The sequence below is a fragment of the Sander lucioperca genome, chromosome 18 (genome assembly GCF_008315115.2).
Source record: "Sander lucioperca isolate FBNREF2018 chromosome 18, SLUC_FBN_1.2, whole genome shotgun sequence".
In the NCBI taxonomy this organism is placed as follows: Eukaryota; Metazoa; Chordata; class Actinopteri; order Perciformes; family Percidae; genus Sander; species Sander lucioperca.
In genome coordinates, this window is record NC_050190.1 from 30104715 (window position 1) to 30248893 (window position 144179).

Consider the following 144179-nt stretch of genomic DNA (forward strand, 5'->3'; position numbering starts at 1 on the left):
CTAGTGAAATAAGTTATTGTTATAGTTATTACATTATTATTAAATCATTTAATTTTGACCATATGGCCTTATCAATAAACAAGCCGTTCTTTAAGTTCTTTAATGTTGCAGACTGTGTTTAGTACCCTTCTTTTTTTAAATTTTTTTTACTTTATTAAAAAGTATCGGTTCAGGCACCGTTAAGGCATATTGTTGATTGTTATGTCCATTATTTGAACAGTGAAAATAATAATAAAAAGAGTTTTTTTTAACTTTAATGTCACTAATGCTGATTATTCATTGATTCATTTGAACTGAAATATTTAAAATACTTTCACAGCAAAAATTATGCATGCGATTAATTTGAGTATGTATGTAATTAATTAGATTAAAATTTTGTATCGATTGACAGCCCTATATATATATATATATATATATATATATATATATATATACACTCACCTTGAAGATTATTAGGAACACCCTACTAATAGCGTGTTTGACCCCCTTTCCCCTTCAGAACTGCCTTAATTTTTCGTGGCATTGATTCAACAAGGTGCTGGAAACATTCTCTAGAAATGTTGGCCCATATTGATAGGATAGCATCTTGTAGTTGATGGAGACTTGTGGGATGCACATCCAGGGCACGAAGCTCCCGTTCCACCACATCCCAAAGATGTTCTATTGGGTTGATATCTGGTGACTGTGGGGGCTATTTTAGTACAGTGAACTCATTGTCATGTTCAAGAAACCAATTTGAAATGATTTGAGCTTTGTGACATGGTGCATTATCCTGCTGGAAGTAGCCATCAGAGGATGGGTACATGGTGGTCATAAAGGGATGGACATGGTCAGAAACAATGCTCAGGTAGGCTGTGGCATTTAAACGATGCCCAATTGGTACTAAGGGGCCTAAAGTGTGCCAAGAAAACATCCCCCACACCATTACACCACCACCACCATCCACGGATCTCTTCTCTCTTCTCTTCCACCTCTGTTCTCATTCTGTTCACGCCAAATTCTGACTCTACCATCTGAATGTCTCAACAGAAATCGAGACTCATCAGACCAGGCAACATTTTTCCAGTCTTGAAAGGTCCAATTTTGGTGAGCTTGTGCAAATTGTAGCCTCATTTTCTTATTTTTAGTGGAGATGAGTGGTACCCGGTGGGGTCTTCTGCTGGTGTAGCCCATCCGCCTCAAGGTTGTGTGTGTTGTGGCTTCACAAATGCTTGGCTGCATACCTCGGTTGTAACGAGGTTATTTGAGTCAAAGTTGATCTTCTGTCAGCTGGAATTAGTCGGCCCATTCTCCTCTGACCTCTAGCATCAACAAGGCATTTTCGCCCACAGGACTGCCGCATACCGGATGTTTTTCCTTTTTCAGACCATTCTTTGTAAACCCTAGAAATGGTTGTGGGTGAAAATCCCAGTAACTGAGCAGATTGGAAAATACTCAAACCAGCCCGTCTGGCACCAACAACCATGCCACGCTCAAAGTTGCTTAGATCACCATTCTTTCCCATTCTGACATTCAGTTTGGAGTTCAGGAGATTGTCTAGACCTGGACAACACCCCTAAATGCATTGAAGCAGCTTCCAAGTGATTGGTTGATTAGATAATTGCATTAACGAAAAATTGAACAGGTGTATATATATATATATATATATATATATATATAGTATCAGTCAAAAGTTTGGACACACTTTCTCATTCACTTGAATGTATATTTGATCTGCACAACACTTAATAAATGCCCTGCACTGGATCATAGGAATATGCCCTTCAAAACATGATTACACTGTATAAGATGTGAATGGCAGTATTGTTTTCCTGGTACAGACAGTGAAGTAGCTGTATCTTCTTGCCATGTCATTTCAACCAGAGTTTCCTGTTCTTCTGATGATGATGAGATGACCTTTTTCCAGAATGCACTGACTGTATTCTGCTGAGCACATGACTGTGTCATTGTTTCAAAGAAAATATATACAATGTACAATAAAATGGACATCCAGTGGGTTCAGGTGTCTTTGACCATGGACATGACAGAGCTACTTCCATAGAAAGACAACGTAGTATGGTATGACATGTTACACCTTACCAGAGATGCTCACAAGTCTCTGAGGTAGAGTCCAAGTCAAGTCTCAAGTCTCTGAGTTAGAGTCCAAGTCAAGTCTCAAGTCTCAAGAAACAGGATCTCTTATACATATGTTTTGGACATCTAAGTGCCTGGAGAACTATCGTTAAAACGGTAGTGGGGATGGACATCCCGACCAACCCAAGGCTGATACTGCTGGGGGACAACTAAGTTTTGCCAATCGACTTGAGGGGCTATACACGCTTTGCCAGACTAGCCCTTATTGCGGCTAATAAATGTATAGCCATTCGCTGGAAAAGTGAGAAGCCCCCTGGGTTATCCATGTGGATCAAAGAGCTGTCATCATACATACCTTCAGAAAAGATCATGTTTAACCTCAAAAGAGGCCATTTCTTTTTGACAGATCCTGGGGAGATACTTGAAGCGTACTCACGTTTGAGACCCTACTCAGCCAGGTGCACTGAAGCCTTATTCAGGTTAATACTTTAGCCTTTGAACATAACGTATGTACATAGCATGTCCATCTCCATAACTGACAACTCATATCATTTTTTATAATTTATTAATTTATATACTTATTATTTTGTTAACTTATTTTATTTCATTTTTATTTATTTTTTCAAATTAATGTATTACTTAAAGGACAATTCCCGCGCAAAATGAACCTAGGGGGTATTAACAGATGTGTACCCACTCTGTTGCTCTCTGGGACATGTTTTCATGCTAATCAAATGTGTTTGTAGCTTGAAAGACACTAGCAGCACTAGTATTCGGGGGCACAGGGAAAGTAAAAACAAATCGCTATTTTGTACCACTAAAAAAGCTCAAAATATCACCAAACTTCAATGGTAGCATAATGAGGATCCCTAAATGTTAACCAAAGCATTGAGAACTTTGTAAGTGTACAGACAGTTTATTGAAAAGATACATTATAAAGACACTCACGTTCATGTTTACATGCCGCCGCCGTCTTGAAAACCAATCATGACTTACAGCTGGCGATGCAAACTAAAATCAAAAGCAATTTGCTCAATATATCTGAAATAATCGCACTCTGCATAACTTGTGTGGTGTACTTACTCAGTGGATAACTGTCCATCTGGTCCCTCCGGTCTGGGTCGCCGTCTCCAATTTATTTTCAGGACATGGAAAAAAGTTTCAAGTACAGCCCTGTTTATCAGAGAGGGGAAATCTTTAGACTGTACAAACCACTGCGTCTCTTGGGTGTTGTGACGCAACAGGTCCCACTCCTTGCAACACAGACACTCCTGTTGGGTGGCCATAGCTTCACAATGTCCGCAGGTACACCACCAGTTTCCCGAAGTACGAGGCTGTGTTGCGGCATTGACTACCGGTAGCTCTCTCTCTCTCGTAGCCCTTGCACGGAGTTCCCGCAGCTCTTCGTTCAATAAACTGTCTGTACACTTACAAAGTTCTCAATGCTTTGGTTAACATTTAGGGACCCTCATTATGCTACCGTTGAAGTTTGGTGATATTTTGAGCCTTTTTAGTGGTATAAATAGCGATTTGTTTTTACTTTCCCTAACTAGCGTTGTAAGCTAATCAGCAGTCCGCGCTAGCGTCTTTCAAGCTACAAACACATTCGATTAGCATGAAAACATGTCCCAGAGAGCAATCGAGTGGGTGCACCTCTGTTAATAACCCCTAGGTTCGTTTTGCGCCGGAATTGTCCTTTAATATCACCACTACTATTACTATTATGTAGTTTGCTACATGGGGGGGGGGGCGGAGGGATGATGGAGGGTCATTGTTATTGCTGTTTGCATTGTACTTTTTGCCGTAGTGATCTCTTTTGTACTGCCCTCTATCTCTGCAAGAAAAAGAATTACTACCCACATGGTTCACTTACTTAAGCACTTCATGTTTGCCCTACAAATGATTTTAACAGCAAGTGATTAACAGCTGCCTCTGCTGGAATTAGTGCCTATGTATAACTCCAACACTCTAACATACATGCACCATACCTCAGTCTGTCTGTCGTCCCTTGTCTTATCTCCTGTCTGTATCTGTATGTGTATATAAGGAAACAGAGGAAGTCAGACAAAAGCCATATTGTCCAACCCTGGCGACTGAAAGTGATCCCAAAATGTGCCAAAAGAATGAAAGGTGTTTTCCAAAAGCATGTCTTTGACAAATGGGCATTGTTTAAACATTGGCAGCTGGAAGCTGTGAAGGATTCCTCAATGCAGGCAAAACATTCCTTCTTACTGTCACCAACACCCAACACCTGATTTCCTGCTGCAGCCTTTATTAAACCAATAAATTGTTGATGACATGACACCTTCACTGCGATAGAAAAACAGAAAAACATGTCCCTGCTGTGTAAATGATCATCAATGCCTGCACTGGAACTGAAGCTGCTGTTTCTGCTGAGACAAATACCACGAACTTCAATTTCTGCCCGAATGTCAATACTATGAGTGTTCACTACTTTCAATTTGCGAGAACCTGTTCTATAGCATGTCTCGTGTATTTCTTTGTGAGTGTTCCATGTCGGATTCACCAAACTGTAAATCGCTCGACTGAACCTAATGAATGCCAATGAGATTTGAGCATTAGCATAATTAACCCTCCTAAACTGTCCATATAAAGATACCTGTCTGTTTGTGATTTGTGATGTTAAATTTGCAAAAATGTTACCAAAGAGTAAAAATTTGAATTACACTTACTGTGTTTGGTATTCAATTGTCAAGCAAATTTTTAACAAACTTCTGAAATGTTGCAAAAAAAAGAATTGCGATTTAGGTGCGTTTCCATCAAGCGAATAAACTACGTAAATAGGTTTCTACTGATGAAAAGTGGTTTAATAATCATCCTTTTGATTAGCAGAGAGTTTGAAGAAGTTTAAAATACAGTTTGACGTGTTTGGTGTTTTGGTTTACAAGGCAAATAAAGCAGAACAGGAGGAAGCTGCCAAAAATCAAGAACTGTGCTTCCAAATCCACCAACTAGTTTGTTTATGAGCCTGATGCAGGCTGGCTATGGAAAACTGAAAGAGCTTTAGTCTGATAGTGTTCATGTTGGACATTCCTACATTATGATGCTTCATTTAGCAGGGGTTCTTGTTATATGGTCCTTGGCAAGTCCCTGCTTTTATAATCAATTAATTATTTATCTCACTGTCTCCAAAGTCTCCTTTAAATATTTTTCAGATTAGGCACAGATGGCCAACAATCAATCTAAATACAGATTCAGGCTTATCCAAGGCCACTCAAATGCACCTCTCCTTATTTGTTCCCAAAACTGCAGCTCTGCTTCGCCGTCATACTCCAGAAATCTTATCAGCAGTGTTCACTGGACACATCTGTACAGTTTCCCCTTGTTTCTCCACTTCTGAGACAGAGGTTTGGCTGAAACATGGTTTCTTACAAGCAATAACATGATGCTCTGTCCAATAGCCTACTACAAGGAAAATGTCCAGGTTACACAGGCGAGGCAAATACAAAGCTATTTTAGAACCTGGAATAGGAAAATAAAAAAACTGGATAGAAAATCTTTATACACGGACACACCATTTATGACACTTGAGCTTACACAGTTATGAGAGAAAAGTCGTACAATTCAATCTCAAACACTGCTCTTGGACTCACTCACTGTGAGACATTTCCGCCAACAGTATCTGAATTTTAGTAGCAAATCCTCACAAAATGCTGTTCCACCCCACATATACGAACCAAACATTGAAAATACAGTATGAAATGACAGTGAGTGACACCACACCACCAATGCCAAAGTATCTATGGTTAGCATGACATGACATGACATGAACCTTTAATATTATTACTAGCCGCGACAGCGCCGCTGTTATTGTTTTCACCTTGTGAGTCTGTTTGTGTGTCATCATGGCAAAATGTGGTCCTGGAGACAGCGACTGTGGCGAAAACTACCACAGAGGCGGTTTTGCCAGGTGTTTATATGTCTGTCTGTCTGTCTGTCTGTGGACAGATTTTGGGACCACGATAGCAGCACAACTGTGAAAGACGCAGTCACAAAACCTTACAGGCATTTTCCACTTGGCGCGTCTCTGCTGAGTTCCGGAGGTGTTGCGGCCCCTGCGAGCAATCGCGGCCATTCAATTCAATGCTTGATTTTCCACCAGCAACGGCGCGTCCCAGAAGCGTGCGTGAAGCGGCTCTGCGCTCCGCGCTCCGAAAAAGATACGCGACAGATCTATTTTCACGCGAGCCGCGGGCCGTCCGGACAGCCAGGCAGGAACTGAAACAGCGAGAGCATTGTCATAGCAAGACATGGAGTTTAATTACAGAAGTGCTTGGAGTGGAAGGTAGATACTAGTTTATTAAACACGTAATTGTTCTGTAAAGTACTTGTAGAGGCAATAAAAACTGCGAGTCGGGCAGCAAGATGCTAGATGATACCAGAAAAGGTTAGGTTGACTACTGAAATTTAAGATTTGTCCCCTATGGACCAAATATTCACAGCAATTTTCAGAAATGTACTGTATACCGCTTTTAATAGTTTTTTCCCACAGACAGACACTTGGGTAGATTCTCTGTGGTCATCTCAGGAAAGCTCTCTGGGCATTTCAGGGCTTTCTCCAATCGTCATTACACATGTAACCAGCCCTTCATCCAAGCCACACAGCAAACCACAATGTCAGCGAACCTTAATCGTCCAGCAGCAGCTGGGGAAGGAATATAGCCCCTGCTGTCAGTCAGAGACCAACCTCACCATTAATCACTGCAGACAGCCAGCCAGTGAACCCCAAATCTGCCTTCTAATATTACACATTTAGTGTGTGATGGGTTTCAAATAGGAATCATTCCTTGGAAGCTAAAGCTATTACACTCTATATTTAATGACACATGAAATACCTCCCACTAGTTAGGCTGCTTTATAAATATTCAAACCCAAGATATTATGGTTTTTATTGCTGATTATATCAATCCAAGTGTAGATGTCTGCAATGCATTATTTTATATACGTTTCTGAAAAAGTCAGCCTTACATGTAGTATTTTGCAACTGTGAAAACTTTACTGTTCTGTATTTCCAGGCTCAGGGAAACCACTTGGCTGGGTCAAAAAACACAGGGCTTTGAAGCAGAGGAGCGTAGTTTGCATCCTGGGGAAAAAAGACTTTTAACCAGAAAACACGTGTTTGTGTCCTGGGAATACTGTTTAACACTAGAAAGGCCAGCATTCCATTTACTCTTAAAATCGCAGAGCGGGTAATATTTACCCGCTGCCGAAACAAGCGTTTGCACTCGCAAATATGGCATTTCTTGAAGCAGTTAAGTTATTCATTTTTATCTATTTTTTTTAAGAATAAGTACCACTTGACAAAGTAACTATTTGAAAATCAGTTTATGGCCTTTAGGCTCTTTCATTACAGATCAAAAACACACACAGGCTGTGACTGCGCTCTTCAGTGCGTGCTCCCCGTTGTCCACACTGCCGTCCCGTATTGGTTGAGCCGACACTGAAGAATATAAATATTTATAATGATGATTTATGATTTATAATTATATAACTTTAGCTAGTGCAGTAAGCTAATGTTAGAAAATGCTACACAAGTTACGTCTAACTAGGATGTGTTATCGCTTGACTGTAACTGAGGCACCTGTCACGTCAGCATCTAAGGGCGGGTCATTGATCTCTCCCCAATCAGATTCTCCATCACTCATGTCTAGCTTGCTCTAGCTTGTAATATGGCAGCCGCCTTGTCAACAGACATATAAACAATACGCGTCATAACTCACTAGATGATTAATAAACCCATTTTAGGAAAATTCATGGACTGAGAGATGAAGGGGTTTTATCATAACAGAGTTACATGCATTTAAAAATGCCAGGTGGGTACATTTTACCCGTGGCCTTTCTAGTATTAAGGGGGCTGGTGTTTTAATCCAAACCACAATCTTTTTTTCTAATCTTAGCTAGTCGTTTTAGTGCCTAACCAGCCCCTAACCCTAACCTGTTGTCCCCTGTGACGTTCAGTTTTTGTCGGCTAAACTCAATTGCAACGGCCCGTAAAAGGACCGTTACCTCGCGGTCCACTGTACCCCGCTGAAAGTCACCTTTTGTCGGCTAGACTCGACTGCAACGGCCTCTGAAACGACCTCATGGTGGCCGGTACCCGGCACCCAGTAACCCCGTCTCTGCAAAACTTAACTGTCATGTGACCAGTCATCACGTGACCAGCCAGCGGTTGCCTAATGTAGTAGGCTATCATACGAATTGGTGTGCAAAAGTGTTAGTACGATATGATACGAACCCATTCATGAGAATGCGTTGAAATTAAGGATCTGGAGGTCAGGGTGGTGGATGGACATGAAGCATACATTTTTGTGCAGGAGACTAGAGATCACATCCTGCCACAGACCTGCAATTTATGTTTGCCTATTTACTTAACATAACCACAATCTTTTCCTTTCATTAACTATGCTGTAGTTGCCAAGTGCAGATATTGTAGAAAGTTGGACATTACAAAAAAAAGTGAATGGTTTTGCAACATTACCAAGTTTCAATGTCCTTGTCTCACGATATGGCTGGAGAAATAAGACCTTAATTAACCACATGCTTTTGGAAGTTCTGTAGGTTTAGGCAATGTTTGGCTGTGTAGCATGAATTTGCAACAATAGACCCACAATGACTCTGGCAGGGTTAAAGAGGTTAGGGTTGTGAGCTTTTCCTGGGATGCAGCTTAGAGTAATATTTGAATGCCATGTATTGTTTAAACCTGACATTACATCTGAACTGTGAAATTGTTTGTCTATAAATTATAGCAGTAACTATGAGCCTTCCAGATAATTGCAGTGCTGTTTCAGACTACCTGGAGTGCTGGACAGATTGGCATGTTGGAAGGAGCGACGGTTTGTTCAGGAATGTTTGGCTAATCATGGCTGATATTTATAGCTGGCTGTGTAAATCATCTGAGGGTCGCACGTTCTGAACAGACCTCTTAGTTCAGTGTACAGTGAAACCACGTTGGACAGTGGTGTTAAAGAAATGAAACATGACAATGTCCATTATTAAATTATCCATCACAACTTATTGTAAATGAGCAACTAAGTATGATTCAGGAAAGAATCAACCAGTGGGCTTGTTTGGCTGTCAAGACAATAATGCTGTGGTGCAAAGTGCAAAGGGTGTCTTGCAGCTTCGGCATTTTTAGGATCCATTGTTCCAAAGCACATGCCTCTAGGCAAGTTATTGACCTGTGCAATTGTGATTGGTGTGTTAACAACTTTGAGGCGAAATGTTTGCACCAGTAGGAAGGTGTGGTCTTTGAGTTTAGGTTGTGAAGACTTGAGTTAATTCTATAGAGAGCACAGTTTGATGAATGAACACATATTTTTCATTTTTGTGTAAGGTTTTGCAGAAAGAGTTTTGAATATTGAAACATGTTTGGTAACAGGTGAATATTGTGTTCGTAAGATGTAAGGCAGCGGGTATTGTGCTCCTGGAACCAGTTTTTGTGTTTAAGCAATCAAGGAAAACTCTAAAGGTAAGACATTATGGGCAGAATGAGCAAAAATAAAATTGCATTCATTTTAAGCCAATCACTGATGATTTTCCAACCCTAAGTATTTTTGTTGCCTAACGTTAACTGGTTCTGGTTCACAACATTAACATTGGGTTTAAAACTTGCGACCATTATGTTAAATAGAACAACCAAGTGTTTAAAACAGCCACCATGCGGCAGTAAATCTAAGGGTCATACTGTATATGTCGTTTTGGGAGTCATTGGAAATGGACCTATTCTGTCATTTAGGTATGAGGATTAGGGTTAGGGTTATGAGGATGTGTTGTTAACATCAGGGGTTGTGGAAGTGTTGATTGAGGCAGATTCCTGATAAATTGCTTCAAGTATTCCTGAAGAATGGACCCGACCGCAGACAGTGCTGAGGGTTGTGTTGCTCTCAGCGGAGCGGTGGTTGGAGGATCAGAGGGGATTAGGAGTGAATATGCTGGGCGATGATGAATGATCATTGTGTCCTGTTGTAGAGTGACAAGAGGTCCACACAGCAGCACTTCTACCTTTCGCACCCCCTCTGAAAGCAGCAGCGGCATGTGTGTATCCATGCTATTTGTTACAGATGTATTGCCTGTCACCACCATAAACTCATGGAACTTTATTGTCATGAAAACGCACCCAACTCTCAGTGAGCGATCCCATTTAAAAAGTCTGCGTACAAGACCTAATTCTTACACTGTTGGGTAATCTTTTAAAACACCATGAGTAGTCATACTACAGCAATGGTGTTGTGTGAAGACCAGTGGTTAAAGCTGGGTGAATCTGAATATACCAGCCTGTAATACAATCTCAGTGTCTGAAATATCAACAAATTTGTGACAAATGGATAGCGTAAAAATTATTTGGTAGTATAAATAAAACCTATTCTAAAATCGTGTCTGACAATGTTTGAACTTATTGTTGAAACCGAAAATAACGCCCAGTTTTTGCATTGACTGGCCAGGTGTGTGGAGTTGTTAAAGTAGGCAGTATTTAGACTTTTCTGTCAAGCTCTCTTTTTTTCACACAATTACATCTGCCACTTCTTGTGTGTACAACTAAGTGCACCACCATGACTCCCTGCTTGGAGAGACTGTCAGAAGGCTGTCCACATTCACACAATTCATAGCATCGAGACTACAAAGACACCTAAAAGACAGAGCTCAGGGAGGCAGTGTGATGATGGCAGACATCCAGTGAGGACATTTAGAGCAGTAATAAACACTTTTGTGTTTATCCATGGTCGAACGATACGTTGTACAAATTTATTTGATTGAAGAATACTGGAACCATTAACATATTTGTACCATAGGGCACCAGAAGTGTATTTGTACCACAGGGAATGGATGTCTCATGACTCATTGCACACCGAGCTGCATCTCTCTCTGTGATGCAGATCACAGTCAGCAATGTCAAGATGGTTTGCACCTAGTCTCGCTTTGCCAGACCTTCCTCCACAGCGCTGCAAAGGAGGGTCTGGCTAGTCCACACAGCATTCTGGAATAGAAGAAAAACGTGCTCTGGTTTATTGGCATTTCTTTAAACCAATCACAATCGTCTTGGGCATCGCAAAGCTCCGCACGGAGCCGCTGCAAAATAGCCTCGGGAAGGAACTTCTTTTGGTGGAAAAAGTGTACGTTTAAAAGTTGTTTTAGTCGTGCAACAGAAAACTCAGATTTGACAGATAGTCTAGCTAGCTGTCTCAATTTACCATGCCGAGATCTGAGGAGCAGTTAACCATAGTCCTCATAAATCCACTGGAGTTTAAAATTCCAACACAAAGAAAGCGGAGGGAAACGGAAAATACATGCAACCTTAACCAGGTCTTAAGTTGCCTGAACTTAACCAAATTTTAAGCATAAAGATGATAGCAAGTAAGTAGGGCTACACGACATGAGCAAAATACCTAATTGCAATTATTTTGACTGATATATATACATTATATATATATAATATATATGATTCACGATATTGGAGGGAATGTTCATTGTTGTATCATTATTCTCATTTTCATTGAAAAATATTAAAATAAAAAAATAAAAATTATAGTGTGATTTTTGCGAGGATCTGTACCAAACAGAGAGTTTTTCTTTAGTCTGTAGGATACCATTTGTAGGCTTGGATGTCTCTGCACCGATACAATGGTTTAACACATATTTTGCCTCAAACAAATGCTGTGCCCCCTCTGCGATTTGGATATAGCACAAGTCCATATTGCGATTTCAATAAAATTGCGATTAATTGTGCAGCCCTACAAGTAAGAGAGAAGACACACCAGCCCGATAATCGGCCGTCGGACCGTCTGGCGAGGTCGGTGACTCGAGTCTGTTCTGTGTGTCCCGTGCCGTCGGCCGTCTGACGAGCCGTTGGCATTCATTTGGGCCGACCCGACATGTTCAGTCGGGAGACAGGGCAGTCGGGACTCAATCGGAAATGGGGAGCGGATGAGCCTCTCAAAATCTAACGAAAATCTTTTAAACTGACCTTTGTCAATCTGAAATGAAGACAGATTCAGAAACTGCATGGCCTATTTCTCACTTAAAATGTTCAGAAACACGTTAACGTGAGTAAAGTTTCGGTATAGTACAATATGAGATCGTATTCTGAACAAGCCGCCATGACAGTCTGGCTGTGAATTTCCGGAGAAAAAAGAACCACGTGACGCATTCGTCCAATCAGCTGCCGGTTTTCATTTTCTGGGAAATAATCAGACTGTTAATGGAAACAATACAGAGCAGCGCCGCCTGCTGGTATGGAGACGTATTACGTTTCGCGCACGCGCAGAGCGTACGCTCAAGTTGGCATCGCCTCGGTGTGTTCTGAGGCATTTTTTGGACCTCGGGGACCCGACTGATCAGTCCGACTGCCTTTTCTGCCGACGGTCGGCCCGTCTGGTTGGTGTGTCAGGGCCTTAAGTCAGATAAAGTCAGGTACTGTGGTAACACTTACTGCAGCAGCTCCAATCATTAAAGCCTGGAACACTGTTCCCAGCTCTTCTCCAGTGATCTGCGGATCATTCTTCATTTCTTTTCTCACATCTTCTATTCAAGATTCAAGATTTAATGTGTTCATTTTAACAGCTGTTCAGTTTCAACTACAACATGCGTTAAAAACGCATACCTTTGGGTGCCCGGGAAGCTCCCCCCATGTCCTCCCCCTCTCTCTCCCCTTTCATATCTCAGATGTCCTAATGATTAAAGCTGGAAATTGCCATAAAAATAACCTTAACGCCACATGTCCACATTACTCCGGCATTTCCGAGCCCCACGTTTTTTTGAAAATTCCAGGGTTGCATTGCAGTCTGGACGGACAGAAACGGAGACCTTTAGGAACTACGACGCACGTAAATCAATCTTATCTGTTAGGTAGGCTTACATACCTTTCAGTAACAATTCCTCCTCGTCGTTGGTCCAAGCTAAAGAATCCCTGGGGTTACTTTTCGCCATTGTTGTTTTTTTTCTCCACAGTATTCCTCCAGGTGTGAAAAGTGACTCCACTTAATGAAACGTAGGAAAATTTATGACCCCATTTATAACACTACTTTGTAAACCTGAAGCTTTAGGTGAGATGTTAGACACCTTTGAGTTTTGTTTTCGATCATTGATTGAGAAAAGTGTCTCTGATGAATATCCTGTCCCTTTAAACACCCAGGTGTCAACGGCCACTGTCTGTCACTGCTTATCTGTAGATAAGATGTGACCTACTACAGTACAGTCCAAATGGTACTTCCACATTAAAGTATTAGTATCACTAATACCGATCCAATATTAAAATATATACTATTAACTATTGTTCCAAAAATCTAGCAAACCCAAAGAACTGAATGATTTCCGAATGATTCTCATGATAAAAAATGTTGAGAACATTTTAAAACACAATCTTGTCTCCTTCATTGATCCAAACTTGATCCATTACAGTTTGCTTATCAAGCAGAGGAGAGAGTGCATGATGCTAAGTTATTTATTTTAGACAAAGTATATAAGCTCCTTGAAACACCCAAATCCCATGCCAGAATTTCATTTGCGGATTTTTCTTTAGCTTTTAATAAGCTGCAGCCTCATATTTTAATTGAGCGACTTGCCTCTTATTTTACCTGATCAGATCTTATTGTTGTTGTGCATGGTCACAGATCAAACGTGATAACCTCCAATACAGGCTCACCTCAGGTCCGTGTACTTTCCCCCTTGCTTTTCATTATGTACACAGACAGCTCTAGGACTTGTGAAGAGGGCAGCTACCTTGTGTGATGACACTGCACTACTGTCTCTTCTTAAGGGGGCAGAATGGCGGCACAGCTGCGCCTTATCAGCATTTGTTCCTGGACCTCAATGTTACAAAATAGAAGTTAATGATCAGGGTGGAAATGTTGAACTCGATGACTCATATAAATATCTGGAAACCACATTCGACTCTAAAATTTGATAAAAAATACAGAGTCAATTGTCAAACGAGGACAACAAAGAGTTCACTTGATACGGAAGCTAAACTCTTCTAAAAGTCTTTGAGGAAATTGTATGTAGCCTTTATCATTCCTTTATTGGAACTTTAACCTTTAACTTTTTCATTAATTTGCTGCTTGTTTGGTTGCCTGTGAAAAGCAACAATAGCCTCATTAACATTGTAAAGATCTGCTCTAAGATCACTGGACTTCAGTTACCAGACCTGCGCTCCCTCTGGAAGAAACAGGTAGTCCAGAAAGCTATGAGAATCATAGGAATTGAAGTCCTTCATTCCTGCAGCCATTAGGCTCTTAAATGCTGCTGATGGCAGCAACCTGTAACATCCAGAGCTTGTAATTCTAGGGAAGCATAATGCTTTGATTTATGTATTTATTACTAATCTTAAATTGGATTATAGTTGTATATGTATTTAATGTAGCTTCAATTTGGCAACCTGTGTGTGCTTTGCTGCTTTTGCCTGGGTTACCCATTTGTTGACCTGCTGCTACTGACATCTGCTCTGTTTGTTTTTTATGTGTGTATGTGTGTTTTAGTTGACTGCAAAATGTAATTGCCCTTTTGAATTGAGTTGAAAAATAAAATACTGGCATGGATCACTGTAGGGCATAACGAGTACTTTTACTTTCAATACTTTAAGTACATTTAGCTGAGTATACTTCGCTACTTTCCTTCTGCAAATTTACCAGAGCATATTTAAACTGTGATATAGCTACTTTTACTTCTTCTACACTACTAAAGAGCCACATTTTCCAGAAAGAGTTTTCTTCAGTGTCTCAGGGATTTTTGACTTCTGTATCATTTTGTATGAACCGTTTAGTTCAGTGTCCTTTAGAACCTCTCTACAGTTTGTGTGTTAAACCTGCAAACCTTATTCATGTGAACAAACCTTTGACAACCTTAGATAATATGAATAGGATCTTGGCTAGTGGCAGCCTGTGTAGCAATTTTGAAATAACAGTCATGCGTATTTAATTATTGTATTGGGATTATCCTTTCTGTTCATATTATGGATGATATTGTCCTTTAGGTCATATCACAGATTGTGCCTCTAACATGAACTGCTGGAACAATATTTCTTAAAAAAAAACAAAAAAAAAACTAGAAGTTATTTCATGAAATGTCAAAACAGTTATGGGCTGAACAGAAGGTACACATATACAGTGCCAATGAAAGTGAGATGATTAAACTTGTCGAAGTTATCACAGCAAAATTTGGAAGTGATTCTCTTGAACTACTCTTACTGTCCAATCAAAGACGGGGTATATTTGCTTTGTCTCAAATGTCCAAAATGGTTCCGTTGAGGAATGAACACTTGATTAATCAAAACAACAGGCTGAAACTGAAGCTGACACTTCAGGACATATATGGTCTGTTTCCAACGTAAATGTTAGTCTGATAAATGTTATACTTCAAGAAATGAATAACAATCAGTTAATAATAGTCTCAAGTTAGCATGTAGGAATCACACGACCCAGGTGAAACATAAACAGTGAAGCGGTTTGACTTAAAGTTGGGGTGCCAGGCAGAGTCAAAGTCTGACATAGCAATTATTATTATTTGAAGATTTTTTGAACCAATCACACCTCACAAAGAAAACATTTAGTTCTCATTAACTCAAAATAACCCAGCAACCAGTAAGCAAATCAGACGGCACACACTATAATCTTAGTTTAACCTAACAATGTATTATACGAAAAAATCAGAGATTGTGGACTTGAGACTTGGTGAATAGGACTTGAGTCACCGTTTTGATAGTCTCGCTTTGCCAGACCCTCCTCCAAAGCGCGCTGAAGGAGGGTCTGGCTACTCCACGTAGCATTCGGGGATGGGAGGAAAACGTGGTCTGGTTTATTGGCATTTCTTTAAATAAATCACAATCGTCTTAGGTGGTGCTAAGCGCTGGGAAAAGCTGCGGTGCCACTGCAAAATATCCTTGGAAGGAACTTGTTTTGGTGGAACATGTGTACGTTTAAAAGTTGTTTTAGTCGTGCAACAGAAAACTCAGATTGAACAGAGTCTAGCTAGCTTTCTGGATTTACCCTGCAGAGATCTGAGGAGCAGTTAACCATTGTCCTCAGAAATCCACTGGAGTTTAAAATACCAACACAAAGAAAGTGGAAGGAAACGGACATCCGGCCTAAATGAGTGAAATCCGGCGGATTTTCCGTTGGCAACGGAGCAATCCCGGAAGTGGAACGTCAAGGATATAGACTACCGCTTGGATGACTTGCGACTTGACTTGACAAAAAAGAAATTATTTGAGACTCGACTTGGACTTGTAAGTTAATGACTCGAGACTTCACTTGAGGCATGATGACTTGGATGACTTGCATGTATTTATAAGTTTGAATGTTAGTTGTTAAATATGAAATATAATGTAATGTAACGTTTCTGTCTAACTATCAAGTATGCTATACAGCGGCAGCAGCAAAAATGGTGAATCATGATTGGATGATTCAAAAAGCTCCCCGGTTTTTCTTTATAAAGTCTGGGTACTAAGAGTGCTTTATCTTGGGTGTAAAACAAAAGTTACTTGATTTGGGACTTGACTTGCCTTAACTAAGGACTCGACTTAACTTGACCTGGCATAACCTGTGACTTGACTTGCCTTGACACTTTCATGGACACTGCATCTGTGTATCTTCTGTTCAGTCCATAACTGTTTTGACATTTTATGAAATAACTTCAAGTTTTCATTTGAAAAAATAAATTCCAGCAGTTCGTGTTAGAGGCACAATCTGAACATAATATGAACAGAAAGGATAATCCCAATAAAATAATTAAATACACATGACTGTTATTTCAAAATTGTGACACAGGCTGCCACTAGCCAAGATCCTATTAATGTTATCGAAGGTTGTTAAAAGTTTGTTCACACAATTGTTTTCTGGTTTACCACACAAACTGTACCGAGGACTAAAGGATACTGTACTAAACAATATATGGTTCATACAAAATGATACAGAAGTGTGAACAGAAATCCCTGAGACACTGAAGACTCTTCTGGAAAATATGGCTCTTTAGTAGTGTAGAAGAAGTAAAAGTAGCTATATCACAGTTTGAATATGCTCTGGTACTCCCCAGTTTTTCTTTATAAAGACTGGATACTACAGGTTAGAGTGCTATATCTTGGGTGTAAAAAAGTGACTTGATTTGGGACTTGGCTTGCCTAAACTAAGGACTCGATTTAACTTGACCTGGCATCACCTGTGACTTGACTTTTGAATGAAAATAACTCGAGACTTGCTTGAGACTTGGACCAAATGACTTGAGACTTACTTGGGAGCAAAGATGACTTGGTCACAACACTGCAAGAAATACACATGTATACAATACAGTTCACACATGCTGATATTTCGATATATTAATAGACGTTTTTATGGGGCAGCTGTAGAGCAGTAAATTTTGTCCTCCTAACGGTACGGTGACTTCTCCCTTGTCCATTACACACAGGTACAGGTTGTGGATGTCGATCGTCATTGGACTGACAACAGTGTGGCATTTTCAGGGTTAGACTGTTGGTAGTCATTGTTGATATTATGAGAATCTCTGCCTAATAATCCCTAACCCAGAAAGCATTGGATGAGAGGCAGAATAAACTCTGGATAGAGTCTTTAATTGACTTCTGTTCTGTGTTTCCATGCAGCAGGTCAGTTGTCAGATGTCTCCCCTTGGCTTGCTGCCAATTTGGCCCAGTGTTCATCTGTGGTACTGCAATATAACAATCCAGTGTGGCCCTAAAAGCATTTCCTCTACAGACCTCCATTACACAACAAAAGTCTGTATAACTGTTGGCAGGACACGTCAAACTTCCATCTCTGTCTCAAACATGTAGTCCTTGAAGGTGCCTAAAGATGTTCTAGGCATTAATGCTGTTGCATTGTCTGACAACCAAACGGTCTCTAGTGGATGTACAAAATTTGATATTTGAAATTGATTTGAGTCTTGGAAACCAACCAATATAAAACATCACTTTGGCCTCTCTGATCTAAACCACCTGGGGTTTCTCCAACCTAACAAAGCCGACATTACCATGGGATATGCGGCCATGCTGCCTTTTATAACATCACCATGACAATTGTTTTGTCTTAAGCCCCACAAAGTGCTGGTTTCATCCAGACACTGTGGGTGGAAGGAGTAAGAAACATACAAGACCATGAGGGGGGTTGTTTGGCCAAGGTTACCCAAGTTGCTCTTGGCGAGGGATCAAACCTTGAGGAGGCCCTTTATCGTCATCCTTCATCCACGCTGCTCTTGTTATGCTGCTGCTTTTAGATAAACTCCTACTCTGGAAGGCGAGCTCAGCACCGGGCTGGGGGATTTTTCTTTTTTAACTGTCACATTTGAAGAAACAAAAACTCTCATGGAGTTACGGGAGGTGCTGTGTGGGTGAGTTGTGGGGAAGATAAAGCTTGTCATCAATGATTCCCTCACCCGCTCGTACGTAACATACATGTCTGTCCTTGGGGCTTCGAAGCCTGAGGAGGAAAGACATTCCTCTTTTTGCTCCTGCATTAATCCAATTACCAAACACCTGCAGACATGCAATAACAGTTCCTGTGCCAAGGTACCACCTCCTTCCCCCCCATCCCGACTACCTCTCACTTTAAAAAAAAACAAACACTTCTCCAGGAATGGGTTGCACCAGCTATTTGTGTACCTACGGTATCACCCCGTTTGTGTGTTCTTAGTAACTACTAAGAAGAGTGAGATACTAATTCAGGTTGCACCATCAAAACTTAACACATCTTAACTGGTGCAGATTTTAGTAATGTCGGCTGTGACTAGTATAACTTCCAAATGTTTTAGAATGGGCAACCATAACTTTAAACTTAACTGATATTCTTCGTTAATGTAGATATTATTATATTTATGAATAAATTGAGAAATATCCATTTCTATTATAGTTTTCTATGTTCGTAGTATTCATTTAGTTTTCATGAGAGGGATATATATTTGATTATGCTGAGGTATATTGTGTTATTTTCGTGAAATGTTACTTAAAATCTTTTGGATGTGTCAACAGTATTCCATTTTACAATCTTATCCCTATAGATGTTTATTGCCATTTGCACAGGTACCGGGCCATACAAGTACATTGGAATTTCTGTGCATTAGAGTCAGCTCTACAAACAATATAAGAAAAAACACATTAAAACATAAAACTATATACGTACATGTGAAAAAATAAAATAAATTAGAAGAACAATATAAAACAGCTGTAATATAGTATATAATAATAATATATAATAAAAGTATAATTGCGAAAGTGCACCGGAAACATACACTACAAACTACTTGTGATTATAGCTATTATCTTAGTTATCTCAATATCCAGATACATCAGTTTCATCAGTTCAGTTAGAAACTGATGAGCTAGAAACTGGACTGATGTAGAAATTTAGCCTAGCTGTGTTCAAAATCACTCCATTGTTCACTTATTTACTCCACCCTATAGAACACACCGTAGATTACTGTATAGCGGTCAGTCAATTTAGATTTTCGGACACTTAAATCATCATTTTGCATCATCACTGACAGGTAAAGTGTAGCAGGACTGTAATCTTTGCATAAACATAATAAAAACCATGTCCTGAACATGATATTTTTCTTTCTATTGTGGGAATTTTTGAGAGCATTTTATAGAACATGATTTTCACACTTAGATTTTAACCCGAATGCAACCTGTTTTAATTTTGTGGTGCTTAATCCACATGCACTGACGTTGTACCTTGGCAAAGTTTAAACTTGGCAACCAGTGGCTCCTGAAGAAAAGAGTCATATTCCATGAAGTTAGGTAGAGTCATGTTACCCACCTGCCAAGGCCTTAAGCTGAAAACACAAGGTATTTAAGAAAGGCTTAAAGTGAACTTCAGGTACAAATCCTGTCATCCAGGTCAGATCTGGGTGCTCAGTCACCCGGATCCATCTCTGCTCTAAATCTGAGCTGCCTTGTGTTTACAGTAGGACATGAAAAGAGCTCAGCACATTTTGCCGACTGCAAGGAAGCCCAGAGTGAATAGTAAGGTTTGGCCCGCTGTGGGGTGGGACTGAGGGTGGGCTGATATACTGCAGATCAAAGTCTTAAGATGGAGATATATTCACATGCCACACAAAATGGGCTGTTTGCTCAGGCTACAAGTCAACAAGTATGGGACAAGTCAACCCTGTACAATACAGTGCAGGAACACGTAAAAAAAACTGATGGAAAATTCCACTGTCAAGTGCTCATACACTGCTCCATATCATTATGTGTAATGTTCAGTGCCTTCCAGGAGTTATTCTGTCAAGATGTGTGGTCATTTATCTTGTTGGTGTATGTACATTTCCCCAACCTGCCAAGACTATTTCTTCTTCAGCAATGGATTTCTTTCCTTTCCCAGAAACACTGAAGAAACCTCCAGAAAATGTCCATGGTCTCTCTGCATCCAGCTGGGTTTTGCAATATATAATGTCAGTAACGAGAGGTGAGAAAATCCAAGATAAAGAAGGAGCGGTACCCCTCACTGTGCTGTGGTCTACGAAGGCTCCTGTTGATGCACATACTGGTATCCTTGCAACTTTCACTATGGATGACCCCCAGTATGACTGTTGAATGTATTGAAAAATAGTGAATCTAGGAAAAAAAAGGCCACAGAGAAGACAAAAGACAAAGTACAATCTTGAACATTAAAGATATAGTATGTAATCATTCTGCATTAAAATGTCCAAAAATGTCTGTAAATATATATATATATATATATATATATGTACCCACGATCTTTTCCTAAACCGTTCTCGTGCTGCATGTCAGTTAAACTCCCGAACCAGAGTGTCTAAAAGTGACGGCAAGAGTCCTGACCTAGTGCGTCTAAATATGACGCTAAAGGAGACTTTTTGCGTCAATAACAAATGCCAAAGGCACCTGACCGAGCGTCGCTTTTTGACATGATGGGAGTGAGAATGTGTTGGCGAAGTAGGTCTCCCAGTGGCAGGGAGTAACAGCAGGGGAGAATACTTTAGACTGCAAACTATGCAATTGGTAGTGGGTTTTGAGTGTGCTGCAACACCAGATCTTTTTGGGAGTAAAATGCTTTTTTGATGGTTTTGTTGCCATAACCACGCTCCCTGTTTTCACACTCCCATCTCAAACAGAAAGTCAGGACTTAATGAGACCATCAATCTGTCTAATTGTTTTTGTCCTTAAGAGTTACTCCATGTCACTATAAAATGCACTTAAAGAACCAAAGCAAAACAGAAGTAAGATAGTTTGTTCCATGAGCGGGTACCTGTAATTACGGCAGGGCTCTGTAACAACTTGACCTTTTAACCTTTTTGATCATTTACGAGCATATGTTTCATTTTGAACACACCCTGATTCGAACTGTTTCTGTTACATTCTGAGTTTTTCATGGACAGCCATCACTGCTCTGCTGTATCCACATATCAACATGACAATGAGCCGTTCAGCTGCAGGAGAAGGGAATGTGCTTGTGTAGGACTGGCAGTCAACTTCCCAACACCAAGAGCTTCAGATGAAAAGAAGAAAATGATCCGTCAGACCTCGGTGCACTCACTAAAGAAGCTATTTGACATGGGCCTCTTGGGCCCGACTGCTGTTGTGTTTGGCTGAGGAGGGTTTGGAGCTGCAGGGCAGCAGGATCCACCTGTGGCTGCTATGTAAGAGCTGTTTGGATGGCAGGACGACATGGCCACCCCCGGACATAAGCACATATAGCAGAACAGAGGAAGGTGTAAGAAAGGATGGTAGGAGCTTAAGATGAAAGGGGATGAAACAGAGATGAATGGCAATCACACATTCGAGAGCCGTAGCTGTTTGAACACAGGACAGATTGTACTTTGGTTTCACTCTTGCATAAAAGAGTGGTAATTATTTGATGAAGATAGTTCTGTCCAATGCAAAGTTGCTATATCAATTTATAAATATATTGTACTTTTGAATATTTACTTACAAGATAGTTTTGGTGTTATCGCCTGGAACTTCTGCCTCCCCTCCCTAGAATGGAGCTAAATTGGCCCCTTAAAACATTGAAAGAGAAAAAGAAAAAATAATCTCAGCGTTTAAGCCCATGTGGACAAGAAGTGCTAAAACAAGTGAAAATCTTCAATTCCATGACAACTGAGAAACTATGTGCTGAGGTCATGCAATATGACCAAAAGCTCCAGAACACCTACTAAATAAACCTTGAGTTGAGACTGCTTTCATAGTAAAGATCCTTTGAACCTGCAATAAAAAAAAGTAAAAATGCTTTCACAGTGTCTTAAAAAAGTAGTTCCATTGAAGTTGCTTCACAGAAAGGTCTTTTGATTATCCAGAATTAATATTTTCAAATGTAATTTTCCAATGTTGTAAGCGTTTATTGTAAACAAAATAACTGAAAAACTTTTAGAATGTTTGGTCGGACCTGGGAAAGGAGTTATGTTTTTATTGTCATGCAGCAGACAAAATGTGTTTTCAGCCAGATGGTTGGAGGATTGTTCTTTCAGTACCTTTATAATCGGGGTAAGTGTTGGCAAATGACCATGGCTTTTTCAAAGATAGCCCTGTGTGGTATAGCTTTTATATAAGGTGTAATTTATACACTCAGCCTTGACCTGCTGGAGAAAATCTATACAGACAAACTCTAAAGCAGTTAGACAAAACTTAATTTCAAAATCATTACATATATTGATTGTTATGTTTGTGGATACCATTTAAATAAAATACTCTATAAACATTCCAAATGTAAGATTTATTAGCCCTGTCTTACATTGTTACAGGGATGCCTAACAAAACGCAAGTCCTTCTTTTTTCACAACAACCTTTATGATAAATTGTGTCACTGTGCGTTGCCAAATCAGTGATTAATACTGTGTGTACATTAGGTGTCAGTAAAAAAAGGAACAGCAGTTACACTGTGCACCTGGCAGAGAGGGAAATGATCATGGAGATGGAATAACAGACATATGTAACGGACACTGGCTGAGGATGTAGAGTTCATTAGAAATGTCAGAATGCTAAATGATTTGTGAGTGAGAAGACATGTTTGTACTCCCAAACAACAAACCAGCTTTAGAAATGGCTGACGGAATGTGAATGAATTGTCAAGCGGTTTAACTAACTGTCAATAAAAGTGTGACATTCATTTGGATGTTTGCCATAGTACTGTATGTGATCATGGTTTCCTAGCGACTAAATGTACAATCAGTTTCCTTAATATTCCATATTAGCATTCAGCCTTTACTGATTAGCTGAGCTAGCCTCAGGCAATGGCAATCAGAAGCCTTGTAGATGTCAAACAAGATAGAACATACTTTTCCTTTTCAAGGATCAAATATCAAAAACGACAAATAACATCATACCAACATTTCCTTTTTTTCTGGCTGTTAGTCCCACAGTTATACACTCTGGCCTTTCCAGCAGGCTCCCCTTCATCTTAACTACATAAATGAAGTTGAAATGAGGAAACACTGCCCTATGGAGCGGGATGACAATGGTGAAACTGAGCGGAGTTTGGATGTTGGTGAAAGACTTTGAGCTATGCTTTCAAGCATGGGAGGGAGCCTGGTGCAAAGTACTCAGGCATAGCAGTTTGATTTCCCAAATGTTCATAATTAAACGTTTTCTATTTGAATAGCCAGCAGGGAACTCCTCGGCTTGTGTTTTTGTAGTGGCTATTGTGTTTGTGGAGCCAAATATTGGAAACTTTGATACCGAATCCCCTGGTGTATGTTAACTTTGGCAGCGGCCAAAGGATTCTGGGGATGCTTTTCCTGCGCATTACTTCGCCTCCACTGTTCACCACCCACCATCTCCTCAGGTCGTGGAGTTCCCTGTAGCCACTGCTCGCTGAGCTGAGGAGGGGGAAGCACAGGGAAGACATTGTGATGCGTCTCGGGGTGAAAACTTATCTCAAATGTCTCAGAGGTTTTTAGAGAAAACACTTCAATGTGGGACTTTTTTTTTTTGGATAGGCCTATCTCCTCTTGCTGAACTCTGCTTCATCCTCTGTCATACCTTACAGCGCTGTGTCTCGGGCTTCAGGAAGCCTTTGGCCACCTCCAGCGTAACCGTCAGTTGACGTAAACAGGAAATGCTCCTTAGACTAGACTCATTTCAGAGACCGCTCGGTTCGGCCTTCGTGGGATTTGAAGGATGCGGCAGAGGTAGACCTCCGAAGGCTGCGACCTCCGAAGGCTGCAGCCCCTGAATTGGGACATAGCTATAACCTTCCCTTTAGGGTTGGGCATCATTTCGATTTTAACAATTAAAAATTCAATTTCCGATTCTTCCTTTTGATTCGGTTCTTATCAATTCTTGATTCCGATTCTTTGAGGGGTGAAGTTGAAACGGGTCACATGCTTATTTCACATATAAGAGGACTGATTCAATGGGGATTTACAGTTTTACCGGGCTTTTTCAATGTAAAATAAAGCCACACTTTAGAGCGCCGCTTACTGTGCTGCATCACAAACGATTCCAATAAATAAACGGTTCCATTGGAATCATGATTTTTGAAACAATACCGAGTTGGAACTGATTCTCGAAGCCCAACCCTACTCCCCTTACGGCATCTATGGTGCATGAACCGCTCATCCTGCGATCTCTCCCTCCTGCCCAGGGATCAGCAAATGTTCAGACTACTGTGGAAAAGAGGACCTGGACAAGGCTCCTTTGGCCGGTCTCTGTGCAGCACAGGATGAGTCGTGACTTGATGGGAATGTGAGCTGAGGGCTGCACAGGAGGAAAGGCAGAGTCAACAAACAAGCAGTAGAGCAAATAAGCCACACATACAGTTTGTTATTAAGTTCTTTTTTCCATGTGTATGTGCTTACACAGTACCACTGATAACAAGATCATCCGGTACTGTCGTGGCTTTCTTTTAAGACATCTCTCCTGTATGGGGTTAGTCATCTTTTTTTTTTTTTTTAATAAACGCATGCCAGGACTATGACCCCATGAACTCCATTGGTCCCTGGGAGTCCAATTTCAATAGGAAAACCAAAAAAAACTTGTACAGGGTCTCAAAATTAAGCTAACTATTTTCTATTTATCTATACCGTAAAAGGTATTTTTATGTTTAAATACTGAAAGGTGAGGAGCAAAACTGAAGATGCTACTGACAGTGAACAGGCAGCAGATGTAGCCTGTACTGCTGTTGCAGCTGCTGGCATGGATACCAACACCGGTTGTAGTTCTGAGAAAACCTCAATGATGCCTTATGGCTTTATTTATCGAACGAAAAAAGTTCTTAAACAGTCCTCAAAGGGGCTGTACTCAATATTCACAACATTAATATAGCAGTAAAAGATATAGTGGAGTAACAATTAAGTCACACTCCCTCCGTGTGTGTTGTAATCCGAGCTTCTCAGGTGTTCCTTTCAATAGCTGGTCTGGCCGCGAAAAGCACATTAGTACATGGCCGTGAAAAAACGTGAGCTTTTTACGCAATGGGGAACTGTCTGTGAGAGCCGAGTGGATGCAATCCCTAATTAAGACATAATACATGATGAAAACATATATTGATAAATGACATACAGCACAAGGTATACTGTATGGTTACAAACAAGTATGGACTAGAAAGTGTTTTCAAAATTAAATTCAGTGCCAACAATTACAGTGATTACCTGAATGGGTTTACTGTGTAATTTTCTAAGTGTCATAAATATGTCCTGAAACAGCTCCAGAATTCACACTTAATGATCCCAATGGAATCAAGACATTCAGACTGTCAAGGGTAGATGTAGATGAGTAGTCGTGAGCAGGTGTAAACACTCAGAATGAGTCGGAGATGAAGTTGACAAGATGGGATTTTTATTGTTTACCCCAATTAAGGCCAAATGAGGCAAAATCGTGAAATAAAAATTAACAAAACAATTAAAGAAAACTATACTTTCAAGGAAATAAAATAAATTGACTTGGGAGTCAAAACAATAAGATAATATGAATATTCAACTGTTCAGTAATTAGACCTTAACTCAAGTCATCACTCTGAGGATATGCAACAGACTTATGTCTTACTCCCTCAGGTGTTCCAACAGCTCTCTCCTGAGCAAATACTACTGAAGCCTACCCCTCAAATTGGAACATACCAACACAATACAATGCAGGGGTGGCTCAGGTGAATAGACAGAAACGGCTCCATATAGCCAAAATTAATATATCTAAGAAGCTAGACATTTAGAGCATATCATTTATATGATTCACATTCAAATTAGACAAAGCCCCAATACATCTTGATGGCTACAAAATGTAATACTTAAAATGCCGGTTAACTTCCTGTTACCCCAGAAATCATAGACCCATTTAAACCCGAGGATCACAAAGAGAGCACATGCTGGTAAGACAAATCATGTTACCCTCTGTTAGCTTTTAAACTCAATAAACTGAACATGTTTGTGAAATAAACTGTAGGGTTTTAAACAATAGAAAATTAGGTATTGATGGATGTTGCTATAGCATTTAAATCACTGCAGTATTAGATGTTAAATGTTAAATGTGTACACAAGAAAGCTACAGGATAACTGAGGAATTTGATAAATGACTAGGTTTACAGATTATTTGACAACAGTGTGTGGTAATTAACAGAACATATGAACACACTAAATAAACCTATACAGGCAAGATTTACATTCTGTCTCTGAGAGAAAATAGGTAGCGCATCGCTAGCGTGACGGCAGCCATGCGCCCCGTCACACAGACACATTAAATTATAGTTAATTGCACTGCCATGAGTGAAGTAATGAATGACGAAACACATTAATAACCATGTATCCATGCACGTAACTTCTTATCAAGGTTTATTAAGTGTCATTGTACAACAGTGTTGCACAACGGAAGGCAGCTGTAGTCATTTTATGCTACACAAGAAAAACAAAGAATGGAAAAATAGACTATATTGTTGTTGCTCAAGCTTGTGTACAAAGAAATTTGATGTGCTGTACCTGAATATAAAAGTACAAAAAGTAATAAATACACAAATAATTACCCTAACATACGAATATGAACCAATATGAACCAATATTTGAAAAGCATGTGTGTGTGTGTGGGGACCCCACAAGGTTAAAGGTCTGTTTGAGGGTTAAGACTTGGTTTTAGGATTAGGGTTAGAATTAGGTGAGGGTAAGGGTTAAGGTTAGGCATTTAGTTGTGATGGTTAAGGTTAGGGTAAGGGGCTAGGGAATGCATTATGTCAATGACGGGTCCCCACAAAGATAGTGAAACGCTGTGTGTGTGTGTGTGTGTGTGTGTGTGTGTGTGTGTGTATTCTCTATATATTATATATATGCTTGGTCAGGTGCCTTTGGCGTTGTTATTGACGCTAAAAGTCTTCTTTAGCATTATATCTTAACGTGCTTGGTCGGCACAATAGCCGTCACTTTTGACGCAGTTAGGTAAAGGAAAAGATCGTGGGTGGGCTTATAAAAGGTATGTTTACGTGACATGCGGGACAAGAACGGGACAGTTGGTTTCAGTAAGGAAGAATGGGACAAGAACGGGACAGTTGGGTTTAGGTAAAGAACAGGACAGTTGGGTTGACGAAACGTGACACGCGGGACACAAACCCCAGTCTCCGGGGTGAAAAGTCCTGCGTTGTTTGACCCATTCACCGCCCCAACAACCTTCCCTACACGGAATTACAGGCTTCCATACTACTCGCTACCGCTGTCGCTCTTAATACTACGTCATCTTCAAGCGCTGCGTAGGTGCTGCTCTGGCCGGTGCGTTTCATACAGACGCTGAATGGTGCTTTTTGCGTTGTATCTGACGCTGACAGCCACTGCCCAAGCATCAGTATTTTATAAGTTAGGAGTGAGAATGGGTTGAGTGGATGCATTTTGAGTGTGTTAAAAGAGCGAGACAAGGGAATGATATTTGTACGCTTTACTTGCCATGTGCAAATCTATTACTCAGGGTACACTCACAATACATTTGTGAGTCATGCACAGAGCCGGGCCACTTCAACATTTGTAATCGTGTGTGCTGCATCATATATGATCTTGACAGTGCAGAGAATTAAAGAAAGTAGTTGCAGTTGTAGATGTTGACTCTCTCTTGCCCTCTGTTCAATTTTATGTTTTCTGTTGTCCCACCCATTTCCCACACGTTCTTTGTTGATGCCTCGACCATAAGGGTGCTTTCAAAGAGTAAGCTGAACCGAACAATTTGCCGCAGCGGTTTGAGTTTCCATCTATTGGTGATAACTTATCTTATTTTTATCCTCAAAATCAAACACAAACTTGAGTTGTATTCAGAGTGAAAACATGTTTTGCCTGTTGGCAGGGTTTTTCTAGTTGGACAGAAGTATGTTGTACCATTGCTTTGCAACTGTCACGGTTAAAACTGAATTGAACCCAAATGCAGACCATAACACTGAGCCAGAGAAGGTTTAACAGGTTTATTATAAAGTTAAATTGTTCAGGTCTCCAACAATAGGGGAAGAGCAGGTCCAGGTCTACAGAGTGGGAAACAGTTCCAGAGTTCTGAGCAGGAGTGGTACCATACTGTCCGAGTGTCCGTGGTGAATCCAAATGACGTCCAGTAGTGGAAAGCAGGATGATGGTGGCAGGAGTGAAGCGGAGGCAGGAGTCGGGTTCCGAATAGCTGTAGCACAGGAGAAGATATAAATTGAACAGGCCAAAAACACGAAAGGCAAACAAGCAGGTTTGAGTCAGCAGCGAGACTAACGTGGAAATCTTGGCTATGATCTGACGATGAGTGGCAAGGTTGACCGGGTATTTAAGGCTGTGGTGATTATGGTGAATGAGCTGCAGCTGGAACCCTGACTCCCACACACCAGACTTCACTCCTGCAATAAAGAACAGACAGAGGGGAGGGGAAGAGCAGAGAGAGAGCTACCTAGCAGCAGTAGGCCTAACAGTACCCCCCCCTCTACGGGCGCCACCCGGCGGCCGACAGGGTTTATCAGGATGCAACCGATGAAAGTCACGGACCAGAGCAGGATCCACAATGAAGCTCCTGGGAACCCAGGAACGTTCCTCAGGACCATAACCCTCCCAATCCACCAGGTACTGGAAACCACGGCCTCTGCGGCGAACATCCAGAAGTTGCCGGACAGTGTAGACAGGACCCCCATCCACGACCCTGGGCGGAGGAGGGGGACGAGAGGGCGGGCACAGAGGGCTAATAGACACAGGCTTAATCTGGGACACATGAAAAGTGGAATGAACCCGTAGAGAGGCAGGAAGCTGTAGTTTAACCGCACATGGGTTAACAATAGACAGTATCTTAAACGGTCCTATAAAACGCGGCGCCATCTTCTTAGATTCCACTTTTAATGGAAGATCACGTGACTTAAGCCATACCTCTTGCCCAGGAGAGTAACCGGGAGCCTGGGACCGGTGACGGTTGGCTTGCCTCTGCATGTACGACGAAGCTCGGGACAGAGCTACCCTGGCCTTCCTCCAGACCTTGAAGCAGCGGCGCATGTGGGACTGCACCGAGGGTACCGCCAGTTCCCTCTCTTGGGAAGGGAACAGGGGAGGTTGATAACCCAGAGCACACAGAAAGGGAGACAAACCAGAGGAAGCGTTAGTCAAGGTGTTATGAGCATATTCCACCCAGGGGAGCATGGAGCTCCATGACCCAGGGTTGGACCCTGTGACACAGCGGAGAGCTGTCTCCATCTCCTGGTTCGCTCTCTCGGCTTGCCCGTTGGTCTGGGGGTGATATCCAGAGGACAGGCTGGATGTGATGCCCAAAGCTTTACAGAAAGCTTTCCATACCTGGGAGATAAACTGGGGACCCCTGTCAGAGACAATATCAGTGGGTAGACCATGAGAGCGGAACAAATTTAACCAAAATATCAGCAGTTTCTCTGGCAGTGGGCAGTTTAGGTAGGGCCAAAAAATGAGCAAACTTAGAAAAACGATCAATTACAGTCAGAATGACAGTCTTTCCAGACGAGGGGGGAAGTCCAGTGACAAAATCCAAAGCAATGTGGGACCAGGGACGGCTAGGTATAGGCAGGGGTCGTAGATGACCAGCGCTGGCCTGGGTGGAGTTCTTACTTCGTGCACATACCGTACAAGCAGCAATGAAGGCTCGGGTGTCCGCCTCCATCCTGGGCCACCAGAACTTCCGTCTCAAAAAGCCAAGGGTCCGAGTAACTCCAGGGTGACAGGTAAGGGGAGACGAGTGAGCCCATTGAAGTACCTGGGAGCGAACAGACTCAGGGACAAACAACCGGTTAGGAGGGCCGCTCCCAGGGTCAGCTTGTAGATGTTGAGCCTGTCTAACAATCCCTTCGATGTCACATGTAATGGCAGCAATACTGCAGGTAGGAGGCAAGATGGTTTCAGGGTTACTACCAGTATCAACAGCAGAATGAACACGAGACAGGGCGTCAGGCTTGACGTTGCGGGACCCAGGACGGTAGGACAGGGAAAAATTGAATCTACCGAAAAATAGTGCCCACCTGGCTTGACGGGGATTGAGCTGCTTCGCAGACTGGATGTAGGCAAGATTCTTATGATCCGTCCAAATGATGAAGGCTTGTTCCGCCCCTTCCAACCAATGCCGCCACTCCTCGAGAGCCAGCTTGACGGCGAGCAGTTCACGATTGCCAACATCATAATTCCTCTCTGCCTGAGAAAGTTTACGTGAAAGAAAAGCACAGGGATGCAGTTTGTTATCTTCAGGTGAACGTTGAGACAACACCGCACCTACCCCAGTGTCGGATGCGTCCACCTCCACGACAAACTGGCGGTCGGGGTCAGGCTGCATCAGAATGGGAGCCGAGGCAAAGCGATGTTTCAACTCTTTGAACGCTGAATCGGCCCCTTCATTCCATTCGAATGGTAGTGAGATGGAGGTGAGAGCGGTGAGTGGCGCAGCAATGCGGCTGTAGTCCTTGATGAACCTCCTGTAGAAGTTCGCAAACCCCAGGAATCGTTGCAGTTGTTTGCGGTTGGAGGGGGCTGGCCAGTCCGTGACAGCAGAGATCTTAGCTGGGTCCATCCGCAACTCCCCCTGAGCTATCATGTAACCCAAAAAAGAGGTGTTAGACACATGGAATTCACATTTCTCCATCTTCACAAATAGTTTGTTTTCCAACAACCTTTGCAACACCTGGCGCACATGCAGTTCATGTTCCTGGGAGGACTTTGAGAAAATCAGGATATCATCCAGATAGACGAAAACAAAACGATTCAACATGTCCCGAAGGACATCATTCACTAGTGCCTGAAAAACAGCAGGGGCATTAGACAATCCAAAAGGCATAACCAGATACTCAAAATGTCCCAAGGGTGTGTTGAAGGCAGTCTTCCATTCATCGCCTTTACGAATGCGCACCAGGTGATACGCATTTCGTAGATCCAGTTTTGTGAAGATGGTTGCACCATGAAGGAGGGGAAAAGCAGAATTAATTAAAGGCAGAGAATATTTGTTCTTAATGGTGATGTTGTTAAGTCCACGGAAATCAATACAGGGTCTGAGGGTCTTATCCTTCTTCCCAACAAAAAAGAATCCCGCTCCTACAGGTGACGAGGAAAGACGAATAATACCTGCCGCCAAGGAGTCCCGAATGTAGTTCTCCATAGCCTCCGTCTCCGGGCGGGAGAGATTGTACAGGCGACTGTTAGGGAGAGGGGCTCCTGGCTGGAGGTCAATGGCGCAGTCGTATGGCCGGTGAGGAGGAAGAGAAGTAGCTCGGTGTTTGCAGAAAACGGATGCCAGGTCATGATACACGTCAGGAACAGCAGAGAGATCCATGGACTCCAGTGGAGGTTGAGGAACAGTGCTGGCAGGGGTCTGAGCAGAACACAAACAGTTAACATGACAGAAGGTGCTCCATGAGACAATTCTACCTGTCACCCAATCAATGTGTGGATTGTGTTTAATGAGCCAGGGGATACCAAGGACCAGGGGGGTCTGTGGGCAGTCAATTATGTGGAATTGAATGTTCTCCTGATGATTACCCGACACTCTGAGACAAACAGGAACAGTCTGATGAGTAATACGGGTCAACAATTGTCCATTAAGACCCTTAGCCTGCAGCGGACGGTCCATAGGAATAGTCTCTAAAACCATTTGTTTAGCCAATTCCCGATCTAAAAAGCTTTCATCTGCACCAGAGTCAACCAGCGCTCTAACTGGGAAATTCTGGGACTGCCACTGGAGGGATGCCTGGAGCAGAATGCGGGGAGAAGAGGAAGAATCCACTGCTCGGCTCACCAAAACTTCTCCCATTAATGATGAGCCGGCCCTTTTCCCGGACGAACTGGGCAGGAAGGAACGAAATGACCAGCTTCTCCACAATACAGGCAGACACGAGCCTGAATACGACGTGCACGCTCCTCAGAGGACAACCGTGCACGCCCCACCTCCATGGCTTCGGGTTCAGTGCTCCTAGTATGGACTCGGGAAGACTCGGCCTTCTCCGTAGGGAAGGGGCGGGGAGGAGTTGGTTGACGACAGGCAGGTTGCTTGGAACTAACACTCCTCTCACGGCGGCGCTCCCGAATCCGATTATCCAACCTGATAGTGAGTGAAATAAGATTATCCAGCGTAGGCGATTCATCATGTGACACCAATTCATCTTTCAAAGTCTCAGACAAAGCATTAATGAACACTCCTTGTAATGCCTCGTCATTCCAACCACTCACTGCCGCTAAAGTCCGAAACTCCACTGCCATCTCCGCCACACTGCGAGACCCCTGCCGAAGAGAAAACAACCGTTTAGCAGCCTCCTTTCCCCATACGGGGTGGTCGAAAACCTTCCTCATCTCAGTGGTGAAGGCAACGTAAGAGTTGCAAACGTCCGACTGACTCTCCCAGACCGCTGATCCCCAAGAACGAGCGGAACCGCTAGTAGAGTTGATAAGGTAGGCAATACGGGATCTTTCTGAGGCGTAGGTGAGTGGCTGTTGTTCAAACACTAGCGAGCATTGAGTCAAAAAATCACCACAGGTTCCCATGTTCCCGTCATAGCGCTCTGGAGCAGGAACAAAAGGCTCTCTGATTTGGGCTGGAAGAGCAGGAAAAACAGGCGGAGTGGGAGAAGGAGCAGTTTGTATGCCTTGAACAGGGGGTGCAGCATTTACTTGGGTAGTAAGGGCAGACACTTGATTGGTGAGTAATAGAACCTGATTAAGCAGCATCTGACTGTTCTCAGAAATAGTCTTAAACAAGGTATCATGTTGGCCAAGTAAAATGCCCTGATTGGCTATGGCAGTCCGAATTTGAGTGAACTCTGGGGTGGTATCTGAGCTGTTGTCTGCTGGGTTCATGTTTATGGTCAGATCATACTGTCACGGTTAAAACTGAATTGAACCCAAATGCAGACCATAACACTGAGCCAGAGAAGGTTTAACAGGTTTATTATAAAGTTAAATTGTTCAGGTCTCCAACAATAGGGGAAGAGCAGGTCCAGGTCTACAGAGTGGGAAACAGTTCCAGAGTTCTGAGCAGGAGTGGTACCGTACTGTCCGAGTGTCCGTGGTGAATCCAAATGACGTCCAGTAGTGGAAAGCAGGATGATGGTGGCAGGAGTGAAGCGGAGGCAGGAGTCGGGTTCCGAATAGCTGTAGCACAGGAGAAGATATAAATTGAACAGGCCAAAAACACGAAAGGCAAACAAGCAGGTTTGAGTCAGCAGCGAGACTAACGTGGAAATCTTGGCTATGATCTGACGATGAGTGGCAAGGTTGACCGGGTATTTAAGGCTGTGGTGATTATGGTGAATGAGCTGCAGCTGGAACCCTGACTCCCGCACACCAGACTTCACTCCTGCAATAAAGAACAGATAGAGGGGAGGGGAAGAGCAGAGAGAGAGCTACCTAGCAGCAGTAGGCCTAACAGCAACAAGACCAATGCCATTCCATATATGGTGTAATAATAATAATAATAATAATAACAACAAAATGGATAATAAAATACTGTTTTTCATTTTGGCAATAGTGTGATTGGCAAGCAATTCCACTGTAGCCCTTATGGATATGCAATATGAAGTTAGACACCAGACCTGCAATTAACATATTTGAACCTTCACATCACCATCATCTGTCAGCGTTGCTATGACAATTAGTAAGCCTGCCATAATTTCACTAAGTCATCGGTAGCCAATTTTAATAAACAATAATTTTGGTGGGTTGGCTGAGCCAGCATAAGCAATCATACCCAGCTATGGAAGCAAAGCCAAAGAAATATTTGATTGTTTGGGACAATGCCTAAAGGCAGTGAAAACTTGGAGGCAAGGACTGTTACAAAAATGTTTTGAAAATAAAAATGAGTTTTTGTAATTTTCAGTTAGTTGAGAGGTTTGCGATATGTCTTATTTTACAGAGTTGAGCTTCACTGACTGGGGGTTTTCTGGGGGAGTCACTCTGGATGCACCATTGGAAAAGAGGATTCTGGCAGCATGTGATGCTAAGAGCTGTGGTTTCACTGGTGAGAAATCAGTCCAGGCACTGGACTAATCTGGATAAATTACTCCTGGGGACCTCAGGGCAAACATGAGCTGCTCCACCCCTGTTCCCCCCACGGTCTCTGTAGTTCATACAGTTTTTCTATTCTGAATTTGCTATCTGACCCCAGGTTTGCTGACCTACATTGTGGAACATGCAACATATTGGTACAAACCTGAAATAATTAAGGTCTTAGAACCAGATTTTGAGTCAGGGGCCCTCTTCAAGACAGGGCCACTATATCAGGTAATAGATCAGCCCAATCTTAAGGCCCTTTTCCTATCAATTTATATATGCTTGAGTGGTGCAAATACCCAATCAAACATTACATTTAATTATTACCAACCAGTTGACACACAGTAAGCCTCTCAGGCCCAGGGACACCCCCCGTTGATATAGTCCATCACTGCTCACCTCAGATAAAGAGCATCTTCTTCTTAAAACTTTACAATGGGATGCTTTTAGGACTGTCTCCCATGCAGTGAATAAGACAGTTCCAATTGGGGCTAAGGATGGAACAGTGCTGTTTAAACGCAGCTGTGCAACAGAGTCCATATTGAGCAATCACGGCCATGTATTCCCAATCATCTAAACAACTTGTGGGGATGTGCGACCAGAGGTGAAAATGAAACTCATATTGTAAAATGAATTGCATTTTTTCAGAGCTATTTCCTGATTCAACCTTGACACATCGCCCTTACAACAGTCGCAATATTTACCTTGCAATAGATGATTTACAACAGACATTTTTGAGACAAAGATAAGTTTGTATGGCTACACTTTGTTTAAAACCTAACAAAGTCTAACTTGTGTTGCTTTCCTTTGGACTTTGTGAAGCTGTCTGCCTTTGTCCTGTGACACTGCTGAGTAAAATGTTGTCATAACTTTTATAAATAAGGCAAAACAACTAATATATATGAACCAGGTGGTAATAATTTTCTGTTTAAAATGTTTGCTGTATAAACGTTTATAAATTGGCATACAATACAATGTTTTAGACGATATTATGTGTGCTTTATTTCAATTTCATGTACTTTTTCTGAACCATGATTGGGAAAAAAATAGCATCCATGGAGGTCAAAGTAATAAACTTCATATCACAAGTCTCTGTCTCCAAGGACTCCACAACGGGAGACCAGGACTCCTGCAGGCCCATCTGTTAGCTTTCCCACATCAGGATTTGATGTAGAAAGCCACTTCCCCCTCAGCTGGGCATGCTGCCATCTGGACCAGTGAGCCGCTGGTCCAGTCTTGGATGGGGTATAGTCAGCCAACAGGGCATTACAAAATGCACAAGAATGATATAATGGGAGTGTCATGCTAATGCACTTATTAGAATCAGGTTTCTCATGAGCTAAGTATGGACCTTTCCTCTTTCTGTTACAGTTCGAACATCTGGTTCACAGTGACTAAAGCTTGACTAAAGGATCCATGGCTTTAAGACAAAACCAAAATGTTAGGAGTTTTGTCAAATGAAAATGGACTGAAACTAAGAAGCATGAGGTTAACTAAATATTGCTAAAACTCATATGGACTTTTGTCGTCAGGACTGAGACTTAGATGAAATCTAAAACTACTTGATATAATTGACACTAGCTCCGTTACCACTACGATGTACCAATAGGGCTGGGTACCGAATTCGACTTTTTAGGCACCGACCGAATTGCCTCCTTAGTATCGAGTACCAAAAAATGCCTCTCAATTCAATACCAAAAATCAATACCTAAGGAGTAAATCTCATCAAGGTCAGTGAGCCAATTCAGACTCTACAACTCATCTACCTCATGCAGAGAGATGAGGCGGCTCCAGGTTCCTTTTCTGCTCCACTCTGTTCGTTTAATCTCTCTTTCTCTCTGGATTACTGTCTCTCTGGGAATTACACTCATTACAACTCTGTGATTTGCAGGACATACAGGGACATAATGTGCAATATCATGGACATAACCATGAACATTCCGAATTACCCTTATACACTTACCTGTACTAACATTGATAGCTATATGCTTCCTTTCATAAATATCTACAATCCTTACAGTTAACCTGTTTATATTGTTGGCATTGTGAATAGATTTAGGATTTGCACATTATTGATATTTCATTTATTTTACTTGTTTTATTCATAAGGATATCGCACATGAATCAACATTTCTGTAAATGTGCCAGTGTTAGCCAGCTGGCTAATTTTCAACAGTAGTCCTTTGGCCAGATGTTTTGAGACCAGAGCAACAGGAAACAGGAAGACATTAGTACGGGTTAAAATTGACATACATGAGACAACACGACGTCAACATATTTATACATTCATATTGATATTTGAGATGTTAGGCTGTATTTTGTATTTGCACTCTTTCCTATTTTGTACAGCAACTGATGCACAATAATTCCCCTCAGGATAAATAAAGTTGTTTCTTATCTGCTCAAGGAGTGGTTTACTGTGTTGTTAATTAATTACATTGTTCTAAACCTTACTGTTATCACTCCCTATCACTTTCCATAGACTGCACTGTAGACAAAATCTGTCTGAAAGATTCAACATACAAGAATTTTACATACATTTAACAACATATTAGAAATACTGTTGAGGAATAGGTCTTAATTCCCTCTACTCAGGCTGGTGATTGTCAGTGCTTATATCTCTCAAAGGATCCCATTTCCCATAAACCTCACTGCTTCCTATCTCCTTGTCTTTGTCTTTACTTATGAGTCCAAACATGTTGGAAGTGTATTTTTCCACTGGATGTTCATTCCTTCCACCATTTGCCATTGTCCGAAGTTCTGGAAAGTTTGAGTGCAGTATTTCTAGGAGGACGTGGCCCGGCTACTGGTCAGTGTCAGTCTGTTCCTGGAGCTAATGTAAAGAGATGGGAAGGAAGAGCAGGAACTCACATGATGGGAGCTGGAATAAATGGGTGTTGCCATTGAAGATGGATTACATAGTATTTGACTAAATGTGTTTTATAACCTACACATGAGAAATATCCCATTAAAATGTCAAGTAGAGTGAAGTCCATCATTAATAGCATGGCATTAAAAATGTAATGTATGTCATTGAAATAGCTATCCATTTCTACAAGAAATGGTCTTTCACATCTATTTCTATGTAAAACACTATTCTCATTGTGTAACTGACTTATATGGTGTTATACTGCTAGGCCGCTGGTGTCCCACACCAAAGTATGGAACACTTGATAGACCTAAAAGGTCAGCAATCATATCTGAGCATCTCATAGCATCTTTGATATGCTGTCATGGTATTATAGGGTTATTCCATGTCAAAAATAGAAAGAGGTTTTTGTGTATAATTTAGATTTTGTTCAGAACTTATGTACATCTATATCATTTATATATATATATTTGCGACCATAAAAATATTCTGTAAAATATGTTTGCTGAATTGAGCATAATAAGCCTCATATATTAAAACAAATTTAAACAGTAAGAAAACATGGGTGGAACTTTTAAATTTACACACAAAATGCCAACATACAGTAGCCTGGCTCAGTACTACTTCAGTACTTCTCTGTACAAATGAAATGTACGAGAGTCTGGTAGGACCAGGCTACACACACAGACCCCTTTGCACACAAATGTTCATGGTCCACGGAATGAGTCAACATCGTCATTTTGGCATCTCAAAAATGCAACAAACTGCAACATTGGCTTGTTATACTTACCATATATAGGATTCTTATGCCCCTTAAATTTGCCACATCAATCAAATTGTAATTTCACTCAATAAAAAGTATAAATTTAAAAGAAATTTAAAATAATACTGTATTTCTAGCAGGAAATATTGAAACATCCATATGTATATACTTTGGGTGACTACCTGGGGCTCCAAAGCTCCCCATTTTACACTCATTATCAAAAGCCAGTAATCCCAAATATGACATCTGCTTGTGCATTTCAATCATTTGGATCTGTTGTACACCATTTTGTCTGTGCCCCTACCTAATTTCATGTCTGTAGGAGGGACATTTCTAAAGATATCGAACCCTAAAAATGGCTTCCCGCCTAAGACTAAATTTATGGGGCAAAATGACAAAATTGACAGGAGCAAAAAACTATGCACGTCTCATTGCCTTTGTCGTTGTATGCTTGGTAAAGGTGTGTGGCAGGCTTTTGTGGTTTTAGGGGAGTAGATTAATTTACTTATTACAGTTTTTTACATTTGCTAACACACTAAAATTACATTTCCTAGCACAATTATTTAAACTGACACATAGAGAGCAAAACCTCTTCTCAAGTCTCCAAAAGTCTAAACATTTTCTGCGTTACACACATTTTGCAATTCAAAATGGCACTTTTTAAGTGCACTGAACACAGTTCTCTGCATAAGACACAACAATCTGACATAAAGTCACGTTTGTCATTTCAAAACACTGCCATTCAAAATGACACTACATGAGCTAATTGGCCAATATATGTGCTACCTGGCCAAACACCTCAATGCTTAATTGTTACCACTTCAATCAGGAAGTAAAGTAAAGGTGAGCACCTTTTTTTTTTCTAGATATTTTTTCTGCAAATTTTTTAGTGAGCATATTTTTGTTCAGTCCAATGTAAATATATCTGCTGTGCATATGTTGCACTGACTTGTTTGGTGAAACAAAATTAAAAAAAAAGTTTCAACAGCATGTGTGTGTATCTACAAATATTTCTGTGCAAGTAAACAATCTGAAGAATTTTCTACAATTTGAACTATTTTAGTATTATGGCAACGCATACTAAAGATGAGAGTGCTTTTCATTACGCCCAACAGTGTGTAGTTGGTTAGACAGAAATCTGGTAATGACGTGTGTGCCATTTGGTGCAAAAGTTTGATTTTGATAATGCTATATGTAGTTTTGGTTGCAGTGCTTCATTTTGCAGGATATATGAGGTATTTTGCAGTTTGGGTGTGTGGTTTTGTGAACTGTGTTAAGTATTTTGATAAAACCAGCCTAGTTTGCAAAATTGTGTTTTAGCAATTGGAAAAAAAAACTGTAATTAAAGGTGCCGGAGCAGTTCTAGATCGCTGGTTGAATGATTACGAACGCTTGGCAGTTACTAGCCTGTTTGTGGATGGTTTGCATTCATTCAGCAGCAGGGGAGAGAGAGGTGTGAGGATGGCTCACGAGCAGTGCCAGGTGAGTTGATTGACACAGCTGGTGCTCATTGACTAATTATACTCTCCCTTGACTGCAGTAGAGTACCAGAACCTCCATGTCTGGCACACACCAGAGACAGACAGCCACGCTGGCTGTTGTATTTTGTTTACTTCTGAACTGAGTAGTTTGCACACATTAGCTCAGAGGGCTAACTTGGCTTGTTTACTGTATAAGATTCCTTCCTTTGAGACGGTCTACATCTGTACAACAGCGTGCTGCATGTGACGCTTTTGTGCATGTTGCAGAGTATGTCGTCTTCTGATGCTTGACGTCCCCCCCGCTCCCCACCCAACTACAGAATTCCATCCAAATAACACCCAAATACAATTGTTTTTTTTTCCTTATCAAATGTATTATTGGTATTTATATATTATTCATGCACATTTTAACTGAGGGTGCAAGCTTTTGAGTTTGTGGGTTGAACCCATAGGATGTCATATCAAGCAGCAAATCTGGCTCACTCATAGACCTTTTTCACGGCAGACATGTTGACATGTCATAGTCGGAAAAGCACAGGTGTATTCAAAACCATTAATGATGGCTGCATTCCACTTAGGAGAGGCCCTGGTATTGAGCATGCTGACTCACTGAAATAGCTTACTGGGACACTTGATGGAATTGAACCATTTTTAAGGTGATCAATTTCAGCTGTGCTTTTCCTACTATGACAAGTCAAAATGTCTGCTGTGAAAAAGGTCCATTGTAAATTGTAAATTTTATTCTCATGCTATAAGTGTCTCTAGGCACACAGGGTACACATTTATGTTGAAAAGCCATGAAAAGGGGCATTTTGCATAATATGTCATCTTTAAGATATTTCAAGGGTTTTGCTTGTATAAGACTTGGCCATTTCCCAAACAAAAAAAACCCTGTGTCATCCTTCGAGGGAATTCCCAGGAAGAAGAAGTGATCTGGAATGAAAGACCAAATGAGGATACCTCCTGGGAAATGAGAAAACACCAACATATGCTACTACATCCAAATCATAACCAGTGTAACTTGCTAAGAGTCCATAGCAGGGCATGAAGTTAACTTTTTTGACCACCAGCCACTGTGGCAGGTGGATTTTTAAGTATGGGGGCCCGCCTTGATAATCCTGCATAGGGGCCCGGTGTTGGCTCGTTACGCCACTGCATATAAGAGATGAGATGACTGACAAAATCAGGAGTAGCCTACGCGCACCACAACAACAACAAAACACTGGTGAATGCGCACCATAACACAAGAATTTTTTTTGTATAGTTCTTAAAAATAAAAAAATAAATAAAAAGGAAACTTGTTTTGGGGAGAATAATACTTATTACTATTAATTCATTATTCTGGGCTGAGATTTCCTAGGAACCTTACCAAAAAGGCTCAGGATGCTGCAAATGTTGGTAAAATATGAAAAAGGCTAGTGGATTTAAGACACAAAATAAGAATGTATTGAATGAATCAAATATGAACATATCTGTCATTGTCAGTGGCTTGTTAATCTTTACATTGTTAGTTAATTTCCTATCCTGGCCTGGGACACACATTCATACGGTTTGATAAAGTACTTTAACTTATCATTACACTTACAATAATGAGTGTAGCTGTCCTCAATTTAGGTCATCCTGTAGGTCTCATCGGCGTTTTTTCCTGCATCCACCGTGTGCGTTTGTGTGTGATTGTGTGTGTGTCTGTGCGTGTGTTTGCGTGTGATTCTGTGTGTGTGTGTGTGTGTGTGTGTGTGTGTGTTTGTGTGTGATTGTGTGTGCGCGTCAGTCGTGGGGGAAACGGAGCAGCCCCGCCCGCTGCAGAGAGCCAACAGTATTGAAACAGCAGCAGCTTCAGTGACAGCGTACATTTATGTTAAAATGTATACATGTTGGCAGGACGGTCTGAAATGTTTTGCACGGTCTTTCGCTGTACGTTTTGTTGGTAAATGTGAGATGTTCGAGTCACACACACGTCTCGTCTTCATATCAGAAACTAGGAAATTAACTTTACCCGTTCTCACTCCCGCTTGGTCAGTGGCTGCACATGGGACTGCTGGGATTGTGTGAGTATTGAAAATGTCAATCAATGTCTTCCAGTGATGCGGGCCCCTGATTGGACCAGGCCCGTAAGCAACGGCGTACCCTTCTTACCGATAGTTAGGTGTCTGAATCACTCAATTCTCATTGGCTACCGTGGCAGGTAGATTGACAGTTTCACCCGCCAATCACAAAAGTTACCCGCATTTGGCGGATGGGCAGGTGCCAATTTCATGCCCTGGTCCATAGCACATTACTCATCCTGAGGGCCACTTTTCAAACCCACAGCTCCAGACACTTTTTACATATATTTTTTACAGACACTTTTTACAGAAAATGTATATGTAATTTTTTTGTATACATCCCAACAATTGTGCTTTACAATAAAAGACTATATATTTATTATAATGATATAGTCTTTTAATGTAAAGCACTTTGAGTTTACGTGTTATTAAAGGTGTTTTATAAGTAAAATTGCCATTGCCACTTGATCATTTGTAAAATATCTGCTGTCATAGAGAGGGAAGAGACACAGGAGGGATGAGCAGTGACCGTGTAAAAATAGATGAAGCTTCCGGGTCTGAAAATTGAAGCCAACGCGGAAGTGCCTAAAGCCGCCTACACATGATCTGCGGCAAAACCGTGAGGTAGGGCGCAGAGCAAACGTTCGGCAAGATGATCGAAATTGAAATAATTTGAACTTTGAGCGCAGCGCATGGCGCAAATCCAAGCAGTGCGCAACGCCAGGGGTAGCACTGCGCCTAGTTAGGGGGCCCCACTTTCCCCATAGGAAAACAATAGAACGGCCAGCACAGAGCAGTTTTACCACAGATCATGTGTAGGCAGCGTTAAACCTGCATGCTATCTAATTTCCAACAGGGGCCAACTCCATTGGCTCCAAAAGAAGTCAGTTTCTATAGAAGTCTATGGGAAAATTACAGCATGACGTTCATTTAATAAATGATGGTCCTATTTATTTTAAAATAAAGGAGAGGATGCTTTAGAGCGTGGCAACACGCCGGCCTGTCAATCAGGACAGAGGCTTAGCAATGCTAACCATGGTACTGTGCACATTAAAATAGCTGTGAACTTGTTGTGGGTGCTGTCAGTGTTTTCGTCCATTTGGTCACAAAATGTCTTGTTCAGCGTTCTTCCAACCAAGCTTTTTGGCTAACTCTAACGTTAGCTGGTAACTTAAGGGAACGTTTGCAGATTTTCTGTGTACTGCTGTACATGCAGATTGTTGATGCCAGTATCTGGACGTCCATGTAAAAAATTCTGCTGGCTTGGCGCGTCATCCTCCCCAGCTCCACCTTCTCATCCAAAATCGTCACGTCCGGTTTCAAAGAACCAAGATGGTGACGGCCAAATTGCCAAACTCAATGTTTTTTTTTTTTATTTATTATAATAAAAAAAATAAAAAAATAATGTCAGGATGTGACTGTAGGCAGCTTTTCATTTTGTTCCCAAAGTTGCATGTTTTTTTTAACAGTTATTTGCATGGTTTTGGGATTTGCTGTGTTTTTCTAATTGTTTGTTGGACTGGGAATTAGAATTATGAGAAGCAGCTGTGATTGCCTGGAACATGTTGTACAATGTTTTTAGCCTGACTCCGCCATCCTACGTACTTCCGCTCAATTTTAATTTTCCTTCAATACACTGTCTGGGTTTGCGGTATATTCTTGGGTTTTCTCCGGCCAATCTTTACCAGTCCAATCAGCGAACAGAGGGAGTGGCTGAGAACGATGACGTTGAGGTTGTGCGCTAGTTTGAGTTGTAGTTCTGTAACGGCGGCGGAGAAAGATGCCAGCGAAGCCATTCGGTCCTTTGTGGCAACGCTGCTGAATATCCAGAAGTTAAAGTCTGAGCAAGAACAGCCTTTGCTGAGTTTTGTTGGAGGCCCTCCTCTCCACAGGGTTCGGGGAAAGTTTGATTTTCCAGCTTGCTCCGTTAGTGGTGAAGGAATTGGCTAAGGCGAACGCTAGCGATGCTAAGCCAACGTCACGACCAAACGTTAGCGATTGGTTATGGCAGATCCAGAGTGGCTCTGGGCAGATCCAATAGTTTTAAACTTCAACAGAGTACCCACCTTCAAGGAAGTTAACACTTGTCAATGGATAGTGGCCAGACTCTCTGTACACATGAAATGTACGAGAGTCTGGTAGGACCAGGCTACAATCTTTTAGCAACTGGTCCAAACCATTACACAAACCTACCCCACAGATCGTGATGCACATACTTTTTAGAGTTGTTCTTATTTTGAGCTTTTTAAAGTTTAGTTCTCTGAGATCATACCCACTCTGCCGTTCTATAAACCAATTGTCAAAACGGCATTCCACAAACCATTGGATGCAATGCATGTAGGCGGGGCGGTGTGAAACCAGCATCGGGATGAGGACACTAGCACTGTTGCCAGCCTTGTTGAGATGATTTTTTTTATTGTACTTCTGTCTCACCCACCATATCTACAAAAAACTATTCATGCTTAATAGTGACCAAACCTAGACCATATTGCGTTTAAGTACCGAACATCAGAAATCTAAACTCATTGTGCAGTTAAAGTCAAAGACGGCATAGTAGTATAGAGCTCAGTAAAAAGACCTTAATGACCTACATTTTCATTTCTCAAATGTAGAAAATAAACAAAATAAAAACTGAGCACTGTGAAGTGAAGAAACAGAACACATTGTACCCTACACGCCGCCAGTAAACATGGATCCTGGCATCGGGTTTTGCTCTGTTACAATTGAGAGTGACATTTCACTTGTAATTGACCACTTTTAATTTATGAGTTTAGTGAGTCAACACTAAAGGCACTGTGCCATTAAATCCTTTGGGTGTTGCCTTTGTTGTGTGACTTGCATTTGAACAGCTTTGCCAATGATTAGTTTTCCGTTTGTTTGTTTAGTTCCAAAGGAGAACAATTGGAAATATGAATAGTTAATAGGAAAGTTGTACCACCACAAGCTAGCTTTAGCTGGAATAATACAGCTGCTGCTAACCTAACCCTAACCCACAAACTCAAAATCATTGTACACACTAAGACCATGAAATAAATAGCTATTAGGTCATTTATTTTATGTCACTGTATTAGAGCTATTTCTATATTTGTGTTGGTAACATGAGCTGAGATCTGCTGTGATTCTCACTTTAGTCATTCAGTCATTAAGATTATTTGGCCACTTTCCTGCAACCACCAACTATGTTGTTTAACATTCTTTCAACATTGCTAATTAAAGGTGCAGTAAGTTAGCCTGATGTCGTCATACTCAGATTCTAGTCAGAATATGAGTCTGATACTGCTCCATTGGGCTGTGATTATGGGAGCATGTTTCAACTGAACCAGGAAAGAAAATGCCTCTGCACTCAATTGGATGGACCTACAAACAATCAGAGCAACGGAGTATGTGACGCCCCATCTTCTTAGCGACCATCAGGGCTTGCTGATTTTGCCGAATCCCGTAGGAAGGACAGCCAAAACATCTTTCCGATCGACAAATGCCTTGATCGCGGTTCTCTGTTCCTCTTTTAAAATGAATGCACTGTTGATATCTTCTATAACAGACCGATGGCGGAATCTACACATCTCAATTCTCCAGCGGCAGCCATCTTTGTTGTAAACAAATTCAACCCAAGCGCTCTTTGGTGACGTGGTTGATTACGTTACTGTTGATCATCTGTCCATCATTGTATAAAGCCCGTCCTGACAATTTGATTGGTCCGAACAGCTCTGGTTCGAGCATAGGTGCTCCACAACGGATCAAGTCCAGACCGAACTTCCCAACCACAAATGTTGTGGGCGGGGCTAAGTTCGGCTGGCATCCAGGCTAGCAGTAAGTGATTCTGCACAAAGATTGTTAATATTTCAACTCAACTCCCAAACAAATACAACCCAATCTGAGTTTTCTGTTGCACGACTAAAACAACTTTTGAACGTACACATGTTCCACCAAAACAAGTTCCTTCCCGAGGCTATTTAGGAGAGGCACCGTTGCTCCGTATGGAGCTTAACGCCGAGCCGATTGTGATTGGTTTAAAGAAATGCCAATAAACCAGAGCACGTTTTTCTCCCATCCCGGAATGCTGTGTGGACTAGCCAGACCCTTCTCCGCAACGCTGTGAAGGAAGGTCTGGCAATGCAAGACTACCAGGTGACAAACCCAGGATGCACTCCACTACAGGCCTACTCAAGTACTGCACTAAATTACATATTTGTACTTTAAATGAGAATTTCCATTTTATCCCAATTTTATACTTTTACTCCACTACATTTATTTGACAAGTTACTAGTTATTATACAGATACATGACAAAACATATGATCAGTTTATAACATGTGAACAATGGTATAGATAACATTACCAAACAGTATTTAGGATCATTCACAGTAACAGGAAAATAGACACCATAGCCTATGGATTAGGTTTTGATTGATATTTCCCCCTTTTATCGAGCCACTTTGGACATCGTGCTCATGATGTATCATGTAACACGTTAAACTATGAATTCACTTCAATCTACATCTTCATTTTCACCACTGATGTTTGCGGACTGAGGCAGGATTGTAGGGTCATAAGTCGAAGCCATTTATATTGAAGCCAACATACAAAAAAAATACATATTTGTATTTTTTATAATTTGTTTACTGAGTTTGCTATTAAACTATATTTTCTGTAAATTTGATTACTTAAACTGAGCTCTTTTTTTCAAGGAAAACTAAACTCTTACTAAAATGATTTATTTCATTAGAACATTCATATATATATATATATATATATATATATATATATATATGGCAGATATCTGTATTTTCATTTTTCAGAGTTCATCAATTGAAATTTCTTTTTGGTGCACTTTTAATTATGCTACAAGTAAAGTCCAACGCTTGTGTGCATTAACTGTAGACAAATGTTCCGTTGTGTGTCATACATGTATCATCAGGATAAAACCATGGCGGATGTTGGGGGTGTAAAATACAATTAACTTGTTTCTCATATAAGTAGGACAGTTTCTTCCTCTTGAAGTGTCTTATGCAATTGCGTCAAAACTTGTTTTTCAGCTGAGAGAATCTCCTCCTCTGTGTCTTTGGACGTTATCCATCAACACCACACTCAGTAATCAAGTGGCTGTGTGCTGAATGCTGCCGTGTTAACTACACTTCATGTTTTTTAATCTTTTTGACATAGTCAAAGTTAGATTTGGTATGCCACTTGGGACGGAGCACACTGTATAACATATGGTGGCATTACCTTGTATGGGATCACTAACTTCAATAGAATGTAAAAGTGCACAACATATAGCAGCAGGGAGTTTCTGCCGCACAGTTCTTAACTGTTGCACAAAAGCAACTGCCCTCCCACCCTCTGGCTCTGACTCACATATTTGGAGCCTTAGGCATACTGAAATGCTCTACAAATGATTTTAGGAGTTGTTGCTTTCAATTATATCCCAAACCTATTTAACAGCAATAAATGTATATTTTATGGACTAAATTAAGCGTGTAAGACCTGACAATACATTTGCTGTGGAGCTGTACATAATGGTCGAGCTGCAAGAGGATCAGAACCTGATGCAGAGCGTTAAATTGGGGATAAATTTATGAGCTTTATAAATATGGCTTGAGGAACCAGAACACTGGGCAGTTTACCATTTCCTGCAGTGAGCTTTCTCTTGATCTTTATTGTAACACACTTTATAGTGTGGCCCACACTGCAGAAAACACTAATGGTTCCATTGGGGATAGCTAAAAGGCTCGGAGTTATTTCAAAGGTTAGAAGGTAAAAAACAGGCTGTTCTGTATTTTTGATGTACTCATTTATACTCATTCCATCTGCGTTTCCCTCTCTTCATCCAGCTCACAACATTCCCATGTCCTGAGTCTGCTCGGATAGGCCATTTACATTCAATTCTAGTGTTTAACCTCACTCCCTTTACATTGAACGTGATTTATTCGAATAATTACATCGCAGAGCTGATGTCTGGGTCTTTACCCGTCTGGAATCACTTCAATTAGGAAGCGATTTTTGGAGAGCTATTTTGAGAGTTTATTAACTCTTGACTTCACATTAAGGGGCACAGCAGTTTAGCTTTTATTTGTTTCTCCCGTTACCAACAAGTCCCACAAATGAGTTACTTTTAAAATGACTTTTGTTTTCTGTCATAGGATGACATGGCTTTACAAATCATCCTTACAAAAAATGACTGTTCACCGTTTCTAGATCTGCAACTGTTCTGGTTTGGTTAGGATTAAGTACAAAACCAGTGCTTCAGGGGACATAAACAATTACTTTGGTTAGAGATGCTGTATCTTCATGGTTAGACATGCTGTATCTTCATTGTTAAAGTATTTGGTTTAAGCATAGTCATACTAGTTGACAGAACAACACATATCAAGGTCCACTTACTAGCTTCTTTCAGCTATCACACAGACTTCTTCAGTGGAGTCGCATCGGTTGTTTACTTGGAGACGGTTGCACCAGCTGCTTGTAAATTCAAACTCAGCCAGATGTAACATTGGTTTAAGTGGAGATTTATGTGTCAATAAATTCAAACAGGTTGCATCACATAAACTAGTTCTTATGTAGCGATTAGCTACAAAATACTTACAGCACCTAACTGCCAGGTGAAACTGTTGCCTATCTGACACTAATGTATCGTGCGCATATGTGACCCATATATGAGTCATTGACTTTTGAAGTATAAGAAGTAATATCTAATATTCTCTGCTCTTTAAATTGGAGGGAGACCTGCTGACTCACGGCTTATTTCTGCTTAAAACTACCCTGAGGCATTTTGGTGCTGACAGTTATCAGTCCTGCTGCAGCCTGGGCCACTACATATGAAAGAGTCTGACCAACTGAACTCCTTGGTGAAATAAAAGTCTAATAAAATTGTGAGAGCCTGTCCCAACAAGTGAATCAGTCCAGCATGCTGCCATTGGTGAAGGTGGATATTTTGTGACACTTATTTAAAATACAGGATTTCCTGGCTGTTCTAGCCAAATCAAAAAGGCTTGAGTCCATTTCACATGGGCACATGATATCCCTGCACTGGGCAATGTTTTCATGGTTTTATACCACTGGTCTGTCCAGCCAACACTTTACAGAAAGCCTGTTCCAGGCTCAAAGTCATCTATTCTCGGGTTAACTAAACCACCAACTGCCACTGATACGACGGAGCACCATGTGAAGCACCATGCCGAACACCACGCGGAAAACCACGCGGAGCACCACGCGGAAAACCACGCGGAGCACCACGCGGAAAACCACGCGGAGCACCACGCGGAGCACCACGAGCACCACGCGGAGCACCGTAGCCAGCGTCGCAGAGCTCTATAGGAGCTAAACACATCTACTAAATGCCGCTGATACGACCAAGCTGTGACTGAGGTCTGTAGACGGCGTCACGAAGCTCCGTAGCTTCTGAGAAGCTCCCTGTGAAACAAAACCACTGCGCAGCAGGAACGCGGCGCATCTGCCCCTGGTGGAATTCCGGGGTGACTCATTGGTTGGAATGTTGTAACCTAATTGTATGGCTATCTGCCAGGAGAAACATTGGCCCGACAGTAGCACTAGAGAAAATATCAGGGGGGTCACCAGACATTTTTAGAATTACCCTATTGTGACTGAATAAATATTCATAGGAAATGGAAATGCAATCCAAGTGTTAGTTTTCGAGTTACATTTTCATGATCCAAACTGTTGGTCAAGAAGAAGCGTTGACCTGAAGGAGCGAAAAGCTCAGAGTAGCAACAAAATATTGGGAACAAAACATTCATGCCAAATTTCATTGTGTGTGTAGACTGACATCCCCACTCCCTGGCAGTTACATTATTGACAACCTAATACCTTAGCAACCAAAGTACCCACATAAGGCCGGTGCATTATTAGTATCACTTATTCAATCAATGTTGATGGTCCCCAGCAGTGGCAGCTGTTATTATCAGACATGTGGCATTATGTCTATGTAACCCTAATGTAGTCGGGTGAAGAGGCCATCAACCACGTGGAAGTGATTTTCATCAAGACCTGCTTTCACCTTCCTGGCCTGCTCTGATCCTGCTCTATAATTGTTGGAAAGGGAAGGGGCTTTTCCTCCCCTTTTCCCTGGCTGGAGGAAGCCTGGGGGGGAACAGCCGGTCCCTGTCGGCTCTGTATCTGTCAGTTCACTGTGCGTCCATCCTGCCACCCTCCCACTCACCCTGCCAGTCGGAAACCATAAACGTGTCAGTGGCACAGAGCGACGTCTACTGTGTGAAGCATCACCTTACCCCCTTCATGCCCTCTGCCAGGCCTTCCTAAATCATTCAGTTAGGACAGTAGCAGTGAATGACATTTCCCCTAGGCCCAGAGGACACAGAGGTAAAGCCAAGGCCAGGGGCTTTAGAAAGTAAACATCTACTCCAATAAGCAGTAAGTGCTAACTATCATATACTGTACAGTGTGTGGAATATATCTTGTAATTCCCGATATATCAATATCAGTATATATCAATATATCACAACAAAGGTTTGCATGTAGTGTACAGAAATTCAAGAAGGTGCATCCACACATACAAAGAACCCAAAGCTTTTGAGCATAAATTAGTTCGAAACCTTCCCTATCACGGAAACAGTGCACTATAGTGTGTTTGCTGTTTTGTAGTAGTGTTCGAATTCTCAGCGGTTTATTTCATTCACTATTAGTCTACTATAAAATACCCACAATGCATGAGCCTGAATACGACATACCCTACATTTTCGTCCCGTATACCACAATGCAACGCGGCCATGTTTTCCCGGAGGAGGAGGAGAAGAAGAAGAAGCAGAAGGACCCACGAAAACTGAAAAGGAAAAATGGACCGGGCTTTCGTTTATAAATGGAAGTCGTTTAAGTATAAGCATTTTCCATGATGACATGTTAGTGACCCTAGCTTTTGAACACTTTATAAACTATTATAGGGCGTATTACAAGTATTTTTGTTTCGATTTGTTTACATGATGCTGGGCTTCCGTCACACAAATATCTGCCGCATCTACTGACGTCACGATGTTAAGACATTTTCAGTGTAGTGTCCGAAATTTCGTTTGGTCATTCCCTATATAGTAAACTATTAAATAAACACTATATAATAGGGAATAGTGAGTGAGTGAATGAGGGAGAGGTTTCGAACACAGCTCATGTTTTTGTTGACTACATCAGATAATTTACATAATCAGCTCTGATTGGGCTTTTATTTCACGTTGCGACTATACTGGCAAAAGACAGTATAGTTTGAGCATCATTCTAATTTAGTTCTGTCATAGAAAAATCAAATAGATGATCAACTCTTGCCTATTTTGTTCGAAGTACGTTTACGTAGTTTTGTGGACTAGAAAACAATGTTGTGCTTCTGTTTCATTTGAGAATAAAAATGAGCACAATCGGTTGTTGCCGAGTTGTTGTTTGGGCATACAGCAAAGTTGAACTTCTCTCAATGTACCCACATCGAGGGGGTCTCCTCTTGGTCTGACACTTTTTGTACCTTTCCGACTCAAACAATGCCACAATCAACTTTACGCAACAATTGGTCAGGTGTGTGGAGGTGTGAAAGTATAGTCAGGATTTTAACTTCTGTTTCATTCTTTACCCAACTCTCTTGTATAAAACTGAGAGCAACACCATGAATGCCCTCTAGGAGATACTGTCCACAATTGTACAACTGTGTGCGTACAATTCATCACATCTCTTTCTATATGGTTGATGGCACTTTGTAAGAACTACTGCGTATCAAGATTCACATTTTCCAAAATAGCTTAAAACAACACTGACAGGCCCGTACTGTATGTACACTGACAGCACTCCTGGTCACTTTAAATTTACTCCAAAAGACATCACTTCCTATTGCAATTTTAATGTAAATGATGGCTTGACGATAAAATGTGAACCTTTCCTTTATGGTGGTAACATTGTTTACATTGCTCAAAGCTTGATGGGAACTCAATGGCATTGGCATGGCAACATTTAAAACAAGGGGTACATCCCAGGTCCTTAAATTGCGTTTCCTTCACTAGCTTCCCTTCTTCGCGTCTTAGTCTGAACTAGGGCTGAACGATATGGACAAAATTTCATATCTCGATATTCATGCCAGATATCTCGATATCGATACGATACGATATGACTACGGGTTTGGTGAAAATCAAGCATTTTTCAGAAAAATAAACACATCATAATACAAAAGAGTGCAGTTTTATTGATTAGAACTCACTGCCAATCATCAACATTACTGTCTGGTGGACGTCGACTCATATGGTGTAACACTACTGAAAGCATCAGCAATACTTTGCTTGGGCCTCTTTTGGGATGACTGAGAAGTCCCCAGTGTTTCTCTCATTGTCATACACTCTTCGTGCAGCACATGATGGTGTTGTTTCAGGTGGTGAAACATGTTTGTTGTGCTACCTTGCTTCGTCGCAATTTTCGCCAAGCACGACTTGCACAACACCTCGCTCTGGTTGACATCAACCTTTCTAAATCCAAAATACCTCCAAATAATGGAGGATGATTTATGTTTTGGCACAAAATTAGTTTCTGCATCGCCACCGGCCGCATTATCTTCCGCACTCATGTTACTTTTCTTTCGTTTCGATTTCCCCGCTGTGAATGTCCTGAGTGTGTGCGTCAGTCTCCGTCTCCCTCACTCCTGCCCTTCTATGTTTGTCATTGGCTGGCTTCAGCTGTCGATCCACATGAATTAAGCTTTGTGGTTGGCTGGCCGTAATGGTGCGTTCAAGGGCAATCGTAAAAGTGATTATGGTGACTGCCAGAGCTGTACATGCAGGGCGTGCGCGGAGGAAAATCTATCGTTTATATCGTTACTTTTTCGATATTAATATCTTGAATGTTCATATCTAGATATAGATACGATAACGGTATATCGTTCAGCCCTAGTCTGAACCACCGAGGAAGCATGGGAGAGACGCGAGGCACTCATGCGACGAAAGAGAAAACGAGTAAATGTGTTTATTCCTATGAAGCACCACGTGAAATCGCCAGCTATGTGGGCGGAGTTAGCGATGTTTTCAGTTGCATGGCTTCCGGGAAGGCTGCTCTCATGTATCCTCGCTCATAGCTCCTCAGAGATCCCTCCTCCATCCTCCATCCTCATTCCTCAGGGCAGGAATAAGAGCTTTGAGATGGCCTACAAGAAGGCGGACCAGAACGACTTCCGGTTCAAGCAAGGATTGAAGAGATATCAAATAAGATACTAGGGATCCACCCCAGGAGTGACATAATTAAAATGACTGACTATGTATGCTAAATAAAGGGAGTGGAAACCGAGTAAGCACAGCCTTTGGTGAAATACACCAACAACACTAGTCTATATCGACAACGTTTCATTTCCAGAATTGTTCAGGTGCTGCCAGAAATTCCGCCGGGTGTCCCTCATTTCAGCCAGATGTCCGTCACCTTCCGCTTTCTTTGTGTTTGTGCATTTAAAATTCAGGTGGATTTCTGAGGACTATGGTTAACTGCTCCTCAGATCTCTGCAGGGTAAATCCAGACAGCTAGCTAGACTATCTGTCCAATCTGAGTTTTCTGTTTTGCACGACTAAAACAACCTTTGAACGTACACATGTTCCACCAAAACAAGTTCCTCCCTAAAAAAACACTACCATGACCATACTTTAGGACGTGACCACTGGTGCCCACCAACAACCTTGGAGCCTGCAGGCATGTTTGTCCGACCACCAGTGTCTGGTAGCAGTTCTCTTTGTTCCCCAGCGGTCTCAGTACTGTAGTTAAGGTCTGTAATGTTGCCAGCAGCCTGAGGACAGAAGGCCATGGACCAGAAGTAGTGTCCCTTCTCCCACAGTCTCGACAAACCTTATGTCACGTACACCATCCTCTGCCATCTTCAGCTGCCCAGCTGTGTGTGTGTGTGTGTGTGTGTGTGTGTGTGTGTGTGTGTGTGTGTGTGTGTGTGTGTGTGTGTGTGTGTGTGTGTGTGTGTATGTGTGTGTGTGTATGAGTGAGTGTCCCTGGCTACTCCTTGAGTTGATGACAGACTGATGAGTTCCTGGCTATAAGAGAAACGGTGAGCAACAGGCCGACCATCCGCTCAGCTCTCCTTCTTCCCTTGGACCAGCAGCCTTCTTCCTGCATGACACACTACATATGCCAACACACAGACACACACACACACACACACACACACACACACACACACACACACCATTTGTTTACATTTCTACATTTTTCATTTCAGCATATAATATATACACTGAAAGCACTGCTGGTCACTTTAAATTTAAGCTAAGGGGTTTATTCAGGAGCGTTGTACGGAAGAAGATTACGGTCAATGTGAAAAATGTATTTGAGTTCTGGAGAACTCAAATTCATTTTTTCACATGTGGCCCTAATCCTCTTCTGTAGCGTTGCATAAAGCCTGTGAGTTTGTCTCCTTGTAAGTGTTTAGACTAAAGCTTTTATGGTAGTTACTGTCATAATACGGCACCTTAGTTATAATAGTTATGCTTCACTCACAGTGTTACTTGACAGCATTATCATCAGTGTTAGTGAGGGTTGGGCCATTGGACGAATATTCCGTCTATCTGCGTTTTGGCTGTAATCAGTGTGATCATCCTCCTGTTTATTATTGTCATTAGCATGTGAAAACAGTATGAAGTGCACTGAATTACATGTAGCCACTAACACCCACCCTACCTAAATGCTTACTTCCTATAGCAACATTTTACTCACTGCTTTGGTTTGTCACTTCTTCAAAGGTTTTGTATGTGTTTGAGTTGTATAAGTTAAAAATGACAGAATAAAGTAACATAACATAACATAACACATAACCATATCCTACACAAAACCATACAGCCTTCTTTTTCTTATTCTCAAACAAGTATTGTACATATGTCATAGGTTATCATGATTTTTACATATTTCTTTATTTTTATTGTAATATTCCTATTCTATATTAAATTATTGTCTGTTGCAATACTTGTGCTTTATTGTTCATTTCCTTTTAATAGGTTTATGTATGCACCAAAGTGTTACTTACTTGGCAATACATCCTATTCTGATTCTAGACAAACTCAGACACACAGCCAACCACTTAAAGTAAAAATATTTTATTTAGAAATGATTATTCATTTTGAAAATAAGTTTAAGAAATCCAGTGATATATGTAAATAATCAATAATCAGGTTAAAGTGCAAAAATACATTTCTGATATAATGCATCTGTACAAAAATAACATTGGAATGTGATATTGAAAAAGGAGGAAAATGTGTTAACATGGCTTTGATCATTCTCAGTTTTTGTAAAAAACATTGCATAAGAGTTGTGTCCCTTTTAATAAAAAAAAGTCTTTGGATTATAAGCTTCTGAGCAAAGTATTTGCACCGAGCAACCACAAGGTACTTTGTTTTTCATTTCACATTTCACACATCCCCTGCCAAGTCAGGCTTTGATAACTTAGCACACACCTCTCTACTAAGGCTTATTTCTGCATTATTCCTTTAAAAAGAAGTGGCTGGTGAAATATTTCATCCTTGAAGAGTATTCCCACAGAAGCAGAGCGCTCTGCCTCCCACAGCTGAGATGAAGAAGTCTTTGGTTGTTCTTTGACTGTTGTTGTCTTTGGTCGTGTTTTTCCAGTGTCCCGGTCCCTTCCCCTGCTGGCAGAGTGAATCACTTGATCTTGGCTGGCTTCAGTTCCTTGACCTGCATGTGTAATGTTTTATGGACAGCCAGAGTTCTGGACTGACAGAAGCCCTTCCCACACTCCTGACATTTGAAGGGCTTTTCTTTGGAATGAATGTACCTGCAGGGGGAAACAACACAGAGAAGTCAAGTTAGTATTTAGAAAGAATCATGTCAGATTTCAGAACATCATCATAAGTACTAAATGGGTCAACATGTGTCAGATCCAACATAGTCTCGCTTTGCCAGACCCTCCTCCAATGCGCGCTGGAGGAGTCTGGCTACTCCACATAGCATTCGTGCTCTGGTTCATTGGCATTTCTTTAAACCAATCACAATCGTCTTGGGCGGTGCTAAGTACCTGAGAAAAGCCGCGGTGCCACTGCAAAATAGGCTCGGAAGTAACTTATTTTGGTGGAACATGTGTACGTTCAAAAGTTGTTTTAGTCGTGCAACAGTCTAGCTAGCTGTCTGGATTTACCCTGCAGAGATCTGAGGAGCAGTTAACCATAGTCCTCATAAATCCACTGGAGTTTAAAATGCCAACACAAAGGAAGCCCAAGGCAGCGGATATCCGGCCTAAATGAGTGAAATCTGGCGGATTTTCCGGCAGCAACAGAGCAATCCCGGAAGTGGAACATCAAGGATATAGACTAGGTCCATCATGTCGTCCAAAGGAAACAAAACGAACACAGGTGCTGTTTTCGAAACCGTTCCCTATCACGGAAATAGTGCACTATGTAGTGTGTTCGCCATTTTGTAGTGTTTTTCGAATTTTTGTTTTGTTTACATGATGCTGGGCGCGCCTGCCTCCGTCACACAAATAACCGGCGCATCTACTGATGAAACAACACTTTCAGTGTAGTGACAGAAATCTCGTTTGGTCATTCCCTATATACCTCACTATTTAATAAAACACTATGTAGAGAATAGTGAGTGAGTGAATAAGGGAGAGGTTTCGAACACAGCTATTATTTCATAAGCGTTTTCTGATTTCATGCTTATGTTTGGTTAGGTTTAGGCAGTGCCTGAATTGGACCAAAATATGTGCCAGTACCCTATTTTAGCAGTTGCATGACATGACCATCATGTGTCTTGGATATATTTTTATTCATATGTATATCTTGTAGGAGGGACCCGAAATCATCGACTATTCAATGATTTGATCTAAGGAGCCTGATTCGACTACCAATCTATCTAGTGTCTATAAATGTGGTCATTCCATTTGGGCTATATGAGGGTCCTGAATGTCTGATTTTACATAGCATTGCCTGGTTTTTCCCAATAAATCATGATATATAGCCCATTTTGGTATAAATATCAGGCTATAAATAGCATTGTTATGGCTATAGTGCGTACTTTCTGCCTCCACCATGAGGAATTCTAAGTGATGACAACAAAACTGTCAACACATCCATATGATACAAGCCTTCCGTGACCGCGCACCTGTGGAGCTGATAGTCTTATTTAGCTTTGTAGCAACTCATTTGGCAATGGCTTGAATGTAACGGACGTTCATCAAAAAGTTACGCACTAAAGCTTTAAGAACAATTAGAAGTAGGGGTACTCATGGACAAAAATTCAAAAGGCTGGCACTCAGTACTGGTGAGTACTGGCTCATTTTAGGCACTGGCTTTAGGAACAAACACTACCAGACGAATCCCAGATGACCTTTGATGCCTTATCGCTGCTTTATAAAAGTACAGGGATTAGAGGGAAAAGGAGAGAGACTGGAGGGAAATAAAAGAAGGAACACACACAGCCACACAGAGGCTAGCCTACAGCTAACATCTGTACAGTTGGTACATTTGTTCTTTGGGGCAAATCAACACAAACTGCACAAAGAGCAAATGATGTGAAGCAAAAAGTGTCTTCACTTTCTGTCTGTGCACTCCTTTAGACAGTTTGAATTTTTAAGTTGGGTGATACACTGTGTTGATCTGTGGCCTTAAATTATCTTGTCTTGGCAACTTCGGGATAATACAATCCCAACTTTGCCTGCCCTGTTTGTTCTATCATTCTTTTGTGCTCGATTTCTGATCGTAGAGACTTCCAAAATGCCTGAGGTTGACTTGTTTGCTATGCGACACAATTAGTCCAGCAGTAGTAAGCAGCTCCCACACTACACACAGAACATCTGACTTAGCAGTTATTTGAACACATTGAACATATTGTGTCCTCTTGTTACAGTGACAACATTTTATGGGAAAACCCACCAAAGAAACAAACTCCTACTTGTAAAATACGTAACTCCTCAACAACCTACTCAAAGAGAGTACACGGATACTGATCAGTTTTTGTAAAATAATATAGTGAAACAAATTTTCTTTCTCACACCGACAGTATAAGATCTTTAAACCTGCTTTGCCTGATAAAAATTGTTTCACCAGATCTAAGCTCATTAACCAGCTACTGCATGTCAGGTTACTGCTAGTCTATATCCATAGTTCCACTTCCGGGATTGCTCCGGTGCCACCGGAAATTCCGCTGGATGTCACTCTTTTGGGCTGTATGTCCGTGAACTTCCTCTTTCTTTTGTGTTGTAATTTTAAACTCTGGTGGATTTCTGAGGACTATGGTTAACTGCTCCTCAGATCTCTGCAGGGTAAATCCAGACAGCTAACTAGACTATCTGTCCAATCAGAGTTTTCTGTTGCACGACTAAAACAAAAATATTTTTTTCTTACATTTGTGGCCCTTTATTGTCTTTATTTATTTTTTTCCACATTATTTTATTTTATTTTTTGATGATTCTGTTGCTTTTTGTTTGACGTTTTTGACACGTTTTTCGACGTTTTTGTCACTTTCTTCAAAACTTTTCTTCAACAGTTTTTCCGAAGTAATTGGAGCTTTAACTTTTCTTTCCCCATTTGGACTGCTGGCGCACCTAGCATTTGCCTATATCGCCTATACCACGGGCCGGCCCTGATGAAGACTGAAAAAAAGAGCTTCAGAGAGAAGTGCAGACCTCAACAATTACCACGCCTAGCCAAACTGGTACGCTTGTCAGATCAACAGTTTCAGGAAGCAACACCTTATATTACCCCTTTTTACAAATACAGTGTTGCGTATATTATTTGACTTGACAGGCCTTGATAAAGCCTGGTTCTCACCTGTGGTCCCGGAGGTGGTCCTGTCTTCTGAAGGCCTTGTGGCAGATATCGCAGGTATATGGCCTCTCGTCCGTGTGCGTCCTCTCATGGATCAAAAGGTTGTAGGATTTGGTAAAATGGCGGCCACAAAACTTGCAGACAAACTCTTTCTTGGTCTTGGAGGGCAGTCGGCCTCGGCTGGACTTGCGCTCCGGTGAGGAGAGTTTGGTCACGTCCAGGAGGCATCCCAGGCCGGCTGAGGCCGCGTGGTGAGATGAAGCCGCGGCGGCGGCAGCAGCACCCGTCATGCTCAGGTCCTCCGCCTTCAGATGATCCTCCTGGGTGGCTGCTGCTGCAAGGTTGGCAAAGTCAAAGCGGGGCTTATTCTTGGAGCTCTGCAGCAGCCCCGCTGAGTCCTGCTTGGGATGCAGGAGGTGAGGGAACATGGGGATGGAGGCCATGGAGGAGAACTGGGCGGGCAGCTTGGAGATGGTGCAGCGGGGCAGGGCCAAAGGCGGGTAGCCGAGCGTCCACTGGTGGAGGTGGATGGCGTGTAGGGCACTGAAGCTGTAGATGCTGTGAAAATTATCTGACGGCAACTGGAGGCCTGTGGAGCTCTGCAGGAGGGAGTAGTTAGCCAGCTGGAGGGACGGGTGGAGAGGGACTGGAGCTGGCAGAGTCTTGCTGCCCATGGCTGCTACGCAGAATCCAACAAGCCTGATAGAGACACAAAAACATTAGAAGATGAAAATATGCAATATTTTGGGCCAAGTCACATTGATTTATGTCAGACGCTTTCATAAGTCAATTCATTCAAGACAGCGACTAAGATGAACAGGAGGTTTGATCACAAGTTTCTACTGCAAAACACACACACACGCGCGCGCACAGAAAGTGTAACTGCAACTACATTTATACAAGAAACTAGATTAGTGTGACAGGAATTAGTCAGGAATTCAGATAACACTTGTACACTGATGACCGTAAAACCCAGTTTACAGGAAGTTGGTGAGTATGCATACCTTTTACAAACTGCCTACTTTGCAGCTGTGGAAATGGACTTAGTGCTTCAACTTGACAAGAGGAAGATCCACACAGGCTTGTTCAGCGTGAAGGAAGAGTTGGGAAAACATGCATATTGGCTTTCTTTCTGAGAATGGATTTCAATCTCACGTCTGTGTGTGAAGTATGGAGCTGGAGTCAAGCTGGCATAAAGATTGGACTGTTTGTCAAAATAATATTTCTCGCATGTACGTAACTTCCTAAACCCATATATGATCTTTTTTACATTTCTGCTTATGTGTATTAAACAAATGAGACACAAACTATTAAAGGTTTTCAAGGTTTCAAAGTTTTATTGTCGTATGCACAGTAAGGAAACATGTTTCCCTATACAAGGAAATTCTTCCTTTGTTGTCCACAGAATACCAAACAATGTAAAATCTACAATATATACTACAAATATACAACATAAAACAATTAATTATTAAGCTTTACAGGTGTTGGTTGTTGACCTTTGGACAGAGCCAGGCTGTTAGCTAAGCTAACCACGTCCTGAGTCCAGCTCTGTACTAAACATGGACATCAGATTGAAATCCATATTTTTATCTCACCTGTATATTTCACTGTATATTTCTTGTATAATGCATCAGAACTTAATCATTAATGGCATTCATATTTTTTTAATTTGTTTTTTATTTTTATTATCCACCCACCAGAAAATGTGGGGTAGATCATGCTTGTATAAGGAAACATGATTTTTACCACTGTTGGGAGGTTGCATATATTATAAGGGCTGGTGGTTCTTTTTGGTTAGAATGCCTAATTTCGTGGTTTTTGAATGCAGCTTAAATGACTCATACAAAGGTCAAATCTTTTAATGTTGTGATGAAATTCAGAGACAAGTTTCTACCAGCCCCCCAGGAACAGCGCTTAGACTTTCCGCCAATTTTTTCCCAGTGGCCACTCGCGGTATTGCAACGGAAAATATTTTTAGGCCACCATTGTAAAAGAGATGCCTGTAAAACTACTGCCAGGACACCTCGAACTGCAAACAAGGTTGGTTATGAGTCTTTGTAGACTGAATTTTAAATCCATGGACTTTTTATATCTGCAACAACTTCCCTCAACACAAAGTAAAGTTTATGGGCCGAGCAGGAACTTGCGGGCGGGGCCAGTGGGAGAAAAAGTACTGCGCATATTCAACGGAACTTAGAAACTTTTTCTGGCAGATGCACCACTGAGCAACTCTTATAGGAATGAACGCTGTATCCAGATCTTATTATATACATCCATGGTTTCTACCCACCTCCACCTACCGAGAACCCCAGTGCTTCCCCCGACCCCATACAACAGCACACACTTCTATCAAGAGCCAATAAACATCCAGTCAAGCTTGCAGATGAGGCTGTTGGAGGGGACCTCATTATCAGCTTATTAAGGCTGTGCATGTGAAAGGCCCTTACTGTTTGAGCCACAAAGCTCTAAAGGCTAAAGCCATCTGCAAGCACACCTCAGCGTTACAAGTCCAATGCCAACGTTTTTGAAATTCTCACTTTCTGCAACACTTGCAGACAGCGACTACTGTATAGTATGGTTATTAGGGAAAGATTGTGATCTCATGGTAAAAAGTCGAAGATTAGTTGCAGGTCTGTAATGAGACGTAAACTCCAATTTTCCTGCATGACAGTCAGAGGCATTACCCACCCATCCACCAACACAACCTCCTCCCATATGTACTTAGAATGTCCTACCACCTATTAAAATAATGTAATAAGATTTATAATAATGCTTCTCTGACCTGCATATTCTTACAAAATAAATATTACCAAATTATTGTTACCAAACACAGCTGTTTTGTTCATTTATTTGGTATGAGGAGAGCATACTTCAGGAATACTGAAAACCCTTCTGATATGGTACGTTAAAGTCGGTTTTAATAGTCAATCATCATCAATCAGGTATGAAACTATCTTTGCGTTTGTGTGAAAAAAATGTGTCTGCGAAAGTAAACACAACAATTGGCAGCATTAACACACACACCCAGCCACCCACACACACACTGCTTTTTTTACTGTCTGACGTTTGTGTGTGTGTGTGTGTGTGTGTGTATGGGTGGGTGTCTGTTTCCTGAAGTCAGAAACATGCCTGGGGCTGTTCAGTGCATCATAAACAGAAAGACAGCATTGAGCCAGAGAAATACCTGCGAGCTGTTAAATCAGGTTTGATTAGCAGGAATAACAATAGACAATAATGTATCTTTGTCTGAGGCGGGCGCTGATGGACAGGAGCCCACAGGTTACTCCTCTCCCCTCGTCCTCTCAAACTGCAGACCTGTTTGCTCATCCGCACAAACTACTTTCGTTCAGGTGTGGTTAGAGTTTCATTTCGGAGAAGAATATCTGATACTTGTACTGTACTATAACTTTAGTTGACTACATTTTAGAGTGCACTTTGTTCTCCTGTAAATGTACTGTATATGAAAGCTATACTTTTCAAATCAAAAGGATCATTCAAAACAATATATAATTTGTAACATGTAACAGTGTATAAAGCAGTTAACTCGTCACCAGCTCCGCCAACAACATTAAAATGCTGCTTACTTATTAATGCCAGTGGTGGAGGAAGTATTCAGATCCTTTAGTTAAGTTAAAAATACTCTGTTAACAAGTAAAAGTCCTGCATTGAAAATGTTACTTAAGTAAAAGTATGTAAGTATCATCAGGATAATGTACTAAAAGTATTAAGAGTAAAAGTACTCAATGCAGAAAAATCTATTTTAGAAACTGGAAACGATCCAAACAGTTGTGTCAATCAACTAAGTGTTTCATCGGCTAACCATTTTCGCTGGACTTGTGGGTCTACATATTGTTGGGTAGTTTAATTTACAATAACACATCGTATTTTATAAACTACATGTGTTTTGTGTGCAAAAATCTTAATTTGTAAAGTAACTAGTAACTAAAGCTGTCAGATGAATGTAGCGGAGTACAATATTTACAATATTTCTCTCTGAAATGTAGCGGAGTAAAAGTAGAAAGTGGCAGAAAGTGGCAGAAAAGACTTAAGTAAAGTACAATTACCTCAACATTTGAACACAGTACAGTACTTGAGTAAATGTACTTAGTTACATTTTTTTTTAACCTTTATTTATCCAGGTAAGTAGATTGAAAACAATTTCTCATTTGCAATGACGACCTGTCACATTCACACAGTTCCACATTCATACCTGGAAGCTGCCCAGTATCTGCTGGCCACTGAACAGCTCCATTGAAGCGGTTGGAGTTAAGGGCCTTGCTCAAGGGCACCTCAGTGGTGGTGATGATGAGGGAGGGACAAGAGCTGCTCTTTCACATTTCACCCAACCAGATTTGATCCTGCCGGTCTAGGAATTGAACCGGCGACCTCCCAGTCACAAGCTTGCTTCTCCAACCTCTAGGCCACCCTGCCCCATTAATGATTAATGCATCAGTAATAAATACTAATCCAATATTATGGTATTTGATAATAACACACTGCAGGTACCATCCTGCTGCACAACTGGGTATTTTAACTTTAAGTACATTTGCTTTTACTTTCAAAAAACGTTGGTAAAAATTTGACAACAGTTGAACGTAATGGGAAATCCAGCTGTAGTTATAGTACTCTGGTTTATGTGACCAAAAAAGACTGCTTACTTATTTATCAATAACATAACACAACTGTGAGAGGGTCCAGTTTTTAAATTGAGTACTTTTACTTTTGAAACTTAAGTATAATTCCCAGTGCATGTCCTCTGCTTTTACTTAAACCCTTGAATTCAAAAGCCTTTCTCTTTTAACCCTCTGAGGACAAAAGTGATGAAGAAGCGATGTTTAACAAAACTCTTACTCAAAAAGCGATATTACAAAATGTAATTTCAGACATTTATTTACTATTTCACTCATATATGACGCTACTTTTGTGAACCCAAGACTTTTAAAAAAACTCATTTCAAGCACCAGAACAATTAAGTTTAGGTTTGCTTTCACAAGAGATTTAAGAAATATTTCCGCTTTAGGGCCAAATTATCTCTTAACACATTGCTCTGGAACAATTTTTGAGCACACTACACAGAAAGCTGAGTTTGTTCTAAACATTTTGATATGAAACACATGGGTATCAGTTATATGCAAATACCCTTAAAAGGAGAATTCAAGAAGATATGTAGAAATGCCCTCAGACCTCAGAGGGTTAATTGTTCTAACTTGTAATGGGTTAGGTATGTTTTCACTTCTTCCACCACTGGTTACTAATACAGTTATTTTACTATAGATACATTTTTCAAATGTAGTAAATGAAGAAAATCCGAAATGCCTTAACCTCGAGCGCGCTCATCCAATAAACTGCAGTGAAGTGGTTGTAATGAGGGGCAGCGGAGCTCAAAGAGCCCCCTGTGGTCTGTTCCTTTCTGATCATGACGCAGAAGTAATTGACTTATACTTAGGAGGTCATTAGAGGAGATAAGTGCTGTGCCGCTGAGCGCCTCCTCACCTTTAACCCTTTGATGTCTGCATACCAGGGGCCTCCACATGCTTTTGGCCTGGACTGTGAGATTCAGCGCCTCAGAGAGGGCCCCGCCGTCAGGGGGCTGAGACGCTGCTTCTCACCTCCGTGTAAACGCGATCAGGCTGGGGTGTAGTACACACACATCTGGATCCAGAAAGTGATTCATAGATGTGAACTTTTCTTCCTCTACGGAACTGAGCATATCAAACTCAGTCCAAAAACGATTGAAAACACATCCTCTGGTTTTTGTTTTGTTTTTAGCAGTGGTGGACAAAGTATTCAAATCCTCCCATTTTAGAAACTGGAAACGATCCAAACAGTTCTGTCAATCAACTAAGTGTTTAATGGTGTAATCATTTCAGCTGGACTTGTAGGCCTGAATATAGTTGGGTAGTTTGATTTATAACAAGTCATCATATTTTATAAACTACATGTGTTTTGTGTGCAACAGTCTTAATTTGTAAAGTAACTAAAGCTGTCAGATGAATGTAGAGGAGTAAAAAGTACAATATTTCTCTCTGAAATGGAGCAGAGTAGAAGTAGAAAGTGGCATGAAAAGAAGAGACTCAAGTAAAGTACAAGTACCTCAACATTTGTACTTAAGTACTGTACTTGAGTAATTGTACTTAGTTATATTCCACCACTGTTTTTTTAGCGACCTAGTGAAGTTTATACGTGCCGATTAAAAGCTCGCACAGGGTGTCATTTGTGACTCAACATATTGAAATGTTAGCGCTTTTATGCCAACAAAATATCAAATAAATAAAGGCTGTAGTGGAAGAAAAGAAAAACACTATGGGGAAATAAATATAAGTCTACCACTCCAAAGTGTAACTTAGTAAAAGTTCACAAGCAGTAAAACATATACTCAAGTACAGTGGTGTAGTCTAATGTGTTGTAGTGGGTATGCTGTACTGTATATTGGCTAGAATCTGCCTTTGGGGGGGCGCATAACATAGTTGGGGGTCTGGGTGTCCTCCATCAGGGAAGTTTTGAGCATCGACTTAATTTCCTGCATTCTGACACACTTTTATGCACCAATTTACGGTGGAAATACCTTTATTTAGCCTATGTGAAGAAGAAAAACACAGATGATAATTCAAAATATATCAAAAATGTGATGGAAAGTATGTTGTTGCGTGTCATTGCGCATTTTTAAGTGGGTATATGGAAATCCTGGAGCTTTCTTAGTGGGTATACTGCATATACCTGCGTATCACGTAGACTACACTACTGCTCAAGTAGTAAAACTCAACCCAACTGTCTTTTTTTTTTTGGAACTGATTCATACACTGTTCCGTTTAAACAGCTTGTTGGCCTTAAAATGATGTTATGGCTTTGTGGATTTTGAGTTGTGAGCAGTTCAACCAAAGTCAGAAAATAAGAATTAGCAGCAGTAATGTTGCGTGACATGCTTCAGATTTATCTAGGGACTCCTAGGTTGCCCCCCCCATTGACAACTATGACCGTGGAGTTACTATAAACACGTGTTGAAAAGAAAATCTTAAAATACAAACTACAGCCATCGGATGAAACAGTGAAACTAAAAAAGTAGCCAGTAACTTCCAGTAATGGAGTAAAATGTGTGTATTTTGATAACTTTGGGTATTCAATATAAGTTCACAAACTTCTTCAACATCAGTTCTCCTTGTCTTTTACGTTTGACTTTCACATAAATTGCTCTGCGATATTTATTTAAAAAAACTTCATGTCAACCAAGTTATGAGTCCCACAGGCTGAGATATAGAAAGAGAGCCACACCTTCATTGGCAGTTCACTCTGGGATCCAGATTTGTACCTTGGCGTCGATAAGAACAGAGGGGTCAGCAGGGTTTAGGGTTAATTCTGGGCTCTCTTAAAAATGTGGAATACCAACAGCTGCTTTCCACAATAAAATTCAACTTGTTTTTTCTAAAATCAAGTTTGATATGTTTTTTAAGCTCGAGCAGCGGACTGTGTTTGTCGTTTCATATTTCATCTCCGGAAAAAAAAATTCTACTGGAAACAGGTTGAAATGTTCTTACTGGATTGACAGATGGAATTAAAATGAGCTTAAGAACAGAATCATGTTATGTTATAAGAATATGTATATGTAATCTGCCCATCAGTGGTGGACTGCTTTAGTGCATTTACTAAAGAAGTGAACTTCATTTCAAAGGAACGTGTACTTTTCTTCACATTTTCAATTGGATGTTACTTAATACTTCACTCTGCTGCATTTGAGAGGGAAATGCTCTCCTTTTTAACTGCACTTCATTTAGCCAAAATGTATCAAATAACATGTGAACCTGCAAAATGTGATACATTTGTGTTGATTAAAGGAGTTCAAATTGGCATCAGCTCGACTAGCTGCGACACAATACTGCATTCACATATGCATACACATTTTAAATACACAATTTAACACACTGCAAGGTACATCATGCTTAAGGTGTAATGCCTCTTAATGTTAAACAGTTATATGTATGTGTTATCTGTTTCTGTATTTATTATTTGTTTATTTCATATTCATTTGTTCATGTACGCACCAACAACCAAGGCAAATTCCTCGTAATTGCTAGGCTACTTATATATATATATATTAAATAACGTTTCAAATAATCCATCCATCAGACTTTGCTGTGGCCGTTGCATGGTGTGCGGCAACCCTGCTCTCCACACTGTCAGCTCTCACGGTGTCTCAAGGCTCCAGACACACACACACACACACACACACACACACACATACACACATCCCCTGCATTAGAGCTGTCACACCTGCCTCACTCACAGACCTCTTATCCGATGCGTGTGGACTTCACTCAGCGGAACGCAGGCTCTGCTCTGGCTCAGCCGCCTATCTGCTCAACTTAAAAATCTAAACTATACAATCCACTCAAAGTCTGGGCAAAGATCATCAGTGCACACTCCTTTCAAACAACCCACACGAAGAGCACGCTCAGGCTCGCTGACAGCATCTCTCCTGACTCCGTTGGCACGTTTTAAATTATGAATAGCAACTTTTGCCTTCTAACAGGCGATTTAGAGTCCCATCGTTTAGACACAACAGGCTCAACAACTCTTTTATCCATCAGTCCACCCTGTTCAGTGCTGGAATGTAACTAAGTACATTTACTCAAGTACTGTACAAATTGGAGGTACTCGTACTTGAGTGAGTCTTATCTTTTTTTCATGCCACTTTCTATTTCTACTCCGCTACATTTCAGACAGAAATATTGTACTTTTTATACATTCATCTGACAGCTTTAGTTACTAGTTACTTTGCAGATTAAGATTTTTGCACACATTTTTCTGCATTGATGTACTTTTACTTTTAATACTTTGAGTAGATGTTCCCGATTATACTTACATATTGACTTTAACAGTCATTTTACAGTGTGGCATTTGTACTTTTACTGAAGTAAAGGATCTGAATACTTCTTCCACCGCTGACCCTGTTGCTGAACCAAAATCAGTGTGTCGCCAGTTAAGCTCTGGAGGATATCACGAAACGCTTCTTTGCCATGGCTGTTAATGTGTCTTCATCTTTGTACTATATGTGTGTAATTGTTGTCTAGCTCTGTGTGTATTTTTATTTTTTATATTTTATTAAATGAATGTCGGTGTGAACCGCAATAAAGTATCATATCGTATCGTAACAGCAGCATTACTTAGTGTAATAAAACAACAGCAGCAGTGTTGTAATGTAACGAAGTACAAATACTTTGTTACTGTACTTAAGTAGAATTTTCACGTATCTGTACTTTACTTCGTTATTTATATTTCTGGAAACTTTTACTTTTACTCCATTACATATCCTAAATAAAATGTTTACTCTTACTCCACTACATTTCCCCTCAGCATCTTAGTTACTCGTTACTTGCAAGAAATGTTTTCGTATGTTGGAGTGAAAGATTCTTTCTCACAAAAAAATAAAAATTTTCTTTGTTGACGTCAGACTTGATGTTTAAGAAGGTGTGGAAAGTATCATGCTTCACTATAAAGGAAGCCACAACAAACAACAAAGTTCATAATCAAAGTTTTTTTTTTTTAACTTCTACTTTTACTTCTAATAGTTAAGTACATTTCATATCATATCATTAAACACAGTAAATATCAGATACTTTGAGACTTTTACTCAAGTAATATTCTAAAAGGAGACTTTAACTTCTACCAAAGTCATTTTCTGGTAAAATACTTGTACTTTCACTCAAGTATAGCTTTCAAGTACTTTATACACGACTGCCGAGCAGAGAATGAAGTGTCAGCGCGTGTAAGCTTTTAGATCTCTCTCTCTCTCTCTCTCTCTCTCTCTCTCTCTCTCTCTCTCTCTCTCTCTCTCTCTCTCCGTCTGAGGTGATGTTTATTCAGACTGCTAATTGTAGGCTACAGCCTGTATCTGTGTTCGCATCTTTGCATTGAACTGAGACCCATCAAAGCGGGTTAACGAGGATCAATGAGCGAACAGACCGCGAGCTCAATGGGATAAACACATAGCCTATGTATCCGAATTAGAACTACAGCTTTGTCATGCATGCGCAACTAATAACCTGTAGTTTTTGCTTTTGTGTAGAGAAAGGAAGGACTAAACATACATTCACACACTCATCCATAACACATCTGCTGAGGAAACCTATGCTCCTACAAGTAAACAACAGAAATACAGCCTATGTATATGACACCAAATGTTTAAACAAAAAGTCGGGTTTTTAATACCAAACATCAATATTGTCTCTGGATTTACTCATACACCGTTTAATTTCAAAAAATCTTTTTGTTATCACTAAATCCCATTTTTTAACATAATAAATAAACCCAGTGCTGATATTGACTGACATTGTGTAGTCTACACCTGTTTCACAAACCTCTATGTAATTCTAAAAAAAAAAAAAACTCCAACTCCTGTACAGTGTTTAAAAAGTCGAAATCATTAGGCCGATTTAAAAAGTAAAAATTGAATTGTTACAACAGCCCACAACCCACACAATGTTATGTGCGATGCATTTCATGTTCATTGTCACAGTGAATGTAAAAAAAAACAAAACAAAAAGACTTACCAATAAAATAACTTTTCAAATTGAAATTCTCCCTCTACAGCTTCGGGAGTCCTGCGGGAGGTTCAGGGTGTTGTTGCCCGCTGAGCAGCCTTGTTTATCAGGACGCGGATGAGTTAATGAGACGGCCGGTGCGACAGCATGTTCCCCCCGCTGATGCGGCTTTCCTTTTCGGTTGTGAGCAGCTCGGAGAGGCCGGGCGTTGCGGTGCGGTGTGGTGGGGTGGCGGTGGTGGTGTAGCAGCTGTGGTGTTGGGACGCCTCTCCGCTCCACTGTTGTGCGCTCTCCGCGGCCGCTGCCTCTTTATCAACAGCGCACAGTCCGACTCCTACTGGCGCGTCACTCAGCCAGCCCACATACAACACAGAACAGTCTGCTGCTATGTGATCGTATGGTGTCAGGCAGGCAGGGGAAAGTCTCAAGTCTTAAGTGACAGTATGTCATGTCGGCCGCGTGCGCGCACACTGAATCTTAACAGGACAAGACACATGGATCGGTGCGCACACGCTCCCTGAAATGAATCCAAATAGTTTGATATACAGTAGATCAGTGGTCTTCAACCTTCTTCTTTTTTAAACCAAGGACCCCTTAACTGAAAGAGAGACGCAGCAGGGACCCCCTAGTAATAGGCTATTGTATACAATTAAGTTGCAAATCAAACTGAGCCTACAATAACGTTTAGGGCGGCCTAAAACCTTTACATACCTTTTTTAGTGCACAGAATATTAAGCTATAATTGTCGTCATGATTTCATCAATCATTATTTAATGTTACACATAGGCTACATGTGGCCCAGTGAATCCTTAGGATGAACTGTATCTGTGGATGCCTACCTTAGTGACTACCTTACCTATAGGCCAGTAAGCCTATCATCAATGGGGATTTATATTTGCTAATCCTATGTTGGATTCATGTTCACATTTTCATTTATATATAATTAATTATAATAATTTGGAGGCCCCCCCTGCAGTGACTCTGAGGACCCCCTAGGGGTCCCGGACCCCCTGTTGAAGATCCCTGCTGTAGAGCATTAGGCTATTCATTTGTTTAACAATAGAAAGATGGGTCAACAATTGTCTGACGTTTAGCTGTAAAGACAAACATCCTATTAAAAGGCACAGAGGCCAGCGTTTACATGCATCCCTTCTCTGTGTGTGTGTGTGTGTGTGTGTGTGTGTGTGTGTGTGTGTGTGTGTGTGTGTGTGTGTGTGTGTGGCTGTGCAACAGAGCTTGGTAACTTTCTGCATGTTTGATATTCAATAATCCACTGAGAGATAATAGCTTGTCATTGGTCAGTCCACACTAACGTTCAGCTTTAATTGTGGCCTTACCTGTCAGAAAGTCTTCATATTTGTCCTGCATTTTACCTTTCCTCCTGCTGTGGATGGAATTTATAGACCGCTGGTTTTCATTTTAATGTTTGGGAAAAAGTGTGTGATATCATAACACTTTTATTTATTCAGGGAGGGCCAACTGAAAGCAAGCTCTCCTTTCCAATGATGCCCTGATTACATGCCATGTAAAATTGCAATCCACATAAAAATAACTGAACATAGTAATTCATATATAATATACAGTTGTAATACACAGTACGCACATGAAACAATTACAGAATGTTAAACAACTCAAAGTGCGCATGTACATTCAGAACACGTGAACTCATAAAGAAGACATTTAAAGTGATTAAATGGCATCAGGCTGTTCAATTTCACGCATTAACCATGTCCATGCATAACTGTAGTAGCTATTGACCCTGCAGCTGTCATTATATTTGGATATAAGGAAGGCTTCCTTAGGCCACTGCTGGACTGTCGGCCCAGCCACTCTCTTTATATGTACAATCAGGAGAAGAAGACTTAATGATCCCCAAGTTGGAAATGTAAAATTTTTATTTCATTTTATATATATATACATGTGTGATACCAGCAGAGTTAAACATGTAATTTCCCATGGGTATCAATAAAGTATGTATTCTTCTTCGGTTACACTTTACTTGAAGGTATCTACATAAAAGTGACATGACATGAACGTGTCATAAACATTATAAACAAGTCATAAACGTTTGACATAATGCTTCTTTTAGTAAGTGTCATTCGGTTTTTGTCATGACAAGTTATGGTTAGAGTTAGGGTTAGAGTTCATGTGTTATGACTGTCATGACACTGTCATATGTTCATGACAGTGTCATGACACTCTTATGTAGATACCTTCAAGTAAAGTGTTACCTCTTCTTCTTCTTCTTCTTCTTCTTCGGATTTATATTGATTCAAGATCCAGATCTGATTTATTGCCAAGCAAGTTTGTACTTGCAAGGAATTTGCCTTGGTGTATCGAGTGCATACAGTGAACAATAAACATATTTGATACTTTAAAGCTCCGATAACTTTTTTTATTTTAAGATACTGGTGAGACATGAATGAGTCTGAAAGTCGGAGTCGTCAAACAATCTAATTTAATCTCAGTGGAGCTGATGCTTGAACTGATGGAACGTTTTAAAAGTTTTGGCAGATGATGGTAGAAAAACATGTAAATTTATCAGGTGTTCAACCCATTTTACATGGGATGAAATATATATCACACGACAACTAGGAATAACAATAATGATAATAAAAAGGTTCAATCAGATTTGCCATGTTTTGATCCAATAAAAGGAAGTTTTCACTAGGTGTCAGAATTGATCTTACCTTTGTATGAAAACAAAACTGTGAAGTAATGTCTACTTGTTTCTGGATGAGAATTAGAATAGAATAGAATGCCTTTTATTGTCACTATACACATGTACAATGAGATTAAAAGCAACTCCTTTTCCAGTGCCAACATGTACGTAAAATAAATATAACATGGAATAAAATAAAAAGTAGTGCAAAAAAAAAGGGGGGTAAGGTGCATAGTTCTGAGACGCTATATATATATATATATATATATATATATATATATATGCTTTTATATGTGTGTGATATGCAGTGTGGGTTATTACACATTATTTGAATATTGCCCAATCCAATCCAATCCACTTTATTCATATAGCATGATTTTAACAAACACAATGTTTCCAAAGTGCTGCACAAAAAGATAAAACAGAAATAAGTAGAATAAATAAAATACAATATGACAAACACAATAAAGATATGCAAGTATACACATAAGATCAACACTCTACCTGGTGTTAAAAGCCAAAGAAAAGAGGTGGGTTTTAAGAAGTGATCATAGGTGATCATATTCAATGAGCAGCTCATTGTAAAATCAAAAAAAATCTGAGGAAAGTCAGAAAAACTAAACTCAGTTTACAGAAATATGTATCTATTTCTAATCCTGCCTGGGGGCGTTTCCTCACTGTCAAATGATGGGATGTATGATAAGCCACTTATCACTTTGTGTGGTTTCTGTGAATCACTTTGCTACATTTTATACTTATAAAAAGTCTAAATGATTGATTGATGTATATTTTCTAGATAGGTAGATAGATAGATTATTTATTGGATGCATTTTGCCTGTCAAAAGGTGTAATGTATAAAGCTTTTTTTTATGAATTGTTAGAAAATTTTAATCATGACATTAATGTGTTTTATGAAAACATGTTAAAATGTGATTTTATATATATATATATGTTTGCTTTATGTTGTTAGAGTCTGGAATAGAGGATTTTATAGCCTGTACTAGAATTTTTTTCAATAAATTGATCCCCAAGGGGAAATTCTTGTCCCTTTAATAATCCCTTAGGGGATTTGGACCCACTGCAACAATATAATGTACAGCGTGTCATCAGTATCAGTGTGTAAAGGGTAGTTTTTAAACTACAAAACTCTGCAGAATAAAGCCTGTGATGTTCTGCAGCGACCGAGGAGGAAAACCATGTTTCGCTGCCATCTGCTGGAGAACTTTCTTTTTCTTTATCAAATCAACTCCATCCTTCCTGACTTTTGATGAATGTGCAGAGTTGTGACAGTGATCATGAAAACATTATCCCTAACTGTGCTCTTCATTGGGAATCCAAAGCAGAAATGGGGAGTGTGAGAGTGATGAAGGAAACACACTGACTCGGCGTCACGTGACTGAAAATGAAACGAAGTGGATTATCCCGGCTCAGTGTGCCCTGCTCGTACATCGTGAGAAATTTGGCAGGAGATGTTTATATATTGCATAACAGTTTATATGCGCAACCATAGCAATCCATCCGAGACGGTGCCACAGAAGCCCATCTACGAGCAATAAAACACGGACGTAATTTACATTTTGTGAAACAGTAGAGGAATACACACTGTAAAGCATGGCTCTGTGGGAGACGTCTCTGTACACACACACACACGCAAACACACACACAGAGCAGCACATGAAGGCTCAGCGAACCTCGTCTGAAATTATGTTTACAAATCACTTACACACACTGTAGCAGCTGTTTACATCATTTCAGATGTAATCCAAACACTCAGCAGCCAAAAGGAAGCGGCTGCCAGCACATCCAAACTACATCAAACCCTCAGCTCATGGGCTCTTTTTGAAAATGGTACTAGCATGCAGTGTTGTAATGTAACAAAGTACAAATACTTCGCTGCTGTACTTAAGTAGAATTTTCACGTATATGTACTTTACTTCATTATTTATATTTCTGAAAACCTTTACTTTTAGTACACTCCATTTCCTAAATAAAATGTATACTTTTACTCCACTACATTTCCCCTGAGCATCTTAGTTACTCGTTACTACAAAATAAAATCAGAAGAAATTTGTTACACTGGAAGAAAGCAGGTTTGGAGAATCATTGCTCCTAGATTGCCAAGATACTGCACCCTCCATTCCAGTTGGTGACCTAATACCTGTATGTTGCCAAGTGGCAAAAAAAACCAAAACATAGGCCACAACTAAAGAAGAAGAGGAGGAAGCATAATAACTGATAGCATGGTAGTACCTGGTGTAGGCTCTGCTGCCATGGTAACTGACGATGATCACTGTCAAGTTATCTGGGTGTTTTCATTAGTGACTGCCTCAAACTTGAAAAAGACTTAAGGCCTTTTTATGGTTCTGCGTAAGCTCCACGCAGAGCTTTCCCCGTAGCCTACATAAGAGGCCTGATGTTTATACTTGTGCGCTGGTGTGTGCATCAAGCCGGCATGTGTGTGTGTGTGGAGTGGGTGATAGAGCAAGGGAGAAGTGAGAGAGTGACGGTGATTAGCTTTGGAGCGAGTACCGACTCTAGAGTCATAGTGAGAGAAACAAAGTGTCTGCTCTGTGCTTTCTGACCAAGTTGGGAAATCTGTAGCAGGAAAAGTTAACCCTCTCCTTGATTTCATTTTGTTTAAGGCCCGGACACACAGAGCCGATAATCGACCGTCAGACAGTCTGGTGAGGTCAGTGACTCGAGTCTGTTCGGTGTGTTCCGTGCCGTCGTCCGTCCGAGGGGCCGTCGGCCTTCATTTTGGCCGATTTGACATGTATAATCGGCGGGGCGGGCACTGCCGGCAGTCAGACTCAAATGACCCATCTGATTGGTGGAGTGCTAACCGGGAAACGGGGAGCGGAATAAGCGTGACTAGAGTCTCTCAAAATCTGACGAAAATCTTTTAAACTGACCTTTGTTGATCTGAAATGAAGACAGATTCAGCAACTGCACGGCCTATTTCTCGCTTAAAATGTTTTCAGAAACACGTTTCGGTGAACTATTTTAGTACAATATGAGATATATATATATATAGATAGATGTATTCTGAACAAGCTGCCATGACAGTCTGTCTTAGAATTTCTGGAGAAATAAGACCCACGTGACACGTTCGTCCAATCAGCTATCGGTTTTCATTTTTGGGCGACAATACAGATTAGCGCCACCTGCTGTTATGGAGACGTATTACGTCTCGTCTCTTTGGTGTGTTCTGAGGCATTTTTTTGACCAACTCGGGGAGCCTGATCAGTCCAACTGCTTTTTCTGCCGACGGTCGGCCGTCTGGTTGGTGTGTAAGCAGCTTTAGGGAGAAGGAGAACCAGGAAATGAGTCGGGGGAAATGCAATGCTACCCAGCTGCGGCCGAGCGACGTGTAGTTACATTTTTCGAGAGGTGCACGTCAGGCTACGGCGTAAGGTCCGGCGTAGATGCAGAGGGGTCTGCGGGGGTACGCCGTCGATTCCACGCACAACCATAAAAAGGCCTTTAGGATGACGACAGAGGACACGTTGACAACTCACTCCTTCTCCAGGCATTTTATTTCACAAAATATACCAGGAGTTCGTAGTAGTAAGTAGGTTGAAAACCTTTAAATAGAAAAGGAAAATAGAAAACACACAAATTAGCTCATTGCTATAAAGTCATATTTTCACAAGCATCCAAATAAACAATCAGCAGAAAACTTAGTCATTTAATAATGTACAAAGTAATTTACACCTCAACAATATAAATCAATATGATATACGTATATACACACATATCTAGTTTCAACAAGGTAATGTTAAGCAACCACACTGCTACAAACATTTTAAGACAGCTCCCCTTGAAGACATTATCGTCCTCTCAAACCTAAGCGCACAGACCACAAACAAAATGCACTTTTTTTCTCTCATTTTAAATGAATCATTTGGTTTCAGGCCACCATGATATAAACAAAAATGCTTACTTACAAATAGCGTCTCTGAAGTTTTCTGCACACTGATGCGCCCTGTCCAAATTTCCTCTTAGTTTCTTTGTCTACCCCTCACATTCACTGCACGCTTGTCGGCACTAAACGTAACCTTTCAACCGCGCTCCTCCTCCTTGACCTACTTTGGCACAGGACTGCCCTATTGCGTGATATGTTACGTTTGTTTTATTTTTCCTACCTGACTCTATTGGTATTGAGACCAAACTTAAACAAAACCAAAACAACTTAAAATGGCACTAAATACTTGTCTTAACAATCACCCCGACGACAGTGGTGATAAAGATAACGTTACACACCTTTGGCCACAAAGTTCATAATCAAAGTTGTTTTTTTACTTTTACTTCTAATACTTAAGTACATTTAATAACAGAAAATGACTTGGGATACTTGAAGGTGCTCTAAGCGATGTGGGGTGACGTCACTTCTTGTTGATGTTCAAAGTATTGTCAAACAAAACGGAGGCTAGCTCGCGCCTCCCTCCTCCTCATCCCGTGCACTAACCCCCCCAACCCCCAAATCCTTCTTGTCGGTTATTGGCTGGAACACTGTTATGTTTGGTGGTGCAGGTTGGCGCAGTTTAGTTTTTGTTGCCGTTTGTGGAGCCTGGGCTGTCTACAGAGGCCGTGTTTTTTTTTACAGTGTGTTCAGGAGACAGGCAGCTAGCAGATAGTGAGATGTTTGCTGTATGTGACAAAAAATGTTGTAGCCTAAAAAATGCGTGACATCGCTTAGAGCACCTTTAAGTACAGTAAATATCAGATAATTTAAGACTTTTACTCAAGTAATATTCTAAAAGTTGACTTTAACTTCTACCAAAGTCATTTTCTGGTAAGACTGCTAGTTTGTCCATCCATCCATCGTCTTCCAATTATCCGGGGTCCGGTCGTGGGGGCAGCAGCTCCAGCAGTGCAGCCCAAACCTCCCTTTCCCGAGCCATATTAACCAGCTCTGACTGGGGGATCCCAGGGTGGAGACAGAATCTCTCCACCTAGTCCTGGGTTTTCCCCGAAGGCCTCCTCCCAGCTGGACTAGCCTAAAACACCTTTTTTTTTAAAGGCTATGAAAGGGCTAAGCAGTCAATCATTTACAATTTGTGCTCAGAAGCTTGTATTGTTCCATTGACAGTGAATATGGTAGTGATGGCCAAATTAAGCTTCATGATGCTTCCTGAACCATTTTCTTTCTTTTCTGAGCCCTTCAAACAACTGTTGTTTCAGGGCAAAACAAAGTGTATCGCCATATCCAAAACATATTGGAGAAAGACAGGCTCAGCACAAAAAACTCCTGCAATTTGTTGCGCTGGAGTGTTTCATCTCTTCTTGGATCACGGTGACTGTCTCGCTGGAAACAGCTTGACTGGATTAGATCAGAGAGCAGCACACCCAGCACTTCAAAACAGAGAAGTCTTCAGGAGCTCTCAATGAGACTCCCCGGCAAATTCAAGTTATGTTTCATCACGTCTTTAGACAAAATTGTGGTTAGCAAGGAATGATGAGTGATGAGGATGTCATGACATTATATTATTGTTCTTTTCTGTGTCCATGTCAATCTATGTTTAAATATCAAGTTATGTGATTATGACTAGGGTTTGGATTTTTACGATTCCGATGCCGAACCGGTACGTTTAAAACGATTCCGAATCCTAAACCAATTCTTGAAAAACTGAAAAATGACATCAAAGATGTAATATATTTACTAGCAGTCACATGCAGTGAAAGGTTAATGCTTTAATATCCGTTTTGGTGAGCCCAGAGGGAAAATATGGCATTTTAAAAGTAGCCTACATTTATGATAGCTAGCTAACGGTAGACTACAGAGAAAGTGTGATATTTTTACATCTGTTTCGGAGCGACAGAGGGAAAATATTTCAGTCGACATATTAAGTGGAACCGAAATGAGGAACCGAAATTTGCGTTCTAATCCGGTCCGATTCCTACTGGTTGCGTAGGAACCGGTTCCATAGTGGAACTGGGTTTTGGTGCCAAACCCTAATTATGACCAATCAGGAACTCAATCACTGGGCAAAATATTATACACAATGTGCAGTGTAATGCAATCCAATCCACAACAAACACCACCAAAGAAGTGAATCAACACCTCTGTGACACAGTCTCAGCAAAAAATAACATCCAAGGCTTCACAAAGGATGTATTTAATGCAGGGCAGATGAATTGGATAGCATTAGACTGTACAGCGATTCTGAGTCCATCCCCCTCTGTATTAAATCCTGTTCATTCCTTTTTTTACACAAAATGTGGGCTGCTATTCATTTAACCCAGTTGTGCCCAGTTTTTTTTTTACAGATGTTTTACATTTTCACGTTAGTTTTTTGCTGGAACCCACAGGAGGGCCAGCCTTAAAAATGCGAAAGTCTGTCGATCTGTCGCTGTTGCTGAGTGAGTGAGTGAGTGAGTGAGTGAGTGAGTGAGTGACTGATGAAGTTCCACCATTGGTCGAAGTGAGTGATGACGGTCGAGATAGAGCTTCCCATTGGCCTTTGCTGTTTCAAATGAATCAATGCGCACACACACACACACACAGTTGGTTTGCCTCCACTGTCTAAATCGGCAAGCCTGTCGTGACCTCACGGAATTGGCCGAGCTGAGTCGATTCGAGCCGGTCCGGACTCTGGCTCATTTAACTTCTCTCATTTTATTGTACCCGTATACGCCGCTGCATTTGTGGAAATGTGAGAGCAATGCCACTGCAGAAACGAAAGTGAAAGAAAGTGCGTCTCCCCCATAAAGAGAGATACTGTGCGCATTTATGCACTAGTCACAGCATGAATAAATTTACCTACCTACCTTTACCTTAGTAACGTGTGTGTGTGTGTGTGTGTGTGTGTGTGTGTGTGTGTGTGTGTGTGTGTGTTCGCATGTATCAGAGAAAGTGCGCATCAGAGAGAGCAAAGATAAATTTACACACACCAAAAAGCAATATTTTTCTAGAGAAGAAAACATTTTATGAAGTAGACAAAGTTGACTATGCTTTTGACTTAAGCTAAACACATTATTGTGTTTGGCATTAGAAGCCTATAACTTCTTCTGTAAAACAGCGCCCTCTGGTGGGGCTGTGACTCACCGGCCCCTAACCCTAACCCTAACCCTAACCCTAATCCTCCACTGTACCCATGGATGTACAGACAACTATCACTGGATTACTGTGACACAGAAGAAAACTTAAAACATGATCATTCTCAGGCAAGTTCCGCAGCGTCTTTGTGGAGTTATGCGATGAATATAGAGATAGTGACATCTTCAGGAAGCGGAAGTCGCACTGAATGATATCAATGTGTGTTTCATGTCTGTGTTTAAGATTTGACAGAATTATGACTTTGAAAAGGAGTATTATGTTTCACTACAGCATGAGGTCTTTCCCACCACCCCTCCACTCTGACTCTCGCATGCCTCCTTGGGGAGGCTTTTGCCTTTATCTTTTGGCTTTGTCCCGTAGAATGTCCATTTCTATTATAGACCTTATCGGGTAATTCCCCGATGGTTAAAATGCCATCCGTATTGATGAGGTAAATTACCGAGGAATACAGTGAATATTTCAATCCCCACTGCCTCCTGTATTGTTAATCCTGTTCGAAATGGGGTTGGATTTATGTTAGGCTTTTTTCTTTTCTGTGTCATAAAACTCTTTGCTGTGGCAATGACTCAATGTAGCCATGGGCATTAATTATGTTTTTTTTTTAATCTCATTTAATTCTTATTTGTTGTTAGGGGTCCTATTTAGTTTGAGCTCAAACAGCAGGATGTGATTAGAGCCGAACAGAGAACACACAAACAGTGACGCCAGAGCTCGATCTCTCTCTCTCTCTCTCTCTCTCTCTCTCTCTCTCTCTCTCTCTCTCTCTCTCTCTCTCTCTGTCTCCATCTGTCTCTCTCCTTCCTACTGATCATTTTGTTTGTTTTCCTCCCTGAGTGCATGTAATGCTCTTCACCTTCATGACAATATACTTGATACATTTTAGCACTTGCCTCTGGGTCAGAGCCAGTGGACTATAAAGGAATGTGTAATTTTATGATCATATGAAACCACAGAGGGTGGTTGTTCGCAGAAACCAACACACTGTTGACTCACAGTGGAACTATTTGTGGTTGGAGCTGCTTTTGATTTGGACAAATTTAGGGCTATGTGCAGGTGCGTTAGTGCACACGCATGCACACACACACACACACACACACACACACAAACACAGAGAAACTTAATGCGTACATGCATCTACCATTGGCTCCAGGTTCAGTCCTGCGTTACTGCTGCTGGTGGAGAAGAGATTTGTGTTGCTTCCAAACTATTTTACGTTCCCTGTAGTACAGTGTGCAGTTTTGACTCAAGAATCAGTATCAAACACTGGATCAGAGCAACATATTTGACAGCTATTGGCAAGATCACCGCAAATTTGCTTTTTGATGTTTTTGGTGATGATTCGGAATGACCGTTGTGAGCTTTGTTGACCTTTAATTCAGCCCAAAGTTGTTCACTTTACCTACATAAAAATGTAAAAATAGACCAAGAAAACTGACTTTTTCATCTGACTTAAAACATGAAAAAGCTTCAAGTAACACGGCTCTATCCACAAAGTGGGGCAGACAGTTTAAGGGCTACTTTAAGTGACCCCTGTAAATGAGCAACTGGCCCCAGTGTGTCCCTTGTGATTTAAATGGACCAGAACCACTCCTGTGAACTGCATGTAAAATAATGATGAACTTTCTCTATATTTTTGGTTCTCTCTGTTGACATATACATGGATGTCAATAATGAAATCGGCTAAACTCTTAAGTTTCTGAAACCACTGACATGATTGAGACCTGCAGGAACTGATAACATACCTACGGTTGTTTAATAGAAGTGCATTTTTGTGTTTTTGCACTTTGTGTTTAGGCAAGGCATTCTCATGAAAGAGTTTGATATTGTGCGAAAACTTATGCACAGAAATTTTTATGATATCCTATAAAATTACGGCGACCACAGGTCTGTCACGTAAAAACCTGTCACATGACAGTTAAGTTTAGCGATCTTTACAGTTAAATTTAGCTGAGAAAAGGTGACTGTGAGCCGGCTACAGAGCACCGTGAGGCCTAGGTTGTGTAATAAGCGCCCATTGCAGTTAAGTTTGTTGGTGATTTTCATGCGGCAACAGTTAAGTTTAGGCACCAAAATGGCTTGTTAAGATTAGAAAAACGATAGTGGTTTGGGTTCAAACACACTTAAGTAGTACTCCCCAGACACGAACACCCGCTTCCTGGGTGAAAGTCTTGTGTTTTCCCCTTAATTTCTTGTGGACTCAAACTGTGCTTCGCCACTTGTAAACCTTTTATTTTATGACTCAGCAGCCTGGTCTAACAGAATTCCATGAAATATTCACAAACTGTTAACAATGCATTACGTGGTGGTGGCACGGAATGTGTGAAAATTCTGTGTGGTCACCACAGAAAACAATGCAAATGTAAAGTCAATGAGAAAATGACGTAGCATTAAGAGCGACTATGGTAGCGAGTAGTATGAAAGCCTGAAAATCCGCATTGGGAGGTTGGTTGGGGGGATGGATGGGTCAAACACAGGACTTTCACCCAGGAGACAGGGGATTGTGTCCTGCGTGTCACGCTTCCTAAACCCAACCGTCGCTTTCTTCTTTTACTAAACCCAACCGTCCTGTTCTTCTTTTCCTAAACCCAACCGTCGCGTTCTATTTTTCCTAAACCCAACCGTACCGTTCTTCTTTTACTAAACCCAACTGTCCCCTTCTTCTTTTCCTAAACTCAACCGTCCCGTTGTTGTCCCGCATCCCGTTATTGTTTTCCTAAACCCAACCGTTCCGTTCTTCTTTTCCTAAACCCAACCGTCCCGTTGTTGTCCCGCGTGTCATGGAAACGTAAGCCCACCCACGACCTTTTCCTTAACTTAAGGGGCCGTGTTCACTTCACGGAATTCTTCTGTAGGCCCATCACAGAATTTTCGGCGATCCATGTTCATTTCATGGAATTCTTCCGTGGGCCCATCGTGGAATTTTTTTGCGATTTCATGAAACTGCCACAGATTTTGAGTTAAGGGGCCGTGTTCATTTCACAGAATTCTGTGAGATCAGGTTGGACTCAGACATCCTCCCTGACTACCTCCCTACTCGGCGCTTCGCCTTTATACATCAGCAGTCTTCGTGCTAAATACTGTAATAAATACGTGGAATACATCGTACAAATTACAGTGCATTACTTTTCGTAGCTGTACGTTTGAATGGTTTATGAGAACGGCCTGGTTTGTGATGCAGCAGAAAGCAGTGTTAACAGTGAGAGAGGACTGAAAAGTGAGAGATAGAGTGTGGGTGGAGGCTCTTCTGGACCCATTAGTTTGATGCAGGGATGCGTTGCTTGTCTGGAATGTGTTCAGCATGTCTCTGTGCATACTCGGAGCCATCTGTCATCACTTAAGATCCTTGCTGGTATTACACTGTTTATGTAAGCTGCTACTTATTGCGCTGGCATTACAAGTGAATTGCACTTCACACATAATATAATAGCATTTAATGTTCCTTTGAAATTATTATCGTTGTTAATGTTCCTGGAAGTCCAGTGCAAGTTGTGGCCAGAAGAATAAGCACTGAGAAACATTCTCAAATTCAAGTACTTTAGCCAGGACGCTGAGTGAATCTGAAGTGTTACACCTAAATATTGGAGTCATTGATCAATTTAAAACACAGTCTTTAAAAGAATCAAACTGTAGGTCTATATTATATTCGAAAGATTGCACCTGCTGTTACTCTGAGATTCTCTAGCTCTGTACTTTTTTCAGTCTGCTACAGTCGGCCATACAACTCAAAAGTTTTCCTGCAGCTAATGAAATTGCTTCAATGACGCCACAGCAAACTGCTCAACATTGTCATTATCTTTAAAACCTTTAAAACAACCTGACATCAAAGATCAGCTGAAAACTTGTAAGTCACCTCTTCGTGTGTCTCTGTGCTGATCAAACTGCTGCTGCCAGTGGTGGAATGTAACTAACAAGTACTGTACTTAAGTGCAAATTTGAGGTACTTGTACTTTACTTGAGTCCTTTCTTTTCATGCCACTTTCTACTTCTACTCATTTACATTTCAGAGAGAAATATTGTACTTTTTACTCCACTACATTCATCATCACAGACTGTGGCTTATTTACCTTATATACTGTCCATAATATAATGAGTACAGCAGGTTGCAAATCCCCCGTATCTTGCTCTTTTGCTCTTCATCAAAATAGCCCACATTTTACCGAAATAACACAAACACATACACGTATGTCTCTTATTTTTAATCCCTGTAGCATGTGAGAGCTCAGGGGAGGTCAGAGGGTGAGAACTGCATGGCCCAATGTGATAACTGATCTGTGGCACACTGTGCCTTTATGGAACCACCCAAGAAACACCATACTGTATACAAGGTACCCCCAGGTTAAATTTAAGACTTTTTAAGACCTTTTTAATACCATTTAGAATGAAATTGAATCTCAACGTCATAGCCATACTGGCAAAAGTATGTATATAATGGAATATCTGAAAGGATTTTAGGGTATAAAAATAACTGTTTACCAAGTACTTGAACTTAATACAACATTTTATTAAAGTACTCAATACATACATGCTTTGTGACAAAACAATGGCGTTATTTAATCTTATGAATGTACAATACAAATGTTAGACCTTTGTGAACGAAATGTAAGACTTTCTAAAGAAGTTTAAGACTTTTAAAGCCTTATTTTTCAAATATTATATTTAAGACATTTTTTTTTTAAACCCAGCGGGTACCCTTTGTATATGAACAACGTTGTACTGATTGATCAAGTTGCTTCTATTTCACGGACAATTCCTCTTTGCCTCTCTTTGTCCATCACCACGCGCGCGTACACACACACACACACACACACACAGTATTGCTGAACAGTTGATCTCCCTGGCCCCCATCATATTTTATCATGGTCTTCCATACAATGTGTTATGGGCCATAACACTTTTTTAAGTCTTGTAAATGTTATATTATTTTGACATGGGGAAAGCTGTGGAGGACTCAAAGGTCTAACACATGATTCATATTTTCCTCTCTTTATATGTAGAAAAACCTCTATTGCTTCTTTTTCTGCTGGGAAAAGAGAAACATGGAAATATGTTTGGCTGTCCACTCCAGTCCAGCAAATATTTTTGAGGAATGTCTGTCACACCCTTTACTACTGTTTTTTGGACTGAGGGCTGCTCTTGAGCAACAGGTTATTCATTGTTCACCATATGTCAGAACACATGGATCAGATTCAGCTGCTGCTCGGAGGTCAAAAAGACCCCAAGCGGTCTCTACAGTATTCTCCAGTGTACGGGCGGCTGTTCAGCATGCATGGGAAGTGTGGAGGGCAGCGATCATGTACGGGAGTTCATCAGGTATCAGCAGCAATGAGTCGAGTCACACTAGCACTGACATTGGTCCATAAACACTACAGGTAGCACAAAAGCCACATTTTGGGTGGCTTCACTTCCATATTAAATTTTCATTTTTCACGAGGGAAGGCAGGCTTTAACAAGTTGTGTGGGGAGGGGGTCAAGTTGACAAGTGGATTGCTTGGATTTCCGGGTGAGTTCTGTCATTACTGAAATAGCGGGGAGCTGGAAGGAGGAGAATGAGTTTGTGGACGAGTGAAAGGTGCTGAGGTGAGGGATTGATCCAAGGTGCTGGTGGATGTTCTTGATTTTTTTTTCCTCCTCTGAATTTTAGAGACCTTAAACATTGAATGGGGTCAAATTGACCCCAAGGATAACAGGAGGGTAAATAGTTGTTTTGGTGCCTAAACTTAAAGTACTCATATTTTGCTTTTGGCTTTTTCCCTTTCCTTTATTGTGTTATATATCTTTTTTTGTGTGCATGTTATAGGTTTACAAAGTGAAAAAGCCCAAAGTCCACCCCAAAGGGACTTACCATCTCCAACAGAAAACACTGTTCACAAACTGCTCCAAACAGCTCTATTGTAGTCCAGCCTTTACTTCCGTGACTAACGCGCCCTTTGCGTCACTTTGTAAAACACGTTATAATGCTCGCCTAGCTGCTAATGTGGCACGCCCTCAAATGAAGCTAGTTGGAAGAGTGCAGATAGTTGTATCGCCATGTCCAGGAGAAATGTAGCTCAGCGTAAATTCTTTCAGGAAGGCCTAACAATTAATCAGTTCTCTCTCTAAATCGAATCAGCGCTGGAGGCGTTCACCTTCCTGATATCAGAATCGGGCTCGAATTTCATAGGCCAATCACAGCGTCACAACACTGCTTTAAATCTGCTTCTCTCCCTGTGCTATCAGCTGTCATTTCAGGAAATGTGTTCATCCCTCCTCCTCCCCTTCCACCTCCCGTCATAGTGATTTTCCGGGTGTCGCTCCGCTGCCTCCTTCGGTCTGGTCTTCAGGCCCTTCTCCACCACCACCGGTGTCTGGATTCCATCGGGGGGTTATATCATGGTTCCCTACCCCTATATTAAATGTATTAATATAACGATGGAGTCCAATCTCCAGTACTCTGTACAGCTATTTGCTCATGTACATTAAACCTTTTGCATATCTGCAAACAAGTCACTCCTGATTGAATTAAAACCTTACGTATGAAAGACTAATTTGTTAACATTTAAATAACTTACCACTCTGAAACGTCTTGCTCCAGTTTAGGTCCGAAGCTGGTTCGGGTTGTTCTGCCTGTGTTTGGGGATCAGACTCGGGTTTGAAAATGTACAGCTGAACTTTAGCCATTGCTGAAGCGGGTTTGTTTTGGATCACACTAGCTTGCCTGTCAGGCCCGGCCTACGCTGCTTCTGATTGGCTAGTGTGTGCGACTCCCAACAAAGATGGAACAGAAGTGAGATGCCTCACTCGGTAGCTAAAACGGAACGCTCAACACACAGGGTGAAAAGAGGAGCTGCAGCAATGTGCAGTACGACAAAAATATGGTGATTTTTGAAAATCAAACCATGTAAACCTATTCTGGTATAACCTATTAATACAATTATGAACCTGAATATGAGCATAATATGAGGTCTTTAACGTAGCAGCATGACGCTCACTTTTTGTCATCCAAGCATAACTGTAATGTCCGCCGAAACGACCAGCAGCTCGCGGTGCCCTGTACCCGGCTCAAAGTCACCTTTTCTCGGGTCAACTGAAGTACCAACTACCGCTGATACGACGGAGCTCTTTAGCTGGCGTCACAGAGCACACGAGACCAGCCAGCGGTCTCCTAGTTTCGTAGGATATCATACGTATGGGTGTGCATACATTTTTGTACTATATCATACAGACCAGTTAATGAGAACCCGGTGTAATAATCAACACATTCACATTGCCTTTGCTCTTCAGACATACAGATAGTTACCTCTCAACAGTTCCACAGTGACGGACTGAGTGAACCGAGTTTCTGGTCGTCTCACAGCAGTATCGCATTTCTCCATGTAGAACTGAGTGACTGAGCACCGCACGCTGTTACCGTCACATTTCATTTCACAGATGAGTGCAGTCTCCTGGTCTGGGCTCCGGCTCCTGTGCTCTACTGTGTGAGCCAGGTGTCTAAGCTAACATTGGATTCCATAGGGCAATTTCCTGCATTAGTGTAATCAATGAGCTAATAATTGACGTGGGCATAGAGATTCGTTCCTCCTCTGAATAACTTTAATCACTGACAGCAGCTCAATTTCGCACAATTAGAGAAATTGTCCTAAGTTGAGGCAGATGGGGAGAGGCTCGGATGACCCAGGCTGCGTCGCCATCGAAGGGTTTCTTCTTTATTTCGGGCTGTCAGTCCTCTCTCAATAATACGTTATACAATGTAATGTAGGGCAACAGATGAATGCATGTAGTTTGTGACACCATTTCATAAATAAATTAGATTAGAAATTATGATATTGGTATTTGCAGATTTATTTAAAAAGTCAATAAAAGAGAGACAACAAGCATTGTGAAGACAGCTGGATATTTTGAAAAATAAACTGTCACTTCATGTAACTAACCAACCAAATAACCAGTGGGGCTGGAAGCTAGTGACTGCATTGCGAGTGCCTCCCTTTGAGACTGTTATCCAGGCTGAGTGAGTACCGCTGATAACGCTGTCCCAACCAGTGGTGGCAGGACAGGTCCATTCATGCTCTGCTCTGGAGCTTTTTGCTTAATGTTGTTTTAACTCTCAACTTTCTCCACCAGCATCAGTAACTTGTAGAACACGTGTCAAACTCAAGGCCCGCGGGCCAAATCTGGCCCCTCGCATATCAAATTAGGATCCCAATAAATTTTGGTCCACCTAGTTTTTGTCGCTTTTTCAACATTTTGCCGCTTTTTTAAAAAAATTATCACTTTTGCTCAATTTTTTTCTGACGTTTTTGCCGCTTCTTTTGATGTTTTTGTCGCTTTGTTCGATCTTTTTCAGCGTTTTTTGTTTAATTTATGATGGCTAAGGAACTTCTTTGCTGACTTTTTTAGGAATTTATGTCGACCAAACTGTAATTGAGAAGACTTTATAAGACAGGCAATAATACAGTCAAAGATATTTGACTTTACTCCTAATAAAAGCATGTCTAAAAGCATGTCAATAAACTCTCCCATGACGTGATTCTTATTTTCCAGTGTGGCCCTTAGTGAAATTGAGTTTGACGCCCCTGTAATGTAGAAGAAAAACACAATCGGCACAAGCCTCCCAGTCACAGTTCTTCCACATCTCATCCTTTAAACTCATGTGTCATGAAAGTTGACAGTTTACCAGTGGATTTGGCACTTTTTGAACTGTTTGAACTGTAACTTCCTACTGAAAGACCTTCTCATTGACTGCAGCCTTTGATGGATCTGGTGCCTGAATAAAGAGGCAGCAAATGTATTCTTCCCAATCCCACTCTATTCCACTGTGGATACATAATGTGAGCCCTATTGCTGCTTTTCCATGGCTGCCTAACCCTCAAAGTACTAGAGAGCCTGCATTACAGACATCACATTTATGCATGAATAATTAACTAAATGCTAAAAAAAAAACTTGGTACAATGAAAGTTTCTTTCATTTTAAATTTCACGGTCATTTTATCAAATGTCCATATATCCCCTGAGTAATTTCCTGTTGGACCATACCAACTGCATAGATTAACTTCAAGCCATCACAAAAAAAACTCTTCTCATTTTCAAGCTCATGTATTTGCATTTTATTCTATGGTTTACTCCACTTGATCAGAGTGGGAACACTGTGGGGAAAATGACGAGCTGAGCGGGCCAGGGGGTTGAAACCAGATACCCCCTTACAGCCATTTGCAAAACAACTTCTCTTTATAATATAATGCAGTGCTGAGCAGAGCCCCACTGAGCCAGCAAGCTGCAGAGGCATTTTTAATTGTTGCAGGTGGTCTGGCTCAGGGAACATAGCTGTGATGCTCAGGGATCTGCAAATAAAACTCCAAAGCGTGCATGTGCGAACGGGTACGCAAACAAGAGAGCTGGGTCCAAGACAGCTGTGTCTGAGATTGCTGTGCCAAGGTTCAAGGCCTGAGGTAACAGCATGGCCTCCTTTTGCCTAATGTCACTGATGCAGAGTGTGCAGAAAGCCACTGTGGACTCAAACTGCCTGCAATATCATCAGGTCCTCTGAGAGGGGATCTTCATTATTGTGACAAACAAACATCAAGTAGATTAAGATGATGAAAGATGTCCTTTTCAAGTAAAATAATATCAGTCTTGATCAACACAGTAGCCATAAATAAACTGATTTAATATAAATGTACATCGGATGTTTTTGAAGCTATGTAGTTTGATTGAAACAAGACTGTAAACCTCATGGTAGTCCCTAGATACATGAAAACCCAAAATTCAGACATGATTCATGGTACAAACAACATACTGACATTGTTTACCAGTGATGTTACATTCTGTGCCGAGGCTTCGAAACGCATGTCAAGAAATTCCGGAAGTTGTCCGTGAAGCGCGTATCGAGTAGAGTGCAGATAGGGCCGCATTTTTCTGTCCGAGCCCGGCCCGCGTCAGGCAGAGCAGTAACCGAACCTGACTCGAGCCTGACAGGCATTAAGATATTTATATACACAGTTAAAATCTAATTTTTTTCTCATACTAATGACACATTTGTTTGTGTGGAAAGCCCGCTTTTATTAAGCAACTGTAGCAAGGCATTCGGAAATGTCAACAGATGAGCGCATCAGCGCACACGGGGCAACAAGGAAGACGGATGTTAGGGTAATATTTTAAATTTATTTTAATCACAAAAACAAACCTTTGCATCAAGTGAAACAGGCCCATTGGCTACCTACATAATAACCCGAACATCATTTCTAAATATCTGTCCGAACCCGGCCCGGCCCGTCGGGTCCTGTCGGGCTCGGGTCGGGTATCCATCCTCTAGTATCGAGGCTTGTATCGTTTTAGACAGATTGAGTCATAGATGACATCCAAAGCCTCGCTGCCTGTTCGTACCACGTGACTGGTTTAAGAGTGGTTTGAATCTACACGGTTATATTACACATCCATGATCTACACAAGCACATTGACTGCCTCTGCCCAGTTAAACCATTGCCACTGTCCAAGTTTAGAATAGCCTACTAATGCCCCTCCTGCTATCATATTATGACCAAAAGGATTGATTTACACGTTTGATAGCCACATTTCTCTCAAGGAAATACATTTTTATAAATGTTATGTTGATTATATTATACCAAAAGAAAATACACACGTTATTGATATAGATGATTTTTTTTCTTCATCATTATTTTTAAGTCTTTACTGGCACAAAATACAGTCAAAACCCAGCCTTTATACCGTGTATCACAGATCACTAGATCATCTGTGATACATCTGCCAGTTTTATACTCTTTGACCAACAGGTGGTGTTGTGAGCAAATGAAATCTCAAGAAATGAACTCTTTTTCGAACCAGTTTTCTGGAAATCTTCAAAGCTTCATGAGGCTTCATCTCGCCACCACTGCTGGTTACTAATATTTACTGTCGCAATTATTACATGATCACCTGATCGCCATATTTTAAGCTGACTGTCATCATTTTTCACAATCAAGGGAATTTCAAGCCAACGTTAGAAATTTCAAATACAATGTTATATATGCAGTGTTGGGAGTAACGCGCTACAATGTAACGCGTTACTGTAATTCCACTACTTTTAGCGGTAATGAGCATGTAACTAAAACAATTTTTAATCAAGTAACGCAATTACAATTACTGAAATTTAAATGAGTTTGTTACTCGCGTTACTCTCTTTTGTGAAAAATGAATGCTTGCAGACAAGACAGATAGGCCTACTTTAGCTGCTTCTGACCTAACGTCGCAGGACCTTATGGTGGCGCAATGATACACCAATCGAAAAATGAGCATTAAACCACAGCTTGGCCGATGGAAATTGTAAAATGATAACGAAGGAGGCAGTTTATCATTTAGTCTTCTTTACTCTGAACTCCCAATGCAAGTAACAAGTGAGCAGTGACACACACGTTTTGGGTGCTACCGTATATAGCACAGTATATGCGCAAGCACATTTTAACTACCGTATGTATCACAGTATATGCGAAGGCGCATTCTAACTACTGTATATGACAGACATTACTTTTCGCTTTCGCTGTAGTGGTGAGCTGTCAATTATGTGCAGGTGTAAAGAACCTCCACATCTAAGAGTAGCAATTTAAATCTTACAAAGCACCTGTTGAAGCAACACGCTTCGACAAAGCTAGTAGAGAAAGACCCCAGCCCTACGGATGCTGAAGGCGCCACTCCATGCAAACAACCAAAGCTAGATTTTACACGGACTGCAGTGCAGCCGATGAGCCAGGCAGAGCTAAATAAATCGATTGCTAGATCTACTCTAGGCCAATCACTTTTATTTCATTGGGCCTAATGTGGTAAAAAAAAACTGTTAAATGACTGAGACAGTTGTTATTTCGTTTCAAGTATTAAAAGGGACTTTTGTACTACTGCTTGATCTGAAGGCCTGTTGCCCTATTGATTACAATAAATAGGTCTAAAAATTTGTGTTTGACTGTTCAGTACTGTTCATATTTACATTTAAAAACCAGACATAAAAGTAACTTAAAAGTTACTTTCCCTAGTAACTAATTACTTTTGATATATAGTAATTGGTAAAGTAATTCAATTACTTTTAAAAGAAGTAACTAGTAACTAATTACTCATTTTCAGTAACTTGTCCAACATTGTATATATGTGCATTTTCACAAGCTGCGTGAATAACTGTCTACCTGACACCGTGCGCGAACTGTGCCGAAAGCGCTTTGAGCTGCACTCTATGTATGAAAGGCGCTATACAAATAAAGCTATGTTATGTTATGTTATGTTATGTGGCATACCCCGCGAGCAATTGCGGCCATTCAAGTCAATATTTGATATTCCACGGGGCGTCCCAGAAGTGTGCATGAAACAGCTCTCCGACCCGCTAAAGACACACGCTAGGTCTATTTTCACGCGGTCCGTGGGGCGTTCGGAGAGTCAGGCAGGCAGCGAAACAGCGAGAGTATCCATTCAATTTACCAAAACACCCCCACACACACACACACACACACACCAAATATCGTTTATGTCTCCTTTTCAACACTACGGACAACGAGAGATTCATCTTGGCGGTTGAAAAACATAATATTACATCACAGATCTTTTTTTATAAGACAACACCAGAAAAGAGAAGGCATGGAGTTTAATTTCAGGAGTGCTTGGAGTGGAAGGTAGATAGGGGTCAGCCCTATGTTCCCACATTTCTAAGATTTTTTTTTAAATTAGGCCCTATGTTCCCACAGCCCTATGTTCCCACATTTCTAGGACATTTTCAAAATTAGATCTTGTGTTCCTACATTTCCCTTCAAGGGTTAGGGTTAGGGTGGGTTAGGCGAACAGGCCTAATTTTGAAAGATATCTTAGAAATGTGGGAACATAGGGCTGTAGGAACATAGGGCCTAATTTTCAGTGAAAAAAAAAATTCTTAGAAATGTGGGAACATAGGGCTGTAGGAACATAGGGCCTAATTTTCAGTGAAAAAAAAAATTCTTAGAAATGTGGGAACATAGGGCTGTGGGACCATAGGCACGCTCCCAGTAGATACTAACTTAATAGACACACAAATGTTCTGTAAAGGACTTGTAGGGTCAATATAATCTGTGAGTAAGAATTGGAGTAAGAGTGTGCTGGCTTATTGCATCTCAGTGTGGTACGCCAGCTGCTCAGCAGCAGAGAGGAGAGCTGTTCAGAGGGTCATCAACACCACACAGAGCATCATCAGCTGCCCTCTGCCCCGCCCTGGAAGACATCTCCAGCTCCGGCGGCCTCAGCAGAGCCAAAAAAAAAGGACTCTTCCTAACCTGGACACCCCCTGTTTGACTTGTTTCCCTCTGGCAGCCACTACAGGTCCATCAAAGCATGAACCACCAGACTTGTTTCTTTCCCTGGACTATACAGCACAACAGCACTTTTAGTGGACAGAAATTGACCATGCGCATTTGCCCAATAGGATTACATTGCAGCTCAATACTGTTTCAAATATTGTTTGTTCAGATTAGTCACTTAGACACCAATGCATGGGAAAATAGGGCCCAGGTTGAAAAAAAAACGAAATTACTCTTAATTACTCTAACATATTAGCAGGCCCAAACGGAATCTGCTGATTTTTTTCTATTTTTTAGCGGTGATCCAAAATGAAAATCTGTGGAATTTAGCCGACTGTGTTTCTGCTTGTGGTGGAGATGTGTTAACATTCTTTAATTTAAGTTAAAGAGTTTAATTTAAAAGAAATTCAAAATCTGGGGGAAATTCTGCGGATTTATATTAGGAAAGCTTATTGCGTTATCGTGTATGCTGTGTTCATTTGATGTAAAAAAAATAAATAAAATAAAATAAAGACTGAGGGGACTTGACAATTCTGAACTCTAATAATGATTTAGGTTCACTGGTGACATTTATTGGGGTCTCTAAATGTAGCGCACTTCCCTGTCTGCATGAGAGATGTGTTTTGCCTTGACAACACACTGTATGGAAATGATTTGAAAGAGCTTAACCAAATGCATTAGTTCCACTGTGCGTGTCCCATACTGATTCTCCAAACTCACATGTGGACAAGAGCTCAACATGTCAACAGATTCTTCTCTGTCGAAGGGGAAAGAAATAATCTTTCCAGTGTTTATAGATTCCATGTCTATCCAAACACTAAACAGGGAAGCTAATTCGTCATTTTATCGGATGTGCGTTCACTTCTCCCATTCATAAATACACAAACTGGCTGCAGGACAGGATTCTGTTTAGGCATTAAGCCGGATTCAGATCAAAACCTCCCAACATTTTACGATAATCAATAACTTCATTAATGAACATGTGCTCCTGACTGTTATTCCTCATGTTTGAGTGTGGGGACTATCAGTGCATGCTCAGGCCCCATCAGCAGTCATCACTTTGCTGCTTTTAAAACCCTGAACCGATCCATTTCACTGCTGGCTCGCCCTCAAGCCACACCGTCTCTCCGAACCATTCAACTCCACACATTCTCCAGCGTTCCCATAAGCGCAGAACAAATTGCATTGGACTTAAAAATGGAAAATGTAGAAATTGAACATGTTCAAAGCAAAAGCTAGAAAATAACCAATCTGAATTATTTTAGCTGTTCAGAAGTTCCATGACATGATTCCACAGGCAGTGTTTATTAGTTGTCATTTTGTAACAAAAAGGCACTATTTTGCCACCTGTCACTTTGGTGAAGTTCAAGGGTCCGGCCTGCACTAGGAGCACAGCGACCGTTGCTGGTGAAATGCACACTGCGTGATGAACAACTTCCCTTTCCTGCCGTTCTGCAGCTGTAGCTGGGCCTGCAGCTCCTCGGGGCTGTAAATCAGAGCCTTTGTACTCCAGAAGGATCCTATCAGCCACAGGTGCGGGCTCTGCATGGGGATTAAACAGCCCCACGCTGGAAAACACTGAAAACTGGAGAGCCCAGTACAGCCTCAGCCAAACACGGGAGGAGAAGAGAGGAGGATGGTGAAGCAACTGAGGCAGGAGTGCAAAATCCAGGAGGGATCCAAGAAAGTGCCAAGGGTGTCAGGCGGATTGGTGTTTTAGTTACACAAACAGTTCTCAGGAGCAGAGAAAACCGTGTTCACTAAGGCAATCAGTGGGTGGAACCAAAGAACACTGATTTTCTGTCTATTGTTTTGAGTCAAACAAGTTATCTTACCTAAAGAATAAAATAGCTGGTTGTCAGTAAAAGTCTGGTGCAAAGACTGATCTGCAATGGTTAAGGTTTGGTTAAGTTTAGGTAACTAAAACTACCTAGGGAGAGATCATGGTCATGGTTAAGATAGTCTCGCATTGCCAAACCTTCCTCCACAGCGCTGCGGAGGATGGTCTGGCGAGTCCACACAGCATTCTGGGATGGGAGAAAAACGTGCTCTGGTTTATTGGCATTTCTTCAAACCAGTCACAGTCGTCATGGGCGGTGGCGCCACTGCAAAATAGCCTCGGGAAGGAACTTGTTTTGGTGGTACATGGATACGTTCAAAGGTTGTTTTAGTCGTGCAACAGAAAATTCAGATTGGACAGATAGTCTAGCTAGCTGTCTGGATTTACCCTGCAGAGATCTGAGGAGCAGTTAATCGTAGTCCTCATAAATCCACCGGAGTTTAGAATGCCAACACAAAGAAAGCGAAAGGTAACGGACATCCGGCCCGAAAAGAGGGACATCCGGCGTAATTTACGGTGGCACCGGAACAATCCCGGAAGTGGAACATTGTGTATATAGACTATGGTTAAGATGATTGTCATTGTCAGACGGTTTTTATAGATGAAGTTTGTGTTCTATTCGAATAAATGCAAGCACAGTGAATAAGCCTTGGCTGAAATGTTTCCGTCAGTATAGGAAATGTAGGTGTCTTTCCATTGTTCAAGTCATTTATGTTGCACTCTATTCCTGACCTTGCACAGCAGCTGGATTCTCGCGATATCACAAGATCAGGCAACAATCGCTGGATCACATATCACACCAAACTCCATCCTGCCAGGCTTCAATTAAATGTGATTGTGTTTGTGAGGAGCTACTGGCAGCTACGGGCGTGGATAGGTGTGTGTGACGGCCGTGACTGTTCATTCAAAACAACAATGGCAGATGTGATGGACAGATGGTTCATCCAATCAAAATCAAAAAAATGAACGATGTGATGTCTGTTTGCCTGAGAAAGCAAATGCATCACATCATACCCATAGATGAACGGTGTACAAATGATGGTGAGAGCTATGGAGATCACATGACAGCTGTGAGGAAACATTCATCAGTGAAAACAGTAAGGACCCTGGACAAGACACTGAATGAGCACCAGAGCAGAAGCCCTCACATCATCCACTGGAAGAGGTCAAAGGTCATGGACCAGGAGTCAGTGGACAGCTGGAGAAAGATCGCTACACCAGAATGCATTGCACGGCTGCTCACATAGACAATGAATGGGGAGCGTGGAAATGACACTTGACAGTGGACACGTACCATTACTGAATTTTAAGGCTCACAGAAGCAGTTTTTAGAATGGTCATAGGAGACATTTTGGAAGGCACTGACACATAACCTATTTTGTTATTAATGTATACAACTTATTGCCTTGTTGCACTCCCCCTCAACCCCCTGCTCTCACACACATACACACACACACACACACACACACACACACACACACACACACACACACACACACACACACACACACACACACACACACAGACACCCTACAGAAGCAAGTTCTATCTATGCCCCTGACTTGCTTTTAAACCAATTTTAATATGACAGTTCATGATTTGGGAAGGTTGTTGCCTAATCTGGTAACACATAAGCAACACAAACTGCAGAGCTTTCAACCTTGGAGATTTGATGCTGAATGACATAGGAAAATAGAAGGTCATTGGCACTTACATTCTATCATTATATTTTTAGCCAGAGTTGTCTCTTTGCCATTTTAATTAGTAAACTGATATGTTCTTAACAGCCCCACCTACTGAGGTTTAACTTAAATCTGCCTCCAGCGAAGCCTTGCCTTCAACAAATGTAAAACTCAAACCTGCACGCCAAGTGGTGAGGGTTAGGGTGGGGGTGTGAGGCAGGGTGGGGGTTACCAGGACTGTGTGCAGCCAAGCCCCCTTTTTGGACACCACGGAGGGGAAAATTCACTGATGAAATGTGGCACAGGCCCAGGGAATGCAATTTCAAGCTTCCACATCTGCAGGAAAGATGAAACCAGGTTCCTAATTTTACAATGATGATGTCAGTGAGAATATATGACAGCACTGGGTCGGGGTGCCAAGTCCCCCTCCTTGTGTTTCCTCCTCCTCCTCCTCCGCTTTTCCTTTTTTTAAAGTTATTTTTATTGAAAGATGGCCATTATGGTAGGATAGTTGCAATTTATAAATCTTGAATCTTGACTGACAGATTTGTCGGCGGAGGAAGACATTTGGCTGATTTTTTGTTAGAGGGGGACAGATGTTTAACTTTTACGGCCATTTATGGTACGACAGCCTGAAAAGGTTAAAGTAAAAGAAATTTAAATTCATTTTTCCTAAGAATCTATATGTATATTGTTGTTATTTTAACATGTGTAGATGTGTGCAAAATTGTAATTACTAAATAGAAGTAAGTTTTTTTCTCCAGCGCCTTCTATCTATGATGACTATCTATGACTTACTGTGATGTGATATGCAATTGCTGTGTGGGCGGACACTGAAAAAAGGTTTTTAGTTCCAGTGGCCACACAGTTAGCTGCTGCTTAATCACTTCTGTGTTTTCAATACTCAGATGACTCCTTGTTGCTGTGAATTTGGAAAATCTCTTTATTATCTATCACCACATCTGGAAGAAGAAAGAAAAACAGCTAACGCTAGCTAGACTTTACCTGGACTTTAGCTGGATTCTTGCGATATCATGAAATGACCGAGAATCCCGGGATCACATATCACATAAAAATCCATCTTGTCAGGCTCGAACCAATCGGTGTCCGTTGAGGAGCTTCTGGCTACGGCCATGGTTTAGGTGTGTGTAGTCTATATCCACAACGTTCCACTTCCGGGATTGCTTCGGTGCCAACAGAAGTTCCGTTACCTTCCACTTTCTTTGTGTTGTAATTTTAAACTCCGGTGGATTTATGAGGACTATGGGTAACTGCTCCTCAGATCTCTGCAGGGTAAATCCAGACAGCTAGCTAGACTATCTGTCCAATCTGAGTTTTCTGTTGCACGACTAAAACAACCTTTGAATGTACAGATGTTCCACCAAAACAAGTTCCTTCCCAAGGCTATTTTGCAGAGGCGCCGTTGCTCCGTATGGCGCTTAGCGCCGCCCAAGACGATTGTGATTGGTTTAAAGAGCTTTTGAGACTAAGGTGTGTGTGACGGCCGCGACTGTTCGTTCAAAACAACAAAGGCAGACACGATAGACAGATAGTTCATCAAATCACCTGCCAGGTAGTTTTTGAAAGTGCCTGCCCTTTTCCAAACAGTTTCCAATGACAACAAACTATCTGACGCGTCAGGTTAAGCTAGACCTCCCCTTTTTTTTGAAACGTGCGATGAGTGTGCAGGAGCTGCTGATGACTGCAATACTTAACAACACAATGGGTATTCCCAAATGTTGGATGATGTAAAAGGCAGACAGCTTAATCATTGATGGTTATCTGTGTACTTGTTGAAAAAGGGTAAAAAAAAAAAAAGCATCTTGATTTAATATACGTAGGCTGTATACTGTACAACCATTTCATCAGATTCTGCAGGTTATGTTGAGTGAATGTTTGAATGAATGTATCAAATTTCCACTTTCTAGAATATCTGTTCATGGCAACTACAATATGGATATTTGGAAATATTATGGTGATGCAAATAAACTATGGTTAGGGTTAGGTACCTAAACATTTGGTAAAGGTTTGGAAAAGATGGTGGTTACAGTTAATAAAAAGGCAAACATTTATTTGCACGTCTGTGACGGGACACAAACTCCAGTCTCCTGAGAGTCTGACATACTCATTCACCACCCCGACGTCAACACACTTACCCAACGTTGGCATTAGACATAAATCGTGAGATGCAGAATTGTCAAAAATGGATGTAATTTGTAGGATGAAAGACTGCTATTCTCCATTCAGTAGTGAGACACCAGAGTTGCTCCAAGTTGCCGCTACAACATTAGCATGTTTCCATTTGTCCCCTCTCCAGCTGTGTTAATCAGCATTTCTGATTTATTCTGATCAGTTTGCCTCGATAAAACACCAAATATTTTTTTTAACCAAATAGAGCCAAGGTAACACAGTGACCTAATTAACTGTAGCTGTATATGGATACCCATGCTCTCCCTTCCTCGATGTTCCTTTCATCCACGTCTACATATTGCACATTACTGTAAATGAAACAAAGATGGAAACATTTTCCCCAGACTGTGCCAGTTGCAATGCCTTTTACATTAAGAAGAAAACCACAGAGAGACTGGGGAGTTCTGCACAAATACATCTTGCCTACCTGTGGATCGGATCCAGTTAGCTGTGTGCTTTGATCAGAGGAAAAGCACCTTCCCCTATTTAAATGTCTGTCATGGTCCTGAATTTCAACTGCAGAGAGGTTGTATTAACATATTAAACAAAAACCTCACAGTGGACGGACTCACATTTGAAATACTGCTTTCAACTGCTTTTAGTCGACGTTATATGTATTATATAAATTTCACTCATTATTATGCAGCATGGTAACTGATAGATGAATGGAGTAGATGTTATGAAGGGAAAACAAGACGTTTAAACTCATCTGCAACCAAGCTGACAGGTTTGCCTGACGTTAGGATTGCCAGACCTATCTCCACAGCGCTGCTGAAGGAGGTTCGGCAACAGAAGAAGACACTCCTGGATAGGAGAAAAAACGGTCAGGGGTTGTTTGCATTTCTTTAAACCAATCACAATCGTCTTGAGCGGCGCTAAGCTCCGAACGCAGTGACCGTGGCTCTGCAAAATAGTCTCTGGAAGGAACTTGTTTTGGTGGAACCTTTGCACCTGGCAAACGAAAACGCCACATAAATATAGGTAATAAAAATAAATAAATAAATTATATATATAACTAAATTAGCTGGATACATGGTTCAATGTCATTTGCTCTTACCAGTGTATCACCATGTGTATTTTGTGCATACAAATCCAACCAATCGGTCCCAAAACGTCCCTGTTAGAGAGTAAATGCCGTAAACATATTCAAACAAAGGCTTTAAGACAGACGCCGAGCACTTGCTTAATGTTTGGCTGTATAGCAGAGTGACTCAAAAGTTTTTGTTCACAAGTAATGTAATGAGGACAAATGCATGTGTTCAGCTGTCCAGATTTACGACAGCAGTGTATAAATGAAATGCACCATGACACTGTCGGGGCGCCACATTGCCAAAACTATGAATTTTACATAATGTATCTTTAAACATCACCGTCAGCTTAATGGTGGTGACGTTGAAGTCATGTGACTGTGGCGTAGTCAGTTTATACTCTAACGTTAGCTTTTTAATTCTGGCGATTGAATTAACGCTTCTAAAATTATAAATGTGGTGTTCATTTGCGAAGATTATCTCGTTGAACAAAACATTTGCTACATAGCTAATTTTCGGCCATATTTCAAAATCCAATGGAAAAATCCCATTGGCCTTTTTGTCGAGGTAACCAGGGCGATGCTAACTTCCAGGTTGGCCTACGAAATATGCCCTTCCTGCAGCACTCTATTCTCTCCTCACTCACTCATTACTTGCACTTGTTTTATCATTATATTTCACTTTTATGTAAAGCACATTGCGTTGCATTTTATTATGTATGAAATGTGCTTTCTACATGAAGTTGACTTGACTTTACCCACACTAACGCAGGGCCATTTTGGTGCATATCCCCCGGAACTGTGTTTGATAACCCTGACAGTGGCTGGGTTTGTCCCATAGATTATTTCCAGCACTAATGCCTCAATAAACAGAAGACAGAGAGATGTAGCATGTTTCCTGCTGCAGAATGGATAGACCAGCTGGCCAGCAAAGTTTTCACATAATATGGAAATAGAATCAAAATGTATTGACCTACCCTGAGGAGATTTTCTGGAATGTCCATCTGCATTTTTGTAGGATAATGGTTTCCATATTGCTTGTGGGAAATGTTCAGCAAAGAGGTATACAGACATGTGTGGGAACACCCGTAACAATTATTGTTTACTGTCACTGTTTATCAAAACCATATAAACCACCACGGACCCATTCGTGAACAGACAGACAGATTATTTCATTGCAGAATGCAGAATTTAAGATGTTCACGTCAAGGGTAATTCTAAACTCTAAACTGAAATGAAATATCAGAAATTCCCTTAATTTCCACTTTACACTTAAGGGGCCCCACACCAATTTTACATGTTAAATGATTGAGTTTGCTAATAACTTACTCAGCCTATGAAAAGCTGCATGATATCCTGTGGCTCTGGCAGACCTTTGTTAAAAAGATAACTTGAGTGACATCCCTTGAGTAATCTCGTTTTGGGCTTGGAAGTTTGGAGTTTAAAAGACACGGGCAAAAGCATATCAAATTAAAGACAATATCAAGTTGCACCATGGGATCCAGTGTTTTTAGAGCTTGACCAATTTTAATGACTAAAGCCTTGATCATACTCCATTACACATGAAGGACAGCTACTGATTTGCACACGGGCAGCAGGCACCCACACACTTTTATACATGCTACAATCAGGGGTTTGAATATGCAGACACGTTTCACACATGCACACTAGAAAACATGATGGCAACCTTGTATTTGGCTAAACCACATGAAAAAGTAAAAAAAAAAAAACAAGCAACAAGAGTGGGGAATAAGATACACACATGAGAGGGCCCACCCCCCCTGGGAGGAGGGGGACATCCCTCAGAGTGGACTTGTCATCAGGACTCAGATAGGGTTGGAATGCAGACCCCACGCAAGGAAGTTTTCTGGTTAATCACTGGTTCATCAGTGATTAGTTTTGTTTCTGTATTTTTAATGTTTTGGGCAGTTTGCCAATTTGGTAGCATAAGGGGTAAGCATAGGACGGAGGAGACGGAAAATCAGCGAATATGGCAACCCAGAAAAGATTATTAAAGATAGCATCATATAATGTAAATGGGATACTCAACCCAATTAAAAGATCTAAGATACTAGGTAAAATGAAGAAAGAGGGGGTGGGAGTGGCTCTGCTGCAGGAGACCCACCTGTCAGAGAGGGAGCATGAAAAGCTTAAAAGAAATGGATTTAATCAAGTATTTTCTTCATCCTGTAGAACAGGTCATAGGAGGGGAGTGGCCATTGTAATATCAGGGAAAATCACTTTTGAAAAACTTTCAGAAACATCAGACAAACAGGGAAGGGTAGAGGGAGAATTGGTCACTATTCTCAATGTATATGCGCCCCCAGGGTCAGACTGGATATTTTACAGGCAAATGTTTGATTTGATGACATCAGAGGGGGAAGGCATTTTGATTTGGGGAGGAGACCTAAATCTCAGAATAAACCCACAACTTGACTGTTCGGGCGGGGGGATACAGAAGTCCACAATTAGCAGAAAATTCAGAGGGCTATTGGCAGAGTTGGGAGTAATCGATGTATGGAGAGAACTAAACCCTAAATGAAGAGACTATACTTTTTTCTCATCACCTCATTCAGTATATTCAAGGATAGATTATTTCTTAATGTTTAGTAAGGACAGTTACAGGATTGAAAAATGTGAAATCGGGACAAGAGACCTATCAGACCATAGTCCAGTATATTTGACTTTAGCTATATCAAGAGAAACAAAGACAACACTTTGGAGGCTGAACATAAATGTTCTAAAAGGACAAATGAAGGAGGAATTGGTTAAGGAAATTCAGACGTATGTAAGGGAGAATGATAATGGTGAGGTGTCTCCATCTGTGCTGTGGGATGCGGGTAAAGCTGTAATTAGAGGGAAACTAATTGCTAAATCAGCATATCTGAAAAGGCAAAAACAGAAAAAACTCAATAAACTAGAATCAGATCTTAAGAAACTAGAAAAACAACACAAAAATAAAGTGGACGAGAAATTAAACCAAGAAATCAAAAGGGTTAAAACAGAAATAAATTATATCCTGGCACAGGAGATTCAAAAAAAGCTGATGTACTTGAAACAGAGGTATTACAAAACAGGAAGTAAGTCGACAAAGTTGCTGGCTTATAGGTTAAAAAAGCAAATGTCAATTAATAATATTTATAAAATCAGGGATTCATTTACTAATTCGACAAAATATAGGACAGAAGAGATACATGATTGTTTTGAAATGTACTACAAAAATCTCTATTCTCAACCAGACATAAATAATAAGAATCAAATAGTCTCATTGTTAAATTCTTTAAATTTGCCAAGAGTAACTGAGGACCAGAACTCAGCTCTGATTAGGGAGATCTCGACTGAAGAAGTCAACTCGGCAATTTCGAAGCTGAGGACAAATAAGGCTCCAGGCACGGACAGATATACATCTGAGTTTTATAAAGTGCTGTGGGAAACGTACTTGGCAATAAAGCCCTTTCTGATTCTGATTCTGATTCTGAAAAATGCATTTAACTGGGTACTCAAACAGGGAGAAATCCCAAACTCCTGGAAGGAAGCCTTCATTTCAGTTATTCCAAAAGAAGGAAAGCACAAATTGGAAGGCTCTAATTTTAGACCAGTGAGTGTTCTTAACTTCATCACTACAGACTATTCACTCCCATCCTAGCCAGACGTTTAGAAACAATTTTGCCAGATATAATTCACCAGGACCAGACAGGATTTATAAAACAAAGACAGACACAGGATAATATTCGGCGCACACTACATGTAATGCAAACCATAATCAAAAAAAGATTAGAAGCAATAATAGTGGGACTGGATGCAGAAAAGGCATTTGACTCTGTCAGGTGGGATTTCCTGCATATGGTACTGGAGCGATTTGGTTTCCATGAAACTTTTGTCAAAACCATTCAATCTCTCTAGAATAAACCCACAGCTAGGATCAAGATCAATGGAAATCTCTCAAGCTCCTTCATACTAGAACGTGGATGTCGTGAAGGCTGCTCAATTAGCCTTCTCCTCTTTGCTATCTATTTGGAACCCCTGAGCCAATGGATAAAACAAAACAAAGGTATTAAAGGTGTAGACATAGAGGGGGATGAACAGAAAATAGCATTATTTGCGGATGACGTATTAATATACCTGACACAACCCACTGAGTCTCTTCCAGCACTTATGTCAACACTTGAGGACTTTGGTTTATTATCAGGCTATAAATTGAATGTGAAAAAGACACAGGTTCTCACATTCAACTATGTACCGGATCGAGTTGTAAGAGAAGGATTCAAATTTAATTGGGAATCAAAATCCATTAAATATTTGGGAGTCAATCTACCTCAAGACCTATCTCAACTGAAATCCATAAATTATGATTCATTCATTTCAAAAATAAAATCTGATATGGTAAAATGGAATCTAATCCCATTCACAAGCTTAGCTTCAAGGGTAGAGGTGATCAAAATGAATGTTCTTCCAAGGTTATTGTATTTATTCCAAACTCTGCCAGTAGAAGTAAAAGACAAAGACTTTACAGAATGGGACAGATACATCTCTCGATACATTTGGCAAGGAAAAAGACCATGGATAAGATATAGAACTCTACAGCTTCCCAGCGTTAAAGGGGGACTAGCCCTGCCCTGTTTTAAGAGTTATTATCAGGCCGCGCAACTAAAAACTATGTGGAACTTGTGTAATCCTGCCTACAGCGCGAGATGGAAAGACATCGAAGGCCACACATCGACTACCATTCCAATACAAGCTATAATAAATGATAAAAAACTGAGAAAACATCTTAATGAGGAACTAAATCCATGGCTGGGTTTATCCCTTAACATTTGGTATGAGATTATAGCAAAGGATAACCTTATAGAGCAGAGTAGGTGACTGCGGTGGATTGCACATGATTCAGATTTTACACCTAATACAATGGATGGGAGCTTCAGAAGTTGGGGCGGGGGACCAACAATATTCTGGGAGCTCTTTAAGAAGAAGAAAATGAAACGTTTTCAAGATCTACAGAATCAATTTTGTTTGAAAAATCAGGATTTTTACAGATATTTACAGATGAGGCATTATATGGATCAAACAATAAAAAATTCCAGTTTAGATGAGGTAGAGTCAGGAATTATGAAATTCTTTATTTTAGCATATGAATCAGATCTGGGCAAGAAATTAATCTCAAAATTATACAAAGAAGTGGAAAAGACAAAGACAAGAAGTGGGAAGTCAACATGCTCCCTCTCATGGAGAGAATATGGTTGGAAGAACACAGTAAGATATTTTATTACACCAGCACAACAGAAATCTCAGGATACGAGATGTTGGAGACTATGTGGAGAAAGTAGAGCCAATCATTTTCATATCTTTTGGGAATGCCCCTCCATTATGCCTTTTTGGCTTGAATTAAAGAAATGCATGGAAAACATTTTGAAAATGGAATTTCCATTTACGTTTTTCGATTTGTACTTGGGAATAGTGAACCAGAGATTAATATATTCAGGGGACAAATATTTATTTAGAGTAATGTTAGTGGCAGGTAAAAAAGCTATCACCAGGAAGTGGCTGAAAACGGAGGTACCTAAAATGGAGGATTGGGTCGAAGTAATATATAACATTTACAGGATGGAAAAGCTGACTTTCTTAGTTAGACTAGAATCAGATAAATTTAAGAATTTCTGGAGTAATTGGATTGATTTTGTAACACCATTGAGAACAGACTTTATTTGGTAAAAACTTTGTATCTTATGGATCCCCTTGGTTCTTGCTACAAATTTTGACTGTTCAATTGTTCATAAGATTGTGTTCGGCATTATCCTTCACCAGGAGAGAAAGGTCTTTACAAGAGGGGAATGAAAATGTGGTCTGAAGTGAAAAATGCACTCATTTCGAGTTTACTGAGTTTTGTGTTTAACTGTGAATTTTTGTCTATTTGTGTGTTTGATCCCTGTTGTGAAATATTTATACATTTTGTATATGTGAAAAAACATATATGTGAGATGTTAAATGCTAATGGGACAATGCTGAATGGAATCAATAATAAATAAATAAATAAATAAGATAAGGGGATAAGGGAGCGCATGAAACGCGATTCCAGTTTTATTTCCTAGCACATTTGCTAATAGCTTTCCTCATCGTGACAAGAAGTAAACTACCCACCTAGCTTGTTGCGTCCTTTCTTATAGAGAGCCGAAGTCATGCCCTTCTACTTCCGGCCAATGGGACCTATCTTTTGAAAAAATATGAACGAGGGTCAATGGAGAGATAATAATAATTTTTGTATCCCGTTTGAATTGAGCCATGGATTACAAATATGATGTTCGTCAATTTAGAAGATAATTTTTTAACTGAAGAAAGTCTGTTTATTGTTAAACTGTTGAAGTATAAGACTGGGAAAATATGTAATTAGAAAGATTACACACTTCAATGTCGAATGGATGACGTCTCGCTGAAGCTACGATGTCTCTGTGTATGGTACCGGGGATGTAACGTTACTCAAATGAGCAGAGGATCTTGCTTGTTCTTTTGCTTATCTGCTGAAAACACTTCACTGGATAAAACACATCAGGTAAGATAATGTTACATGTGTTGTGGAACAGCGCTAAGCTAGCTAGCTAGCGAGCTGGTTGAGCATCAAGCTAGGTGTCGTAAATTGTGTCAGACGAGAGATGTAGTTCACTGAGCAGTTTCACACAAAACTAAGTGGTACTATGACAAACCTACGGATAACTGAGACTTTCTTCGGTTGAAAAATTTACTTTTGACGAAAAACTTAAACTTAAATTGACGAACATCATATTTGTAATCCATGGCTCAATTCAAACGGGATCAAAAAATAATTATTATCTCTCCATTGACTCTTGTTCATATTTTTTTCCAAATTAAGGTCCCATGAGGTCCACCGGAAGGGACTTCGGCTCTCTATAGTACTGTAAAAGTTATGACTATTCCAGCTCTGAAACAAAAATGAAGATGCTAGTCTAGCTTTAGCAATCCAACAAGCAAACAGCACGAGAGAGTGAGAGTTATCACCCAAACAAAAAACTGCTGATTTCTTAAGCAAACTGCAAAAGCCTCCTGACAAATAATCGCATCATCACACAAGCTGTGTGCACTTAAGCGGGATATGGCGACAACAGGTATTAGCTATAAGTCGGTTTTGGCATACTGTGTCTTGCTGCTCTTTCTATCGCTCAGCCTCTGCTGCTTTTGATCATTCCTTTTTTTAAATCTGTCTCTCAAAAGTTTTCTTTTTTATTTATTTCGTTAATAGAAGTGCAGTGTTACCTTTTTTAATTCCACTCCTGTGTTCCTGTTTGTTCTTTTAGCTATCAGCATTATTTTACTGTTTACTGATCATCTTCAGCCAGCTGGTTTAAGTTACTGCTGATGCAAACCAAACCTTTCCAGCTGTTGCTGCTTCACATTTTAAATCTCTCCACTGGCAAACTGGTAGGGTGCTTTAATTATGAAGAAGTTCTAGGAAATGCAATGTGTCGCCAAGTTAGTGGAGCTTCACTGGCTGTGCTATTCTTTAATAAAAAAGTCTAATCCACCAGATATAATACGGTGCAGTTTTTGGCCACTAATAAAACATTTCAACAACTATTGGATGGATTGCCATGAAATGTGGCACAGACATTGATGTTCCCCTCTGGATGAATTGCAAGGATGTAATTTCCACTGGCCCCCCTTGCTTAGTTTCAAGTTGATTTTCTTACCAAAATCTCTCAAAACATTGATCTCCATACTCACCCTGCCATAATCCATTTTAGAAAGAGGATGGGAGTCCTTTTTTTCAGATTTTTCGCTATAAATTGTTACTGTGCGCTTAGAGCATGAAGCTTATAGGTGATTGATCGGAGACTTTTGATGCTCTGGGTTTCGTCTCTGCCCTCTCTTCTTACGCACAAGGGTTTTTACGTGGAATTTTAATGTCACGAACCCATCCCCTTGAGCATGTTTTCCCTGTCTGTCTGGTTTGTTTTTGTGTTTTGTGTGACGTTCCTGAACGTACCCCATTCCGGTTGCCAGGCAACGAGTGCAAGGCGGGAATTCCAGGATCACCTGAACCTGCTCTCACCTGTTCCTCATCAGCAATCTACACACATGGTCCTGATCATCATCACTACACCATTTAAGCTGTGACCTGAGATTCAGTCGCGTGCGAGCCAGTGGGAGCTGAGCTTCCATAGAGAGAGGATGAGCTCCCATGAAAGCAGTACAATCATACACCTGTGGGGGGTGGGGGTCTCTAAAAGGTATCAGCACCATTATTTAAATCACAAATAAAGAACTTTTCCCAAACACACGGAGCTCTGAAGCAGACCTGTGTGTCGCTTAGTGTCCACTCTCGCTGTAAAAATAGAGATGAGCAGCGCGCCTTCCGTCCATAGTCTGTACAGCTTCAGGTTTATAATGGACGCGCTCTGCTGTCGACGTGCTGCTGCAGATGTGTCACGTTTGTGCTCTGCGTATTTCTGTCGTAGTTTCGGTTTCCCACCTCCGATGTAGAGCAGCGTACAGCCACTTCCCTAAACTTTCTCTCATTCAGAGACCAGAGACCCAAACGGGGCAAACAGAATTCACCCAGCTCCTTTCCGATCATGGGTATGTCATTCGTGGTTGGATTATAAAATGTGTCGGTTTCCATGAGCGGAATTAAAAAAAAAAAAGAAAAAAAAAGTGAAGAATGACACAATAACACCACCACTCATGTGCTGAGAAGCTCCGAGATGACTGCATTGTTATTCCACGGTGTATCATTATAAACTACAACAAATTAGAACAAGATGGCCAACAACAATCTGTAACAATACAACACGGATGCAAATGAGTCATAGCTTAAGCAAACAAACAGGTGCGATACCATAAAGCCCCCCCTTGAATACAAACAGCAGCAGGACCACAAGCCGAGATCTTCAGTCAAGGTAAACCATGACCTCAGACAGAGAAACGTTTCACATACTGAGTCACTTAACTGCAACGTTGTTGCTATAAACACAAACACAGGGTTTCAGTGGACAAACCACATGTGTCCATAATGAAGTTAGGCATCCAAACAACAGCGAGACGTGAGGAAGTGTCCATGATGTCACTGAAAATGTTGTTTTACAACAGGAATAAACACTTGTTCTTTGTCATTATCTATGAAACGGCTTTGGCTCTGGTAAATTAATTATGGCCCCAACAAGACCGATACATCAAAATGTACAAACATCCCATCATGAAATCTGCACAGCTGGAAAACCCCAAGGCCTGAAACATACCCTATACAAGTATTTGAATTCACGAATTGTTGCATTTAAAAAAAATGCCACCAGAACTTATTCACATGACGCAATAATGGCCAACTAAAGGATTAAGCTCTCCCCTGCAAACAAATAATTAGGTCCTCATGCCTAAACGACATAGTAGGTTGTTTGCCTTCCAAATCAACTACTGTGGCCTTTAAAAAATCAAGTTGAGTTCTTTGTTTGTCATATGCACACCAATTCCAGTGAAGCAATCGTATCAAAAGAAAATCACGGCAGTAAAAAGGAGAAACTAAGACACAAAAATAAAATAGTGTAGAATATAAGAATAAGGCTGTCAATCAATTAAAACATTTAAACTAGATTAATCGCATAGTTGTCAATGTCATGGTTGTGTATGTTTCAGTTTCCTGTTTTATTTTGTAGTCTGTTTTCTCCCTTGTCATGTCTTGTGTTACTTCCTGCCTTGTGTTTTCCCACCTTTATGATTCTCTGCCCCACCCTGGGCCCCGTTTCAGGAAGGAGGTTTAACAAACTGAGTCTAACCCTGAGACTCTTTGAGTTGATTTACCCTGAGATGGGCCAATGCTCCACATCACCAATGTTGTACAGAAAACTGCAGTTTTCAAAAAAATGTAATGTGACACAAATGTGCTGGGATGTTAAGCATGCGAAAGATCGGTGATGTTAGTGATATGAGGACGGATAAGGTTATGTAGCCTATAGGCTGCATAACAGACTGGGAAGGAAAAACGATACCGCTCAAATAGGAAGGAAGGAAATTAAAATGTCGGGGCTTCAATATCATCTCCCGACATCACCCTGCGAAGTAAATCAGCTTCTTCATCAACGGGATTGTCGACACAAGGAAATGCCATGTTTTTAGAAGAGAAAAAAACGTTTTGTAGTCTGCCTAACATGGTTAATAAACCAACACAATTTTTTTTTTATTCATGCTGATAAACTGCACTAAAATGCGCCTGATACAGACTGAATGAATGAATGAGGAAATGAAAAAGCGCTGTGTCAGAGGGAGGAGACTGAGAGAAACTCAAGGTTTCTTGAAGAAAACCTGCTCCCGACCAGGTTAGGTTCACAGGCTCAGTTACCATAGTAACAGACTCTGAGGTTAAGTTACCTCTCTTTCTGAAACCAAAAACTCAGTCTCCCTCATCTCAGGGTTAACAAACTCAGTTTTCACTAAACCTGCTTTCTGAAATGGGGCCCAGATGTGTTTCACCTGTTCCTGAGCCCTCGTGTCACCTGTTCCTTGTTTCACCTCATTACCTTGTGTATTTAGTCTCTGTGTTGTCTTTGTCTGTTGTCATATCATTGTATTGTGTTTGTGTTGGTGTGTATTTCTACCCCATGGTTTCGGGGTTTCAGTTTGTTTTGTGTTCCTTGTCTTTTGGATTCCTCAACATTTTTGAAACTATTTTGCCTGCTGTCTTCAGGACTCTTTTTGTTGTACCTTTTTGTTTATTAAATATATTTAAATCTCTGCATTTGGGTCCGCCATTTCTCTGAATCCTGTTACAGTCAATAGTTAACACATTTTTAATCGCAAATTAATCTCACATTTTTGATCTGCTCTTAAAGTTTTTAATGCTCTTATCAACATGGGTGCGGACAAATGTGCTTGCTTTATGAAAATGTTTATTATTATTATTGCAATAATCCAAAACAATGACTAGTGGAGTTTAACCAGTAAAAGTAAGCGTCATGCGGCAATGACAGATACGTTTAGGAAAAAGATCGTGGTTTGGATTAAAACACTTTCGAGAAAGGAATGAGCATTTCCTGAGTGAAAGTATTTTGTTTTTGCCTTGAAGTGAACTCCGCTCTTTTTTAAGCGCTGTTTTATGTTGACACCACGCTGTGCTATTTCATTTTGAGATTATTTTCCATTGGATATAATAGTTCATAAATAATTGTTTTGGTATGGCCGAGTGGCTCTATAGCCATGGTATTGAAAGAGGGATTTAATTCTTGCATGATCAAAAAACATCCCCCCTTCTGCTTTTTTCACATATCGCACCCTCTATATATATATATATATATATATATATATATATAGCTCAGTGGTGCTATATATAAGTGCTCAGACGGGCTAGTTCAGAACGCAACTTTTCCTTGCAACGCATTAAAACGCTTTCTTCTCGTCGCAAATCTTAGTGCATTTTGTTTCTGTAGTCTGTATATTTGTTCCGTAGACCATACTTATTTATACCACTTGTACACAGAGTTTTTGCTACCCCATAAAGCATTCCCCCCTCTCACTGATATTACCACAGGACTTGAAAACAGATGCAGTCATAAAGGCATTTATTAGGAAGGCCTTAGTCCTCGCTTTAATGTGAGGGTTGCACCTGCTAGCCTGCCAGCCTAATATGATCCCTCCTCTGCTTTGTGGGAGAGGGCTCCTGGTGTTTTAACACCTTCTGGGAGTCCCAGGTGCATGCTCCAGCACTTGGCCCAATTTTTCTTCTCCATGTTATTTTTTTCTCTTTCATTTGAAGACAGCAGAGTACAGCAAGAAAGTGGTGCAGAGAAAGAGAGAGACTGCTATTCACACAGGTCCTGATTCAGAACATGACTGAATGCTTCTCGGTTGTCACATAGCATTTTTTGTTTCTCTACTGCCAGAGTAGTTTTTAGAGGCTGCAATGTACACAAAAACCAAGTTTTAACTGTAACCCTAAGTATGAAATGGGATAGAGCTAAATGTTGGAGCTACACATTTTAAGTTTGCCTCGACTGTGGAATGAGAGTGAAACTCATGGATTCAAATTGGATGAGTTCATCCTTTGGGGCGCATAAATAATCCTTCGCCCATTTTATCGCAATCTACCTTTATGATTTTTGAGGTTTCTTTGGTACTGTACAAGTGTAAATGTTTAGTTTAGTCAGTGTTGTAGTAATCATGACAAGACCGGTCTTGAGACCAATTTTTGAAGATCTCGGTTTTGTCTTGGAATTGACCGCATATTTAGTCGGTCTTGTCTTGGTCTTTATTTCAAGACCACAGCTGTAGAGGTTTCTCTAAATTGCCTGTGCATTGTCGGATTTAGGCCTATGTGTTAAAACTTGCAAATGCATATCTAATCTGAAATTTATTACCGTAATCTCCCCCTCTACCTGGCCCCTTTTCACACACTCCCAAGAAAGTGATTGCAAGAAGACAGGGGAAGAAGCTCTGGCTGTCTAACACAAATCTGGTCTTGGTTTTGACTCTGTCTCGCCTTGTCTTGGTCTTGACTCGATCTCAAACCCTCAAAGTCTTGGTCTTGACTCGGTCTCGATACACTCTGGTCTTGGTGATGGCATGGTCTCTGTTTAGGTGGCCTCGAGTTTAGTTTATTTCGGTCATTTGTAACTTACAACATTCAATACACTGGTAATAAACAATAAATAAAGATAACAATGTTTTTTTCTTGTGAAACAGTCACACGTTGTCAAAATAGATTTAATTCATCTGCAATTTGTATTTGGTGGTACGGCTCTGTTCTGGGGCCTCCCCGCACTTCCACTTGCATACGTGGAAAGCATGAGGCAAGGAGAGCACTCCTCCCTGCCCTTTCATGTGCATACATGGAAAGCCTTAAACGGGGAGAGCAGCAGTGCAGGATCCCCATAGGGTACAGAACAGAGCAGCATCATTGACAGAGACACGACATTGATTAGCCAGACAACATGAATTTAAAAGGAGGAGCTGGGGTGGAGGTGGGTTGCAAGCACTAGCAGAGATGCAGCAAGGTAGGCTGGGAAAAGCAGTTTAAATAGAGCGCGCTATTTGGAAATCCAATCAAAAGAGGGAATCAGCTGAGCCATCAGCTGGTGTGCTGGCTTAGGAACTGTCAGCTATGAGCTGAGATAATAGCCGAGCTTGACTCCGTGACCTGCTAGAACTTAGGCTATGCTTCATACAAGAAAAAAACAAACGAAAAGATGTAGGCTTAAGCCTGAGCTTATTACACCTACCCTTTTAACATTCATTATTTTCATACAAAGAAAAAAGTGTAACGGTGGTGTTAGGGGAAAGGCCAGAGCATCACTAAAAAACTTGAGTTCATCCCATGTGTACCATGAATATATACAGAAAATTGTAAGATGCCTTTAGTGAGGACTGAGAAGTATTGTTCTGGGAAATAGTTTGGCCTGATGGTCAGGGAATAGAAAAGGTGTATTGCATTTGGATACACAATTTGTTGAAAATAAAAACAAGTGAAATTAAAAATGAATGTGATGTGTTTCATTTAGCAACACGGCATTGTGTTGCTATATCCTATCCAATATTTCCTATATTTCTAAGCAGATTTTCTATGCTGTATTCTGATAAAATTCCCGGGGCCCCCCCCTGACTGATATTGGTCCCCCCTATGCCACCTCACTTAAAAAATCCTGGAATCATCCCTGGACCCAGGCCAGATGTATGTAATTCCTCCTGCGTGTTCTGGGTCTCTGCCCCGGGGTCTCCTTCCAGTTGGATGTGCCTGCATCATCTCCTCAAGATGTCCACACCACCTCCACTACCTGCTCATCTAATGCAAAGGATCAGCAGCTGTAGTCCAAGCTCCTCACACTGTCCCTAAGGCTAAACCCAGACCCGAAACACTCATGTTGGTTCCAAACAGTGAAGAAAAGGTATTACGGGACGCACTTGTAGCTTACCTGGTTGAGCACCATGGCGCCCCATGTGCCAAGGCTCAGTCCTTACCGCAGCGGCCAAGGGTTTGAATCCGACCTGCGACCCTTTGCTGCATGTCTTCCCCCGCTCTCTCCCCCCTTTCCTGTCTGCAGCTTTTCTATCGATTAAAGGGCCAAAAATGCCCAAAAAAGTTGCCAATACTGTCATTTCACTTGTTTAATTAGGCTCACATAACAATAAATCAATGCTGATGCTCAGAGCGTTTTGAAATAACCAGGTTCAATTCAGTGAAATACATACAAGGGCAGAGTCACAGTATTTTGTCTTCGGGAACTTGGGAACGTGAGATGCGCTACCTTTTCTTCACTTTTTGGCACATGTCGATTGAATTTTGGGTTTCGCACTCCACTGAAAATCTCCATTGTTGAAGCGCAACCTCCATTTTTCAACTCATGTTGCTTGTTTGTAAATGTGATCTCATACCCAAAGCTCATGACCATAGTACCAGAGTACATAGATCTAGTGGTAATTGAGAACTTTGCGTACTGGACAGCTTGGTCATATGAGAGCAACTGCATGGCATTTTAACGGCATGTCACGGCACCAATGCTCATGTCACTACAAAAGTGTTTTACGGGTATTATAATAATGTGCATGGATGTTGTTAATTAATAGGCAGTGGAGCCGAAGGAGCATGCGGAGGAGGGAAGGGGTGTTAGATAAAAGTTTAATAATAACTGTTATAGTGGAAAGTACGAGCTCACGGCTGTGGTTTAAAGGACCACATTTAACTAATGATCTTTCTGCAAAGTAAACAATGCTGTTACCATTTTATGAGTCTGACTCATAGCTTACTTTAAAAGCTTTCACTGTGCACTTGAATTCATAACTTCAGCAGGGGCCATCTTGGGTGATTCAATGCTCATTATCTTTCACCACTGATTATGGACAGTACACTTTTCTGTGGACAAACAAACTGGATTAGACTTGCCCGGTCTGATCTACGAGGAGACCCGCGGAGTGCTGAAGGTGTTCCTGGAGAATGTGATCTGTGGTGCTGTCACCTAGTCTCGCATTGACAGACCTTGGTCCACAGTGCTACGGAGGAGGGTCTGGCACAGAGAAAAAACGTGCTCTGGTTTATTGGCATTTCTTTAAACCAATCACAATCGTGATGGGCGGCGCTAAGCATCGGACGAAGCCCTGGTGCCTCTGCAAAACAGCCTCGGGAAGGAACTTGTTTTGGTGGAACGCGTACGTTCAAAAGTAGTTTTAGTCGTGCAACAGAAAACTCAGATTGGACAGATAGTCTAGCTAGCTGTCTGGATTTACCCTGCAGAGATCTGAGGAGCAGTTAACCATAGTCCTCATAAATCCACCAGAGGTAAAAATGCCAACACAAAGAAAGCCCATGGCAACGGATATCCGGCCTAAATGAGTGAAATCCAGCGGAATTTCCGGCAGCACCGGAGCAATCCCAGAAGTGGAATGTTGTGGCTATAGACTTATGACACATTAACGTTGCAAACTGTGAACAGCCACAAGGAACATGTTTAATTTCACTTCACCAATTAACAAAACAAGTAATGCTGAGTAATGCTTGGATTATATAATAGACTTTAAAATCAAGTGAACTCAAGCCTGCAGGCAATGGACTAGAGTCTGCTGCTACACTCACACGGCATTATCTTGGCGATGCACTTAATCTGTCAGTGCTCACTCTTTGCTGTAGGGCCTGAAGTCACACTGCTCACCTGAAAGCTGTACTGACACTTGCTGCTGTTGCTGTCTTTAACGTTGTGAAATGTTGCGGTTTTGGTTATGTTTAGGCACAAAAACTACTCAGTTAAAAGATTGTGGTTTGTTAAGATTAAAGGATGTTGATGGATAATCACAGACTGGTTTATGTCAAAGTTTAGTCCGGATACTGTTTTAAACCCATTTAAACAAATGCTATGAAATTGAATAAAACAACCAAAAGTAAATGGAAGTAATCATTAGTTTTTGCCTGCGAAGAACGTTGATTGGGTTAATACAGCATACATGCATGCATCCAAGTTATTTTGGGGCAATTTGGTTGAAAGAAACGGACATAAAAAACTTAGAAAACGGGTCGGACTTGACCCGAGAACAACACAAGGGTCAAACCAAGAGGGCCATCTAGTGGGCTCAGAAAATCAGGCTTTATTTGGCCATCTCTATCTGTATGTTCTGAGTCTACTTTCCTCCAGGGGCGGTGGTATTATTGTCACTCCCTGCTTGAATTGCTGCTTGAACAAACTACCTCTGGGAGCTTTTTTTGGGGGGAGGACAGTCTCCATTATTCATATAGCATTTCATAAGTCCTGCCTCAACCCAAGAATCCACCTGTAGGTTCTGTGTCTACTTTCCTCTGGGGGGTTGGGGGGGGGCGTTATTATTGTCACTCCTTGCTGTGTTGATCTGGCTGTTTCCTTGTAGGGGGGTGACGGGGTCAGAGAATGTCAACGCTGTACATTCACGTAATAATTCATTCCACAGAGGTTGGCTGACTGAACCGCATTAGTTTTTCTTTCAGTTGTAATGCCAAATAAATTCAAGTAGAAACAACCATCAGGTAGTGAAAGAACTGAACACTTTGGAGAGATAAAACCTATACTTCTATTTTCTTTTCTTTTCATTAATTTAGTGTCTTTCTATTTTACTTGGATTTTGCATTGGAGAGTGCCCAGATTAAGCCCGTCTGAGGGTTTTTTGCATCTCTCCATCACATCTTTTGATTATGTGTATATTAATCTGTAGTATTTGTATATGTGTAAACCAATAAACTAAACTGTGTGTATTCTGTGTTTCTCAAAGGGACACATTGGTTCTATTGAAGTAGTTATGTTAGGGATTCCCTTTTCAATGTAACTATTTTCTTTTCTTTTTTTAAAGCTCAAAAAGAAATACAAATTAAAATATAAATGTGGGACCCACCCTCACTTATCCAATAAAAAAAGTCAGACTACCCTCCCTTCAGCAAAAGGAAATATTACATAATCCTCCCCCTTTTCTGACACCCATAACCTAAATTTGTCTGATTTACAGTACTTTTCCATTATTAAATGGGCAATCACTTTACTTAATGAGGTTGCAGTAGATCAGTGGGAGTTGGGTTGGGAACCGGAAGGGTCGCCAGTTCAAGTCCCCATATGGACCAAAGTATGGTGGTGGACTGGTAGCTGAAGAGGTGCCAATTCACCTCCTGGGCATTGCCAAGATGCTATTGAGCAAGGCACCGAACACCCAACTGTTCGGGGCGCCTGTCATCGACAGCTGCAGCCCCCCTCACTCTGACATCTCTCCATTGGTGCATGTATAGGTTCTGAGCATGTATGTGTATTTCAGGCCTGTGTGTAATGTGTATTCTAACAACAGTGAGTGAAAACATTGTAATAAATTGTTATTAATAAAGATGAACGCCTTTGTCGAGACCAAGTCAAGACCGAGTCCAGGAAAGAAAAAAAATTATGCATGACTGCAACTGCAAGTTTGACGTCCCACAGGTTTTCCGAATTTCCAGTCTGCCTTGTGTTTCTTTTTAAGCACAGTGCTGAGAAATTCCTGGAGATTTCTATAACCAAATTTGATTATGGCAGAATTGGCAGACATCTTTGTTTGTTACAGTGTGTGTGAATCATTGAAAATGAATGGCAATAACGTTAGCAGGGCACGCAGATGCAGGGCGTGCCGTGTGAAGATAATCTAGTGTGTGATTGGTTATCAGGTGGCCAGTGTTTTACTTTCCCTCCAATATTATTATAAACATAATAAAGACACCTGGACTCGGTCGAGACCAAAAGCCATATTTGGCAAGACCAGTGGCAGAGACCGACACAAGTCCAAGTCCAAATACCAACAAGTCCGAGACCATAGAAAAACATCCAAGACCGGACTCGAGTACTACAGCCCTTTAAAGGGCACATGTGGAACTACATTTTCGGAGCAACACCACAGACATCAACACACACATATAGTGCACACGGTAGTTTAAATCTCACTGTTATCATGTACAGGACTCCTCTTAATCCGATCCCATTGTGATGAGGTTTTTTTTTCTTCTCCTAAATATTCTCTGTCCAGATTCCATTTTATGGTGATACAATGTCATCTAGTGGCTAAGATCAAGTAATGCAGCCATCACTGACAGCTTTGCCATGACTCTGGCATACCGATTTTCTGAATCACTGACAGTAATTCCAAAAGCAAAGACTCATCTGAGAAGAAAACTAATATTCATACTTTTTTCCCCCACATGTTGCTGAGTGTTTTTCTACAAAACTCTCAACACATAATTATATCAAACAGAAAAAAGGTCCAAGGCACTCTTCTTGCAAGCCTTTATTTAAATGCAAGGGTGTAACTTTGGGTTCAACATTGGGGGGGTTGAGATCTCCACCTATCTAGCGAAAAAAAGTTTGTTTCAACGTTAGGTGGGACAAATTCTAACCAGGTGTCTGGTGGTCGTCCCCCAGGAACGTTTGAGCATCACAAGCTTCATTTCCTGCATTGTAGTGAATTTTTCTGCAGCGGTTTGTGCCTTTTCTGCATGCAAATGTCTTAATTCATGTAAATATGTGTGTCAATGATTAATATGCTGTATTGTTCAAAGGGGAACAATAAGGAATTATGCACATCTTAAATATTTGCTTGTCGCAGCATTTCAATTCTTTGACTTCATTACCCCGCCAGTTTGGAATATTGCGGGGCGGGGGGTGTAAATTACACCTATATTTAAATGGCTTTTTCATATCACGTAGCAGCACAAACGGCTGTACGCGTGCGTTGGTCCCCAGTTCTATTTTTAATGTACAATATTAAATAGCCATTTTAAAAAAAGGCTATTTTTCAACTGCTCACCACCATAATCAAGGAGACTAAGTACAGGTGTGTGGTTGATTAGCTCCTATCAGCAGGGAGGGGTTGGGGACTCCTGAGGTGTAGAACAATAAGTGAGATAGTTCTGCAGTGAATGGCATTTTTTATAATATTTGGGCTGCCTATTGTTGTGTGGGCACATATATGTATAAAAAGTAAAGCAGCAGTAACAATTCTATCAACATGTATACATGTATAGGGTTGATGTTGCTATAGCTCACTCTATAATCACCTGTGCAGGTGGTAGGGTCCAAAAAGGCGAGGCTGAGGTTGAAAGTGCCTTCAGAAGAACGGGAAGATAGAAAGGATGCACATGTGGGTATAGAGGGAAATGAGCGAGCAGACAAAATCGCTTAAAGTGCATTAAATACACACGATAATATACCAGACATTATGTTGGGACGAGCGGAAGTAAAATCAATCATTCATCAGAGAGTTAATTTAAAATGGCAGGAGGTCTGGGACAAAGATACAAAGGGTAATGAGTATTACAAAAATTAAAAAGGTGGTTAGGGTGAGATGATATAAAGCAAAAGGTAGAAAAGAATATGTCACGTTTATTCATTTAAGGTTAGGGCACACAGGGTTAAAAAGTACATTGTTCTTATTGGAAAAGGCTGAATCAGAAAAGTGTGAAGTATGTGGAAGTAGGGAAAACATGTTAATTAGGTGTCAAAAGTTTGATGTAGAAAAGGAAAGATTAAAAGACAAAGTGATAGAAATAGGGAGGGAATGGAGTATCAAGGGAATATTAGAAATACGTGAAAATCAAACTGAGATGAAAAGGTCATTATTTCATTTTTTACATGAAACAAGATTAAGAAATATAATTGTTTTTTTTAATTTATTTTATTTAATTATTTGTCTCTCTCCATTAGAAGGTGAACTTAACAGGGTCATGATGTTGCATTACAGTTGGTAGGGGCATACACCTAAAAGTTGGTTTGTAGCCTGCCATTAAATAAAGGAGAAGGGGAAGATGGAAAGGACTTGGCTGTGGGGTTGCTGTATTATAGGTTTGTTAGTTTGCTTTGTAAATCAACCACAATTTTGCACTTCTCAAGCTTAGGGCTGCACAATTAATCGCAATTGTCTTGAAATCGCAAAATGGACTAGTGCAAAGTACAATGTTTCCCACTGAAATATAGTGGAGTTGAAGTAGTAAGTGGCATTTAAAGAAAAGTAAAAGAAAAGTACCTCAAATGTGTACCTAAGTACAGTAGTTGAGTAAATGTACTTAGTTACATTGCACCACTGTATGGAATTGGGACACACTTGTTTTTTAGGGTTGAATGTGTGCTGTAGTGTTCCATTTGTGCCACTAGGAGGCAGTCTAGCCTAGTATAAACTGAACTCCATTTAGCAAAAAGGTCTATAAAATATAGCCAAACTCTTCTGCTGCTCTTTGGTTGCACTTAATGTGAACTATGTATAAAAGGAATCACATTCTTAGTAATCATTTATATATTTTAAAGTGGAATCAGGTAAAAAAAAAAACTTAGACTTTTTCACACACAAATGCCACATATTCAATGACAACATGCATTTACATATTATAAGGTATACTTACATTTTATTTCAAAATCATCAAAAAGTGGCTTAACTTTTTAATATCACTATGATATAGTGCTAAAATACTTTTTCAGCTACATACAGCTTATTCAAAAATATAAAGGCATGCGTCTCCATGGTTACCCATAGGAAATATGAATTTTTGAAACAGCACAGGGCCCTGACACACCAACCCGATTATCGGCCGTCGGACAGTCTGGCGAGGTCAGTGACTCGAGTCTGTTCGGTGTGTTCCGTGCCGTCGTCCGTTGGAGGAGCCGCCGGCCTTCATTTTGGCCGACCTGACATGCTCAGTCGGAGACAGGGCAGTCGGGACTCACCCGGAAATGGCGAGCGGATGAGCCTCTCAAAATCTGCCGAAAATCTTTTAAACTGACCTTTGTCGATCTGAAATGAAGACAGATTCAGCAACTGTATGGCCTGTTAATGTTTTCAGAAACACGTTTCGGTGAACTATTTTAGTACAATATGAAATCGTATTCTGAACAAGCCGCCATGACAGTGTGGCTGTGAATTTCCGGAGAAAAAAGACCCACGTGACGCGTTCATCCTATCAGTTGCCGCTTTTCATTTTCTGGGAAACAATACAGAGCAGCGCCGCCTGCTGCTATGGAGACGTATTACGTTTCGCACACGGCAGAGGGTACGCTCAAGTTGGCGTCGCCTCAGTGTGTTTTGAGTGTGTTTTAGCTCGCAGGAGGTTTCTCGAATCGACCGGAGTTCAGAATGCCATCACAAAGAAGATGGAAAATGAGGGACATCTGGCCGAATTTCCGTCGGCACCGGAACAATCCCGTAAATTAACATTGTCGAAATATGTAGACTACATTTTACATTTTCACTTTAAACAGTCATAGGAAACTCCACTATCTTTGTAGATCAAAATGATGTAAATAAAAACATATGCAGCATGTAACTTCATTTACGGCTCCTACAGAAATTATAATACATGAATATAGTGAATAGAAACATCCTCGAGAGAAATTGAGAATATCAATGAGTGCCTGTTACAGTTAACTGAAGCAATACTTTTAAGACACTTTTATTATGATCCAACTTGGTATAACCTAGCACTGCAGGGCTAAAGGACAATGAATAATGAGCCAAGTTTATAAAATGAATTAGATTAGACAAACACTCAATATTTTACAGATTCCCTGCAGGAAAAACAAAAACAGAAGCAAGGGTATGTATTGAAAAGCCAATACCCAGAAATCATAACGGGAATGATCAACGATGATATCCTTATCAACTTATATAATTCAAGCGTAAGATTAACACTGCAGTAGACTAGCTTACAATCTAAGCTAGACAAAATGATCTGCTAGGGCTTATATACTGTTTTTATAAAAGGAACACTGACATTTTCAGAAATCCAGTTTACTCTCTTACTCACAGTCAAATAATCTCTGTGGCTCTAGTACAACAACATCTGGGTTGTATTTAGCCTAGCTTAGCACCAAGATAGAAGGAAAATGTTGCCCTTGTTCCATCAAAAGGGGTCATATTTACCTTTCAACAGAAAATGGCATGATAATGCCATTTCAGGAGTACTTAGGGGTGAAGCTACTTGTGAACTGCAGCTAATAACAGTTGGGTGGCTTCATCAGACCGTGACCTCCAGCATGCACTGGGGCAGTTTGCAGCCCAGTGTGAATCGGTCGGGATGAGAGTCAGTACCTCTAAAGCGTGATTTATGTTTCTGCGTTAAATCTACGCTGTGGCTACGTACGTAGGTACGTGGAGATACCGACTCTACGCCGTGGCTTGGTAGCGTTGCATTTCCCCCTACTCATTTCCTGGTTCTCCTTCTCCACTCCCCGTGCACACACACATGCCAGCCCTGCTATTCTCTTATAGAGATCGACGCACACACCAACGCACAAGTATAAACTTCAGGCCACTTACGTAGGCTACTGCAAAAGCTCTGCGTAGAGTCTCCGCAGAACAATAAATCACGCTTAAGTCTGAGGCCATGGTTCTTTGCCGGAAAACGGTGGATTGCTCCATCTGGGTTGGGAGTGAGTTATAGCCCCAAGCGAAGGAGTTAAAGTATCTTTGGGTCTTTTTCGCAATTGAGGGTGAAATGTAGGGTGAAATGTACAGGTGGTGTAGTACGGCATCAGTAGCGATGCAGACGTTGTAGCGGACCGTACCAGAGCCAAAACTCTTGAACTACCAGTCCATCTACGTTCCGACCCTCACCTGTGGTCATGAGCTGTGGGTGATTGAAATAATTCAGTTTTTACTTCATAGGGTGGCTGGGCTCAGCCCGAGATATACAGTATAGGGTGAGGAGCTCAGACATCCAGAGGGAGCTGAGAGTAGAGCCGCTGATCCATTTGTGTTGAAAGGGGCCAGTTATGGCGGTTTGGGCATTTGATCAGGATGCCTTCTGTTTGCCTCCGGTTAGAGGATTTCCTGGCACATCCAATTGGTAGAAGGCCCCGGGGTAGATCCAGAACACGCTGGAGAGATTATATACGTATCTCGTCTTGCCTGGATACGCCTCAGTGTTCCCCCGAGAAGAGCTGGAAAATGTTGCTGGGAAGAGGGATGTCTGAAATACTTTGCCTAGCCTCCTGCCTCCTGCCTCCGTGACCCGGCTCCGGAGAAGCGGATTGATAGATGGATGGATATAATAAGGCTTTAAGTGAGAGTTTCTGGCTGTATTTGCTTGATTGGTTGGTGTCTCAGACTGTCACACTGAGCCATGTGGTTGCCGCTTGCGTTAAGAGTTACAACCAGGCTTAGGCCACATTTCTCACATTTACATTTTCTGCTTCCATGATGGCGAAGGACTCTATGCAGCGGAAAGCTGCATAGAGTCTATGACTGCGACCCAGATTACGAGATTGGCTATTTTGTGTCTATGTGCTACAAATGGATGGCCAGTCTTCCGGCATTGGCATTTCAGTATTTATGTCCTGGTTAACTAAGCTGGATATCCGTTTTGACTCAGTTTCAAACACGCTGCTGAAAAGTTTCCAGTTCAAGCTAGTAATGTAGGATTGTTGGAACCATTTGTGGCTTCACTTGGTGTCTGACAACTATAAAGGCCCTTTAAACTGGTTGCCTAAAAGCTGCTGTTGGATTGAAGGCTTGGATCCTGCAGCATCACCCAGCTTTCTCCAAACCACCTGAGAGGGAGAAACAACAGTGTCAGACAATAACATCAGAAAGTGTGAGTCAGTAATTTGTATCTCTCCTGTTCCACATGTATACATATGATTTTATTTTACTATGTTTGCGTATATAGGATATATCTACTTATGATATGGATTTATTTTACTGAGCATCTTTGGCAAAAATGAAGAGAAAAAAAAATCCTTTGGGATGACTTACATTTTATTACAAATCTATAAAGACTGTCCTGTGTGGGCAAGCTTTGTTCAAATCCAGATAACTTAATTTTAAATTCTGGTTTGGATTCCAACTTTTCTAAAAAATAACAAATATGTCAGACTGAAATTTTAGGATAGTGATGCATCTATAAAAAATCAATTTCTTTAGTTGTGCAGCCATTAAAAAAAAAAAAAAAAAAATGGAGTCTTGGGTTTTAATATTTCACTCATCACATTCCTGCAATGAAGTACACATTTAACTTAAAATTGAATTAATCTTATCTACTGTTTGATAGTGTTATTGCACAATAGTGTATATAACTAGGTTAAGTGGCTCAAAGCCTTCATTACAGTTTGTGTTAGAGAGTATGCAAGTAAAATAACTGTCAACCCTACACCCTGCATTTCATGTAGGCTGTTTGGATCATTGTCTCACTCCTGACAAACTACAAATTTGACTTGGAAGTGGACCAAAACCTGCATTTCTAGAAATCGGAGACTGTAAAATATTTATCAATCCATGTTTGACATTGACATGTGTGTGGTAGTGACATTTATAGACTGACTGACTGAGGACCTGTAAGATTGTGTGTAGGTGCATTCTGTCAGTTTTTTTGCTTTTTATTGAAAAGAAGAAAGCCCAGATTGGAACCTACGTTACACATCTCTCTGACAATGGCCTTCTCTTTATCATTAAGATCGTCGTCATATTCCTGTGAGCACTGCCTGTCCAGCTTCTCATGGACGTCCAGCACCTACACACACACACACACACACACACACACACACACACACACACACACACACACACACAAACAAAATAGCATCATGTCCATTTCCTTTAAATATTAACTTGTTCTCCCACAAAGGACTCCTGCGAGGACTCCTTTCTATGAAAAAGGGTGCCGCTGAAAATGTCGTTTGAAACAAGGAGCTTCCACCTTGTTGTGTTGTACTCTCCTAACCATTCAAGCAGTTGATGTCTTTTTATCAAAACCATACTTCAGTAGGATGTACATATGTTTAGTAGATGTAGCATAGGTGTACCTCAACAAAAGCATCTGGCACTTTGTGGATAGTAGAAAACGCAGGAAGTGATGCTTCTTTTATTTATATTTCGCCTAAAGGCCAATTTATGGTCCTGCGTTAAATCGACGCCGTGGGTACATACGTACAGTAGGAACGTGGAGATAACGACCCTACGCCGTAGCCTGACGTGCACCTCTCAAAATGTAACTGCACGTCGCGGCGACGCAGACCACAACAATTGTGATTCGTCCGCTCGGCCGTGGCTTGGCAGTGTCGCATTTCCCCCGACTCATTTCCTGGTTCTCCTTCTCCATTAACAACATGAAATCAAGGAGAGGGTTAACTTTTCCTGCTACGGATTCCCCACCGTGGTCAGAAAGCACAGGGGAGACACTTTGTTTCTCTCAATATGCCTCCAGAGTCGGTACTCGATCCGAAGATAATCGCCGTCACTCTCTCACTCGCTCTGCCACACACTCCCCCAGGCACACATAAATGCCTGCCCTGCTATTCTCTTAAAGGGAACGACGCAGACACCAACGCACAAGTATAAACTTCAGGCCACTTACGTAGGCTACGGGGAAAGCTCTGCGTGGAGCCTCCACACAACCATAAATCCGGCTTAACTATATACCTGGTTTTAATTTGCCTAAGTTACCTGGTAACTAGTAGCCTGGATGCCAGCCAAACTTAGCCCCGCCCACAACATTTGAGGTCGGGAAGTTCGGTCTGGACTTGATCCGTTGTTGAGCAACTATGCTCGAACCAGAGCTGTTCGGGCCAATCAAATTGTCAGGGCGGGCTTTATACGATGATGGACAGATGATCAACAGTAACGTAACCAACCACGTCACCAAAGAGTGCTTGGGTTGTATATGTTCTAATCCTAAACGGAGAACTTCGTATGTGCACTCACCTTTTACTATTTCTCTCAAAAATGATGATCGTGTTGGTAATCGTATCCTTAAATTCTTTTTACAACACCGGCAAAGATCGTTTACACTCATCTTCTTCTTCTACTTCTTCCAGCGTGCGTGCAGTTGAGTACTGTTGACAACTATGCGTCGCTCAACAGACGTCATATACTCCGTTGCTCTGATTGGTTGTAGGTCTATCCAATTGAGTGCAGAGGCATTTTCTTTCCTGGTTCGGTTGAAACACGGCCCATAATCACAGCCCAATGGAGCAGTATCAGACTCACATTCTGACTGGAATCTGAGTATGACCACGTCAGGCTAGGTAACTAGCAGACATCTACACAGCCTCAAACTGCTCAAAACAGGCTGGTCTGTGACCTACCTTCATTGCGTGGACTATAGCTTCTGGTTTCAGCCGGGGGGGGAGGTAGAGCTCTGTGGAGAAGGGCTCACTGCTGGAGGTTTGAGCATCGCCCTGGGGAGACAGATGACATCCTCTGATCACAAACATTATAAATGACCAAGTAGACCAGCAGGAATGAATGGAACATAGAAACACACTGTAGCAGCAACCAGCAGTACAGAAATGAAAAAAGAGAGAAAGATTACTCAATAGAAGACAGCAAGAGGAACAACAGGAGAGGCTATGAGAGGAGGCAGCAGCACTACTGAGGCAGGTAGGTATGTATTGCCATGGCGACAGTCGGCGCAGTAGACCTGCTGTGTTTGCAGGAAAGCAGAAGTGGATCAATCTGCCAGTCGGATAGACTTATCAATAGGTGAGATAGGATGTCCTGCATCTGCTGCGCTGTAGTGTGGATTAAGCGACTTTCCATATTGGAATCATGTCAGTGTAGCTGGCAGCAATGATACTGTAACTTGGATAACGACACAAACGTGTGCTTTTGATGACACTTCTCAGCCAGTGTTTTTTTTTTAATCATTTATCCTCATTTCAAATTGATTCTGGTGCAACCAAATGATCTCGAAACAAGTCGATTCCGTCCCACACTCTTAAAAAAGCAACCACGCTGTATACATAGTAAACTGGTGATCCTAACTAAAGAGTTGAACTGTCATATGTGACAGAAATCATCTGATTAGATGTCCTGCCTGTGTAAGCCACTGTGAGGAACCATACAGGGGTTTGTCACTGATTCACTGCTACTGAAGCAAGGTGAACAATCTGACTTTGTTTAAAAGATGGCTCATAAAAAAAGTCTGCACCATTTAAAGGAATAGCTCAACATTTTGGGAAGCATGCTTATTCCCCTTTCTTGACGGGAGTAACATGTCCAGTGAAACGGGGAAAAAAGCTAGCCTGGCACCTATCAACACTTCTTAAAGTCACTCATTAACACTTTATGGGCCCTATTTTAACGATCTAAGCGCACTGCGAGAATCGCCTGGCGCAGGTGCGTTTAGGGCTTGTCCAAATCCACTTTTGCTAGTCTGAAAAGCGGAAAAAAGGCTCTGTGCGCCAGGTGCATGGTTGAAAAGGGTTGTACTTAGTGTTTTCATTAATTCATAGGTGTGTTTTGGGCGTAACATGCAATAAACCAATCAGAGTGTCAGCTCCCATTCCCTTTAAAAACCAGGCGCATTTGTACCTTGGCGCATTGCTATTATGATGGCGGATTTGCAACATAATAATTTGTGTGCTGCTGCGCTTCCCTGTGTGTGTGTAACAAGCATAGTGTGCATAAGCCTAGGCGCATTGTACTAATGTGCTGTTAAAATAACAATGAAATGCTACGTTATTGACTTTAGACCAGGTTTTTGTTGGTCAATGGTGCGATCACTTCCCACTGCCTCAAGATAGCAATACGCCCAGAATGCACCTGAACACACCTCCCTGTAATACCAGCACACCCATGGGCGCACAGATGGGCGCAGGTGCATTTGTTATTTAAACTACGTGGGCACTGGACGGGAAATTGACAACTGTGTCTGCCTTAAACGAGCAAAGACACTTGTGTCGGGCTTTGCGCTGCGCTGTGCAAGATAGGGCCCTATATCTTGTTTGTTTAATCTGTACAAAAACTGAAGTAAAACAACAGGTGTAGTTTTTACGGGAAGCTACTGTATGTGCGGTACTATTACCTGGTCAGCCGCAGTGACCGAGGTTGCCAAGCAACAGCGAAGTGTTAATCAGTGAGCTTTAGAGATGCTGGTTACTGTTTTGGTTTGTTATCTTTAGACAGGTTGGCTGCTTCTCCCTGTTTCCAGCCTTTATGCTAAGCTAGGCTAATTGTCTGCTGGGTGTAGCTGCTAGCTAGGACAGAAATGAGAGTGGTGTAGATCTTGTCGTCTAACTCGAGAAGAAAGCAAATAAGTGTATTTCACAAACATATACAGAAAAAACAACAACATATATTTACATTTTGAAGTGAATAGGGTTTACAAGTCCACTGTCAAACAAAGTGAAATATATTGATTTGACAGATGTGGTTATTTGAGGTTATTAGCACAAATCGAGTTGAATGGAAGATAGAGGGAGTGCAGAAATGTGGGGTAGTGACAAGCAACAGATATACACAATGTTGTCAATGTAAAAGAATACATACGTTGTTCATGTTGTCCTGGAATTGTGAGAGCTGGGTTTCCGAATGATAAAAAGACAAACCCTTCCTCAGTGTCTCTACTTCCCCTCCGTTCGTCTAGGAGGGAGAGGGGGAGGGAGGGAGAGAGGGGGGGAGGGAGGGAGGGAGAGAGAGAATTAATCATTTAATCAGATCAGGTATACTTGTTTGTTTGGTTACACTTAACTGGGAAACCATAAGTGTGGACATTAATTTCACCTGCATTTTATGTATGAAAGGTGCTATACAAATGAAGTTGTTATTATTATTATTATTATTATTATTATTATTATTATTATCATCATTAACATGTTTCAATGTGTACTACAGAGGTCTGCATCCAGAGTCAGTGAAAGCCACTGATGTGTGAAGTGATATGAGCATCCATTGATAGAGGCAGTAGTTACCTGAGACAGCAGCTGGTTGTTTTCATCTTCCAGCATTTTCATCTTGTTCTCCAGCTGTCTGACATAGTTGGCTAATTCATCTGAATGAGAAAAGAAAGTGTATAAATGTCACATCTTAACAAACAACTTCAATGACCATTTTAAATTTTTACAGTCACGCTCAATCCACAGAGAAATGCACACAGCTTGTTTTCAGAAACTGTTCCTTTAAACGAGCTGTCAGGATTTTTGTACGGTTGTGATGTCACAACTATGCTATATATAGGTAGAAAGTGCTGCTACAGTGAGCAGGCTTTTTTCGAGGGGAGACAGGCGTTAAAACAGAGCGTTTCAGACAGAGGGTGAATGCAGGTATTCAGACAGACAGTATTAGAAAAATAATGTGTTTTTTGAACATTAAAGCATGTAAACACATTCTAATAAAAACAAAATACAAGTATAAACCTGAACATAAGCATAACATGGGACCTTTAATAAAGTATCTCAAAGAATATAAAATTGTTATAGTGCATACATTTAAAGCTATAAGGTGTAGTTTCTGTCGCCCCCATGAGGAATTCGAAGTAATGACAACAAAACTGTCGGGGCGTCCACATTAGAGTGCGGATCGGGCCGCATTTTCCTGTCCGAGCCCGGCCCGCGTCCGACAGAGCATTAACCGAACCCGGCCCGAGCCCATCAGGCATTAAGATATTTATGTCCGAGCCCGACACAGTTAGAATCTCGTTTTTTTCTCATACTAATGACACATGTACGTTTGTTTGTGTGGAAAGCCCGCTTTTATTAAGCAACTGTAGCAAGGCATTTGGAAATGTCAACAGATGAGCGCATCAGCGCACACGGGGCAACAAGCGCACGTTAACACAGGCGCGCAACTACATAATAAGCTGTTTTTAAATTTAAAATGTTCAATGCCTTATCGCGCTGATGTGATCGAACCCGACCCGAACCTGAACATCATTTCTAAATATCCATCCGAACCCGGGCTCGGTTTGGGTATCCATCCTCTAGTCCACATGATACAGCCTTACGTGATCGTGCACGCGCCCCTACCCATCCTCCATGCAGTTGCTAGTAGCCAAGGAGGACACGGAGGATTAAAAAAACATGATGGACTCAGAAGAGGTAATTATCTTCACTCAAGCTTCTGCGCGGGAAAGTCACCGGACGCAACAATCTTCCGATGTTTAGCAGCCCGCTTGAGCTTATCCCCACATACTGCTCAGAATTCCTTTGATTTTTCCAACTAAATTCTGGTTAAGCCGCTTAATCCTAAAATTGCCCTATTGTAGTCTTTGATTCCCAAACCGATATATGAATGTACTAGCTGCTTTCAGAACAGTATTAAACAACAAAGGGATTTTTGGCACATATTTGAGTGTGTGACTGGACATAGAGTTTACAGGCTGGGTGTGGTTAAATATGAGGAAATAAGCACACTTGCAAGAATAACTGCTACAGTAAGTATTCACATTCACACATCTAATACTTGAAATCTGATCTCATGGAAAGTTTGTAGTTATTTACACAACACGGCTAAAGGTTTACAGCCACAAAGCCACCAATGTCAGCGTGCTAACATGCCGATGTTTAGAAGGTATCAGCATGTTAACACCCAGCTGTCAAATTCACGTGATGCTTCAGAGGAAAGGACATCTGATCCCTCTAAAAACACATTTCATCATTTCCTCTAACCCATGATTTCCTTGCGTCTCTCCCATGCTTCCTCAGTGGGACAGACTAAGACACAAGGAAAGGAAAGCAAGAGAAGGAAAAGTGGATGCAATTTAAGGACCGGAGACGTACCCTTAGTGTTCTGTTGTTGTTCTCTTGTTTTGGTGTAAGATTGTCGGCTCTTTTGTCTGGCTCCCAGTGTTATTTTTCCTAGAGTGTAGTTTCCTCCATTTGTCTTTCTATTGTTTCTAGATTTCCTTTTGTTGCCTGCCTGTTTTACGATTCAGCTTTTTGATATTAAAGCTCACTTCTATTCTCTCAACCTGCCTACTGGTCTCCTGCATTTGGGTCCAAACCTGCTTAACCCTTGTGTTGACTTGGGGTCACATTGGCCCGTTTTAAATTTTTGTTTTATATCAGAAAATATTGGACGTAGAAATAAGCGCTGAAAATGTGTAGAAGAAAAATTTAAAACGTTGGAAAAAGCAAAAACAAATTGTGAAAAAAGGCGTCACAAATGTCAGAAAAAAAAAGTGTTTTTTTCAAGGTTGAAGGGAAGACAACACAAGGGTTAAAGGAGTCCCCTTTAGGACAGCAGCAGCAGCAGCAGCATTAGGGGACGCTCACACAGTTTAAGACTGGGAGAGCTAAACTATTCCCCCACATGAACAGAGCGGCAACAATGACATAGAAGCGTATGTCACGTTATACACGACAAGGTGGATCTGGGGAGGAGATGGGTTGCATAGATGCAAGCAGTTAGGAACAAACTACTTTAAGTAGGGCGCCCTGCCATTTAGCAGCGAGGGGAGTTGACCAGCTGATGCAGATCAGCTGATGCAGCTCAGCTGATGCGACCGTGTTTTTGGCCAATAGCGGTTAGCAGCGTCTTGACTACTTGGCCTGCCAGAACTGACGCTGGACGCTCAATTTTTGACCACAAAGAGTGTCAACCTACTGGTGGGGCAAGAGGAAAACTCAGGGCATCACCGCTTTCATTAAATATTCATTCTCTGGAGACCATGAAAATCTGTGCAAAATCACAAAGAAAAGAACAATTCATGACATAGTGTAGTGCATTGTACATACTACATGTGTATATGTGTCTACACTGGAATCAATCACATGTACAAATACCACACACAAGATTACACTCATCTGATGTACCAATGTAGGGCAATTCTCCTGAACACCACAAACAACCATTCAGTCCTGTTTCCTCCATTTGAAAAGTATCTCGAAAAGTAGGTCTATTTGCTGACCTTGCCTTCCTCTTCTCATATTTAGATAACTGTGACCCATTCTTTCCTTTTCCTACCACCTGTGGTTTGTTAGGACTTTGCTGTTAGCTGTTAAAGCAGCTCATGCTCTGGCTCACAGCCATGTATCAGAGTCAGTGAGCCTCGGGTCCTCAGACAGTAAAGTCCAGGAATGATTTCAATTACACTGATAAAAAATATACACACACACACACACGCTTGACTTATAGCTCATTTCAATGACGTATAGCTGAGCTGCAGTAGGTTAGTGGAGCTGCTAAATCAAACGGAGAACACATTGTTCCATACCTATCCCCACTCTCCCTCTCGGTCTCTCAGTAAGTCATTTAATCCTTCGACGTGTTATTCAACCAGCATGAGAACATCAAACTAGAAAACGGAGTGATGAATGAGGAGATAAAGTGTGACTGATCTCCAGGTCATTCAACCACTTAAAATCTTGTAATACACATCCGGACTGTAGTGCTTCTCAACTTGTGAACCAGACAACTAGATTAATTATACTAACACTAATTCATGTGTGCAATGCTTGCTCTTCCGGGGGGGGGGGGGTTGTTGGGTCTCTGTAAATTATAAAGTGTGGTCTAGACCTACTATCTGTACAGTGTCTAAAATCGACTTTTGCTAGTTTGACGGCGGAAAAAAGGGTCCGTGCGCCGAGCGCATGGTTCCAAAGGGTTGACTTAGTGTCTTCATTAATCATAGGTGTGTTTTGGGTGTAACATGCAATAAACCAATCAGAGAGTCATCCCCCATTCCCTTTAAAAGCCAGGCACGTTTGTACCTTGGCGCATTGCTATTATGATGGAGAATTTGCACCGTAATATTTTCATTTGTAATCTTTTGCATGTTTGTGTGCTGCTGCGCTTCCCTGTGTGTGTGTGTGTGTAACAAGCATAATGTGCACGCGCTGTGCACGAGCCTAGGTGCATTTTACTAATTTGCTGTTAAAATAACAATTAAATGCTGCGCTATTGACTTTAGACCAGGTTTTTGTTGGTCAATGGAGCGATCACTTCCCGCTGCCTCAAGATAGCAATACGCCAAGAATGCACCTGAACACACCTCCCTGTAAGACCAGCACACCCATGGGCGCACAGATGGGCGCAGGTGCATTTGTTATTTAAACTACGTGGGCGTTGGACGGGAAATTGACAGTGATTTGTGTCTGTAAATGTGTAGCTATTCAGTGTGGCAGTGATTTGTATCTGTGCTTTAATTCATCACTCGTACAGTACATTATCATTTGTACATCAACGTAGCATTTTTCAATAGAATGTTTGTGGTCAGTGGTCAAAGTTGCCATAAACATGTAAGGTGTGTTGATTGATTTACGATGTCAACTCAAGCACTAAGTAACATGAAAGAAAACATTCAACCTTATAAATTGCCAGTAGCTGCAAACGATAGCCTTTTAACAGCACAGTAAATTCCAGTATTTTTCTCACTCTATAGCTAACTGTTCACTAGTAAAGATGAAAAGGCAGAAAAACAGCCTTTCCGTTTATAGTTATAGTTGACTAATGTCTGTATGTAAACCTGCCACCGTAGAAACAGTGGTTCGAAACGAGCCACAGCTCACGTAATAGGTACTTAAACAAAAAGCACTACACCCATGATCAGTAGAATACAGAGAAAAGTGGTGAACCTCTAGTACCATCCAGAAGACGGAGCTTGAGATATGATATTGGCCAGGTACAGCAAGCAGGATAACAATTTTTCCTTAATCTTAGTGTAAAAAAGTGGTGTTTCCCTAGGAGATTTAACAGAAGGTAAGACAATGGCATCTGCCAGACCATGGCAAACGCCTGATGCTATCTTTTCAGGCTTTTTGCTATGGACGGTCCCACTACTTGTTAACTCAACATGTAGAAGAACTCTGTAGAAGGTTAGCCATAGAGCGTACGTCACCATGTAGTTGTCTTGAACCGTGCCCGAGCACCATTGTCCCCCCTCCCCAATCCCCGCTGACCTGCACTCACACTGTAATACAACAATGAGGGCCAGAGCACGCTAACATCGTTACATTGCGGGATTCGCAGACTACAATTCCTGTTCATCTATAAGGTAATAACCAGACCGTTTAGAGATAAAACTGATGAGTACCGTGCCCGAGTCCAACCGAACCGTGCCTTGGCCCAACTATTTCAAGCAGGCCCAGTTTAGTGTACCAGGCACAGCACGGTGCGATCACACATAGTCAAACGAACCGTACTTTAGGGTCAAAAGCGATCTGGCATGTTTTAACTAGGCGTGAGTATGCCCTAAAGCTCAAAGTTGACACACTGATCTCAGTTTGTGACACACCGTCAGTTTAACCAGCCATATGGTAATGGGCAGGGTGATGCAGTCAAAGTCACTGGTACGGACAGTGCTGACCTCAGGGCAAATCTCATACACACACACTCAATAGGGGACAATGCTGACGGAAAAAAAGTAAAGGACAGAAGACATCCTTGAATTACAGTCAGTCAGCACACATCCAGTACACCCCTATGACTCTTCCTGTCTGTGTCCTTCCGTCAAATGGCTTATGGCTTTTTAAGGCATCATTTAATCTTTTAGACTTAATTAACATGGATAAAGAATTATCATTTTTCAGCAAAAACCTGCTAAACATCCACATTAACAGCTGCTCACTACAACCACAGTCTTGTATTGGTGCTTAAGGACACCTTGAAACTAGTTGTTGAGGGATGGGAGCATTATGGGAGGGGGGATGCAGCTGAACTTCGCTTCCCTTCCCTGCCACGTATTTTCCCAGCTGGTCCTGGGACTCAAGCCAAAAACCCTTTGGTACAGTCCAGTATTTAACCTCTTCATGACCAGGATTTCTCTCTGTCTGTTACTAACTTAGATTTTTCTTCAGCTGAAAAAATGTGATACCAATCCAGCAGATAAGATAGGTGCATCCCCGGTCATAAGTGTACCAGACATTTGTTTGTGAAAATAAAAGCATGTTTTTAAACTGGTTCTAGAAGTAAAGTCAATGAAGAAGTATTTTACTGTAAGCTAAAACTATGAACAAGCTAGTGGTGTGAGAAGAAAAGTCAGGGGGTCACCAAAGTCAGTATGATTCATTGTATCGGGACTATGAATGTCTGTACCAAATGTCATGGCAATCCATCCAATAGTTGTAGAGATATTGGAGTCTGGAACAAACATTCTAGAGCTAGATATGTTATATAAGGCCCCAAAGAGCAGCAGACAATGTAACCTGACACAAACTAACCTGACTAGTCTGCTCTTTGCATTTCATCCTAACTCCATAATAATATGTCTCATAAAAAGCAGAAGGATAAAAGGCCAGGTCAGGTAAAAACTGTGTCAATAGCAGTTAGTGTATCTATGCAAAGCGTGAGCACAGGGCATGTCTATAGCATGTCTGTAAAACTAAGTCAGTCAACACCTAACAGACCCACAGGCCAGTCACCAGTACTGTATGTACAGCGTTGAAGCATTTCATTATTTGGAGGAGCTTGCTGTTTAACCAGTTGAGACATTTCAGGGCATGACCATGATCTCAAACAGAAATCAATCACTTTCTTTGTCACCCTCTTAGCTTCTCTCAGTTGATTCTGGATGATGGATGACAGAGTTTGGCATGAAGCCCAGTTAACGTCACCAAAAATATGGTTGTAGTAGAGCACCAACTAATGCTTCTGCTCTGGAGCTGGTTTTAATTGATGTCAGTGAAACTACTTCTTAAGAATGAATGCCTTAGGTTGGAAACATGTGCCATAAGGTTTGTCTGTTTATGCATTCATACCCAGTTCTACAGACATTTCCTCTAGCAAGTCTCAGAAGTTGTTTGTGTGGGGATAGTGAAATATGTTAGCCTGACAAGCCAGACCCACATCAAGATGTTGGGTCTGGGAACTCACCATTGACAGGGCTCAATCCGAGGGGCGGGATAAACGGTTGTCTTTCAAATTCCCTCTACTAGCGCTACAACCAGGCAGAGCAATGAAGAAGGTAGCAGAGCTAGTTGATTAAACTTTTGCCGTATCCGGTCGGCAAAACTCCGAACACATCTTCCTTTTTTAAGAATGACTTCAGTGCCGTTCTTTGTTCTTAGGGCTGTCAAATGATTAAATTTTCGCGATTAATGGCATGTTTTATCACGTGATTAAAATTCTGTTATTTTGAATTTCAGAACTGTTTTTAAGTACATATTAACAATGGAAAGCAATTCTTACCAGTGTATCTTGATTGGGAATCAAATGAATGCAAAGAAAATGACTTTATGAACTTGATTTTAAGATTTGGATTTGTTTATTATATATTTAAGCTAGTCACACATTTGAATCTAGAGTCAATATTAGGGTTGGGTATTGTTTGGTTTGGATACCGGTGCTAAAGTGGTACTTTTAAAATGGTACCGCTGCCTTAACGGTGCCTGAACCGATAAACCTAAAAAAGAAGGGTACTAAGGCCATATCGTCAAAATTAAATGATTTAATAATAATGTAATCATTATAACAATAACTTATTTCACTAGTAAATAGCTGTTGAATGACAAAACAACCACCAGATGGGAAAAGGGCATTTAACAACAATTTTGAATGCACCACGAGGCTGTAAACTACTAGTTTCATTGAACGCACCATCTGTGTTTTTCCGACAACAGCAGCTGCAGATTGTTACATCCTGGTGTTGAATCCTCTACAGTGAAATACAGACAAACTTTACACCGTTTAGCGTTAGCTGTCAGCATTGTAAACGTGTTTAATCCAGCTACTAGCTAGCGGTAGGCTAACATTAGCTGCTGTCGAGTATAGTGTTAACTAGCGTCATGTGCAGCAATGTTTCTCTTTCCTATATTGTCTGTTTCAGAGCATCCGAGAGAAGCGCAGACATATCAGTGGCACCAGAATGAGGCATCGGAATCCGCGTTGCTATTCCTGCAGCGGTAGGATGTGTTACGAGGAAGTACGGCAAAATAGTAGCCTGTTAGGCACGACGCAAAGCTGAGTGAAGTGAAAATAAATTAATAAATGGCGGCATGCGATTAATACGATTAAAGAAAAATTAACGCGTTATGCTCGAACCTTAATCGTATCGCGATTACCACGTTAATGCTGACAGCCCTAATGAAAATTAAACCGCAACCTTTTCCAATCCACTACTCGGGATGTTCTATACAGTCTTGAGTTCTCTGGTGTGCCCTCTAGTGGAATGCTACAGTAACATAAGTTGTACATAGGCAAGTTTGTTTAATACTACTTTAAGCAATAGTGCGTAGTTTCTGCCGTCCCCATGATGAATTTTAAGTAATGACAACAAAACTGTCCACATGATACAAGCCTTTTGTGACTGTGCACCACCCCCTCCCCCCCCCCCCAATCACTGAAAATCTCACTGCACGCAATTGGATAACAGTAAGATCAATCACAACAATACACAGGGTGACGTATCCAGAGCCCCATACGCTTAGCTACCAGCGGAGCTAACTGGTAGATTAAACTCTTGCTGTATCCATTCGGCAAAACAGCAAAAACATCCCGCCTATATCAGATACACCGATGTGATTGGTGCAGCTCGGCTGAAAGGGCATAGTTAATGAGCCTCATTACTGAATGCCAGAGTGACTTGCTGAGCAAATTCAAATTGTGCTCTCGAGAGGACTCTTCCAGGGTAGTAATGTCCTGTTCTTTTTTCTTTATTCCTTTGTTTGTGAATACTGTTCTTGTGCCAACATTATGACAATATGAATGTATTTGACAAGTGAATGATCATTTGAAAAACTCTTAATAAAAAAAAAAAAAAAAAACATAAGCAAGTATGTGAACAATGCCTTGCGAAGCAGCCAGCAATCTACGAGAATGCGTGGTTAAAAAACAAATATAATTCTTGCCATGACAGCATATGTGGCATGGGTGCTATGGAGGTGTTGACGCTGCAAAAGCAAAAAGGAAGTGATGCAGGGTGGATGTTGGCTGAAGGGAGAGACTGAGCACACAGGCCAACTTTTATATTATGGAGGGCCCAGGAAAATTTGATCAGCTGACCACCCTTCCATGTCAATTTCCTGCTGAAGTTGGCCAGGACAGCCTCCAGGAGAGCAGCGTTACAACACTAACTCCAAAAACAGTCTGACATTAGTGGTTTTACAACAATTTTATTTGCTCTATTTTTCCATCTTGGTGCTTATTACCCCAAATATGCATGTGTAAATGATATCAGCTATGGCTGTCATGAAATAAAAAAGTGAGTCTGGACTACAGCTGAAAGAACATCTCTAAACCGTCAATGAGATATGGCCACCATAAAATCCCAGGGAAGATTCAGGCAGATGACCTTTAACCCTGACTTGTCTCGGAGCCAGAGCCCTCTCATCACATTGTTGTTGTTGTTGTTGTTGTTGTGTCCAGCACACAAACATAATGATGTGACTGGATGAGAGAGACAGAGATTTGTGGGGGTCGGTGTGAGGCTCCCACTCTGCACAGTGAGTCTTTGAAGACCCTGCACCCCATTGTTCGGAAGACAATACTGCCGGACAGATGGCCAGGGCACGGAAAGCCCCACACACTCACACACACACTCACACACTCTTGCCCTGTCTGGGATGAGTCCAATCACATGGCTTTAGTTTTAAAAGTTTTTGAAGCCTATTGTTCTGTCTCACGCACATCACATTTTGCAGCTTTCTGAAGTGAGAAAAGAGAGATTGCATTACTGATGAATGAAGAGGCCAACAACTGGTTGAAAACAACCAACTTTTGCTCTTTAGAAGTCATGTTGCTACCCCAAACCCATAATCCCTTTAATTTAATGCATACAGTACATTCATCAATAGATACACAAATAAACACATAACACCACGACACTGTTGTCATTGTCACATAAAACCATCGGAGGAAGCAGAGAGAGAAATCGTATCACATCCACAGCCAGTGGAAAACACTAACTGTAGAGCCACTTGATTTCACTAAAAGTTTGGGAAAGTCCCGAAAGAGTTTTTTTTTTTTTTTTGGTACACACAATAAGATAATATATTGCGTAGACAAGATTAAAAAATCTCTTACTCACTGTATATGTGTGTGTGTGTGTGTGTGTGTGTGTGTGTGTGTGTGTGTGTGTGTGGGAGTTGGAATCAGAAGAATGGTTTTCTCCATTAGAGTCCATTATGGGTAATGTATTGCAATCCCTAATATCCACTTTGGATGTTATGTATATTCATTAGACTTCACTAAAACAGTCTGCCAACATATTGCTTACATAAATGGCCACACACTCCTTTGCTTTCCTTTTCCATGTACAAATGGTTAGTTTAAACCTTTTCATAGCGCCACACACACAAAGACCTTTTCATGCTGCCTCATTATCCTAACACAGCCTCTCTCTACATCACACACACACACATACACTCAAATATATGCCTTGCACAGATACAGTTAAGACCTGTCTTTCTAAACATGGGAGAAGAAGTGAAGGGTCATTCAACCTTTCATTCAGCTCAACTAGAAAACCCGGATGTTAACAAATGACCTACCATGTTCATATAAACAAATCTGATCTGGGTATAATAGATATGTAGGGACCACGGCTTTGATTGGCTAAAGGCAAAACCTATTCAATCACAGTGAATAAAAACATGTGGAACAGTTTTCATTTGCACTTAAAATGCATTCATGGCTCACAGGAAAAAAATAGCTAAGTTGGTTGTATGTAACTTGAGTCATTAAGATGCAGCCTTTTTCCCTTTTCCCAGTCCTCCTACATGGCTTTAAGCCTCATCTCCACCACCCAACAGCAGAAGTTACGAGCCCCCAGAGGACCATTGAGAAGCTGTCAGTAAGCTATTCCCAATTACAGGACCCTTAAAGAGTTCAAACCTGCAACTGGTGGAAAGATAATATTTGCTTTTATGAGCTACAGGAGTGTGAAAAGAAATGGAACTTCAGACAAGTTACTGGGGGAAAAAAGCATTCAAAAACTTGATTACACTAAGGTTTTTAAGAGGTTATGACAAATTCTAATGATGCTTTTTTAAGGGGTAAGCACAATTTTAGCAAAAGGAGTAAATTAAAAACAACTTCCAATAATTGGTTGGTTCCAAATCTGGTGGAATGAATGGAGACGCCGATGTTGACGCTGAAAGAATGCATCTGCTTCCAGGTTGTTCCAGAGTATTAAGGGGAGTATTGACCTGTGCCACTGTTTCATGTTACTTACCCCCCCCCCCAAAAAATGCATGACTAAATAAACAACGACATGCTAGATTGCCATGCTGGTGGGGGGTTCATCTGACCTGGTTGGTTCCTTGAAAATACCGCTGTGCTCTGCATCTTACTGTCCTGCAAGATTCTTCAAGGTACTGTTTACAGATGTACCTGATCTGCTTGAAATCTGCAGGCATCCGAGTACAACCTAACACTGGGAAACCGCTGCTGTCCAGATTTTTCACTCAGGGGCTTCGTCTTTTCAAAATATGTGGGGAGGTAAATGGGAAATTTGAGAAATCTGATCTTTTTATGTACAGTTATCAGAATACAAATATGAAAGCAAATTATTTTGAATTACGGGTGTGGGGCGGTAATATTCAGAGGAAAAAAACTCAAAGGTTTCCAATCTATTTGCACAGAGTTATTACTTCTACCATTATCTTCACATAATGCAGTGGCAACAATGTTAGGGACATTTATGAAGTAGCAACTGAAACGTTTTCTACTGAAATGGGCGCTTTCCTTTTAAAAGCTGATGAATGTGAGATTCCTCCTAGATTTTAACCACACCCGTTCAAATCAGGGTCTCTGATCTTTCTCAATGATTGGAGACTTGTCTGTAAGATTCATGTTCCAAATGTTAACGTTCACCGAGGCCGAGGGTCAGCCGTTAGGTGGGAAGGGTGCGGAACGATGGTTGTACCCTGGCTGGGCCAAGTATTTAGTGAACAGTACAAATTGACAACAATGAAACCAAATTATGGATTACACCCTACGGGTTATGGTGGGCATTGTTGTACCTCAGCATAGTTAACATAAGGTGTCATGTTGCTGATATTGTTCCCTTTAATAAAATGTAACTTAGTAATGTCACTCAGAGTACATTTTAATTGACCTACTTTTTTTTTTTTTAAGTAACTTTGTACACAAGTCTTCTAACTTGAGTACAATATTCTAGTACTCTTTCCACTTAAAACTACAGCATGTCATTTTTTACAGTTTAGTATGTATTGAACACATGAGATATTATGTGTTTATTGATGAGCTTTAGGCATATTTTGTTCCCTTAGGACAGAGCCAGACTCTGTATACTATACCAAGCTAAGCTAACCGTTTCTTGGCTCCATAATCCTGTTTTCAGCATTGGATATATATTTGGATTGCACCTCATTTGCACCTCACGGTTACTAGTATTTCATATTTTTCACCTACCGCTATGTTGTCTTAGTATTTTGTATATTTGCACTTTTACAACTTTGTATTGCAACTGCTGAACAGCAATGTCCCTTGGGATATTTCAAGTTGTATCCCATCTTATCTACTCATATTAAGCGCACAGACACGAGAGTGGCATCCACCTTGTCATCTAACTAAGTAAGCATATTTCCCAAAATGTTGAATTATTCTTCTGAAGTAGTACCCACATTATGTATTATGTAATCTGTGATTGATCCCTTACACTTTCCAAACTGTAACAGTATAACACAGATATTCTGTATGTGCTTGTTCATACCCTTCATTATATGCTGCCTATGCCAAGTAAAATATTTAAACTCTAGGGCACCATGTAATTTAGTGCAGCACCATTACATCTATTGGAAAAACCCTAAATGTCATTTTATACAAATTTTCCCCCAAATCCAGCCTGACCTGAGTTTGGTAACTTTGGAAAGTATAGGATGCACACTAGAATTTGAGATACAGTTCTTGTGTGATATTTGATGATATATTGCACTACAACTGGTTAAAGAAAACAAAGTACATGTTAAGGTACAAATATGCAACCGCCAAGTCTCTACAGGCGTTGAAACCAGGCCTGAATGTGCCCCTGGTGATAGTGGGAGAGAGAAACTGGTGCTGGAGGACTATCTGATCTGGATGCTCTGGCTCTTATCACAGGGGGCAATCTGAGTCTTATCTCCATGGTGACTGTGCTCAACTCTGCACATTAGGGGCCCTAATGAAAACGATCTAAGCGCACGGCGTGAAGAGCCTGGCGCAGGTGCGTTTAGGGCGTGTACGAATCCGCTTTTGCTAGTTTAACGGCGGAAAAAAGGGTCTGTGCGCCGGGCGCATGGTTCAAAAGGGTTGTACTTAGAGTCTTCATTAATTCATAGGTGTGTTTTGGGCGTAACATGCAATAAACCAATGAGAGTGTCATCTCCCATTCCCTTTAAAAGCCAGACGTGTTTGGACCTTGGCACATTACTATTATGATGGAGGATTTGCTAAGCAGGAAGGAGAGATTTTCAGAAAACACTGTAAAAACACACTGTTACAAGTAAAAGTCCTGCATTAAAGATGTTACTTAAGTCAAAGTATGTAAGTATCATCAGGAAAATGTACTTAAAGTATTAAAAGTTAAAGTACTCAATGCTGAAAAATCCTCCTATTTACAAACTGGAAACGATGAAAACAGTCCTGTCAATCAACTGAGTGTTTAATGGTCTAATCATTTCAGCTGGACTTGTAGGCCGTTATATTGTTGGGTAGTTTAATTTATAATGAAACATCTTATTTTATAAACTAAAGTACCAGTCAAAAGTTTGGATACACTTTTTCATTCAAGTGAATCAGAAAGTGTGTCCAAACCTTTGACTGGTACTGTATTTAATCTTAAACCGTAAAGTATGGCATGAAAAGAAAAGACTCAAGTAAAGTACAAGTACTTGAGTAAATGTACTGAGTTACATTCCACCACTGAGTACTAGTTACCAGTTATTACAGAGTGCAGTACGGGAGAGACATACATACCGTATAGACACATCAAAGAGAGCCACAGCTGTTGGAACAATCTCTGCAATGCTCAGGTCAGACACTGTGACAGATTTAAAAGGCTTTCAGTTTTACGACTTTGTCCCAGAATGTTGACTTTCTCATTAGGATTGATCACTTTAGGGTTAGAGTGATTTATAGCACTAAGTGGTCAAAGTGACCTCAGACAGGGTGCACTCATTTTTGCCAATAAAGCCAAGAGTCTGTTTTAACTTTGGACTGTATTTTACGCATTGAGAAGTTTGGTATATTTTGTTATGTGACAAAAAAAGGCTACAACTTGTTCATATTTCTCAAACTAAGATCAGTGATCTTCAACAGGGGGTCCGCGACCCCTAGGGGGACCTCAGAGTCATTGCAGGGGGGCCGCTAAATTATTTTTTTTAAACCTTTTTGAAAGTTCTTACCCCCTTGAAATTAAAATAGGCTGAAAATATACATTAACATGAATTCAATATACTGGAAAAGATCAATCGGCCTATTCGTAAAAAAAAACAGCAACAAACTCAACAACATTGATAATACGCTAACTGGCCTATAGGTAAGGTAGCCTCTATGGTAGCCATCAGTTAAGCTAATGGATTCAATGTGCCTTCCACATGAATGTTTGACATTAAAACATGATGATATATGAATATGTATATAGTAGCTTAGTATCGTAGGGCACCATAAAAGGTTACACTACATGTTATGTTAGGCCTAGTTTAATATGCAACGCAATATAATATATGTAGTAGGGGGTCCCTGCTCGTCTCTCTTTCAGGTTAGGGGTCCTCGGCCTTAAAAACACTGAAGACCCCTGGTCTAGATGAAAAGTCAGAGGATCACCAAAGTTATTACAATTCATCCTGAGGGGAACATTCATGACAATCCATCTAATAGCTGTTGAGATAGTCTCGCTTTGCCAGACCTTCCTCAACGGTGCTGCGGAGGAGGGTCTGGCTAGTCCACACAACAATCTGGGATGTTCTGGTTTATTGGCATTTCTTAAACTTTTATGATTTTAAAAATGTCAGTGATACAAAAATGGTCATTCCCTCCAATATTGTGAATCATATCGCAATCGCAACATCAGTCAAAATAATCACAGTTAGACGTTTTCCTCATATCGTGCAGTCCTAAAAATAATAAAAACATAAAGTGAGATCTGCTGGAATGTGCCAGAGACAAGCCTTAGCATGCAGCCGACTGGCACCTCAGCTGTCAGCCGCCAGCTGTGCTTTGAACTAGATGACTTGCTGACGCAGCTTACAGTACTGTCCTGCTGCTACCGAGGTGCTAAATCCTCATTACACCTGACTTCATCCGTAATGAGCTGAATAATTAGGGCCCTGGCCATCTGTACCGGGACGAGCCGGGCCAGACACTGTCACTCAGTTTGAGTGGGAGCAAACAACAAGGTGACTAGAAGACTCCACCTCAGGCATGGACGAAGCAACTCTAAATCATGGTCACGACAGAGGTTTGAAGTGGAATTAACCAGTTTGGTTTTTTTGTTCTGCATCCAGGCTGTAACTTTAGTAACAACTTTATGTTTAGTTTATGTTCTTGAACCTCAAAAATCATAGCTTGACAACATTATTTTGACTCAAGGTCCACTTACTGTGTATCTATGTGTGATGCTTTATAAATAAAACTGCCATACAAGCTTTTTTTCAGGACATTGAGTAAGTTATGTCAGTGATTCCCAACCAGGGGTACTTGTACCCCAGGGGGTACTTCTGCCATTGCCAGGGGGTACGTGGAAAGATTGCAGAGTTGCTCAATTGGGAAAAAATAGAAAATAGGATTTAATAAAATAATATATCCACATATTAACATATAGTCAACTGTAAAACCTGAACACTATAGTTACATAAGAGTGAAAACAAGTTAGCAGGCGAGCACATAAGTTTAAAAGGTTAGCTAAAAGTAATAAATAAATAAATGGTAGATATAAATAGCTAAAAGTAATGACTAAACAATTCAAATGATTAACTAAAAGTAATGGATAAATGGTTGAAACATTCAACTCAGGACTCTATGACGTCAGGAACACTCTCGTCATAGATTTATCCATTTATTGCAACAAATGGAAATATAGTTATGCTTGGCGCTGATGGCTCCGCTCTTGATAATGCTCCCTGGACCAGCCAAGCAGCATGCTAAGCTGAGACAGGGAGCACCATGCAGAACCCCTGAACAGAACATGAAGCAGGTCATTTAAAAAAACCTATAGCCTGTAGTGCGATTTGCAAAAATCCACCGCTCCCTGTTGAGATCCTCCAATGAGGATCGGGGGGGTGTCTAACTGCGTGTCAATCACTGCTCATGCACACGCATTCATTCTCCCTTGTGGGGGGAGGGGCTGAGGAGACAGTTTTGGGCCTTAGCAGAAAGGGGGGGGGGGGGGGCTGAGAAGATGTCGATGTTCAAGTTTTTTGGCTAAGTCCTGGATCTTCACAATCCTACCTACAGCACCTTTAACCCTTATGTTGTCTTCCTGTTGACCATGCAACTGTTTGTTTCTCTGGGTAAAAAAAAATTTAAATTTAAACTTTTTTTTCAAAGTTTTGGTCGCGTTTTTCGCCACTTTTGTCGCTTTTGCCGATGTTTTTGTCAATTTCTTCATTTTTGTCACATTTCCCAACGTTTTTGATGATTTTTTTCTGTGATTTTTTAAAAACAGTTTTGTTGGGTTTTTTTTCGATGTTTTTGAAGCTTTTTCCAACATTTTTGTCACTTTTTTCAACGTTCTTTAAAAAAAAATTCAAATGCTATGAATTGAACACCAAACACCCAAATTCAATGAAAGTAGTGAACTGATCATTTATTTGACTTGTGAAGAGTAATTGTTGTATAGAACCATCCATGTTATTTTTTTGACAATTTGGTTGAAAGAAAAGAAATTTCTGATATAGAAACATTTTGAAAATGGGTCAAATATGACCCGAGGACAACAGGAGGGTTAAAAAGCCTTGATGTGAGAATGGCTGTGATTGGTGTGTGTCTGATAGGATAATGATAATTCAA

General features: G+C 41.0%; 2 protein-coding genes and 2 long non-coding RNA genes across 6 annotated transcripts in view; 1 reads left to right on the plus strand and 3 right to left on the minus strand.

Annotated features, from left to right (window-relative positions):
• The first annotated feature begins 38316 nt into the window (after positions 1-38316).
• Positions 38317-62489, plus strand: LOC118493770. The gene is made up of 3 exons (XR_004895777.1): positions 38317-38405; positions 54872-54876; positions 62478-62489. It is a non-coding gene; the product is annotated as an uncharacterized LOC118493770 (long non-coding RNA).
• On the minus strand, positions 54916-69202 carry osr1 (odd-skipped related transcription factor 1). Of its 2 annotated transcripts, none has more exons than XM_031321431.1 (3): positions 68914-69202; positions 58373-59068; positions 54916-55380 (listed from the first exon to the last, which is right to left on the minus strand). In XM_031321431.1, exons 2-3 carry the CDS (start codon positions 59041-59043, stop codon positions 55248-55250), a joined length of 804 nt encoding a protein of 267 aa, XP_031177291.1. In that variant the 5' UTR covers positions 59044-59068; positions 68914-69202; the 3' UTR covers positions 54916-55247. The 2 variants fall into 2 exon arrangements, with proteins under 2 accessions (XP_031177291.1, XP_035850796.1); XM_035994903.1 differs by having other exon boundaries at positions 58373-59071; positions 68914-69201.
• A 9461-nt stretch (positions 69203-78663) lies between these two features.
• Positions 78664-88844, minus strand: LOC118493763. Its single transcript, XR_004895762.1, has 3 exons — positions 88834-88844; positions 80247-80251; positions 78664-78749 (listed from the first exon to the last, which is right to left on the minus strand). It is a non-coding gene; the product is annotated as an uncharacterized LOC118493763 (long non-coding RNA).
• Positions 88845-121936: 33092 nt separating this feature from the next.
• Positions 121937-144179, minus strand: part of LOC116065790 (coiled-coil domain-containing protein 85C-A-like) — a 25197-nt gene continuing 2954 nt past the window's right edge. Inside the window, exons 2-6 of one of the 2 annotated variants that reach the window (XM_035994904.1) lie at positions 127268-127347; positions 126846-126938; positions 124661-124753; positions 122989-123087; positions 121937-122128 (exon numbers count right to left, since the gene is read on the minus strand). In XM_035994904.1, the coding sequence (XP_035850797.1) occupies positions 122039-122128; positions 122989-123087; positions 124661-124753; positions 126846-126938; positions 127268-127347 (455 nt within the window). In that variant the 3' untranslated portion in view covers positions 121937-122038. The remainder of the gene's footprint in view (positions 122129-122988; positions 123088-124660; positions 124754-126845; positions 126939-127267; positions 127348-144179) is intronic. The other variant, XM_035994905.1, reaches the window with a different exon arrangement.

Coding starts and splice junctions, on each gene's coding strand:
- osr1 (XM_031321431.1), bottom strand. CDS start 59,043: ATGGGCAGCAAGACTCTGCCAGCTCCAGTCCCTCTCCACCCGTCCCTC. Junction 55,381..58,372: donor GACCACCTCCGGGACCACAG/GTGAGAACCAGG, acceptor TTCCCCCTGCAG/GTACATTCATTCCAAAGAAA.